The sequence below is a fragment of the Aphelocoma coerulescens genome (genome assembly GCF_041296385.1).
Source record: "Aphelocoma coerulescens isolate FSJ_1873_10779 chromosome Z unlocalized genomic scaffold, UR_Acoe_1.0 ChrZ, whole genome shotgun sequence".
NCBI classification, from domain to species: Eukaryota; Metazoa; Chordata; class Aves; order Passeriformes; family Corvidae; genus Aphelocoma; species Aphelocoma coerulescens.
The window spans coordinates 70506539-70628434 of NW_027184085.1; the positions used below are offsets into that span (position 1 = coordinate 70506539).

Below are 121896 nucleotides of genomic sequence, written 5' to 3' on the forward strand. Positions count from 1 at the left end.
AAAATGTGTCAACCAACATCTTAAGAGGGGGGTGAGCTTGGGGAAACTCCATCATTAACTGAAGCTTTAATTGGAGAATTCACCCTGCTGTGCAAATGAACCCAACCTATGGAAGTGTGCAGAACTCGTGCCCTGCCGTCCACCTCGGGGTCCATCTGGGCAGTGGCCTCTGGCTCCCAGGGGTACCTTTGAAGGCTTTTCAAATAAATCCCTGCCTTGTTCCCTCACTCCTGTCCAGTCTCTGTTTCCAGGTGGCCTCTCAAGGCATCAGCAGCAAGCAGAGTTTCCTCATTGTACATTTTCTCTCTGAATATTTGATCTTGCTGATAGTCGTGTTCAGAGCTCCAACCTTGCCATTCTGAACTTGCTCCTGAACACACAAGGAAGAAAGTCAGAGGCGTCTCATCATTTGTTTTTGACTTTATATCAGTAAACACTGCCTTTGGGCCTAATGTTAATCACACTGCAAAATCAAACACTGTGTGACAACAATGCATATTGGATCAGAGCCTGAAATCTCAGGTGTGCTGAACCATTTTGTGTGGGAAATTTGTTTGCACAAGCCCAGACCTAAATGAAGAACAAGGTGTGTGGAGGTTTAAAATCTCGTACGTCCAAGTTCTTTATGCTTATGCATTTCCTTGTGATCCTTGGATGTATGTATTTATCTGCAAGATAATGCTATAAAAACATACGGCATTTTGGCACTGCTCGTATAGTGATTATTAATTAGTACAGTCATTCCTTAATCTATTGTATTTTTTTCTTCCTGGCCCTGATTCATGTCAGATCAGATTACATAAAACTGGTAATGATATAAAACTGGCATTGTAGCCACCCAGACCAATTCTTTTAATAGCTGAACAGCAGTATTAATTATCAGTGAACAAAAATACATGCTGCAGATTTGCAAGACATCTTAAAATTCAACCTCATCTTGATAAACTCACAGGAATTAAAAGTCCCTGAGTCACTTGGGAATCTATCATCAACAGGAATAATTTTTAAGCTAATGAATTTTCCCTAAAGATATCAAATATTTTCTCTGTTCAGGTACTTTTTTTCCTCTTGAGATTTTGGGGGGAAAAAAATCCTGATTGGTTTCCTTTTTTTTCCTTTTTTTTGTCTCACTTTTCAACTTACTTTGTTTTTTAAATAAATAATACACGGACACAAATAAAAGATTTTTCACATCCATCTCCCTGAGTGAGGGTATCTCAGATTATCTGTTAGGCAGCTGCAGGAAAGGTACAAAACAGAGAGATACAGTCCCTTAAAATGCAAAAATTTCCATTCTGATACTGTCACCCTTCTGGCTGTTTCATCCAGAGATGTTTTGCCCTTGGGCATAGCTATATGAGTTTCATTTTTCTGTGTATGTGAAAACGAAGATGTCATAATTGTGAATAAAATCCATGTATTAAAATCTTCCTGGAGTTTATCTCATTCCTGAGTGTGGAGAGGCAGATCTTGGAAGGACACTTACTAACCTCTACTAAAATTTAACCCCACACAATGAGTTTTTCATAATATTTCTCTAGTCTCCAGCTCTTCCTCCTCACCTACTCGTGAATCAGATATGTAATATATTAGTAGATTTGTACAGTCTATTTGTAATATTTGTGCCCATTTTGATGCTTTTCCTCATTTTTAAGGAAAGGCTGAATTAAGCACCTCCTTGTGATTAAATTCTATGATTTCACAGAATCACTGAGGCTGGAAAATCCCTCCAGGACCATGGAGTGCCAGCTCTGCCCAGTCCCCACCCTGTCCCCATCCCTGAGTGCCACCTCCAGCCCTTCCTGGGACACCTCCAGGGATGGGCACTCCAAACCTCCCTGGGCAGCCCCTGCCAAGGCCTGAGCACCCTTTCCATGGGGAAATTCCTGCTGCTGTCCACCCTGAGCCTCCCCTGGCCCAGCCTGAGGCCGTTCCCTCTCCTCCTGTCCCTGTTCCCTGGGAGCAGAGCCCGACCCCCCCGGCTGCCCCCTCCTGTCAGGGACTTGTGCAGAGCCACAAGGTCCCCCCTGAGCCTCCTTTGCTCCAGCCTGAGCCCCTTTCCCAGCTCCCTCAGCCTCTCCTGGGGCTCCAGCCCCTTCCCAGCTCCGTTCCCTGCCCTGGACACTCCAGCCCCTCGAGGTCTCTCTTGCCATGAGGGGCCCAGAGCTGCCCCAGGATCTGAGGTGGTCCCTCAGCAGTGCCCAGCACAGGGACGGTCCCTGCCCTGCTCCTGCTGCCACGCCATGGCTGGGACAGCCCAGTGGCCATCGGCCTCTTGGCCCCTGGGCACCCCTGGGCTGTGTCCAGCTGCTGTCACCAGCACCCCCAGGGCCTTTCCCAGCTTCCCAGCCCCTCTGCCCCAGCCTGGAGCTGCAGGGGGTTGGTGTCCTGGACAACCCTTTCAGTGAAGAAATTGCTCCTAATATCCCAAATAAACCTCCTCTGAGTGGTGTAGGGGAGCAGAGAGAAATGTGCTTCCCTCACCACGCAAAGTCCGCAGTGTGTCTGAGGGAAAGGGGGTGCAGGGCTTTGCATCAGACCTCAGTGCTGCCGTGCCCCAAGGTTAATGAACACAGGAATAGCTCCCCAGGTGACCCCAAAACACTGACTGACTGCAAGGTCACCCAACAGCCTGTGCAGTTCGGTCAGACTGTTATAAACGAGGCTTGGACTTTTTGGGTGGAGTAAAAGTCTGCTCGTTTATTGAAAAGAAAACCAGGAGCAGAGACTCGAGGTAAGCCCAAGTCCCCCTCGGCAACCCAGAAAAACAAACTGTGTGATGCACAGGGCGTTCCCTTGGACTCAGGTTCCTCAGGAGGACCGGGGGCTGAGCCCCGGGGCAGTTCTTATGGTCTCTTTTGATGCTGTGATTGGTGCGGCTCAGATCCTCCCTCTGAGGGCTCGTTGTCAGGGTCCTCACTGGTGTTCAGTTCTGTCCGTCTCTGGGGCGTCGAGTGATTGGTTTCCCCCTAACCAGTAATCCCCCAAAGTGTTTACATCCTGATTATTGGGTTGTCTTGAGAACATTCTAGAACATTCTCCTCCTTTCTATGGACCCACTACTTTCCCCCATTGGTGTCCCCATCTAGTGGGCACATGGCAACATTACACCCGTACAGTCGCAATAATAATTAACTCGTTAACCGTAAATCCCCAATCTTTTAACGAACAACTTTTGAACTTCTTCTCAACCAAAAAAAAAAAAAACTTCTAACCATTTATTACAAGACCATTTGTAATAGACCACTAAATAAAAGACCACTACTTGCCATAAAACCGCTCAGAGGTGTGAAACTGGGCATTTCACATCCAAATTCAGGTGGGTGTCTGTCCTTTGGTTTGGGACCAATCCAGTTAGCTACTATCCAGTATATTGCCAATCTCAAAAGACTTTTGTAGTCTAAACCCCAAGTTTTTCCTTAACTTTTACATTTGGAATGTCTTCTTCAGGAAGAACCTCCCACTCCACTCCCAAGAGCAGCACTAAGTGGTGCTGGATGTCCAAAGCTCCTATCTTTAGAAGCCATTTCACTCCAGCAGTATGTTAATGTCACTTCAACTTGAAAAATCCCCGTGTCCACACAGCCTGTCATTTTAAACTCTAATGTTTGGATTTACAAGTGCAAACAGCTGTTCCTAACAATTTCCAAGGACCAGAGAGTGACAGGAAGTGTAGCCCAATTGTGCAAACACAGGCTAAAAGGACTTGTCTTAAAAAAAAAATGTCCTGAAGGACTGAAGTAGATTAAAAAAAAAACCTCTATAGAGTGTAAACAAAAAGTACCACCAAAGCACACACACATTTAGGCCAGTTTATCAAAAACTAGAATAGCATATATGTTTTATCATCTATAGCTGCTCTACTGATGTGCATTTTCGGGGGGTGTCACTGTCTGGTTGGTCTAAATGCATTGGTATAAATTCAAATTCCTGCCTAATACAAAGCTAGCCTAGACTGATCTTCCATTTTCAAATCAATACCCATGAACTTTTCCTCCCATCACCCTTCCTGCATTTCCATCTCCCCCATCAGAATTCCCTTTCTCAACAGTTTGATTTCCTGATGATTTTCTCCCTTCTTACTCTGCCTCTGAAAACATCAGCCTGGGAAGCTTTTCCACAGGGAGTCAGCCAGGCTGAGAGCACGGGAAGTACGTGGGGGAGAAGGGATCACTATTCCAAATCATATCTTTTCCCTTAAAGCCTCATCCATTGATCTGTCAGTTATGGCATGGTGCAAGGGGACAGAACTTTTCTCCAGATCGTCTTGCAGGGAGGAGGGAGATGGGTTCTGCCAGCTTTAAGGAAGTGTAATGTCTTTGGGACCATCTGTGCCTCTGTCCTGGGTTTGGGATTCTCTTTATAACCTGGAAGGATGAGAAAACCAGCACCACCTGTTCAGGCTGCTGAGAGGAAAATATCTTTATTTCCCCCAAAAGCAGAGGGGAAGATCTGGCATTTCAGCCTTTTACCATCAGCTGTTTTCAAGCTCCAAATACCAGCCTGGCTGCAGCATGGTTTGACATTCACCAGAATACGCAGGTTTTGTAAACAGAGCACACATTCCCATGAAAATGCACTTTTGGGAGACACAGGGGCTGTTACCCTGCTGTGTACTAAAAAATCCATGCATTTTGGAATTTTTGATCCTTGGTAAGAATTTTTGATCTTTGGTAACCCAAGATCCTTTTGATTCCCGGATTTTGGATCGTTGCTAAGGATTTGAGTGCATCTGGAAGCTGCCCTGGCTTCCGCAGAGGTGGAAGAAGTTGCCTTCAGGGAACCAAAGGAATCCCTCGTTCAGCAAGCAAACAGCACCGTCAGCAGTATCTGGTGCTTCTTCCTCCTTTCCCAAGCTTATTAAGAATATTTATTTTGACAAAGACATGGTACTTTTGTGAGCCCAACATTTGTTCTAACTCTCAAAAGAGCAAACTGGGTTCCTGCTGCCTTTTGCAATTAAATCAGCTGCTTAGAAAAGTAAATTTTTTCTTTTTCCCCTTTTTATTTTTTCAAAGCTGTGAAAGAACAGGGCCTTTAGTGAACACTCAGATCTGCTGCAGATCTTTTTGTGTGACCTGTGCCAAACCTCTGCTTTGCTCTCTTCCTCTACCAAGTAGGAACACTACGTGCAATTATCACCTCAAAGACTGTAAGAAGCACAGGCCCAAATTCCTGCCATTCTTCTGCTACTGGATACAGCCACACCATTTATTCCCCTCCCTAAAATGACTGCCCTCCTGTCTCAGTAAGGACTTTTACTGCCACAGCACTGCTCACCACTGCGTGATGTAACTTCCAGAGCTTAATCCCGGCAGCCTGGTAATTGCTCCTTACACCACTGTATCCATGCAGGACCACCAACAGTGTTTGCCTTCCTTTTACTTTCTCCTCCAGCCACCACAGAATGCAGCTGCTGGGGCATTTTCAGCTTCATTTCATTTCTCCCACCTACTGGCATCTGGAAATTCTGGTACTGTCATGAATCCATTCCTGGCTCAGCAATAAATTCCTCACTAGCAGAACTCAAGGTTCTGCTTCTCTGTTTTATCAGCATTTACACAGTGACTGAGCCTCTGCAGCACTAACAGCTGGCAGCTTCCCCACTTTAAAATATTTATTTGCTATGGAAAACAAAATTTGCCACCAAATTGCACTGTAAAAGCTCTTAAACTTCCCTCCACGACTGCTGCTGAAGGGCTGAAATGAAACACCTTTTTCTGGATGATGTTTCTGACCTTACTTCTTGTCTCTGCCGTGCTAACAGGTTTTTGTGGCCTTCAAGGTTTTGCCCATGTTTCATGCAAGCATTGTTTGCATCTTTTTCACCATTCATCAGGAAAAACAATGTGTTCATAGAGTCTTGTACACGTCACTGCTTAAAATCGATAGCACAATTTCTGTTTTCTCTGGAAAAGGAGGGATTTGCCTTTTTGCACCAGCTGCTGCAACTCCCATGGCTCGGGGATGGTCTCTGCTTGTGCTCAGGGCAGAGATGTCACCTACAGAAATGAAGATTTTTCTCTTAAAATTACTATCACAGACAGTGAACTTAACCATACCCACATGCTGAACCTCAGTGTTCCTTCCGCCACTGCCCTGGCAAAGCAATGTCTGATGCCAAAGCCCTCTTGGCAGCAAATCCTTTCCACTGGCAGCCCCCTGCCTGTATCCTGCTGGCCAACTGCTGCAATTCCAGGGACTTGTGTTTTCTCCTACAGAGTTTTCTCCTACAGAGTTTTCTCCTACAGTTTCTGGTGAGTTGTGATGTCTCAGGCAGGAGATCCCATCAAATCAAAGTTCTCCCATCATGGAGTTGTCTCTATCTAATTTCATGAAGCTGTGCATCTATTAGGGTGTAGCTGGGAAACAGGAATGTGTGCACCAACCAGCACCTTCTCTTGCTGTTTGAGCAGCTCTCCCAAAAGACTTGGCCTGGCTGATCTCTGCCCTGTGTGGTGTCAGCCTCTGGGGTGCACTCCAGGAATTCAAACACCATTTGAAACATGTGAAGGGACAGGAGGATGTTCAGAGCAGAAATAGGTACTCTGCAGAGACTGTCATGGGCAAAAAAATGCAAAATCTGTATTCAGATCATAGAACCAGTGAATAGTTTAGGTTGAAAAGGGCCTTAAAGCTCACCCAGTGCCACCCCCTGCCATGGCAGGGACACCTCCCACTGTCCCAGGCTGCTCCAAGCCCCAATGTCCAGCCTGGCCTTGGGCACTGCCAGGGATCCAGGGGCAGCACCAGCTGCTCTGGGCACCCTGTGCCAGGGCCTGCCCACCCTGCCAGGGAACAATTCCTTCCCAATAACCCATCCATCCCTTCTCTCTCTCAGTTTGAAGCCATTCCCTGTGTCCAGTCACTCCAGGCCCTTGTGACATCTCTGGTTTTGTCTTCTATCCCTGCACTCCAACCCCAGCATTGTTCCACAGAGTTCACAGATGCTCCAGGTGAAGGAATGATGGTGTTTGTCATGGTAGCACCCTGACTTCAGAGCAGAGCCAACTCTGTGACACGAGTGTGTGCAGGGTGTTGGTATAGAAACATTTCAAGGTTTACATCATTATTAGAGAAATTCTCCAGAGCTGAATAATTTGCCATTCCCTGTCTAAATAAACAAGCATGGGTGACAGGTTTTTTTAGGGTTTTTTTGTTGTTTTTTTTTTTTTTTAATAAGGAATGTTGTCAGTCCTATTTTATTATGCGTAATAGAAGGAGGTGAAAAAAAAATCAATATAAGCACTGCATCTAACCTAATTAAAACTACAATCACAATGTTATCTGAATGTCTTACAACATTGTTTAAATCCAACAAGTAGACAAGAAAACAACAAATCTATGCAGGGTTTTTTATACATATGGTGAGAAACTTTGCAAAGTGTTAAAATATATTTTCTGTTCTGTGTGTTTCTGGTACAAGGAAGTGATGTGTAGATTAGTGTATATTTATGAACAGAGCCTTGACTTTTACAAGCAAAAATCGACTTCAAAACATACAATGTATATCTTAAAATATCCCCTAAAGCTGCTCATATAAAGTCAAATCCAGCACCTACTAAAGTTCAGCCAGCTGACTCTTTGACTTCAGCGGGCACTTGACCAAGCCCATGGTAATTGTGAAGTACCTGACAGTCTGGTTGTATTCATATGAAAAAAATCACATTGCATAGATTTAAACAGGAAGACATGCAATAACAAGACAAGTCACAGTATAGCAAAACCTTGTTTCTTTGGTGAAACAGAAGCAGATATAAAAGTTACAAAGATTTTAGACTTTCATTCACAAAAAAAACCCCAGACATTCACATTATACACTATACAAGATAATAATATAAATAGAGAAAAGTATTATGTGCATTGTTTGGGGGCGAGGGGTGGGGAATGGACCGGCCAACGCGGGGAGGCCCCGCCACAAGGGTGGGGAGCAGCCTCTGCCATTCCTCAAGGTCAGGGGATGTTGTCTGGAGCTCTGGTTTCAGCTCCCAACGAGCTGTGGCAAGGTCACTCCATGGGCAGCTCTGCTATGTTGGCTGGGTTTCAATCCTTCTCCTTTCCCTCTCAGTTTTTTTCCATCATAACCCCGCACGAACACAAAGGCGTAAACCTCGCGCCTGCGTGTATTTTTCATGTTACTTTAAAAGGTACATCCTAAGGAACTTACTTTATTTTCTTTTTTTTTTTTAATTATTCTTTTTTTCTTTTTTTTTAATTTTTTTTTTTCCTTTCTTTTTTTTTTTTTTTTTTTGTCCTGTGCCCAAAGGTGTGCAAGGCACTTTGCAGGAATAACAGTCCTTTCCGTGGAGAGGCCGTTTCAAACGTCACCTCCTACACTCACTGTACACACTGAGGTCAGCGGTGGCACTGACCAGGGCAAGAAATCATAACAGAAAACTCCTACGTACACACTGCACCAGCTACAACCTAGAACCAATCTGTGCACACACTTCTTTAGAGAAAGCCAAGATCCTGATTCTTCTGTCGGTCACACACAGTTCTCACCCATCTAGCCGCAAACAAATGATCCTGTTTAGCAGGAATTCTGTTCTCCGGGGAAAAAGAGCAAGCTGAACTGAGAGATGGTTCCAAAAGTGGAGCTCAGGGGCTAATACTGCACTGGTGAGCTCTTTGAATCTTCTTTGTATGGGTAAAATAACATCCAATAAATTAAATCAGTATGGCTTACTTCATTTATTTATGTACGCTTCACAGCTGCAGCATTCATACACAAACATTCATTACTTTATAAAAAGATTAAAAAATGGTTATATATACAAAATTATTTACTTTTTTGATTTTTGCTTGTTTTTTACAAAAAAAAAAATCCCCCAAACACCAGGTCTACCTCCATTTTAGAATGCAGAGACCTGTAATATAGACCTTGTGGTTAATATTGTGAAAGTAATTTTTTTCCTTTTTTCCTTTTTTTTTCTCTTCTCCAAAAAAAAAAAAAAAAAAAAAAAAAAGTGGCCCTGGTTGATAAAGTTAATGTATTAGCACTTGGAATTTTACAGGCTCTCCTTGTCATACACAACTCCTCCACGCAGTCCTTTCTCACGTGTGCTGAAGCTGGAATGGAGAGCAGAAAAAACTTTCCATATTGCAGTCCCTAGTTCATGCTTCGTGCCACTTTTATGTGCTCTGTCTAAACTTTTCATCTCATGGGACACAATCTGTACCTCGGGTGGGAATTGGCACAGTTCCCATTTAAAAAAAAAAAAAAAAAAAAAAAAAAAAGTCATGTCACTTGTGTGTTTATCTTCACCTGATAATTGCAAATTTCAGTCAGTGAAGTCATTATTTCAACCATTTCCAGCCTAGGTAAACAACACAGAAACAACGTCATAAATGACTGAAGACCTCTGAGGCCGTTCTAACCATAAATATGCCTGAAATTAGTGTGACTTTTCATTTTATATACAGGATTTTAAAAACAACACACAGTCAAACAACATTAAAATCATCTTATTTACATTTTCATTGGTGCTAAAATTGAGCTGTTTAAATATTGCAGAAGGCTGGTACATATCATAAAATGGTCCACACCGATGGCATATAGAAAACTAATAATCTTTATATGCTGGAAATGGTTTCCTTTTATCCCCATAAGCACTTCTCCTCTTTTTTATTTATTTCTTAAATTTTCTGATAAACACCGTAATTTTTTTTTTCTTTTTTTTGCAAAACGCGTCGTGAATACTGCAGTCCATAGTTTCAAAACGATTTAATAATACTCCTATAAGTGATAGAAAAAGGCACAGAAAGTTATGACTTTGGCTGAAATGGTGGAAATCCCCATTCACCATTTAGCTCTCAGCGCCTCGAGTCCTGCCACGTCCTGATCCAGCGGTGGTAGTGCTTGGACGAGTTTAACGACGTCCCCTTGCCCGATGAGGAGTGTTTGTAGTAGTATTTCTTAGAGTAAGTCCTTTGGTATGTGGAGGCTGCAGAGAGAAAGGAGGAGAGGAAAAAAAAAAAAAAAAAAAAAGAAAAAGAAAGGGAAAATCGTTTAAAATTAAAGTGCGAATGGGCTGGCTACGCTTCAGATCACAGTTCCAGTTACTCTCGGTTAATTAGAGGGTTAACAAATGATTAACTGGAACTGTGACAGTGTTACAGGCATGCACCCAGTTGCAGAAAGAATCATTAGCATTACTAGCAACCTGTTGATTCCAGGATTTTTCTAACAGTGTTGCTGCTTACTTTAAAATAATCTTAATGCCTTCTGCAGAAAAAAAACCAGGAAAATTTCCATTAGTTTTGGAAGTTTGGTGTATTTTCCTGCAGACAGAATGAGCAGTATGGCTGCCACAATCTGTCCTGCCAGATTTGCTCGTCTCTTACAATACATGTTCATTACTTATTAATGGTTAATTAGCCCGCAGTTTCTGGTTTGTCACTGGTTTGCTTTCAGAGAACTCACGATTCATGCAAGTAATTTTAGGCATATCCCATCGTCCGTTCCCTTGGCACCGGATGGTCGGGATGTGGCGCTGGATGAAACCATCTTTGCAGTGGTATCTGATGAGGGAGTTGATCTCGTAACGAGGTTTCATCTTCCCGAAGGTCTTTGCGTTTTCCACCACAGGAGGCTGACCACAAGCCACTGAAAGGAACAGAGAGCATCACCCAAAACTTCAGCTTGTGAGCCCAGTTTGAACTGGGACTGACCTGTGAGCAATGGCTAAGGGAAGGTGACAAGGGACCTCAGCTGGACTCCCAAGAGGAACATCCAGACAAGGACAGGGGATCGATCTGTCCTGTAGATCTTCAGTCTCATAAACCAAAAGTGATGAAAATTGGAAAATGGCAGACATTGTGGTTACTATCGCGTTTTCGGTTTAAATTCTAACATAAATTCAAGCCACAAAGTTGGCATACTCACACAAAGAAGTGGTTTTTCAAAAACCTGAAAACCAGTGAAGTTACTACAAGCATTTAAGGAAAAAGTCCCATTTTCAAGACTCTTCGTGTCATCCTCAATGACAGACCATTCAAAAGGACTTAAAACTGATCCATCAAGGTCCAGAGAACATGTTAAAAAGTATTAAATGGCAATTTAGGAAATTATGGTTTTGTCACTGGAAAGTTTGTACCTGTTCCTTTCTTGCAGGTATAAGTGAGGTGATAATTGCACGGGACATCATTCCACTGCCCATTCTCGTGCCAGATTATAACAACACAGTCTTCTCCAGCAGAAAAGAAGCTGTCTGGCTGGTTTGGTCTCCAGTTCTCATATTGCTGCAGAAAAGAGAAGCAAAACCATCATTCCCAGTGCTGGAGAATATTTACATCAGCAAAAGAGCACATGGCATCACCTGTGGTGAAGAGAATTCTGAACTGTTTGAATCAGGCTGCTAAGCATGGGCTGAACAAAGGTAAATGTATAATATCTTCCCACCCTATTAAAGGTCATCTCAAGGGGAAAAATAATCTGGTCTAACTTCTCATTTACTGTAAGCTGATGTCAGGTGAACAAAACAAAGAGACACGAAGAAAACTGGATCCTAAGTGTGTCAAGAGCATTCTTTCCTACATAAGAGTCATAAAGTATAATGCAAGAAAATAGAGTAAATAGCCCATAACCCTCATTAGTCCACATCTACTAAGTGGGAAATTACAGACTGACTACCTAGACTCGGATTATTTATGACACTGGATGACTTCATTCACTTAATGAAGTCATTCCATAGGATGATGTGCAGAATTAAGTGCAATGTAAGTGAAAGAGTCAGAATGTGGCCCCTGAAACCACGGGAGATTGGTGTTTCCACTAAAAATCCTAGGTGGCAGACTGAGCCCAGACAGCAGCCTCTCAGCTTTAGAAATGGTGACCCAAATTCTGCCCTCTGTGGAAAAACCAGCTCCAGACATCTACGAAAATATATGAATAAAAGCAGAAAGCACTTCTTCAAAGCATATTACTTTCAGAAGTAGAAATCTGTTTTTTGGTATGTGAAAACCAAACAAACAAAAAAACCTCATAAAAGAACCTTCAAATGGCTATGAAATATCAGCACAATGTCATTTCTGGATGCAAATTTGGGAGGATTCAGTCTGTTTTTTCAATCAGCAGGAAAAGTAGCAACACTTTTGTCAGACTGGTTGAAACCTGTGCAGCAGTTCTTGTCAGGGGACATACAGCCTCCTGTCCTGGCAGCTGGAAGAGGTGGGATAACCCCTCTCCTTGTTCCCAAACAAAGCACAGGAGTCTGAGATTTGCATGATGGTATGTCAAGAAAAGTGAGAGAATATTTGGAAACCACTCCTAGCGATTTTCGCTGGGATTTCTGTTGTGTCGCTCTGGGAAGAATTTAATGAAGGATAAAAATAGATATCTGTAAGAACTGGAATTCACAAAAATGCCAGACATTAACCAGGCAGCTAGCCCCTTGTATGGGCAAAATGACACAGTTTCTACAGTGCTTATATTTTCCTCAGTGCTTACATCTTTCTGACCAGAGCTGGCCCGTGTAAATGTCATAAAAGTTTAGCTTTCTATTTTCTTAACTTTGTGAAATAAACTCCTATTCACTGTTTGGGTGAACACATTTTGGAAATGAAGTTAAAATACCCCACACAAGTAGTATTTACCGTACAATGAATCAAACTGTGAAAGGAAAATGAGTTAAATACTTAACCTTTTCCTACCACGTGTCATCTTACCCATCATAGGTTTTAATTATCCAGGCAATTTAACCAGCACAGTCCAAATAAATTTGTTCTGCACTGAATTTATTACCTCTAATAAAACATCCCCCTTTTCATTTGGAACTAAATTAACTCCATCTCAGCTTTTCAGTGTTTAATAGTCCTAAATTACAATGCACACCAAGTCATTTACTCAAGTCCAGACTCCATTGACTTTCAAGAACGTGTGAATACACACACAAAAATGAAAGAAAAATGCAAGGTTAGTGGCAGAAAATTTCATCAATAATGTCCTGAGAGCAAAGGAAAGATTTCAACAAGCCTTGCAGCTGTTTCGTGTGGAAATGATCCTGGAGAGCTGCTTGCTTCCATAGGGATGAGAGTGTGGGAATGAGGGCTATTTAGTGGTTATCGGGGGCGTGTGAGCTGGAGGTGCTCAGCAGCCTGCCAGCTCCCACCCTCAGCACACAGACTCCGTATGCTCTTACTTGCCTTGCCAAAATGACTCCAAAATTTGTGTTTGCTTAGCTGGCAGGGCTGCAGTGTAGTGGCAAAGGATTACATCTAGGCCCTGTGGCTTGTTCAAGAATGTCTGATATCCCCCAGCATGACTTGCTGTTACCTCACATCTGATATCATCATTGCACAGATTTATTTTGGCTGAGGAGCTCTGATTTTGCCTGAGTCTGGTGCCAGAATTGCTTAGTAGAGGAAGTTCCAGACTGCTGAATTGCTTTCTTAGGTCTCCACCCGGCTCCTCTGTAGTTTTTCAATTCCTTATTTAGACACTGATAATGGGACAATGATACAAGGAGATTCTCACAGTTTGAGTGGAATAGGCTGCTAGAAAAAGAAATGAATATTTTGCTTTTCTCTTATGGGTTAGGTCTTTACATGACCATAAGCATGACTCTGGTTTTCACTTAACACTAGTGTAGATCTGGGGTGATTGCACGATCTCCAGTAAACCCATATCAGCAAAAAAGTAATGGGAAAAAATCTTTGGCAATGCTCTTAGCTGAATCATTCATAAGACAGAACCTAGCTAGGATCAAATACTTAGTGAATACATGGAAGAGAAGTTGCTGTAAGATTTCTAGTCCTTATTAGAAATATTTACAGTGGGTGATTGCACAGAGTGACCTAAAAACCTTCACTATGGTTTTTAAGCAACATTACCATAGCAGATGTGAATTTTTTCTCTGTATTAACGTGCAAAGCACTTCCAGACTGTGTATTTGTGGACATATAGTCTGAGTTATGTACAAGACTCAAAAAACTATGTGCTTCAGAGGAGGTTTGGCTGACCACACTTCTCCTCCAGCGTGTTTCACTGAGGTGGTTGTGGCGAGGAAGGTTCAGAGCAATCACAGAATCTCAGAATGGTTTGGGTTGAAAGGAACCTTTAAAATCATCCAGGGCTACCCCTGCCATGGGCAGGGACACCTTCCACTAGACCAGGTTGCTCCAAGCCCTGGCCAACTGATAGAAAATTCGGCTGAAATTTTTTATTCTCTGTGTTATTTACCACAACCCATCCTTGGTCAAGCCCCGACCTCGGGCTCAGGCAGACACCACTGCACCACCCACTCTGTGAAGCTCTCAACACCCACGATGGCAGGGTAATTGGGACCTTTCCTCAAAAACCTGAGGTTTCTCTGCAATCAGGTGACTGCAGGACCTACCCCCAGGAACAGGAGTTGGGTCTCTCTACCTTCATTTTGTCCTTGGGGAGCCACCACACTGTCTGACCATCGTTGCAGGACAAAAACTGGAGTTTATACTCTTTATGCCTTTAATTTTATTGTAATCATTAGTTAATCTTCCTTGTGCTTTTTTGGCTTTATTGCTGAAATCAAAGACTCCTCTGTCACACTGGATTTATTAGTTCTGGCTTTCTCTGCTAAAACGCCCCGAAAATTCTCCTGCAGAGTGTGGATGGTCCATGGTAGAGCTGGAGCAGAGTTGGGATTCAGCTCTTTAGGCTTCCTACGTGGCACTAGACAATGCACTTGGCTGGCCATTCCTGGCCCATAAAACAGGGAAAATGTATTCTCTTGCCTCACAGGAGGAGTTTGGATATGATGGTTTCAAAAGCCCATGAGGATGTTCTATTAAGTTCCACATTTTTTGGGGAGGATTTCCTTATATGGCACTGCATAAACTCACAGTCATGTTGGGTGGCAGAGTGACTTGTGACATAAAATGAGCTAAAAAAGCCAGGACTGTAGCAAAATCTCTAAAGCAGAAAACTTTATTAGCCAGTCACTACCTATTCTCATTCAGATGGCTGCTAATTAAACAGAGGGAGCATAATCTTCCCTGTCATGGACAAGATCCCACCTCGTGGGAGATTTGTTATTTAAATTGTCAGATAAGCAGCCTTTCTTGATGGTCTCATTTCCTTACTAATGGGTAATCCACTCAGGTGGATCCAGGGGTATCTCAGCTTTGTGACACTCCTTTGGGAATTTCAGCCATTCCTTTATCTCCAAAAGGCTCATCAAGCGCCTGAGATCAATCACTCGGATTTTGCATTCCTAAATAGTCAACAAGCACTGTGTTTAACGAAGCACAATAAAATAAACCACTGATGCCAACAAAACTTTACTGCTTGACCTCTGTATTGTGTAAAGGCCAGGAATCTCCTGCACACGACTGAAGCTAGGAAATAATTTACTCGAAATACATCTACTTAGATTTACAGGTTAAGGCTTTTCCTTCTGGGGAAAGGAAGCATGTTTTCAGCATGTTTAAATAAGCTTAAAGCACAAATCTGTCTCGGCACTTTTTGGCGCTCGTAGTTGTGATTTTTATTTCCCTTCATTCCGGCTAGTTCCCTATCTGATTCCTCCTTAATGCCAGACTAATGAGGCAAATTAAAGAAAAAACAACAATGGAAGATGTAGGGACTGGCTGACTGGACACTTTCCGTGCCATTTCATCTGGAAGTGAAGCAACATTTCCTGGCTGGTATTTATCACTAAGCTGAAACCACCACTGCAAACCTCACTGGCTATCACCCTTTTCTTGTCTTGCCATAACTCTGATAAGAGCAGGAATACACTTTTTTTTTTCCTTTGTTTTTTTTCAACACAATAGCAGACAAAGTCTTAGAAACCTTTATCAGGAAAGTCCCTGAAGGAGTCCCTCACTGTGGGGGTTGTTATAATTGGACAGCTTAAGTAAAACTTACATCTCATTTTCAGTGAGTCTCGGGAATTACTCGGTGGCTGAACTACAAGACCTGCACGAGGTTACAACGAGCACATGGATCAGTCCAGGAAACCCTCATTTGTGACTCATGTTGCTATACAGCACAGATGCTGTTACAGGAGACACTTGGAAAGTTTGAACGGGATTGCATTTCTTTTCCATAGGAAAAAAAAATCAACCAGATTTCTGTGAAGATTTGGCAATGTCTGAAATACTTCCATTAAGCTCACCTAGTATTTAAACGCATTTATACGTGGGAAAGACGATAAACTACCTTATAGTGCCGGCTCTGTTTCACTATAAAGTTCCCTCCAGTGCTGCAAGGGAATTTTCTGTTTAATTTTATGAATGGGAGCAGTCTGACAGAACTCACCAAAAGCATTTTTGAGATTAAAAACTCCATTCAGTGAGTGCTTAGCACATACCTTGATTTAAAGGCATGGTTCATGCCTTAAGGGGGAAGATCACGGGGAAGATCACATGCAGGACTCAGACAGATGCTAAAATAATTGCCTGAAGGAGGAACCAAGTGGGTACGTAAGTCTTTGCTGGGAGAAACTCAAATCAATTTGAAGCTCCCATATTTAAATCTATCTGAAAGCACACACAAAAATCACACGTCGTGATCCTGGTATTTTTATAGGTCATAGTTGAGTGCCTTCCCTTTAGCTCTTAATCTGAGTTTTATTTGCATAGGATTCGGGAAACTGGCAGGATTTGGACCAGGCAGGAACCCAACACTCCCCATGACTGAGTCACACAAGACTGTGAACAAGAGAAACTCCCAGGAGGAGCTTTGCTAAGGACTTCTGCTTCATTTGCAGGGGTTTGTGTTTTTTTGGTAACAGAGAGGTGGAATGTGCTGAAAAACTTTTTGAGCCCTGTGCAGCAGCTTGCAAAAAAAAAAAAAAAAAAAAAAAAAAAAAAAAAAAAAAAAAAAAAAGGACTCTGAAAAGCATAATTAATGTGTGTGTCTACGGGTATGCACGAGAAGTGACTGCAGACTGAATAAGCAGGAAGAGCTCTGCAAAAAAAATAAATCATTTGGGAAAGAAATCTAATGAATTGAAATTAAACCGGTGGAAAAAAGGCTACCTGATGAAATCGAAACACAAAAGCGCTGTCAATCCTATAGCTTTGGGAGGAGACGGTTGTACGGCGGGGCAGATGGGCAGCTCTGGGATTGTTCTTCAAACACCACCACAGAACGGCAATTTTTCCACGAGAAGCAGAACGCGGTGAGCGTGGCAAGGAAACCCCGCTAGGTGACACTGTCTACTCACAGCAAAGCCCAGAGCCGCTCCAGAGTGCTAATTACTGGGAAAAGACACCTCCTTCATTAACCCTCTCAAAGCTGGATGAAGCCGTGGACTTTTACCTGCTCCTTACCATGTTTTGTTTTTAGAATAATAGCTTTCATCCACTTCAGTTTTGAGGGTACGCTCTGTGTGCTGGGCTCTCAGACGTCACTTTAGCAGCTGAGAAATCATGTTAAAAATGAGTGGCAAAGACCTGGAGAAGTTCTCTTGCCACAGGGCAGGTGTTTGACTGTGGAACAAAGCGGGGTTTGGTGTAATTTGAAGTAAGTGTTGGTTTGGTGTAATTCACGTTCTTTTTGGAGTCACGCTGACACGAATATACATTGGCAGCGTGATGCAAATTGTGGGGGGTGTGACTGAACCTTTTTGTGCACAGCTACCGGAAGAGCCACTGGGAAAAAAAAAAATTAAAAAAAATTAAAAAAAAAAAGGAAAATCCTGCACTTTGTCAACAATTACTGCAGGTCTGAAACTGTCCAAGAATTTTAGCCCAGAGTAACAAGTAATTTCAGCCCAGCAGTAAAAAGTCTCTGAAGTAACTGCTGACCCCCCTGGTAAAAATAAGACAAAACCCCACTTTGTCCAAGAGGCCCTTCCTACCACATCCTGAGCCAAAAATATACCTGTCATTAATAATATTATATAGTTCTCCTCCATTTAAACGTGGGTCAAATGAGCATCTTAAAAAGAGGCCGTAATGACTGACTGCAGCACAGAACCAAAACATTTGGTAGGTTTAAAATCTCCTTCTCCAAGGACCCTATGGGACATGGGCACAATGAGCTTTTTGTTTGCAGCTGACTACAGCACTTTTTTAGTTTGTTTGCTTTACTTAACCCTCAGAGGCAGGCTCCTTCCCTACCATACTCCACGCCTTTTGAAGGCTTTTTTTTCTGTGTGTGTGTGTTCAATGAAGTTACTCTTTCTGAGAGGGGTGCAGTTACAGATTTGCTCAAGCTAAAGCCTTCTGATTCACCGACCAATAAAGGAAGGAAAAGAGAGGGCTTTGTTTTTGCCAGAATTAAGTTTCTGGTTTATTTTCCTTCTTTTTTTAATTTTTTTTTTTTTTTTTAATGTAGCTCTTAACACTGACAACCTGAGGAACCAGCTTTGCAGAACACAAAGCATAAACGCCCCTGTGCCAAAGGGGAGGAGAACCAAGGCAGGGTCTCTGGACAGCTTTAAAAGTGGCAAAATGCCCTGTCCCTTTCCTGGCTGGCAGCACTCTCCCAGTGACAGACAATCTGGCCACAGACACTGGCCAGCTCCTTATTACAGCACTAATCTTATGTAATGGCAGTGAGCTCACCGCCCTACAAAGCACTAATTATCAACAGCGTTTTCTAGGGGATGTGAATAACCCCCTCGTGGGGCGGGGGGCCCTGGGCACAGCCCCAAGTAGCTGTATGTGCTTAATCCATAACATGAATAGCTCCAAAGGGCTCCTTCTCTGCTGTGCCTGCTCACAAGGGTCCTTAGCAGGGAAACGCCAGCAATCCAAACACAAAGGGGGAGCTGCCAAAAGCAACACCAGATTTTTTTTTTTTTTTAATTTTTTTTTTTCTGTTTGGATGGGTGTGCTTTACAGCTGTAGAAGTTACCATTCACAGAGCTTAAGTGAATTATTTAAATTCGATTTCCCGGGCGTATTTTCAAGTGTCCTATTGTGTCCTCTTATCCCTCTGATTAATTATTAAATGCCTCTGCCGATAATGTAAGTTTTGCTGTTCTGTAGTTTGCATTGCATCACGTTTAAAGTATAAAAAGATCCAAGTAGGCAAATTCCTCTGCTCCCACAGTTGTGTGAGTGTTTGGGCCTTGCTTTCTTCTCCTGCAACGCTGTGTTATTTCCCAAATGTGTTTGTTTTTACTGCTTAGAGCTTTTTATGATAATTGTGGGATGAAGATTGTCCTTGATACATACTTGAAAGAGTTGTTCACTGGTAGGGAAATGCTGGGAGAAAAGTCTGCAGTAAAGTGCAAGAGCAATTTAGATTCTGTAATTTTCTAAATGTAAATAAAGACCACATACAGCCATTTTCATTCCACTGTAGAATGTAAATCAGAGGGAAAATAATGTTCTCCCACACCAAAGCCAACAGAACTACCTTGAACAGAAGAAAAGCAGAGCTAGCAAAACATACTCTGAAAAACACTATATTATTCTCTCCTGCCTCTTGAATCTATCAATGTAATCATACCTGAAACGTCTTGAGCAGAAATTGGCTTGATTTTCAGGAAGTAATGAATAACAAAGCCCTAAAAGAGCTGGAGTGCTGCGAGTTCTCTGAACACACCTCAGGACTTGCTCTCACCACCTCCACCTTTGAGGCAAATTATCTGAAATCAGGGACTAGGCAGATTTGCCAAAGTTTTCAGCTTCCTGCTCATCCACACGACCTCAGGTGATGCTTCCAGTCCCAGCCCAGGCTTGTGGCCGTGGCCCCTCATCTCCAGCTCTCATTGCCCCACATGTGAGGATCTGGGTTTCCTGAAAGGACATACACTTTTTGTGCTGCATTAACACAGCTGCCACCAACTCCTTTCTCTTCATATAAAAAAGAAAAGGACTGGTGAACCAACCGAAAACCGGTTTGTTGTGTGGCTCATCAGCTCCAGAACATGAATCCACCTCTCCCGAACAACAGAACTGCCAAAGAAGTTCCTTCTTTCAAAAACAGAAAAATAAATAGAGGGGGAAAAACAAAAAACAACAACAACCAAAAAAACCCACCAAATATAAGCAAATTGGTCTGGCCAAAAGAAATGCCAGTAATGATATATCAGTCACCTGAAAACCATTGTCTTTATGGAAAATGCCCCCTGAGCTGACAATTAAACTTTAGGCCATGAGAGGTAGGACACAACTACTTCAGTCAAGTAATTTTGCTCTTCTCAAGCCCAGTCTGTGTTTGGGTTGCAGTGGGTACAAGCAGCTGAAAATGTGTGTTTTACCAGCAGATGGTGAGGTTTTATCTGCACAGCTCAGCCCCTGGCAGATGATTGTGCCACTTTGGCTAAAAGGCAGGAAACTGCTAACTAGTTTTGAATTAAAAACCACTTTACAGCTAAGAAACAAACCTGCCAAAACCCCCTAAAATCTCACAGATAGTGATGCATTAGACATTTCAGAGAGGTAAATCAAAAAGCCCTCTCAAGTTCTCTACTCAGGAGCAGAACTTGCAATATTGTGATTTAGGAATGGGGCTGGTTCTCCTTTATTAGGATAATTTCTCTTGTCCTAGAAGGTTGTTTGGGTTTTTTTTAATGGAAAACAGGCAGACTCAATGCAAATATGGACAAAAGTCGTGTGGGCTGAGAAGATTTTAATACTATTTCTTCCTTTCTCACTGGATTTGATTGTACTTGCTTCACTGTTCCAGACACCAGCATTTTCCTCCAGGAATTCTGAGAGTTGGAGCATGTATTTACAAGATCACTCTTCATCTTTTCCAAGACTTGCTTACTGGCATTATTTTTGCAAGTTCAACATAAATTCCAGTTGAAGCTCAAAAAATGTGCACAGGAATAGAGGGGCTTTTTTTTTTTTTTTTTGGACTGCTGCTACTGCTGGTTTTGATGAGTTGTTAACAGAGGGTGTTTTCTATGGGGGGGAAAAAGAAGGAATTCCAAGGTATCAGAGGTGGCTGATTATACTTAGTCCACTATTAGGCCCCTAAAAAGTCTTTTTCAGAAAGGCTGAGAGCCTGTCAAGACTACTTTAGGTTCAGTGTAGGTTTCCCAGTAAGAACCTTAATTCTAGACTCTCATGTATGTGCTTTGCCCAAATATCACATTTAATGGTGGCTAGCTCTTGGCCTCAGTTTAAAAAAATCCATTAAAACACAACTTGTCAGGGGCTGAAAATGTCAAAAAATTACTGATTTCCTTCCATTGAATGCATTGCTTCAAAAATATTTTAGGTACAAAGAAAGAAAAAAAAAAAAGGTATTTGATCCCTTTTCCCAAAATTGCCAATAAAATATCACATGGCAAAAGCTGTGGTGGAACCTGTGGTTCAGGGATTCCTAATTCTAGGGGCTTGTTTCGGTTCAGAAAGAAAATTCATGTGACAGAGAAATCACTAAAACTTGTCGCCCACAACGTCTTGCTGCTATTGTTGTTGTTGTTAATTTGCTTTTTCTTTTAAGTTTACCAACCATCAGAACTGTTAGGGGTTTATTTGTAATCCATTAGACTTCATAAAGTCATGCAGGCATGATTTTTTGGATTAAACCAAGCTGTTACTGGAGAAAATTCAAAGAAGTATCAAGATAAAGATGAATGTGCACCACTTGTAGCTGCACAATTACTTTTCCAATAGCATCTCCAAGAAAACTGATATCAGGGGGATCCCCACCAGGCTTGACAAATGTTCCCCTATGCCAGAAGTGTTGAAAAGAATTGTGGATAGATAATATTTATTTGGAGAGTGCAAAGAGTTGGGAAACAAGTTTAGAAACAGCTGAATACAGATGCACCCTGATGCATAAAACACGTCAAGGCTATTTAAATTTTGGCTATAGGCAAGAGCCACCTCTAAATACAGTTAGAACCTGAGCGTTGGTGTAATAATGCTAATTTTTATGATCACAAATTATGCTAATGTGTTTAAAGCTATCATGAATTCTGCTCACCTGAAAATGCATAAAAGATGAAAGTTTTCTGCCAGGATAGTATTTAAATTCACTGCAATTTTAGGACATCATCAGGGAAATAGATTTGATGCATATATTTAATTATGTTATCATTCCTATTAATTACTAGAGAAGTAATAAATCTCTGTAACCACAAGAGTGGTTAGAAATTATGAGAAATGAGTTAAAAAACAGGGAAAAGGGAACAAATGAGGCAGCTGCTCAGAACTATGGGATCCAGAAACCATATGGAAGAAGTTATGAGGGAAATCTATAGAAGCAATGAACATAAATGATTTCAAGAGACACCTAAATTGTTTCCGAAGGAAGAGACAGGGGGAAGTTGTTAAAAATGAAAGAAAAATAAGGTGGAAAAAAGATCAATCAGAACAGAAATCTGTTGGACAGATGGTACCACTCTGTTCCTAGAATATCTTAATTTCTTAAAATTGAAAATTACAGTCAAAATATAATGCTCCATTCAGTCAGTAGCCTGAATTTAAAAAACAGCATCTCAGCTCTAATTTTAATTTTCTCAAATCCGTAGAATCACAAAGTGCTTTGGACTGGGAGGGACCATGGGCAGGGACACCTACCTTCCACCAGACCAAAGTGATTCATCATTCACTGGCACAACAAACCTGTCCTTGGAATATTTAAGCATTTATCCTGTTTTGCACTGCAAGGTTTGGCGGGTGCCTTGGTCTCAGCCCAGATGCCCTGAGCCACCAGGCAGACAACAGAAACTTCCACCACCTTTTCCCACCCCTCTGTGCTGTCACCTGCCACACACTGCCATGTCCCCAAGAAAAGTCTCATTTATGAGCCATTTCAGAGAACTTCAGGGCTCTGGTTATTTACATGAAATGGCAATAAATGGAGCCTGCCTTGCCCCAGGTGTCTTTGTACATCAGCTACAGCAACAACACCTGGGTCCAGATGCTCTCTGATTTAAGAGTTCACAACTGGAAGGGAAAATAATAAGCAGTTTGGGCTTTTTCTTAATGTAATGTGCTTCAGTGGGTGCTCAACAGCAAATAAATCACCTGTCCCTCCTGCAGAAGGGATTATTTTGAATGGGGAAGAGCTTGATTTTTTCCTGTGTCCATCAGCCCTTTGATTTAGGTTCCTTGATGGTGGGTGAAGAGGTTTTCCATCTCCTTCTGCTGATTTTCCTTTTTGTTTTAAGGCAGCAAAAAGTATCAACAGCATCTTAAAATTTTACAGGTAAATTATGGGTTACAGGCCTCCTGAACCAGCTGAGGTTGGCTGCTGCAGAGCTGCCACACAGAGCAGGCTCCAGAAATACTTGTGAGGCTCCTCTGTGCACCCCAGAGACCAAGCAAAGAGCTTGGATGCCAGATCATCACCCAAAAATGCATCCTGGTGAGTGAGGAGAATTGCCACACATGTCCTTGCACAAGACAAGAAGAGCACAAAGCATCTCCAGCAGAGACCCTTAAATTACCACAGTCTCAGATTTCTGAGTGTTTCTGTTTGAATCCTTCGAGAGTTCCCACACATACAATAACAGGAACTAAGAACAAGACTTTAGAACTAAACCACAAAATATTAGGTGTCCCGAAATGAATTTACTGGCTGCTTGCTTGGGTCCATATTTAGTGACAGGGTTTTGGGGTTGTTGGTTTTTTTTTTTTTTGGTTTTTTCTTTTTTTATTATTATTGTTATTTGGGTATTTTTTACCACACAGCTTCCCTCCTTGCTGGTGGGAATTTGATAAGCCACCACAGAAAGAAATGAGCGAGTGATTTCAGCTCAAAGGCATCTTACCAGTGGGCTACCATCAGTCCAGCGGAAGTCACGCTCAAACATCTTGTCATTGAGGCCAATCCACTGGTAGTCGTGGCCAATACCTAGGGAACCAGAAGGGTATTTTTACTAACCTTCCCATAAATGGAAGAGATTTCACCAAAGAAAATAATTTGTACAGAGTGAATCAGACATCCTATTCTTAAGGTTCTTCTGCTCTTTGTGCTAACGACTGGTTTAGAGGCTCTTTTTTAGCTTCTTGATTTTAGTTTGGGATGTGTATAAAAATGCAGGTTCTCATCTAACAGGTTTAACCGACCCTCTCTCTCCATTCCTGATCGTGTCCACCAAAGCAAACAGAATGAGTTTACTACCTGAGAAAATATGAAGGGGCGAAAAACAAATTTAAAAAATGTTACAATCACATATTTTAATCTACAGTTTTCAAGCTTTGTCTAGGCTGAGACCAGTGTTGTCCAAATTGTGCAATGTAACACACAAGAACTACTTCTTTATGCCTAACTAACATGATATATGGTGGCATTGGCTTGATGTCATATGTACAAAAAACCTTCAGTCTCCAGAAAATAAGTGTTTCAAAAACTTTCAATGCAAAAACAAAAGTTCCTGTTTTCCTCCTCCCCAAAAAAGTTTTTTCTATTTAACAAATAATAACTTAATAGTGATAGACAACTTGTATTAACTGCAGAAGTAAACATTTATAACACAAAGTGTGCCTTTTAAACATTCTAAAATTGTGGTTTAAGTTGGAGATGTAAAAGCTGAGTGGTGAGGAGGAGATCTCACCAGCTCTGAGCCCTCACTGACCCCTCTTGCTTAGAGTCACAGAATATCCTGAGCTGGAAGGACCCACTGGGATGATCCAGTCCCACCCCTGGCCCTGCACAGACCCCCCAACAACCCCACCCTGGGCATCCCTGGCAGCGCTGTCCCAACGCTCCTGGAGCTCTGGCAGCCTCGGGGCCGTGCCCATTCCCTGGGGAGCCTGGGCAGTGCCCAGCACCCTCTGGGGGAAGAGCCTTCCCCTGCTCTCCAGCCTGAGCCTGCCCTGGCCCAGCTCCAGCCATTCCCTGGGTGCTGTCCCTGTCACAGAGAGCAGATTGGAGCTGCCCTCAGGAGGATGTTGGAGACTGCAATGAGGTCTGACCTCAGTCTCCTCCAACTGAACAGGCCAAGTGCCCTCAGCTCCTCCCTAAACCCTTCCCCATCTCCATGACCCCACTTTGGACACTCTCTGACACCTTCAGATCTCTCTGGTCTTGTGGCACCCGCAATGTGAGGCAGAAGGACCCTGTGGGTACGCACGGTTGACGAAGATCTGCTCCTCGTGGGACAGGATGCTGGTCAGGTGTGCTCCTTGCAGGCGGCACTCCCGCTCCGCCGTGTCCCACGTGCGCCGGTGCGCGAAGTACTTGTAGCACTGCCCCTGGAACTTGTGCCAGCCGTAGTCACACGTCTCCGTGTCTGCAGCAAACAGACAAAGCACATCCCTGTCAGTGCACCAAAACCAGGCGCGTCTCTTCTACGCCAATGGATTTTCCGTGGGGCAAAGCTTTGAGAAAAAAGCCCGTCTGTTAAGGCGTGCAAAAGCAAACGGCCACCCTTGAGACTTCACTGTCAGGCACTTCTGCTTACCCAGTTCCAGCACAAGCTGCGAGAATATTACTTATCTAAGATGCATAATTGCAATTGGAAGCTTTGTGGGTTTCTGCTGATCAAATTAGGCTGAGTCTGGGCAATTTCAGGAGGACATCTTCATCCGTAACCCTGGGTGGATGAAATGCCTGGATGTTGGACTGCAGTGAGTCTACATCTCATCAGTTTTCTGAACCTGTATGTGGGGATGGGAGTTTTTACTTGCAAGGACAAATGGTTCTTTGAGTGACTGTACTAACTTAAGTTTGGAAGAAACTGATAACTGAACATTATAGGCAAGGAAATTATTGTGATTGTTCAGCCCGCAGAAGCAAAGATGCAATATTATGTTTCTGAACTCATGCCTCCCACCCCTACCCCTCCCCCAAAACCCATGTTCCTTGACAAAGTCAACTTTAGGCATCAATTTGTCAGGAAGTTTGCAAAGCTGAAACACAAAGTAATGAAATTGTGGGTTGTCTGTGCTTGCAAGAGGCATGGTGCTGATAAGAACGCATCACAGAAAGAATTCACACCAGCTACTGTATCTTTTCAACCCAAAGAGAAATAAACACAAGACTTGGAAGAGGAACAATCCGTGGATTTGACGTTAGTTATTTTGTCAAGGTTAGGCAGCTGTAAACAGAATGCATGTCAAAAAACAACAGAGTTTCTGTTCCAAGCTTGCTTCTGCAGGGACGAATCACAGAAAAAAATCAGCATTAATAAGATGGGCAGAACAAATGTGATGTCTGAATGCGTCTGAGCTGTGCTTGAGGGTGGGAAGGACTTGCCAGTGATAAGAGGGAGTTTTGGGGAGGAGTGGGAGAAACAGCAGGGGAAACGCAGAGAGTTTCAAGCCATGACAGATGGAATGGCATCATATAGGACATTTCAGCACACGATTACAGCGTCTTCCAGCCACAGCTGCCTCAGCACGGGGTGCCTCACGCTGAGGGGCCTCAGTGGCAGGATCCTGAGGAACAGAAACACAAGGCCTGGCCTCCCCTGCCCCACCCACCCAACGGGAATCCGCCACTTCCCACCAAGTTTTATCAATCCCCCAAGCAAAACTGCGTCTGAAGCCAACTGTTCTGGCCTTTCCCGAGCTGTGGAGATGCTCTGGGATGGGAACTGGATTTCTTATTTTCAGTAAGTCACTGTAGCCAGTGGTCAATAACAATGCTTTGGCCAGAAGGGCTCTTTTTGCATTAGTACAGAAACAGCCAAATATTGCAGAATATGCCAAGGGCTGGTGACTGCAAATACCTTAACTCAGTGATTACTTAGGTTTGAGCTGCTACCACCTAAAAAACAACTGTGAAATAGTTTTTCACAGCACAGAGCTGGTTCTTAATTCACAGCAGGAAGAGGCCATTTTCATCCTGATGCACCAAAGTGTCTATTTTTTAAAAAAAGGGTTTAAATCCCCCATGACACAAACTAGATTTTACTGTACATAAATAGATTTCAAAGTGCAATCATATCACGTCAGAGGCTTGTCAGAATTTCTCTGACTCTAATAATGTAGTCATTGTCTTAGGAGTCTGGTATCAAAATAATTTCGCAAAAGTCATCAGTACTGACACAAATGTACCAAATGCAAAGGCATAATACAGCTTACACTGATTATCTCCTTCTATTTCCAGGAAGTTGAACTGTAGAAAACTGTTTCTGCCTTGAGTCATCCCAGCTATGAACAAAGGAATGTAATCTATCTAACCAAATTGTTAGTTTTCATTTCTTTCCCTCTTGTATTCTGTGTGAGAGGCTGCAGATGCAGCTTTAATCTCTGGCATCTAGGTGATTTTTAAAGTTTAGTCTGCCTTGGGTTTTCTAGAACATTTGTTTAACCACATGAGGCTGACTAACAGACCTATGTCCTTTGCGAAGGCACTTAAGATTTTATTATTTATCTTGTTCAGAAACTCCTTTGTCCCACAGGAAAGAAGTCAGATAATATCAAGGAGCAGAGAAAAACGTGGCCAGAGAGGATTTCCAGGCTATTCTAATCAAGCCTTCCCTGGCCTTTGCTAGGGAAGAAATGTAGGGTTTGAGAGAAGATCTGCTGAAAGGCACACTGGGGAGGCAAAGAGGCTTGAAAACACAAAACTGAGAGGACTGCATTCACAAGATGAGATATAATAGCTTTAGCATGATTCATGAATAATACAATTGCTCTTCTTAGGGTAAAAGGTGCCAAGCAGTGACAAAGGTAAAAGTTAAGTAACTTCTGCGCCAGTGTGTATCCCAAACCTTAAATAAAACAACCAAAAAAAACAACCAAAAAAAGGGACAGAACAGATGGCTATAAAATACATGATGTTTTTAGATGGTGGAGAAGAGAATTTTTTTGTTTTGGGGAGTGGTTGGGAATTCTGGGGTTGTTTTTGGGGAGTTTTGCTTTTGGTGTTTGTGTTGTTGGCGTTTTCGGGAGTTGCTTTTTGGGTTTTTTTAATAGGAGAGGTTGATAAGAAGAAGGAAAAAACGAATAGGGAAAGGAAGATTCAAGAGGATGAAAAATGCAAACCAGGCAAGTAAAAATGTGGGAACAGTTTCACCTCTGCAGTGCTTTGTGCCCAGTATGCATCCCTTACTTGATGAAGAAAGCTGAAAGGGTGACACAAAGGTAAAAGGGTTCTCTATGGGTATAAATTTTTTATGCCTTTACTGAACCACTAGACCCTAATTGCAGATGGCTGTAAGTTTTCTGACCCATCCACAGTGAGCAGAGTAGGTGCAGACACTTACTGAGTGCAATACTTCCCATTCATTGTGTACCCAATCACAGATTTCTGTAACCTTATTCCAGCATGTGATGGAAAGACTGAAACACTGCTCACCATACTTGTGGTGTTTTAAAACACATCCAGGATTTATGACAATTTACAGGGGTTTTCAGTGGTGTGTGCAAGGAGTTGCTCTCACAGCTTCTGTTCTCTGTAACTGCAGTTGGACATGTGTAACAACATCCCTAAAAAAGAGTTCTCTGTAGGTTTGATACATAAATAGGTACTGCTTTTTCAATAGCTGCTGACAATAGGTCCCTTGTCTTTAAAGAAATTCCAGAAGAGGCTTAAAGGAAATAAAGACTGGCACAGGCACCAGAACATATTGAGAGTCTTGCTCAGCTGTGAATTTTATCAGTGACCCTCTGCCTTCAGCTAATGAGGAAATGCTGGAGGCACTTAGCCCACACATCTTGAGGAGAAACTTTTCTCTCGTAAATATTTCTCTAGTAAATATCCAAAATAATCCCTTTTCAGCTGATAGACATCAGTAAGAGACCATCTGTTTTCAGAAAGTATCTTTTCCTTCAGCCCCTCTCAACTACTTCAACCCCAACCAACCAAGCCCTGGGAACAAAGTGAATTAAATGAGATTGGAGTAATCACAGACATTAAAACAATGAGCTTGGGTTATAACAAAACATGGCTCCTGATAGAGTGGCTGAAAACCACAGTTCTTTTGTTTTCAGAACCTGGAAGGGAACAGCTGGTTGAATTACCCCGAGGAGGCGTGTCCTGTTACAAACACACACGTGCCATTTTTGCGCACATGTCCAGCTGCAAGGAAGCCAAACCTTGAGTTTAAAACACTCCTTGAGAGCAGGTAGACACCAGCTAGAGCAGCAAAAGGAGAAAAAGAAAAGGAAACTCTAGCCAGCCAAGGAAGGAAGAGGAAAATCCACAGAGGAGCTCATCCAGTTCTCATAAAGAGAACTCGCCCTTAAAACTGAGGTTCAAATTGCAAGTCTCTACCATTTCCTGAGAGTTGTCATAGGGGCCTTTCACAGAGGGATGACAATGGAAAGACTCATGGCTCTCCCAGAATAAAACTCACACCAAGATTTACTGCAGCCCGCAGTCACTCTTTGAAACAGTGTTTTGGGGATATTTATGAATTTTAAGGAACAATGTTCAAATGTCACAAAGTGACGAGTAGAATATGCATCTTTCCTTTAAAAAGATACAGGCACTGGGCAAAAGAAGATACTGTCCCTTTTAATCTCACATGCACCAGAAGTGGTGCTGTCTTAACTGAGCTAACAATCTAGTTTAAAAGCAACTTTTCAAGGAACTTTCAGCTGCACTATTTCCAGCATCAAATGCAGCCCTCTTCAGGAAGATGTTCCCGAGCTCAGTTTGCTGAACCCTTTCCACCTGGCAAGGGGAAGGGCTGTCAGGGAGCCAGTTCCAGCTCCCTGAGACTCAGGACTGATTTGCCTTAGCCTGGATTAGATCACCCAGAAGGTTCCTTTAACTTCCCCACTGCCAGAGCTCCCTGATGTGCAGCTGTGCTGTCCCCTCCAAATGCTGACACAAGCATGGTACCCCTGCTGAAGATCCCTTAGTCCAGAGCAGTCCCACAGGCGCATTTGGGTGAAATTCTGAGCTCTGCATTTTTTTTCTGCTCAAGTGTAGTGGGTGCAGATGTGGTCATCTCTTACTCTGAGCTTCATTTCCAACGGCAGTGAATGCTCCCTGCTCCCTGCTTCCATTCCCTCCCACGGCATTTTGAATGCTCTGCACTGTGCCTAAGAAATCCCTTCAGCCTGATTTTTTTTTTTTTTTTAAGCTTTGTGAAATGAATAGTATATTTGAAATTTTTAAAAAAAATTAAAAAAAGAAGTAATGAAATATAATCTCGGTGTGCTGAGCTCCACCTTTCCTGTGGCACCGAGGTGCACATTCTGTCGTCCTGGCTGGTCTTTAAATCTAGTGAGGTCAGGACTGGTGCCTTGAAATAAAGCCTGCTTGCCAGACAACCATGTCTGAATCGCCAACACAGTTTTATTTTGTCTGGTGGAGTGGAAATTTGGCACTAAAACCTTTTCCCAAGTCCCAAACCACTGCAGGACTTTAAGTGGAGGAAATTTAAATTCCAAAGCTGAGAGAGCACAGCTCTGGTTCTGATTGACAAACTAGGAAATGTTCCCATTAACCACCTAAAATGCACTCTCAGGTTGGTCATAAAAAGCAGCTTAAAGCTACCATGGCACTCAGAGCCACTGACTGCTATGGATTTGCTGGAATGAAGGGGAGGAGGAAGGGAGTGAGAACATTTATTTCTTTTGGTGTGAAAACACCATCAATTTTTAATTTGGGAGACAACATTCAGAAAGCCTTCTCAACTTACAAGGTTAGCCAGACTGCTGAAAAGGTTAAACAGTGAAAATGCTGGAGCTGATCAGCACTGAGATTTTTTATCTCTAACAAACAAATCTCTACAGGTTGAGCTGGAAGAGTTTGCAAACCGCTCTTCACTGAAGCTGAGAAACAAACATGAAAATACACAATATTAATTAGGCAAATCCAAAAGTTTAGTTCATTCACCTGTGACCAAAATCATTCAGCTGAAGAAAAAGGAAAAAAAAATATTCATAAGCTTTAGCAAGTACACTTTAATACACCATTCCTTTTTCCCGATGGAAATGCCTTCATTAATTTTATTGACAGAACAAATGTTGCTACCCTATTCCTCCTCCCACATCTTGAGTAAGCAACTTGCACTGTGAATGTTTCCTGTGAATGCAGTGGGGTTTCTTGCAGGCGATTTTCTGACAACTACAGGCACTTGGTTTTTCAATCTTATTTCACTTCTCCAGCTTAGAAAGCCTTTTACAATCTCCTTGTAATGATAATTCTGCACCTACTTTTCCTAAAATAATCCCTGAACAAATAATTTCAAAAACTGGGGGGTGAAGTTGTCAAAGCTGTGGTCCCTAGTGGATGAATATATAATCTGCCTTACTCATTAAACTATTCCTACATCTCACTGATGCTTTTTTGGAGGTGATGGGTTCTGATAAGTCTTTTACACTACATGTGATTCTTTAAGAGAAAGACTCAGCCAGAAAGTAACTCTGCTCCCAATCATTAGGCATCACTATAGTAATGAGAGAGCCTCATTATGTGCCTTCCCAGCAGTTTGCAAGCCAACATAAGCAAGCAGGCTTGGAGCCACCTGAAAACTGTTGCTGAAAAGCAACACCTGAGAGCTGTTGCTTTGACACAGAACTTGCCCAGTATATCAGTTTATATTGGGTACCTGGCAGCATGGCTTCCACTCAGGTTAGCATGTGGACAGGGCTTGTGCAAAATGAGAGATGGGGAAAAACCCTGAGCCACAAGTCAGGGAAGTCTAACAAAAATTAGGAGCTCTCCTCACCACTGGTGACTTCCCGCAGATTTTTGTCAGTTCCTTCCACCTTCTCATTTTTAGGAGGCTCTGCCCCGTTAATACAGAGGGCTGTTGGGATGGAAATGGGTGTCCAGGAGCACAGGTTAAGGGACAGCCCTTACCTTGTTCACAGAGAGCCCCAACGTAGCTGGGCAGGCACAGGCAGGTGAAGGTGTTGAGGCCATCTATGCACGTGGCTCCGTTCCGACACGGGTTGGACTGGCACTCATCGATATCTGCAGCACAAAATAGAAGTGGTTTTATTACCCACCCAGCTCCCAGGAGGGAAATGTTCTGCAGCCTTAGTCACGCTGGTGACTGGGACCAGTTCAGAGCAGAAGAATGAGGTATTGCAAAAGATCCCAGTGGTCACTGTGTGGGTGAGAAAGAGGAATGCCATGCAGCGTGCAGCCTTCTCCTGGGGGAAAACTTGACCTGTGCGTGTGACCCTGGCACAACAAAAATTCCCATTAACCACCAGGGACCTTGAATGTCTTCATGAAACTCAATTATTGGAACTCTTATCGTGTAGCATTAAACAGACTGCTAATTTCAATCTTCAGAGCAGCAGGCCCTGGCATTGGTTTGCATTTCTCATTTCTTCCTTGTCTAATCTTATCAAGAGAAGGACAAAACACCATAGCACTCATGGTCTTGAACAGTAAACAAATAACATATCTGTCCCTGCCTCCTCTAGCTGCTAAAATACCTTGTCTTCACGTTTTAAATTGGAGCAAAAGTTCATTTTATATAATTATTTTCAGCACAAGTTGCTTCTGCACCAGTTATAAGCTAGTATGTGTCTTCATAAAGATCATGTGATGTTTCCTAATGAGTGCTGTTCCTCTGAAACAATCGCAGCTTAAACTTCAATGCAGATTTTGCAAACATCTCCATCCAAAAATGAACTGCTGGTAGTCGTTCACTCATTAAAATACAAGAAAGAAGCTGGACTTATCTACAAACCAACAACTAACTAGAAATAATTGCTGCATCATGGGAAGGCTTTTAAAAAAAACATTTCTATTTTAAAATATGCTCTGATCAAATGTTACACCAGGTCCAGTCATGTTATCATACTTTGGCTGGCTTTCTGGAGGGAAAAGCTGGTTATTCTGAACTGTACAGGTGAGTCTCTTGAAATCTACAGTCACAGGAGGTGCAAAGATGTCACAGGAAACTGGAAGAGGTTCCTCAGTAGGAATTTTTATCAAAATACTCATTTATACCAAAGATGCGTACGATTATGATAATATTTAAATTTTCCTGCAAAAGTTTTCAAGTTTGTGTTCAGTGCTCAGCTTCCCAGTCATGTTTGGGATCAGTTTTATTTTACCACCCTTTCAAATAACGATGTGAAGCTCTTAGGGAACTATCCCAAATATTAATGTCTATTTTGTTTTATTTGGTGTGTTTTGGAATTCAACGCTGTGAATTCCAGCTCCTGCAGTTCATTTACAGCTCCTTTAACTCCTCTGTTAAAGTGCACAAATCTGTGCACTTTACGGGGAGAGAGAAAATGGGAGAGAAAATGGGGAACCCTCCATTCAATTGTCCTGAAGTAGGGCCTCAGTGTAGAATTTTTCAAATGTCCATGCAGGCTTCAACTTCAAAGCACACCTGATCTCATGTACAAGAGCTTTAAACCTGAGTTAATCAGCACCCAGATGGCACCAGTTTACCTAGTTCACACTGCTCCCCGTTGAAACCTGGCAGACAGGTACAGATGTAGAAGGAACCACGTGGGTAGCAGGTACCACCATTGAGGCAGGGGTTGCTCTTGCACGGATCTTGGCCTGTTAAACAAGTAGAAAAAGGAATTTGACTCCCTAGTTCCAAGAAAATGGTGTATTTTTGATTTTTGGGAGGAAAAAAATCTTTCTTCACTGCTGCATTGGTGGTGCAGGCTTTACTGTAGCTACAGAAACTCTATTAACATACTCAACTACTGAAAATAAGACTTATAAAACAGTAAAGCTTGTCTTCAGGCATCACTACTTTCAACTTTAACAACAATATGGCATTTACTACAAACCAATGTAAATTACTCTCAGAATTACACTCTTTTCACAGCAATCTGTACTGTATTTGGCAGTCATGATACTCTGCTGCGGATTTAGTTTGCATGACATGACAATTAATTATAGCTGAAAACAGTTAAACATATGCAAAATGAATGGAAAATGCTTTTTTCTTGAACAGGGTTAGTTTATGCAGAATGACAGGGTACACAGAACATACTGACTGGCTGCTGTTGTTTGGCTCCCTCATATTTAATCAGTCAATGCCCACAAAGTCTTATTTCTTTTCTCACATGTGTATTTCCCACTTGCCTTTCTTGAAAATACATTTAAAGACTACAAACAAAGGCACTGAATACATTTGTAACTGGACTAAACATTAAGATGAAAACTTACCTGATGTGAAATCCTCGGTTGTTACGGGAGTTAGCTTTTAAATACCATTTCCTTGAAGAGGTTTATGCCTTCCAGTGATGTTTATTTCCACTGAGTTTAGATACCTGGGTATTTGCATTTGATTTCATGCCTAGGAGCACTCACTCACACAAACAAGTACACACTAAACCATTTCTAAGAGTTAGTTTCTCAGAGAGAGAAGGAAATCCTGGAGACAGTCCTTGTGGGATGCAAAAATAAAGCCCTGCCTTTGAAAACTTACAAAATGGGTAAGAGAGTTCTGTAAGTCAGAGGCTTGAGAAAAATTAAGATTTTTTGATCATGTTTTCCCCAAATAATCTGACAACGATTTATGGAAAAAAAAAAAAAATAAGAACATCTATTTTACTCTTGCAAATTAGACATTCAAAGTCTTCTTAATAACAAGTTCCCTGTCTAGGTGTGGGAATGCAGAAGGTCCAGCTGAAAGCCCCCAGAAGGAAATCCTATGTACATAAGTTTAGGATTGTAATCAGGTAATTAAGGATTTCACCTTGGAGGTTTTGGAAAGGATCTGATCCCATCCATTCGACAGGATGCTTGTTTTAGGACTGCTTCACTGAAAGTCACAAATGTGGGCTCTGTTATGAACCTTAATGGTGTTTTTGTGTGTTTGCTGTCTGTTTGTCCTCCTACAGACTGGCTAATTGCCCAGTAAACATTTTCAAATCGACAGCTACCTGGATTAGTTGAGAAAAAATAATAGAAAACCCTACAAAATCTGGCCAGTTCAGTTCTTTCCTCAGCTGTACCTAGACAAAATATGAATTGAAGTGACACTACTGGCATCACCCATGTATTTGATGAAATGGTGCCCAATAACCATCATGGGAAAAAAAAATACTGTGGCAAATGGCATCTATTAAAAAGTTTTGTAATTTTTAAGAGACAGACACTGTATCAACCAGTTAAAGCTACAGACAGGCTGAAAACAACGTCTTGGTTTCCTCTTTTGCGAAAAGTTATCTTGTAGGTCAAGAGAAGTTCATTTTTACAGAAAATTCTGATCCTAAAATGTGCACTGTTGCTTTTTAAGTCAAGATGTTAGAAACAGCCCTACCTATAAACCAATTGTGTAAGAACTATCACCACAGTCACAAGAAAAGCCATCAGATAAAAACACCTGTTGGAAACTGGCGAATGAAATCATTCCAGCTGAATTCCCTACCACAGACAATGTTACCTTCCTGTCTTTCAGGACTGGCTAGTTACCTCCAGTCTGATCCAGAGCTCCACGATGCAAACACCGATGGAAAGTCACTGGGCTTGGGTTTTTTGGCACCCCCCCCCATCCTCCTCCACCTTGCAGGGTCACAACCAGGCCGATTTCTCAGCTGGAGGGTGACGAGGTCCATTGTCATTTCACACGGAGCTCTGATGGCCACACCTCTCACCAGAGCTCGGGCAACACCTTCACAAGTACCACAACACACATAACACGACAGGGATCATAGTTGGGAAAGTTACCTGGAATTTGCACTGCTGTGCCTTCAACTGAACCCACACTGGTGCCAATCACGAAATCTGATCCGTTTGTGACTTCCGGAAGGGAAAATGTCGAAGTTACGGCTTCCACAGTGCTTGGCTCCTCAGAGCTCACTGTTGATGGCTCGTTTTGGTAGGGACTGTTTCCAGGGGCAAGGCTGTTTGTTGCAATGTTAGAAGAGATGGTTGTGATCTCCCCCTGACCAAACAAAGCTGATTGTGTTTCTGTGCCTCCCTCTAAAAGCTGGGAAGTCGAGGTTAGCATTGTGACTGCCTCCTGGCCAGGCTTAAATCCTTCACTTTCAATGCTGTTGGGTGAGTCTGAAACAGTTGTGGATGCGAGCCAAGGGTTTTGTCTCTCAGTACTCCTGTCTTCCTCTTGGCGGGGGTTATTCACTCTCCCTGAGGAAGCCTCGACTTTTGTTGTGCTGACTTTTGGAACATCTGTGCTCGCTCTTTCTCCAAAATTCAGAAAAGCAGTAGGCAAGACACGTATTGATGGAGAATCTCCAGAAACATCAGCTTCTTCCTCACCAGCTAAATCAGTTACAGGGATTTCTGTCTCCTCTGGCCTGCCTGTTAGAAGCCTACCAAAGTGAGGGGTACTTTCCGTGCTTGTGCTGTCCAAACCAGGCTCGGGAGAAAGCTCCAGCAGAGAAGGCTCTGTTGTGTCAAGAAGGTCAGTAGTGGGTGGTTTATATGTTACTGTAATATCAGAACTAACCTCTTTGAAGATTTCTCCTGATGAATGATTGGACTGATGTGAATCCCTTGATGATGATGATGATGATGACGATGACAATGATGATGATGATGATGATGATGTGCTCGTAATGATTACCTCAGGATACTCAGATACTCCATTTACTAAATGAACGGTTACTGAGGATTTAGGAGTTTGAGGAACAGAATAAAAACTCACTGGATCTGTTTCCTCGTACTCTGCTGATGCTGATTTCGTGTTCATGTACACAGTGGGACGATTCCCTGCACTCGTGGTAGGTGACACAGTTGTCAGCTGGGATGTAGGCTGTGTGGTGACAACACCTAACTCAAGCTTGCTGGTTGTCAAAGCCTTTTCTGGCTCGCCAGTTACAACCGGTGTAAGAGAAGGAACCACGGGTTGATTATCAGCCAGTTCTTCTTGGCCCATCCCAGAAAAGCCAGAGACTGTTTCACTCTGATCTGCTATTACTTGGTTGTTTGCTGAAGTACTTGGCTCATAGGTGTCTTCTGTGGGGCTGGTTACATCAGGTTTAGACTCGTGAGGTACCTGAGGGCTTGCCAGAGATGGCACTGTGGGAAGGAAAATGCCCAGTTCAGAGGGTTCAGTGGTAGTGGGTGTTTCTGTGGAGAAATTCACATCATTCCCTGAACCCAAATCCATGTCATCTGAGGTTGGTCTGTGCCCAGAAGTCACCAACTCTCTGCTTGGTGGACTGGAAGTAGTCAGAGGAAGACTATAACCAGATCCAAGTGTCTTTTCTTTGGCTATGGAAAACTTGGGAGTGGAATGATATTTCTCCCCTTCAGCTGTCGTGCTATCATCATACCCATATGTTGACTGTGTAACATGATTTGGCATTGTCTGCACACTTATTATATCCTCAGGCATTGACTTTGGGTGATCCATGTCTATAATAGTTGTTTCTTCTGGTGGGGTTTGCAGTCGTTCTTCAATCAGGGTAATATCACCATAAACAGAAACGTTCAGTATAACACTTCTTTTGTCATCAATCATGGGAATAATTTTTTCATATAACCCAGTGTCACTTGTTAGTTCTTCTGATGAAGCTGCCTTTGGATGAACAGCAGATGGATTTGCAGCAACCTCTGTTTCTTCTGTAAAAAGGGAGGCTAGTCGTGTGATTGCAGTCTGTGATCCATCTCTCGGTGCCTCTGTGGTCATAACATTGGAATAAACATGTCCAGGAACACTAGATGAAACAATTAGTTCTACTTCGGATACAGTGGGTATTGAGAAATGAGTAAACATCTCAGGGGAAGATGAATCTGAAACACCAGCCCAGCCAGATCCTTCCCCAGAGCTCTCAGGTAATACTCTGCCTGGCACTTTTGTTGTTGATGTTACAGGAGATTCCTCTGTTTCACGACTGGGAGTTCCATTCAGTATAACAGATACAGGAGTTGTGCCACCTTTACTCAGAAAATGTGAATTTTCCTCTTGAGAAATAGCTTTAGAAGTGGCTGTTGTCTTGTCTGTTTCATTTTCTCCTCTCCTATAGTCAATTTCCTTCTCCTGAGGCTCTTCATTCGCAACAAAATAATGCGTGGTGTCCTCAATCTCTTTAGAGATGAAGCTCTTGGAGCTGGCTTCTGCTAAAGCTGGGGAGCTGAGGAACGTGGAGGTGGGGAATTGGTCTCCAGTTTCTGGCAGCAGCTCAGCTACAGCGCTTGTGACTTCTTCATTAACTTCAGCATTTGCTGGAGTGCTTCCTCTTTCAAAGTCTTGTGTCTTGTCAGTGGAAAGCTCAGGTCCCACACTTGTGGGTTGGGAAGTTTGAGGACTTGAGGTAGCCTTGATCTCCTTGACAATAAATGGCACTACAGAAGGAAGAACAGCAAGGTCATCTCCCGAGCCCTGTCCTGAAAACAGTGGATCACCGATGAGCTCGTCATGGGACAGTTTTTCTTCTGTAGGTGTCGGGAATGTTTGGGGAATATCTTTTGTAGGGAAAATGTTTTGCACCAGCTCCTCCTCTTGCTCTATAACTGTGACTGGAGAGCTGATGAATTTCCTTTCAATTGTTACAGGCTCAGTTACTTTGTCATCATTAAATGGCAAAAGTATTTTTTTAACAGGTTCAGTTTCTAATTCTTTTTCTTCCAAATATGGACTGAGAGTCGGAACATATAAATATCCTGGGTGTTCATGGCTAGCCTGTGTACTTCTAAAGAACAGGTCTGTTGTTGTTTCTTCAGAAGATTCCAAAGCTTTTGGAGAAATTTCCCTTGGCCTCTCTTCCCCAGAATGTATCTCTTCCATCAAAGGAATCTTCGTAGAAAACGTTCTCACTGCCAGCTCATCAATGGTTTTCTCTTCAGTTCTCATATCCCATGCAGTTCCCACAGAGGTTACCTCGTGTTCAGAGCTCGTGACCTGCTCATCAGTGTCCGTAGTGAAGGCAAGATCCAGAGGTGATGTGCTGACAGCTTGTCTGTCACCCTTCTCCCATGTTTCTGGTCTCCCAGTGGGGGCAACTGCTGTTTTTGCAAATGATCCAGTGGATGTGTCTGGTTCTCCAGATCCCTGGTCAGTAACTGAGAAATGACCTCCAAATATTTCTTCAGTAGGTCCATTAGACATAAGTTTTGTGGTGCTGCTGTCATCTTTGATTTCTTCTCCAGAGCCGTGCTCAATCAGGAAAATCTTGCCCAATGAGACAGTTGAAGAACCAACTTTTGCATCTTTGCTTTCTGTAGGTTCAGCTACTGCTTTTATACTGCCAGTACTGTGTGTCACCACATCCTCGTGATGGTTGTTACTGACCACTGATCCTGGAGATGATGTGGCCACACCTGTTTCTGAATCTCCAGTGTCAATTCCTGGTGCAATGTGAGATGTTATCTCTCTTATAGAACCAGATTTTATGTCAGAAGGAGCTGTGTAGGTTGGTTCTGTTTCCTTGTTTGGTTCTCCTGGGGTTTTTGTGCTAAACATATCCAGGTACATCTGACTTTCTACTCCAGACCCCTCTGTGAGGTTCTCTGATCCAGTACTCAAAACTGTTATTGCAGATTCATCTGTTCTTGACTGCTTTTCATATTCTGTTGTCGCATCCTTTGGTGAAGCATCATCTGTGCTGTAAACTTTTCCTTCATACCTTTCTGTTTGTGTTTCAGTGACAGGCCTTAACGGAACCGAAGTCAAAGTAGCAGACTCAATGATAAAATCTACGTCTCCAGAACCTGGATCAATAAATGGGGAGCCAATACTTACCACTTTGCTTGTGGGACCCCCTGAAAATATGTCTGCTGGCTCTTCTGCTGATCCTTCATTTACAAAAAGCTTCTTCTCTCTCAAGAGAGGAATGGTGGTGACCTTTTTGATTTCAGAACCTATGGTACCTGGTACTGTTTTTCTGAGTGTCTCTTGACTTACAGTTCCAACTTCACTTGTAGTGCTCCCAAGTTCACTCAAATCCAAATTTTCCTCTGGAGCAGTAGCTGAATTTTGGTGACCTGCATAAACAGTGGTCTGTATTTCTTTTTCATCATCAATACCCTTTTCAGTTACAAGAGAGCTGGCAAATGTTTTTTCCCTAATAAGTTCAGACACAGGGGTGGTGGCAACAGTTACTTCAGGACTTTGATCAAAAGCAGAATAAGGAGTACTTATAGCTCTGGGCAAAGCAGAGGTGATTCCTGAATCAGTTACAGAAAATTGTGTTGGCAGTGCTGTGCTGGAGCCCAAGGAAATGTCTTTCACTGAAAGTGTTTCTGTTACTGCTACTTCCTCTGTCATGGCTGAAGTTAAAGTGATGCTATCTTTTACATCTCCAGAGCCTTCCAGAACCATAAAAGAAGCAGCACTCATCTCAGGCTTTGCTGTATGACTTGTTTCCAGAATATTTTCAACAGGGGAATTTGCATTAAGTTTAATAGTTGTTTTATAATGGTCTCCTGGAGCAGGGGTTGCCTCTTCTGGAATAAGGTCAGTTACACCTTCGTCTACTGTAGCAGGAATAAAAGCTGCTTCCAGAGAAGCAGTTACAGCAGAACTTTCCACAGTAAATCCATCAGGAGAAGATGTTATACCAGAATTTTTTTCATCCTCTTTCCCTTCTGTCACGATTTCTAAGGCTGAAGTGGACAGATCAGATTCGGTGGAGCCATCTCCAGAGGATTCACTAGAAATTAAAAGCAGATTTTTGCTAACTTTAGTAGAGCTCTCCTCAGTTCCCTGCCATGTCATGGTCTCTCTATTGTTTTGCAGAGACTGCTCGTGTGAAGGAGTGGTGGCTATTGATTTATCTGTTGTAACAACTTCAGACTCCCCACTATAGACAGGTTCTAACATTGCAGCCCCTGACGTTGGTTGTGTAACCTCAAACAACCCTATAACTTCTCCAGCTTTGCTTGGTTGCATAGTACCAGAAGCTTCAGATTCATTTATTATAAATGTGTTTGTTTCATTGATTTGAGAAAAGGTCACGTTTTTGGAATGTGCAACGCTTTCAATTTGGTCACTCCTCGCTTCCTCAGCTTTTGTGCTTTTAGGTGCACTCGTAACTTGTTGCTTCCCATTGATGAACTGCAAAGCTGGAGGAGTTGTAACATCAGTAGTATTTTCACAGTCTTCATCTTCTTCAAACTCTGCATAGTTTGAAAAGAAAGGATCCAGTATTATATATTCAGACGAATCCTGCACAGAGTCTGAAGTACAGGGTTCAGTCTGAGCTGACTCTGCATCAATGTGGGTTTCATCTATTGCATGAGGAAGCATGTGGCGATTGAACAGATCCAAAAATTCATTCACCGGGTGATCTGCAAGAAAAAGAGAGCTTTTCATAATCCCTAAGTGACAGTAGACACATGAAGTACAAGAAATCCATCGGAGAAAAAAAAAACCCAAAACCAAAAAAATCCGAAAATCAGTAATTTGTTGTAAATTCAGTGTTCTATTGACACAAAGTTAAACTCTTCCATGGTGTGTGATGTTCTAGTTGCAGCCTCTCTGCATATTGAACACATTGATTATTCAATACTGTTGATTTCCACATGTCCTTGGTCCCAAACCCATGCCTGAATTACCTTCTACACTTTTCAGCAAAGATGAAAACCATTTTTCAGACCAACCTGCTGCAACTCTTTCCACAGATTTAGACAGTAACTAACCTTTACCAATAACTGAACTGAGACAAAGCTAAGCAAGGCAAAGTCTAAAATAAAATAAGACATATAAAAACTCCCTCTGCATCTCCATTTTTCTTTAGCATATAGTAATTCAAATTACTAGCAGCACCAAAACATCTACATCACTCTGCTCACTAGACTTGGACCCTAGGTCAGTGAATAAAGTCGTGCTTTGCAAAGTTGTTGCTACTTTGAATTTTAAAGCATTATGCAGCAAATCAGAGAAAAATATCACAGATTCGAAAGTCAACTCCCACTCAGACAGTAACATCAATGAAGTGCAGTAATTTTCTTCTGTTTACCACTCACTGAACTATTTACACACTCCCACAGGTTGAAAACCTCTCACAGTTTGTTTCTAGGTGGCTGAGGAGATAAAAAGGAAGAAAGAAGATCTAAGAAGGCAAGATTTTAGCTGCAGAAAGCCTCCTGAATTCCTCCAAGATTTATGACCCCAGATTCCATAGACACTTTTTAAACTTGCCCTTTCAGCAAAAAACATTGCTTCAAACCTTCTGTTCCAGACAATGGAAGCTATCCTAATTAAAACAAAATTAAAAAAAAAAAAAAAAAAAGGAAAAAAAGGGGATACAACAGACTCAGAAAAAAAAAGCCGTATTTCCAGCTTGGCCAACTGACTTGAAATTGGAAACCCTGCTGAAATCCTATTCCATCAGTGTTTCTTTCTTCTGGATCTATGTTTATGACCATTTTGCCCAGAGAGGATTGCTTTCTTTGCTGGTACAAACTGGTACAGCCAGTGGAGCTTTGTCCACATCCAATTTACAGCACTGTCAGCAACAATTGCTTCCCAAAAAATATCTCCAGTACGTGACAGAGCTCCATTTTTTAAGCAAATCTTCCTCACTAAAACTATCCACAAGACGTAAAACAATGAGAACCTGAGGTTAAGCACTTCATCAATTTGAAGTAATTCCCCTACCTACGAAGATCATTTAACCTCTGTGACTACTGAGTCCTCAGAGACAGAATCATCAGGTGATCATTCTGGAAAAGAATGTATTCAATCAAATTAAACTGACACAGAGCACTACGAAAGGTTTGTGATTCTTTGTCCTGGGCTGGCTTGTGTGTGCAAATTGACTTCAATTTGGTTTTGAAAAGGTCATTGCAACTCCACTGAGAATTAATGTTCTAGTGTCTCACGCTGTGTTTACAGCTAAACTCATGAAGTATTACTGGATCTGAGCTTTGCTAAAGCTCCAGCTGAAGAATACAGAGAATAAATCACCTTCAGCATTGTTTATTTCAACTACAGTGTCAAGTTTGTGCAGCACTAAGCTCAGTGCTCCCTGTACAACAAAAAAAAAGGTTGTTTTTAACCTGGATTCTGCTTGGCTGTTGTACATTGCCCAGAGAAGCCTGGTGTTTACCCTGGGCTATGACAGCGCTGACTACGGCGCTGAGATTTCTTCTCTCTCCCTCACGTGTGCTTGTTGGGAATTACTTTATGCAATGATTGTAAAGAATGAATATTTTTCTCCAGTAAAGTAGAAATATTTGGAAAGGCTGCCCAGTGCCACAGAAGAATAAAGTTTCTGCAACCATTTATTTGAGCTTTCCCAGATCTCCCTTTCAAATTTTGTGAAAAGCAGGAATTTGGTAATCTCTCCAAGACTGGCAGTATGACTGTGAGGAGCATGTCTAATAACAACCCTTTCAGAATCCACGAATTTCAGCTAAAGGCCACCCTGGACCACATTTTCATAAAAGCAGGAGCTTCAGTTGAGACAGAATTTCACACCTTCCTTTCAAATCTGTGCATGCAAAAACCCATGGGAATTCAGTCAGTGAGAGAGGAATGCCAAGACAGAGCTGGTAGGGAGCTCTGGGAATTTCTGATTCTCAGTAAATTCACTATAAAATAACTGCACCCCCCCACAGAACCAGAGAACCACGCACAGAAAAGTGCATGGCCAGGAAAGGTGCCCTGTGCTGTGTGAACTGCTGAAGGAGGGATGTGTATAAACTGATGCCATGAAGATTTTTTTGCCTTTTCTTTTATACCCCGTTGTACCTTTTTACAACCTCGGTATTCTCAGTGCTTTTTGCCTACATTCTTGGGCTTGTTTGTCAAGCTGAGAGACTCAACATTTTAGAAGCTTCGTAGCCAGGGATCAGTGTGCTCCAGAGCCCAAGGTCCTCTCCAGAACACATTCTGTAAACCAAGATAGAACCATCCAGGGGAAGGTTCCTTGGGGAGGGGGGCTCACTTGAGCCTCTCGTTGGGGAATCTTTGATAGACTTGTTAATTAGTAACAGCTATAATGTGATACCCAATCCTTTGGGGTGGGCATTTGGCGGGGTGCATTTCGGTGCATATGACCTGGGTGTGTGCACCTAAGGATCCTTAAAATAAATACCAAAGTAAAACCCCTTTTCCCCTTCTAACCGTGTATGACTCTTGATTTTAACACCAGGAAAAGGCATCGAAACAACCTGGTGTATTAGACTGGTGTGCAATAAAGATTAATTATTATTTCATACACAGCAATTAAGACCGTGAGACAAAGCGTGCAGCTTTGCACAGAAACTGTCCATTAAAAAAAAATAAATTATCAAGCCTGGATGGAACTGGATGGGCTGCAATTTGTAGGAGGGCACTGTGACTAACAAGTTCTGACCAACAGTGAAGTATTTTTTCAGCAGCGCACACCTGGGAGTCCCTCAAATTAGTAGCTCACGCTAAGTCATTTATGGTAGGCAATAAATTTAGTGAACAACATCTGTTCCAAATTCACCTAGAAGACAAATACAAATTCTTACACATGCAGAGATCTCTATCAGACCCTACTTTTACTTTGTTAGCTTTTTCAAGATCCCACATGCCACAAAAATCCACAGAAAAGAACCTTAGCAAAAGGTAAGATATTCTGATAATAAACTTTCAGGAGGCTCTTTCATTAAATAATAAGTGTCTTTGGGAGGTTTTTTGTATGGTTTGTTTTTTTTTTTTCCCCAAAGATGAGATTTTCAGAAGACAGTGAAGAATGCAATTGAATGATTTTTTTTTTTTTTTTTTTTTTTTTAAATTGTAAATTCTTTTCCTTCCTACAGGTTTGATTATTCAGTGTTCTCATTCAGGTTGCTCAGGGTTAAGAGCTATGAAAAATGCTCTTAAACTCCTAAGATGGCAAATAATCTACATAATGATGTGCCTCATACATCCTTGTCAACTGGGTATAAGACGCTGAGATGAAAACCTACCATAAAATATGAATATAGAGGAAAAAGTCTGTGTCTGTTGAACTGGTCTGTTAGACCCTGAGGGCAGGAACACAAACACTCGAATTAGTTTTAAACAGTCCAGATGCCACTGACTTATGCTGCCCCTACATATTTCACACCCATTCCAGCTGCAGGTAAAACAGACCAAAGACTACTAAAAAGAGATGAAACCAGGCCTTTAAAGGGAAGGAGTTTGGCTATCAAATATGCTTATCAATAGCTCACAGAAAACAAGCCAAAAGGAGCCCTTTTTCAAAGAGCTGCTTTGTTATTCTGGCTCGAGGAGAAGGAAAGGGAAAACAAGTAGCTAAAAAGGAGCAGAGCCAAGGGTTGTCAGCTCAGAGTGCCAACCCAAACACGTCCTGGGAGAGATTTATCAGCAAAGCCTCTTTTGGAGGGAAGTGATGAGGTATGCACTGAAACAGATGGAGAGGACAGGTGGATGGTTGTATGTGCAGCACAGAGTGCTTCTTAATCCATTTAATACATCTAGATGTTCTAAATGACCTGCAAGGAACAGGCATCTATCTCAGCAAGAGTTCTTACATGTAAGAAATGGAAATCCCTCTGGCTACAGGGTGATTTTAGCCTGCTACTGCACAGAACCACAGAGCCACTGACCATGGTGCCATTAATTTTTGTTACAACCCTTCCCATCCATCACAACTGGTTCCAAACCCACGTCAGTTTTTAGTGAATCAAACAGAAAAGTTGCCTCCCTGTTACTGGCACGCGAGATAACGTCTGCACACATCCAAAAATGTGTAACGTGCAGCAATATTTCTTTTCTCAAGAAGACTTTTAATATTCTACAAAGAGCTTCTCCAACACCATCTTTGAGGGGGCAGGCGGTAAAAAGCCTTTTCTCCCTCAAAAACCATCAGATAAGCGTGTGAAGAAGAATTAATAGGGAATTAAACAGAAAACATGTTACGATGTTTCCCAAACGTTCTAAACACAAAATATTTCATTCAGAAGACTTATGGTTTTGTGAAGTCTCTTTCAAAATGGGGCTCTTAACATCTACTCTGGCATCCTGCAGATAACAGAATTTCACGCTCCTGCAATCTGTCCACTTATTGTTTCAGACCCACATGCTGAGTTATTTGTGAGCAGTAGTACAGTCCAGTCTTTTGCAGAAGGACTGGACGTCTGATAAAGCCATGAAATTCACATAAAATGTTCTGTGGACTTTAAATAAGGCCCTATATTTTGACAAGAATACAGCTGAATAGGAAAAAAAAAAGAAAGAGATTTTAAAGAGACGACTAAAACCATTTTGGACACTTTGTTTCAAAAGTACTTCACTGCATAATGTGACACTACCACAAAATCCATAACGTTCATCATCAAGAACCCATATTCACGAGACAGGTTGGCATGAAAAATCAAAAGAGTTTGCATTAGTCAAATTATTTCCTGCACTTGATAATCAAAAAGTTTTGGGTTTGGCTTCAATAGAGTTACATGAAGATTAAAATGTTATTAGTTATTGTTGGAGTGAGCACAGAGGCGGCCAGAGTTGATCAGAGGGATGGAGCAGCTCTGCTGGGAGGAAAGGCTGCCAGAGCTGGGCTTGTTCAGCCTGCAGAGGAGAAGCTCTGGGGTGACCTCACTGGGGCCTTGCAGGGCCTGAAGGAGCTGCAGGAAACCTGGAGAGAGACAATTGCCAAGGGCTGGAGGGCCAGGAGCCAGGGAATGGCTTCCCAGTGCCAGAGGGCAGGGCTGGATGGGAGATCGGGCAGGAATTGTTCCCTGGCAGGGTGGGCAGGCCCTGGCACAGGGTGCCCAGAGCAGCTGGGGCTGCCCCTGGATCCCTGGCAGTGCCCAAGGCCAGGCTGGACATTGGGGCTTGGAGCAGCCTGGGACAGTGGGAGGTGTCCCTGCCATGGCAGGGGTGGTGCTGGATGGGCTTTAAGTCCCTTCCCACCAAAACCATTCCATGATTCTATGGTTCTATGAAAATGTTAATAAAAGACATGCATATGCATGTAAATGGTTTTAATGTGCTGTTTCAAAATCCCTGCACATTTTTGGGATGCTCCTTGTGGGATCGCAAAGGTTGCCCGCAGAGAGAGCCCATGGACCGCTAAAATCCAGACTCCACCTGGAAAACGATGAGGAATCCTCAAAGCAGAAGAGTCAAAACGGGTCAAACCCTCTGAAAGACCAGTCAAGCCTCAGACCCAGGCTTGGGAGAGGATGTAGGATGAGGAAAGGCTTAACCATCTTTATGTCATGCACTGACTCCCCTGAAGCTCAGCTCTGCCAGGAACCAGATCTTCAGTCTGGGTGGATTTGAGCAGCTTTAAGACCATGGCTTGCTGAAACTCTTACAGCAAGAAACAAAAATCCAAAACTTCAACCAATTCCACAGGAATGTGTCAGTTTCATTGAATATATTTTGTTTTAAAAGCATACTGAGGAAATAAAAAAGGGATTTGACAAGCTGTCCCCAACACAAAAAAAAAAAAATTAAAACCTTTCTATTGAGTAGGGGTTCCATTCCCCTTAAGATACTACATTTAAATTGGAACAAAACCATTCAATTTTACAGAAATAAACCAATCTGATATCATCTTTTGGGGTGTTTTGTTTCACAGAAAAGGGATTTTTTTTTCCTTTGTTAATATATTGTTCTTTTCATTTAATGTCAAAAGAAATAGGATTTTGAAATACAGACATTTCCTGCTGAAGCAAAATTCCAAGCGTCAGCCTTCAGTACATGCAATTCCTCTAACTTGTGCCATCTTGTAGTATCATTATCCTACCTATGCACAGTCAAAGTGCAACAGTGCTCCAGGCATACCCGTTCTTCAGGAAAAAGTGGGAATACTGCCAAGGATCTGGTCTAATGCATTAAAGAAACATGGCTACTATTATACACACCTATGTCAAAAAAGTTTTTTTTTTTTTAAAGTCCAGAAATAATTAAATTTTTGATGCTTTTAAACCTTCTACCTCACATTAACATGACTAGTATATATGATGAGGTCTAGTAAAATCCAGTTCTTGATTACTGTTCACTCTAAATAAACAAAAGGTTTTATTTAGTTCACTTTAAAATGTTTCCCAGCTGGATATATATTTCTAAAATTTTAACTTTGGCTCCCTTTACAAATCCTTAAGGATGTAGGGCAGGTTTCAATAGTTTGGGGTTTGGATTGGTTTGGTTTTTTTTTTTTTTTACCTTCTAAATTTTATCAAAATTTATGTTTTGTTTTCCCTCTGAGAGTCAAATGAGATGATTGCATTACACATATATACATATAAATTTACCTTGCATAAAAATCTCAACGACTCAAGTAAACTTCTGGAAGAAAGCAATTGTAAGGAGTGATTTTTTTGCACAGCTGGCTGGGTAAGAGTTGAAAGTAATTCAAGGTGGGTGGTCAGTCTTGCCTACCAAAATTCCCTTATCCAGTCCTTCTGCTTCACCTTATTTGGGTGTTTTCATGCTAAATCCATGAGTATCAATTTCTGGCACGTTGCTGCACTGCAGCCTTGTTACAGCCATGCCAGGCCCCCAGGCTGGAGCTGTTGGCCACTGCCAGAGGCACCTGTGGAAAGTGGATGTCACTTAGGTGGACATCTGCTCTGCACAGGGCTCTGGGCTCACTCACCCCTGCCAAACTGTAAAGCAACAGACAGGGTGATGCAGAGTCCATGTCACAAAGAAAGGAACTGTTTTATTATAAAAGCATATCGTGGAGCCCTCTGGCAGCACCCGGCGTTTCCTTCGTTCGTCTCCCCCACCCGACAATAAACTCGTTAAAAAGAAGCAGACTGAGTGAAATGTCAAGTTGTTAAAAATGGCAGCTTTGCCCTGTCGGGGCTGAGCCCCAGCACAGGCAGGATTCAGCTCCCTGGATAACGCCTGGATATTTGTCATGCAACATTCTGAGCACAGTCATTCCCACTTCCTTTCTGCTCCAATATGTCACTACCAAAACACGACTCCAGCCCGTGGTGCCTCCTCCTGAGCAGTCCTGGACGTGAGCATCCTTCCAATGACAACAGCTCCCTTGCTGCCTACGGAGAAGACAATTCTGAAGCTCTGCAGGGCTAAACAACCCAAACCCAAACAGCTGTCATGCAATAAATCATTTTTCTCCAGATGGAATCCAAAACAAAGCAAGGAGTCAGACTGTATCTGACTTAGCTGGTGTGTCTGGGTGTGTGTAGAGGGGAGTCCAACTCTGCAGGAAGAGCTGGTTGGGAAAGAGCAACTGTTCACCAAAATGACTTCATCCTTTATTTCATGTGTGATATTCCATGACTGGAATATCCGTGACTGGTGGAAACACTGAGATATCAATGGATTTTGTGCTTTCCTGTCCCACTTCACCACCATCCCTTCATTACATTTACATCCTACTGATTGGGAGAACCTCAAATGCTTCTGCCATGACAAAGATGGCACAAGAAAGAACCAGTTCTGGCCCTACCAATATGAGGAGAGAGAGTCCTCTGCAAGAAGAATCAAAAATTGATGTACCATGACATGAACTGGGGCAAAAGTCAGAATACTACACTTGGAATCTCAAAGCATATGCCCACCCTTTGACTTCTCCTGCTCAGGGCTGTAAGGAATATTCCTTCCCCTCTCCCTTTTCCCACTAATACCAAAAACACTTGGCTTTAGGAAAAAAAACTTGCAGTATACTCCTTAATGTGGCAGTTTGGGAAAAAAATAGGTTGACATCACATTATTTTAGGAATAATAAAGGTTGTTCTACATGCTGGGCATGTACTAAATTTTACCTCCTTGATTTGTCTCTTGAGAGGAATTTTATGTGGCAAAAATAAAGCCAGAAAGTATTTTGCGAAGGAAGGAAGGAAGGAAGGAAGGAAGGAAGGAAGGAAGGAAGGAAGGAAGGAAGGAAGGAAGGAAGGAAGGAAGGAAGGAAGGAAGGAAGGAAGGAAGGAAGGAAGGAAGGAAGGAAGGAAGGAAGGAAGGAAGGAAGGAAGGAAGGAAGGAAGGAAGGAAGGAAGGAAGGAAGGAAGGAAGGAAGGAAGGAAGGAAGGAAGGAAGGAAGGAAGGAAGGAAGGAAGGAAGGAAGGAAGGAAGGAAGGAAGGAAGGAAGGAAGGAAGGAAGGAAGGAAGGAAGGAAGGAAGGAAGGAAGGAAGGAAGGAAGGAAGGAAGGAAGGAAGGAAGGAAGGAAGGAAGGAAGGAAGGAAGGAAGGAAGGAAGGAAGGAAGGAAGGAAGGAAGGAAGGAAGGAAGGAAGGAAGGAAGGAAGGAAGGAAGGAAGGAAGGAAGGAAGGAAGGAAGGAAGGAAGGAAGGAAGGAAGGAAGGAAGGAAGGAAGGAAGGAAGGAAGGAAGGAAGGAAGGAAGGAAGGAAGGAAGGAAGGAAGGAAGGAAGGAAGGAAGGAAGGAAGGAAGGAAGGAAGGAAGGAAGGAAGGAAGGAAGGAAGGAAGGAAGGAAGGAAGGAAGGAAGGAAGGAAGGAAGGAAGGAAGGAAGGAAGGAAGGAAGGAAGGAGCATATAAAATGTCTTCTTTTCTAAGAACTGAAGCTATGATGACAATTACCCCACCTGCTCTACCCCAAAATTCTCTTTTTACAGACATCTTGAGAAGTTTATTTCACTTATCATGATGTTTTCCTGGAATTTTATGTCTTACCATTTCTAAAGCATTTTTTCAGGTACCTTGTAAGAATTTAATTCAATGCCTGCACAAGCCCCCTGGTCACATTCTTTGGCTGCAGTCCCTGCTCTTTTGGGACATTATTTTGAGCTATTAGTCATGTGGCAACACAGAATTATTTTCTGGTGGCTTTTTTTTTTTTTTTGCATTTCATTTTTCTTCACTGAAATATGACTACAACTTTGTTTGCGGAAAATAGTCTTGTCCTGGACCCTTCAGAATGTGCAAAAATTAATTGAGTTGCTACAGAAGTGGCAGTGATAACTCAAGTTACTGTGGGATCTTCATAACTTCTTAAATGCAAATGAGTTTTAGAATACATAATTAGAGTAATTACATGCATAAATATTGACATACGTGGCACAAGGATTTTTGCACATAGATCTGAGTCCTGTGCTTTGCAAATATTACTCAGAAGACATAAAGTGGATTCTGGAATTGCAGTTCTAATGGATTATTCTCAGTATCATCCCTTACCGCTGGAAAAAAAAAAAAATGTAAATTCTTTAAATTTATCTATTGGAGTTAATAAATAAAATTGTTTTGGTTATTAAACACCCAAGGCACTCTAGGGAAAAACCAGAGATTCTCAGTTAAACCAGCATAAGTCTGTAAAGGCCCCTCTGCTGCAGCTGGAGTGACACAAATGTGTCTCTCTATCAGACAGAATTTCAAATAGTGCATACAGAACACGAGTGGTTTTTTAACCATGTAATCACATAATTTTTTCTTTCAAGAACCTTTTTCATCTCACCTTTCTTTTCTGTTTTGTTTTGTTTTTCCCTGACAAAACTGGAATATTTGTTCTGGAAAAATATTAATTTGTTTTTAGAAACACTTGGGGTTTTTTTGAAAAAGACATTTCTCTTGGACAGAACAAAGGTTTTAAGCCAACTACAGCTAAAAATAGATGCCTTGCTGTGGTAGCCTTACTGGACCACTGAAAATCAGCAGAGGGAGACATATTTTTGACTATAAACTACTGCCACAAACTCCATCCTGTGCTAACATGGTGATATTTCTGCAGAATTAGTTCACACCTGACAGGCTCTGTATGTGGTCAGAAAAAATTAAAAAAAAAAAAAATATATATATATAGGTCAAGAAGTCAAACAATTCAATTAAGGTGTGAACAAATCCAGGTCTGAAGAACATTTTGGGTTCATCCTTGGTCCTGTCAGCTGGACCAAGTGTCCACAGCATTTCCCAAGGATTCATGAACTTTGCTTCTAATGTTCAATATTTAACTGAACATGTGACTGGAAACTCACTACAAGCCAGAGTAGTGAATATATTAGTAACCCCAGAATCATTTTGCTCACCACTTTCAAGAAGAGAAAAGCAATGGTTTAGGAAAAAATCCCACAATGAAATACAATCAAAAAGCTCAGTGCTACTCTGTGTACATATAGGCACATTCTTTGCTGCTATTTTGGCAAAAACAACAAAAAGAAATACATCAAATATGTGGAAATTCTTTTTCTAATGCCAGAAAACCTCCCACTGAAACTGTGGGACTCCTGCTTGATGAGGTGCTACATGTAAAATCCAAGAGTATGGTCTAAAGTTAAAAATTAATGTTTCTTGTGCACTCTTTGAGCTAATGATGGGTATCAAAGAGGTAATCAAGTGTAGCAGAGGTAGTACCACGGCAGGCAGGGACTACAGGAAGACCTTCCTGACCAGTAATAAAATTCCAACTTCTGTCCTCCTCAGGAAGCAGTTTTCATACTGAATATTACTCACTTAAGAAAAGTAGTGATACAAGACTTGTCAGAAAAGTCCTAATGCACTGAGCAGCTTGGAAAAAAAAAAAAAAATTACCCCATACAGAAACATTGATAACTTCAGCAACATGTTCCCAAAGACAACACAAAATATGCAGGAGCCACTCTGCACACATCCTCATTTGTGGCAGGAAAATATTCTGAAAGACACCAGTGGGTGTTTTGTATATTACTGATCAAATTTATGGCCTAACCACTTCAAAAAAAGAGGAAGATTTTAAAAGACTGGCTGGATTAGCAAGGATTAATCCAAGCGTTCAACTGAAAATGTGCAAAAACAACTGCAAAAAAACGACCACTGAAAACTCCGTACTAAGAAAGTTACAATCTGGACACATTCAGAAAACTTTGGTACAGAAAACCACTTTCCTCAAAAAAATTAAGTCATATTGCATCACCATGTAAAAGACAGCTCATCTTTTCTGCATTAGGATTTCTTAAGGCTTTCTCCACACGTAAACAAAACCACTAAAAGGATTCCTGTTCTTCACAGCAGAAGTATGAAAAACTACATTGTACCTATGAATAAAATTCCTTCATTTCTCTCATGAATAAACAAAGAGCTATAAGAAAGCTGGAAATGTGTAATCCCTATGTCTAGATCTGAGACGTCTCCTTGGATACAATGCAAAAACAGCAGGGAATGTGTAGGCATCCTCTGAACAGTATTTAATGTGAGGGCACTGTTCCTTGTATCTATGGAAGTCTAGAAAGGAATGTGGAAAAAGAAATTATTGTTCTATAATAAGTCTTTCTTCAGGAAGAGCCAGCAATAGTGGCCTAAAGACCACTTGTTAATTCAGTTTTAGCTTCTTGTGAAACTTTCTAAGTATCAAGTTTCAGCTCTGTTGGATATGGGGCTGGTGGGGTTGGTTGGTTTTTTTTTTTCCCTTTGTTTTGAGAAAAGGAGAAGTGCACAAGAAAGCTTGAATTTATTAAAATTACTTGGTTTTTTGCTCTCATACAGGGCATCACTGCTGTTCCATCTTAAATAGAATTTATATGGATGGCGTGTTTTAAAAAGCTCTCCACATCACCAGCAAAAAAAAAAAAAAAAAAAAAAAACCCAAACAGTATTTTAATATAGAAAAACCCCAACAGGTTTAATTAAACAACAGATCTACCAGTTTGGATTGAATTCAAACATGAAGAAAAACAATCACCTAATTATACAATGATCCAGAAGCTCCAAACTGTTATGAAGACATTCTGATGCCTACCATCCCCGCATCCCCACAATAGCTCTGCTCTCAATCACCTCATTGGAATTAATGTGGTGTAATTACACTGGGGAAGATGATATCAGGATCTGGCCACATTACTCAGCGTTTAACACTTCAGTTAGTCGAGGCACGAGAAGAACGTGGCCATCTCTATGCAAGGTTTTATGAATAACACAAAGAGTTTGGTCATTCAGGACATGAAAATTACTTCAGTCAGACCTGCTTCCCTGGGAAATGAACTTCAGAATATTACAGTTAATAAGGAGACAAACCCAGCCCTCCATTAAAAAAAAAAAAAGGGGAGATTCTGCATTTAATTAGGTGGGAAATTGCTGCTGCCCATGTGAGGCCACTTTTGCTGCTGCTTCAAGATCCCACCAGAAATGAACTCAGTTCAGCCTAGCTGCAAGACAGCATCTTTCCTGACAGTAAACCTTGGTTTGAAATAGGTCCTCTGAAGAAACCATAGCTCTCAGTAGCATATACCCTTCATTTGAGGAAAAACAAATGGTGATTTCAGCACACAAAAGACAAAGTCTCTTCCCCTTCAGCAGAAGTCTGTCTTAACACAATAATTAGCACATGTACTTTTTGAAAGGCACACCAAAAACTGCACCTAGCACGTGTGCATGTACAACAAATGACGCTGCCCAGAGAGATTATTTGCCAGAGGGCATAAATAAAACAACTTAAAGGAGAACAGTGTGGGTACAGATGAAGAGAGATGCAAGCCTAGATGCTGCAAGCTTTTAGATATTCTCTCTTGCAAGTGAGGTGCTGCCTGGAAGAGGCAGTGTGAGGCTTGCTGCTGCTGTCCCTCCTCTGCTCTGGTCATCCCAACACCCCCAGCCCCCAGAGCAGAGCCAGCATCTTCCCTCCATTCCCACTCTCCCACACACACAGCCCCCCCCCCCCCCCCCCCTCAGAAGTTACCAAAACCAGGGCTGAAAAAGGGGACATGGTCATTCTCTGTGACTGAGTAGAGAAATAAAAGTATCAAGGGATAAGTGTCAGGAAGAAAAAAGACCTATTCAGGCTAAAGACAATGATGGCAAGAATAAACACGAGTATAAACTGGCCAAGAAGCAATTCAGGCTAGATATTAGAATCAGGCTTAAAGAGAGCCATGACCATCTTTGACAGCCCTCCAGAAGGAGTCGTGAAGACAACAGGATTAAATGAATTTGAAGGCAAGGCCTAAGATGGACCTGAAAAGACTCTATTCTGCCTCCTTTGTTAAGGTTTATGACTATGACTCATTACCATTCTGCATTTCATTCAAATTTCACATGCCCTCTCGCACTGCTGAGACAGAAATATGCATGTCAGAGAATTACATGTTGAAACACAAAGGTTTGTAACCTCTTTCCATAAAATTCCACATCTACAAAGCACAAGTTCCTACAATTTTATTCTCTTCAAAGCTGGAGGGGACAAGAAACCAGACAGAGCTGGTGTGGGTCCCAGAGTCCAACAAGCAGTTTGAAACATATTCACTAAATAAAGACTTTTAAATGTCTCCAAAAAATGCAGGTGTGCAAATTACTCCTGATTCAGACAGGAGTTATGTTTCCAGCATCCCCTCAACCACTGTTAAACAACACCCCCACAAGCATTTTTCAGCTCATAAAAGCTTTATGAGCTGAAAAGTTCCTTCAGGTTTTGTTTTTTTTTTTTTTTTTTTCTTTCCCAGCACCAGCAGCAGCCCTCACCACTATGAAACATCGGAGCTGTGAGGACCCAACAGGGCACAGAGTGGCAACTTCTGCATCCTCACAGTGCAAGACAAGCTCCTGTGTCCCATCTGCTGCTGTGGGAAGACATGCATGTGGTAACACCTCAGAGTGCAGGGGTATTTGGCTTCCTCACTCTCACGATTCTGGGGTAAAAACTCCTGGTTCCACTCCAGTGAATGGAAGTCCCAGGCCCTTTCCATTCTGAAACATGTGCGTGGTCCTTTTTGTAGCATAAAAAGGGATGTTTCCTCGTGTGCAAGGATATTTTCCTCATTAATTGAAACACCTGCCCTAGATCTGCCCATGTGCCACAGGCTGTCAGAAACAACAAGTCTTATTACCCTGATTAATTTGTGCACCTGCCTCATGTTCGCCCACATGGAAGTGTGTGGATTTTTTGTACATTTTCCCAATGAAAACTGCTGTACTCTTACACTCTGTTCAGCTCTGTGTCCTTTCTTATCAGCCCTAGGATGAATCCCCCTGAATTTAAATTGAGCCTGACCTTCTACCAGGCCTCCAAATTGCTTCTGCTTCCATGATTTGGTTTGGTTTAGTTTGGTTTTTTTAAATTTAACAGTAACTGAAACTTCCTTTATGAAAGTTTTCATTGACTGCAAGCATTCATTTTAAAAGTTAGGAGAAAAGCTATTTACCACTTGGATAAGAAGAGGTCCTCTAGGAGAAACTTTTTTTTTTGGTCTAATAAATGGAAAGTCTTAGAAATTATAATATTTAATAGAAACTTTCAGTTATATAAGTTGTACTACGTCATATTAAGGTGGATGCGTGTGTGAGATAGAGTAATATCCTGGATTTTAATTCAATTCAACACCTTTGCAGCTTCAGCCTGCAGTAATAACAAAGAATAATATCCCCCCACATTCCATACATCCACAGCACATTCCATACATCCACAGCACACTCCAGCCCAAAGACTTCAAAGCTCTTCAGAGAAGCTGGTGCCAGTTTGGTGAGGGTTTGAGAAGGAGGAGCACAAGGCACAAGGAATCCCTTCCTGCCTCTCCTCCCACCTGTGCTTGGCCACAGGTGAACTCACCTGAGCCAGGGCTGCTCCCACCATCACAAGCCCCTGTTCTGCAAGGGATGCTCTCTGTCCTGCTTGATGGAAACTGACAAAATGATCTCAAATTTTCAGAAATTCACCCATTTAGCACAGCCTTTCTCTTCCATGTGGAACGTAAAACACTGCTCCTATCTAACAGAGCCTAATGGCACCTCCGTGGAGCACTTAAAAAGTATTGTGTCCACACTGTGGATGGCAAATGGAGCTGCAGAGAGCAATATTCAGCTGTGTAATAGCAAGGTTTTTTATTGTAATTGAGTGATAGGAAACAAAACATGGTGCTGAATTTCTGCTGAGCCTTGCCTCACTGTTAAACTGTTGCTTCTGGCAAAAGCTGAATAACAAGGAGGTGAAGAATGAGGGGGAAAGAATAATCTCGTAAATAGTTCCAGCACTTATGCAAACACAAAAAGGAAAATATATTCATTTATAGACAATGCCATCTGTATATAACCTCTCATTATTCCTATTTCCAACAGCTATTTTTTGAAGGGCTTTGGTAAGCAAGCTGTCCTTTCTTAGGAGGAACTTTTAGACTTTTGACTTGAAAATCCAAGAAGGCCTTTGCTTGTAACCCTCACAGATTAACTTTATCTAAAAATGCTAAGTTGTATTACCTTGACAACATGCCAAAGGAGGAAAGACTTTTGTTTTATCAGAGATGTAATGATGAAAACTGTATTTATAGTTTCTGGTCAGCTGAGAATAAAAAGACAGAGGTACAGTTTATGTTGTTCTTTATGACTGTGGATAAATTCTCAAATAAAGAATGATCGAATCAGAAGTTAAACTACATCCTAGTGAAAGGTATATGTTGGTAATATTTGCCAAACTCATTCCTCTTCATCACCCCCTATACACATTTTCCTCAGCACAAAGAAAAGTTTATGGACTAAGGAACAATGAAGGGAAACTGGGCTTGACAGGATTTTTCAGAGGCTGTCTTTCATTTCCGTAGCAATAAAATAAATCAACCCAAACCCTCAGAGAGAATAAATCTTTGGCAGTTCTAACTGAACTTGGGGTAAGCAGGTATAGGGTGCCATGAGTCTGTGGATAGCTAAGTGGAGGAATTCCCACTGCCAGGGCCTGAAAAAAGAAAAGCAAAGAAAACTCCTTTTTAAACTTGCACTAGACACAGGATGAGGGCCTCTGTGCTTAAACAGAGCACAGACAGTGCCATAGTGAGAATTTAATAATATTTCAAGAAGATAAACTTTTTGTCTCTCCTCACAAACTAAATAATTCTTAAAGGCAGATTTTTAAGGATGTATAATTTTAAGTCTGCTTATAAACACCCTGACACATATGTACATCTGTACTTGGGAAATGCATGCACAGCTTTGAAAGTTTGTGAAGGTGAAGAAAACAAATCCTGAAGGAAGTTTGTCTTAAAGACCTGATCACCCAAGGCAGAGTAAGAGCAGCTATGAAGAGTCCTTCAGATAATCCACTTTGAACCAAATCCTAATTTAAAGATTCACAGTACCCACGCTATCCTGAAAAAAAAAGTGTAAAATAAGACACTCCCTGATGCACGTGCAGAGAAATCTCCTACATCCACACCCTTCCACACCATCCTACTTCTTTCCACCACCTGGAACACACAGCTCACCCAGAACAACCCACTCTCCTGTATGCAATAAAATGTAGCATAACTCAAAAATCTAATAGGAAAAATAAGGTCACTACTACCTAGTCCAGCTACTCATTTTGAAGTCAAATTAAGTGAATTTCTACAGGTATTAAAGGACTCAATATGTGGGCTAAATCTTGTCTTCAGAAGTTATCCTTCTGCTCTGATTTACTGGATTTGCATCATTTAACAGAGACTCTCAAGACACTGGTAACACATAAAGGCAAAATAATGATAATACACCACAGAAACAAAAGTTTCAGAACTACCATTTTCTGAAACAGAAGGCTAAGCTACTGTTGATATAATTTGTGCAGATTTGCATCCTGTAAATATAAAGCAGGATAATAAGCATAACATGGGAAAAGATACCAAGCCAAGGTTTGAAATGTACAGCACATCTCAAGGCAAAAATCCACTACTGGCTTTTGATTTTTGAATGGAACCCTACCAAGCACAAACCTGACAAAACCATCCAAAAGACTCCCATAAATTATGAATTCTGCTCGATGAGTTCTTCAGAGGCACGGAGGTTACGGCCGAGAACCAAAGAGAAAACAGTTTCTGACACAACCATTCAAAAGCCATGCACGTAGTTAAGGTATATAAGACAAAAAAAAAAAAAAAAAATCCATTTCTTACTGTGTTCCTTCAAAAGAATAAAATAATTATTATACAACTATACGATAATTAAACACAATAAAACATTGAACCTAGCAGAAATTCTGTGCTTTGTACTGCTTGTCAGTTCCTTTACTTTTCATTTAAAAACATAAAGTTTTTACCATGAAATCTTAAGTAGTAGTCAGTTGGCAGGCTTCTTTGATGTAAAACTGCACACCCCTCAGCATTTGGAGATATATTTATCATCAACCCAAACAGTTCATAGCTACTTTAGAAGTTTCTGTTCTGGATACCCATGGAATTGAAGCTACATACACATGTACAGAACCATCAGCTAAAAAATGTCGCAGAATTAGAAGTTGCGTCAATTTACACCACACATTCTCTAAGATGGATTTTAAAAATGCTATGATATGCTATAAAAACATGAAAAAAACCCCATTCCTCCAAATCACAGGAGGCAGTAGAGTGCTTTAACCATTTTTTAGCTGACTACACTGTACATGGCATTGTTAATCGCTACAGACCAATGGAATGTTAAAATAATCTAGTGCTTCATTTAGGACTAGTAATGCATGGAATGGAAGCTGTGAAATTAAAATGCTTGTTTCACAGACAGCTGGAGTTAAATCAGTGACTTGACAACATTAAAAAAGAAAACTGGACTGTAGCCATCATGACTTTTAAAAAGAAATAAAACAGTTTCATATTCATTCTCTACATAGAAATTATTCTTACCACACAGCATATATAAAATACATTCCAGAGGGCCTTTTAATGGACAGAAAAATAGACCTACCCATATTCAGCTAGTTGCTGTCTAGACAAAAGTGGTACTTTGCATCCTTCAGTGATCCAAGAAACATCTCCGGCACATTCTAAAGCACACCTGTTTGTCATGACAAACTGTCCACTCTGATGGACTGCGGGTCTAAAAGGCAAAATCTTACCTGTGTCATTGCCTGTGATTTGAATAACATACAATCTTATGTCATTATCGGGGTGTGAAGTAGAAGGAGACACCTCCTGAGGTTGCAAGGCCTCTGTGGCCTCCTTCACTTGGGGTGGAGCAGTAGGTCGTGCCACTGCCGTAGCAGTTGACGCTGTGAAATATTCCTTATCGATTTCTGGCTCTAACATCTTTCCCGGCAGATCATCCTCAGCAGTGGCTTTACTGGGAGAAACAGATTCATCAATTATGATGATGTCATGGCTTGTTACCTCCTCTTCTTCCTCAGGAATGATGCGTGGAGACTTTTGAGTGACAAAAGGTTTGGTTGCAGATGTGGGCTGAATTTTATCTACAGCACCAGTGGAAGGTGTTGTGACACTGCTGAGAACCGTTGCCTTATCTGTTGCAGTAGCTGCAAATACAGCTGGCTTGATTTCCTCAGGTTCTGTAGTCATTCCTGAACCTTCTGTAGCGTGGCTTGGAGAAGCTCCCAGAGTCAGGTGAGTAATGCTTTCCACAGTGGAATGCCCTGCTGTCATCGTATGGGAGGGTGGCACAGAATCCCAGCTGACCACATCACCGTCCTCCTCCCTGGTGGGGGCTCCTGGGCTGTCCTGTGTCTTTGCTTCAGTTCCAGCAGTTATGGGCATCACCTCAGTGACCTCCTCATCCTGGTCAGGAGCAGTTTCAGCTTTTGGAGTCACCGTGAGGTGCAGCCAGGTGCTGGTTTCCTCAGGTCCCAAAACTCCTCCGCGGTCCGTGAACGTCACTGCAGGCACTGGTACCTCTGTTGCTGGGTATGTCTCATCATAAGCTGAGCCTGTCTCATCCTGCGTCTCCTGAACTGCTGTTTGAGGAGATTCAGATCCTGGTGACATCCCTGGTTCATGTGCGTGGGCAGATGTCACGGAAAGCGTGGGCTCTGTGGAAGTTCCTGGCTCCAAACCTCGGTCCTGTGTGGAGAGTTCCTCTGGGAACACCTTGTTATCTTTTGCAGTTGTTTCTGTTGCTTCTGTATGAAAGATATCATCAAAAGGAGTCTGATCAGTAATTGGCATATCTCTAGTGACCTCACTCTCTACAGTAACTGGAACTAGGGAAGCATCATACTCCTTCTGTGGAACTGCAGTATCTACCTTTGTTACATCTGTACATAAAACAGTTCCCTTTGTCCCTGATGTCTCATCTCCTTCACGCTCAGTTACCCCCACAGCTGTGGGCACAGCACTTGGCAATACAGTTACACTGGAGGAGCTAAAAGACCCTATGGTTGCACTACTTTCTTCCACTGGTATTTTGGATACTGTGGTCATTTCCAAATCCAAAGAGCTGCTCATGTGGGAGACACTTGTAGTGTCTCTACTCTGACCAAAATCAGATGATACCACTTCTTCATCCCTTGTGGTCTCCGCTGGCTCCGTGCTCGTCTCAGTTTCATCTGTGGCTGCTGAAACTGGAGCTCCTGGATGCACTGTGGATTCTGCAATGCGCCCTGGAGATGATGTAAGCTCCATTCCAGAGAAGCCATCCTCTGTACCAAACTCAATCACTCCTTCAGTGTGAGATGACTCTTCTGTCATATACCCCTCCTCTTTATCTGTTGGCAGCCACATGCCAGAGCCTGGAGGAGCCTGTGTGATCTTCTCCCTTGCAGAACATCCCTCAGATTCTGCTGTAGCACAAGGAGGAATGACAGCTGTGGAGTGAGGGACCTTCACATCCATTGTTCTCATTTCTGGCTGCTTTGTTTTCTCCTGCTCCTCTAGGACAGCTGATGCTTCTGTCTGCTGAGATGAGGGGATAAGAGACGTGGTGCCTTCTCCAAAGCTTGGTGGGGAATCTGTGCTTCCCGAGATGGCCTCAGATTCTGTTTGATCAGCAGCTGACACAGAAAAGGATACAGGTGTTCCAGATGCCACGGTGGGCTGCACATCCCTCAGGTCCTCTCTGCTCCCTTGAGCTGAGGCCTCGCTGTCAAACACTGTCGCAGAGCTAAATTTAACCCACGGCGTTGACTCTTTCACTGCAGAAAACTGTCCAGTGGTTACTGCGTGCTCCTCCAGGAGTGTCTCTGAGGCAGCAGGCACTTCTGATCCTGGGGCATGACCAGTAGCCACGCCAGAACCCGTGCCAGGCACAGCAGTGTGCATGCTCTCACTGCCCTCCCCCTCCGCAGCAAGGTCAGACTCACCGGTGAGCAAACCTTTAGGGATTACAACTGTTTTAAGTTTGTTGTCAGATTTTGCCTCCATGGATTTTTTTGTGGGTGCATTTGTAAGGTGGGCACCGTGAGACACACTCTCTTTTGTCAATGAATCTGAAGTCCCTGTCCTGGCAGCCTCTCTCCGAGAAGTCTGTAAGAAGCTATCTGCAGCAGTCCTCACAGGACCCACTTCTATTTGTTCAGTCTGATTATCAGCATCATGCTTTTGTGCATCTCCTGTTTCAGTATCTTCCCAAAAACCAGTGGGACTCTTAGCTACAGCTGTGCTATCCTGAAAAATTACAGAGGTCAAGAAAGCGTCCTCAATGCTTTCAGACCTACCTTGTTCCTCGGGCAACTCTGCTTCAGAGTAAGTGTGATCCAGTTCCAAAGCTGGGGACGTGGCCTCTGTCAGCCTGGCTGAGACATCGTATTCAGTCCTTCCCAGTGTGTCATAAGTGAATATTTCGCCATCGGTGACAGTCTGAGGTAGAAGGGTGGTTAACGGAATGTTCTCCATGAGCACCTCCATCTCCCTTTTCTCCTCAGCCACATCAGTAGTCATTTCTGTGTCTTCCTCAGACTCTGGGGTTGTCTCCTCCAAAGTAACTGCTTGGGTGGCAGGCACTTCAGTAATCAGAGTCTCAGAGATGGGAGGTTCGAGAGGAACTCCAGCAGGGGATGATTTCACGCTGTCAGCTCTCAGGGATGTCACAGGCTCAACAGTCGTAGGCTCTGTTGTGACTTTTTTAGCTTAGAAAAGAAAAAAAATAAAGCACAGTCAGTACAGTAATTATTTAAATTCATAGTTTGAATGTTCGCAACAAAACCTAAATGCCACGCTGAAAAATAAGTGTAAAGTTCAAAGGCTTTAGGTGGTTGTTTACAGCTTTGAATGACATGCAATAACACACTGTAAAGCTGCAGAATGTCTAACTTAAAACCAGATTAAGTGAAAAAAGCAGCAATATTCTTCATATTTGTCATTTATATAGTTACCCCTAGAAGTTCTTGTGTTATACGAGTGGCCATCAGCCAGCCAGGTACTGATCTGGGGATGTAAAAGTTTATTTCAAGGTGTCACAAATGAGTAGAGCTGCAAACCTGTGGGTTTTCTTCAAAGCTTGATGCAGCATCCAACTCAGATGTATAAAGGGAGTGAAATGCTGCTTTAATTTATTTTCAGCACATAATTACAAACTGCAAGAAGGAACCCTCACTGCAGTGAGAGTGTGCTTAAGCAGCAGGATCAAGCATGCCACCAAATAATACTGCTGCTGCCCTGCCTTTAAATTATGCTGGGAGAAATTTATTGTGGGGAAAGGTGAGAATGGTGAACCATAAGATCATAAACTTAATCATACTAAAATGATGTTGATCTTTGGAAAACACTTCAAAGATGCACATCTGAAACTCCTCCACACACAGAAATGCCTTCATGGGAGTGTTGAACATGCAAAGGCAAAGTGTTGAACCCTCTGGATGATGGGAAAGGTAAGGGAGCTGCTATCCTAGATGAACAGCAGGCACAAAGAAAGGTCCTTCCAGTGAACCAAACTGTGATGTTCTAAAGAACCTGGTGGCCTTGCTCCTTCTACCCCACATTTCCTTGCCATCTGAGGAGGAAATGTGTGCCAACACTGGAAGGTCTGTCAGCAGATTTTAAATTCCTGAAAAAGGCAACTGCTCAAAAAACAGGTTTTCCTCAGGAAAAGCCCAGGTTGGAAACATCTCCCCTTCTGCCAGTTCTTCCAGGTCAGTAATCTTCAGAAGGGCCATGGGAGCAGATGGGTGGAAGATGTGAATGTCTTAAACCAGTACTGTTAACTGCCAAGTGACTGAGAGTCAAAAGCCTTATAAGGATGCAAATAAAGAGCAAAATATAGTTTTTAAATCACAGTAAGCATATGAAGAATGCATTAAACAGTCACTGCTTACCAGACAGACATGACTACATCTAGAACTTTCAGCAAAATAAAATCTTGCTTAGCTTGTAAGAGAGCAACCAATGGGGTTGCTCACATGCAGAAATCAAAACACATTATTTTACAATTTATACTCAAGCATAAGCAGTATGCTTGCACAAATCAGACCTTTTCACGCACCCATACCTGGTGAGGTGCCCCTTTGATAGCTGCAGATACAAATTCCGCATATGCAAGTCAGGGTCACACAAATATTTGTTCAGATTCACACACTCAGATTTGAAAATGCCACCTTTGCAAGAGGCGCATTTGATTCACCCTGAGGCAGGAAGGCTGGTCAGAGGATGGCAGAAGAACGGGTAGAATTACAGAGTAGGAAAATGAGGTAAAAGGGTTCACATTTCAGCTTTCCTGAATGAGAAGTGAAAGTGAAAAGGAAATTCTGAGGGCAAGAAAATATGACGTCACTGTGTTTAGAAGTGGTGGTGTTCTTTGCCAGCAGAAAAAAAGGAACAGATTCTTTTCTCTACCACATGTTAAGACTTCGTGGTTTTACAAAGAGGACTTAGCTACATATTATATATATATGTATAATTTATTTACTTATTTATTTATTTTAAGTTAAAACATTCAGTTGAGCAAGAAGGGGTAAAGTTCTCGAAACTCCACTAAGCAAAGCGCACAGAGATTTTTGTGTTTGGGGTTCCACAGCCCAGAGTGGGTGATTGTTTCTTGTTTTCAATCTGTGAGACAGTGCCCACACAATCAAGAATCAATGGATTCTTGCCATTTTTTTCCTCCCCTCTCTACTTGCACGGGGCTGGTTTAAACTGCACAAGTTTTGCTTCCCAGCTTGGGAAAGGAAGGGTGCACACAAGCGGTGTGTGCTGCCGAGTGGTGGCTGTTAAATCTCTACCAAAGAATTCACCAGTTTTCCTCAACGGCTATTTTTTTTAATTTTTTTTTTTTTTAATGGCAAAATGGAAAGGAGGCAGCAAAGTATCAAACTCTCCCCTCTAATCACAGGATCAATTTCCTTAATTTCCTTCCTTCCGTCACAGCCAACATGAACACTCACTCAGGCTCCAGATGCCACACTGTGGGTGACCATCATGATCCACCCTCTGAACAAACATGAAAATGTAATACTCTCTAACAGAGCTAGAAAAAAATGAGGGCAATGGGGATAAATTTTTAAAATCTGTGGAAAAAAAAGGTAACTTTATTTCATCGCTGCTGGGAAATTGTGTACACTCACTCATAACCACTTACTCAGCTTCCAAATTTCCAAGAAATTCTTGGAAGTCCCAAGACTTCACATATTTATGCCTGGGATGCAGATACTTATTGTTCATGACTTATTATCTGCTAATGATTTGACAGAACAGGTACACATTTATTATGCCAACCTGAAAAAACACCAAGCATATTTGGTTTGCTTATATTAATAACTGAATCAATAAATATTCCCTTTATAGAGTGTTATAAGTAAAGCCCATATTTTTTAAGAGTTTATCAATAAACAGACAGATTTTCTCCCATGGAAATTGTGTGCAGTTCAGCTCTGGTTAAAACCAACTAGAGGGCCTCTAAAGTCATTTAGTCAAAAAAAATTATAGATAAGTTTTTTCAGTCGGATCATTCAGGACTGCAAACTTATTTGAGTGGATAAAAAAAAGCCCTACAGCACTTCTTCAATGAGAAATCTACCCATGTAATGTCTTTTTTTCTATGTGAAAGGAAAAAAATAAACAAAGGGAAGGTTGCTTTTTTAATAGACAACACCAGTTTGAGCTGTCCTCCACTCCACCCAGATGTTTTGCATTACTGTACTCCTTGCATCATGCGTGCAATGTGCTATCTCCTTTGTCCTCCTTCTGCTTCAAGACATGAGGCAGATTTTCCTAATAAAATTCATGAACATATTAGCAGCAAGAAAGCAAATTATCTCACCAACAGCTGCTCGTATCAAAGACTATCCTTTTTTTTTCCTTAATCAATTCCTCCTACATTGAAAAACATGCATGAAGTTGATTTTGAAAGGACTTTGCAGAGATACTATACTTTTTCACTCTCTATTTATTTCTTTTATGCTTTTACTGTACAGCATTTTCTTCCTCTTCTTTTCCACCATGGTTTAAACAAGGATTCAAAATAATGGAGCAATATTGAAACTTATTAATTTTTCAAAGAAATCAAACTGCACAACTTCAGACATGGTTTAACTTTGCAATTACCAGGTAAGGATTTTAGTATGTGCTACTTAACTAATAATAATTTTGGGGTGTATTAGTGTACTTTATGGAGGAGAAATGTTTATTTTTAAAATTATATGTATTATAATTTATATAGATACTTTTTCAACATTACCAGATCTACCCATGTACCTGACTTGAACCACCTGAGCAGTTTTTCTGCACTCAGAAATATTGTTTATCTGTTTACATTTAGGTATGTACCTAAGATCCTGGAAGAACATACACCCTATAGACAGAGATTGGTTTGAGTCATTGCTAACAGCCAGAACAACAAAAAATTGCTAGAAGTTGGAACAAAAGCTGGAAATAGTGAATTCTTTCTGTGAATTACAGCCAAAACAAATTATTACAAAAAATAAGTAATGTTGAGGCACTCAAAATTAACGTTTGAAATCTTCAAGCCCAATTTGAGCACAATGCTTATGCAGAGAGCTGTTTTGCTTAATTTTTACATATTTTTATACATTAAGTTTCTTCTTGGTGTCTGTTCCTTCCCTGCTACCAACGCTGGCAGAGAGGACACTCTTGAATGTTCCCTTGAGTCCAAAAGTTTTGCCAGCTGGAGTTTAAATACTGGCAGAACCTTCCAAGCTGAACAAGACTAAGATTAAGAACAGATTAGGAAAAAAAAAAGTTTAAAAAAATCAGTGCTCTGAGTTACAGACCTCAGACAGGAAAAACCTGTGATTATGGCACTGATCCAGTACCTGCTCATTCACGCCTTTCCAGAAGCAGTGGTGCCCAGGGGATGTGGGATTTTGTTCATAAATAATGAGACTTTTGGTAGCAGAATTCAAAATCTGACGGTGCAGCTGTTAAGAATTTCCCTGTAACTCCAAGTGTAGACTCCCACTTACCTACACTCTGTTTTGATGACGTCGAAATCAAAAGCCAGATGTAGTGACAAAAATATGAAAATCTAAATGTAGCATCTGCTCCTGCTTACAAAAAGCACGTGCCATATCAGAGAAAACCAATGGAATTCTTCAAAACACCAGAAATTTGAAAGCTATCAGTCTGTCTTATTTGCAAGAAAAACTTAAAAGTTTTGCATCCTCTTCACACCACTGCCCAAGGTCTTTTGTTCCAGCTAACAGCAGAGGCAGCAGCTCTTTCAGCTCAGTGAACACAAAACACTCTTAAGTAAAACCACTCGCTATTTCATAACTTCTGAAGTCAGATGGTTGAAGGGGGAAGGATACATTATGTTATCTCCTGGTTTCCCCACATGCCAGTTTAGTTCGGTGAACAAATTATAACCTGCCAATCTATCCACAAAAGAACAATAGGAAAAAAGCATTTCTCTTTCCACAGTATTTATTATGAAACTGCCAAAGAGGACAAAAAAGTAAAAAAAAAATCAGCAAGCCTCTTTAGTCAGCTCTTCCTAATTAAATGTGTAACCCAACACCAAATTAAAGCAATAATCTTTGCTTTGTGACCGCAAAAAACAATTGAAGGACAAAAAGGGCCAAGATTGTCACTTGGGTAAGAACTGACAGCAGAATTCTTGCTGCTTTGCTCCTCCCACCTGGTGTGAAAGGAGGGAAATCACCCCGGTGTGGCGTGGGAGATACCCAGGCCCCACAGCAGTAATGGAGCAAAGGTGACAAAGAGCAAAATCAATTCATCTTTTCTGCACTTCAACACGTGGAGGAGTGGATCTTCCACTTCTTCACACTGTTGCTCCTGATCCTATCCTTGTTACCTGACCCAGCCAGCGACCTGAGGCAATGAAAGGAAATGCCTCCAGCTGGATCTTCTTCTCTTTCCTCTCTCCCTCTGGCCACAGTGTTTGCACTTAGAGGTTGTTCTTAAAGCACCCAGTTTCAAATCGCTCAGGTAAATGCAAGTTCACTTGCTCTGGCAAAAGAAGCATCTCCTCCCCACGCTTCACCTCCTGGTGCTCCAAACAGCTGCTCCACGTACATCAGTCAGGTGGATAAATCAGGTTCTCTCTGCTCCTACTGGGCGTGACACTTAAAAGTTTGAGCTGCACCCAGCCACCACGTCCTTCCCCTCCTTCTCAGGGTGAGGTACTGCTGAGATGTACAGCACAGGCTGATTTGGACTGAACTGAGATCTTCTGGCAGTTTTCAGCGTGATCTGACTGAGCTCTCAAAGCCCTGAGGCAGAGTGGGGTGAGGATGCTGCAGGGAGGTGTTGGTGTGTGCAGCCTCTGCGGCGTGTGCTTGTCACCATGAGCCCAGCACAGAGAGGCAGGGATTTATTACAGCCACACCTGGTCCAAGAAATTACTGGGGGTCTCTGCAGCTGTGCAGGATTTGATAAACTGCATATCCAAGAGAAGCACAGAAATCTACCTTCCTAGGAAAATAATAAAAGGCTGCACAGCTGTTGTCTGGGGGAAATCTCTTTGCACGGCTTCACCTCCACAGAGAAGCAGCCTGAGCAGGGCCAGCAGCCCTGCACATCCTGTGGTCAGTGCCCTGACCTTGGGATCCTCTCCTGCCCAAAGGCATTTGCCCATTCTGGTACTGGACTGTGAAATGGTGGAGCACACTGTCTTTATTATGCCCCCTGTACTGTGCTTCTTCCGAGATAAATTTATTTTGGGGGTTTTTTTTCCCCTTCAGATTGGTAATCTTGCTCCTCGGGCGTTGCCACACCCGATGTCTTCATTATTCTGTGTCCATTCCCAAACTGATCAGAAATCCACAGATCTCCTGTAGCACAGCCCCTGACATCAGGCTGGAAATAATTCCCTCATCCAGGAAATAGCTGGGACACGCAGCTACTGACGGTTGCTGTGGAGAAGGACAGAGCTGCCCAGCTATTCAAGGTTTTCCAAGCTAAGTCACATGCAGCAGAAGGGGAAGACAACGTTCCTCCTGCCAGCTTTTGAGCTGTGCCTAAAAGTCTTTATCCTTCCTGCTGCTGGACAAGAGGAGCACTGTGGATGTTTCCTGAGGCTGAGCCTGCAATCATGGTGGCTCATGCTGTAAGATGCCTCAAAACTCTGGGAAGGTCATAATTTCCTCTATTTCTTCTGTGAAATCGTGCTCTGATTTTGAGCTTTAGATGGATGAAGCATCAAAGCAAGAGGCCCTCAGTCCCAAACAGTGGCGGACTTTGATCTGCTCTTCATGGGGCTGTATTGAAGCAATCAAAGCAGTGTGGACTCCACTCCTGAAGAGCACACATGGCAACACCATCCCAGGACTGGAATTTTCCAATTTCCAGCTAAAATTAAATCACAATGCCAAACCAAAGTGGTATAACCAAGGAGAAGCAATAAAGGTGCATGAAACAAAGTCAAAATGAGAGAGGAAAATGGGAAAGAGAACGGACAAATCCAGAGCGAAACGGTCAACACGTGTTTTGAGTCAAGTAAAAAATGTTTTGCTGAAAGATTCGCCAAAATCAATACAGGTCTACGAAAGAATTCAGCTTTAATAAATCAGTGTTTCTCAGCAAAAAGGGGATTTATGTTTCAAAAATTGAACCACCTCTGTGTACGAAGCTCATCAAGATCAGCTTTGTCACAGGTATGTAAGTTAAAAACATGCATTCATTTTGATTAGTGCATTTCTGGGGTGCAGTTTGTTCTACAGATGCTGGGGGATGAAAAGGCCCATCCAAAGCCAGCTGAAGTCTGTGACAAGATTTCTACAAAATCCAGTGAATTAGGCCTGGAGAGACTGGGAGGCTGAAGTATGGGATTAAATAAATCCCCTCCACCTCCCTGCAAGAACCAATTATTAAATATGTATCTATTAAAAAGGATATTTTAATGATAAAATGCTTTAATCTCTTATAAATTAGCATAAGTGCCCAGCAACAGCTGTTCAATTTTTTTTTTTTTTTATTTAAACATGTTAATATAAGTCCTATATGTTAACAATTCTAACACTTGAAAAACTTTCCCTCTGATGACAGCCTCCAAGGAGCTGCAAGTACATGTGTCTAATCTGAAGCCTTTTCAGGCCCCAGCAGATACATGATTAGGTATCTCTCAGAGACAAAAAAAAAAAAAAAAAAGAAGAAAAAAAAGAAATAAAAGGTCTGGCAAAAGTCTTGGAGGGATGAAATGAAACACGCAGATAATGTTTCAGAAACTTAGACCCATGTGGTTTGTGAAGAGTGAAAAGCACTTGTGATCAAAGGGGAGAAAGTTTCAGGGGTTTTTTACAAGACTTTTTGATTTTAAATCATGTATTATTAGTCTGGGCCTCTCTTATTTTCATAAAGTCAAGACACTTCATACAATGTAATTTTGTAACCAGAACATTGCTGAAGTTAAAATCCTGAACTTAACTGTACTTTAAAAGTTGTCCAGGTTGGCTGCTGTACTGAAACTAGTGAATATCAATTTTAAATTGAATTTACTCCCTGAGTTTTTCATGTACTTCAATAAATACGATTTCTCTTTAAAAGCAAACAAAATGCTCAAAAATATGGATTGAGGTTTCTTTAAACCACAAATTAAAATTAATATGTTGGGATTTTCCACCAGAGAGACCAATAATCACGAAATAGGAGTGAGGAGCCTGAGCAGGGATGAAGAAGGAGATATCCCCTTTCCTAAAGGTACAATTTGTCTTTGTGATGACTGAAACAGCTGCCTGGTTTGGCACAGACCTGCTGTGGTGTGCACAGACCTGCACAGACCTCCTGTGCATGCCCAGGTGAGGAGGGAGACACACCAGTGCAGTGTGAGACACACAGTGAGGGCTTGGGGTTACACCCAGAGCCCATGTCTTGGGCAGGACACTTTTGTCGTGGGAATTGCTGTGTGAAAGCTTCATGCCAACCCCAAAGCAGTCAGAGCTGGGGGACAGTGGATTTTGTGACAGGCTGCAACTTTGAAACGGAGATAATGGGAAGTTTCAGAAGAAACTTCCAGACAGAAGGTGATTTGAAACAAAGGGCTTAAATTCAAGCCTTCTTCTCTCATGCAGTGTCATTTTTTTTATCCTCTCCCTTTTCCTGCCCCAAAGAAGGGACTGGCTCCAAGGCCCCAGTGGGAGAGAATGACTCACTCTGAAGCCACTGCACCAGGCAGCTGCTTGAGATGTGGAGGACCAAGATGCTGGGCTGGGAGTCTCATTAGTCACCACTGGCATAAATCTTTTAGCAAAAGCAGTGAGGAGTCACAGCTGGTTCCTGTGAGATCCCAAGCACCTTCTGAGAGGCAGAAAGAGCTTTCAGTAACTTCTGAAATGTGCAGCAGACAGGCATCCTGAAGGAGGGTACAGCATGACACCCCTGCATTTCACTACAAAAAAGCAGATGTATCTGTCAAAACCTGAGTCCTCTAGCTAGCAGTGTTTAATTAATTCTGATATTCTGTTGTTTGTAATTGAAAGTCCTAGAGAGCTGCTCAGTCTCTACCATATTGGTTTGGTTCTGTTTAGTCTTATTTTCTCTTGTAAAAGGTTTGATAGTCCTGGACTGTCTATTCCTGGATTGCAAAGTCATGACATATTTATTCTTTATATACCAAGGGCAGGACTTTGCAGGAAAACCCTTTAAATAAAAGGCAGCAATCCAATACCTCTCAAGGTCACCTTTAGAACAAATGGTATCTTACCACAAATTGTGCTAACTAAAACTTCTGGAAAGAACATTGTAAAGGCCCATCTTGCTTGAAAGCAGCAAAATTCACAAAAACAAACAGCAGGTTGGAATTTGTCCTAACTAAAGACTAGCTTACGGGCAAAATGTTCAGTTCTTACCCCAGTCCTTTGGAGGGACTTATGAAATACACCCTCATTAAAGTCTTTTTTATCCACAACACTTTAAACAGGTCATAAACAATTTGGAGTAGGAACAGAAGGAGTGATATGACAAAACGCTGCTCTGCAGATTAGAGCACAGGCTCCTGAACTTAAGTCCTTTTTCCTGTAAGTAGTTCCATTAGGACTATTTCCACATGCAAAGTTTTGGAACATCATTCCCACAAACTATAAAGGAAAATTAAAACAACAAACCAACAGTGTCTGAGAACAGCCAAACCATAATGTTGCAGCAGATGTCGGGATTTGTTCTCAAAGAGTAAGATTTGCTCATAAAAGGGTCTTCAGTGCCTGAGCTTGAAAGATGTGCAGCTGCAGTAGGTTCGCCATCCACAAAAATAGGGACAGTACAAACTGCACATTTCAAGCAGTTCTGAGTTACAGACACTGGACTGAGCCCAAAAAACCTAAATATTCATAGTTAATGACCAAGTTCTGAACTTTTAACTCAGCACAACATTAATGTCAGTTGTGCTATTTGCAACAAAGAACTTCCTTGGACAGAGAGACCTGCAGGGAAATTGTTGAGCTGTCCAACCCTGCCGTGCTGCCAAGAAGGCTGCAAGTCTCAGGGAAGTGGGATATTCATCTGGGAAGCTGGTGAACCTTTTGGGACAACAGGAACCTGTGCAAGGAGAGGTTGCACCATAATAGCAGAGCCAGGCAGCTGGCACAGAAGATAATGAGGTTACAGGGGAATGTTTGACCCCAAAGAAAGCTGACAGGTGTGGAGAACATCTGGTTTAGATTGGTGAAGTCTACCATGTGAACGTGGCAAGTGCTTGAAGTGCCTGCAAAAATACCAGGAGGGAAACAAGCAGCAGTAAGAAAGGCAGTGTAGACTACCCAGTGGCCCATGAAAAACTGAGTAAGAAAGAGAAAGAATATGATGGGACAGTGTGCATGGGATCCAGAGATAGCTCCCAAATTACTGCAATATCAGAGACCTGAAACTGGCCAGCCTTGTACACAGCCTGTAAACATCTTCTGCCGTCACTGGAGACAAAACATCCATCATTCACCTTTAGGACATTTCTTCTGTTCTTATCACAGAACCACAGAATCTATGTGGTTGGAAGGGACCTCTGAAGACCATCTAGTCCAGCCCCCTGCCAAGGCAGAGTCACCTGGAGAAGGTGACATGTCCAGGTGGGCTTTGAATGTCTGCCTTGTGTGCACTGACATGATGCAAAGATACCAAGGTGCACTCAGGCACCAAAGTACAGAGCACCCACAGGCTCACAGTGACTGTGGGTGTGTAAAAACACTGCTCAGGCTGAAATCTTACCTTGAAACTCTGCCTGTCTCCATCTGCCAATGTTATTTTAAGACATTCGGTTTAACTTTTAAAAACCCACGCGCCGCAAGAACCGAAACAAGACGCGCGTCAGAGAAACCGCGTCTCGCGGCAAGCATGCTGGAAATCACAACTGAGAAAAAAAAAATAAATGCTTACGTTCGTAGCAGTAGGCATCAAACTTGCTATCGGGGTAAGGGAAGCCTGTCTGGTTCTCATAGCGATACAGGGTTCTCACCCCAAGCAAACCCCCGCCGCACTGGGGCCGCGCCACGGAGGCCGGGTACCGGACACTGCCGTCCGCCAGCCACCCGTAGTCACACTGGTCAAAGCCGTTCCTCCAGGCCACGTAGAGGTTCCCCACGGAAGCCAGGACACCGCCTCGCTCCTCACACAGCTCCCTAGCTTCCTCGAAGGTGAACTTCTCGGGGGCTGTGACGTGGACCACTTCATCTGGAGGAGGAAACAAAAAAAAATGGCAAAGGCTGAGTAGCACGTTCCAGAATCAATCAATCCAGATCAGTTCTGACCCCCCCCCCCCCCCCCAGAGTCCTGCAAGGTTGGGGCTTTTTCCCAAAACATGAGTATTTTTTTTTCCTTAAAAAGAAAAATAATCAGGTAGTTGTAAACCAAATGTTCCAGGCTTGATTTGAAAGTTAAATTGTCACAAAGCATAAGCATTTATAAGCAAACCTTATGCCATGAAGTACACTGTGGCTGCACACTGAGTCCCTTCCTTGGTCTCTAGCAGAGATAACAGCAGCCCAGAGGCTCCCCTGTGACCCCTGTTAGAGTAGATTTTGCAGCTCAGCTGAGCCAATTAAATCCAGTCCATCAGAATTTACTTTTTCCATAAAGCAAATCTTCTACTTCTTCAAGCCTCCTACCTGGCCCCTTTAGGCATCACTAGAATCTCACTTCGAACACCCAAACAATAGGCAATATCCTTCACTGGCTGCTCTAGAGCAGCTTCTAATGTCAGATTTCCATCAGTCTTCATCTTGCCCCATGTGGAAACAAAGGTGAGGAAATGCATAAGACATGTTGCATGCACAAAGCCCTCTTTGTGTGGAGAAGCTGAATTAGTCTAGAATGTTGATAGTATAGTTCAGCTTCCAAGGAATAACAGTTTGTAAGTAATAGCCATCCAGCTGGAAACTAAAACAAAGCAAATAGCACATCTAATATTTTGCTTCCAAGGTAAATCACCATTCTGCAGTTGTCTTGGTTGCCTTATTCACCCAAACACTCAAGAAAATCAAGCCTCTCGTGTTCATGTCCTGGGAATGAAGCAGTAAACTGACCCTTTTCCAGTTTTTGCCTAGACTTCAGGTGAAACCAACCAGACCTAAAATGAGCGTGCAGCACAAATTCAAAATATTTGTTGCAAGACAGGGACTCCCTCCCTCAGCCACAGCAGGCCAGAACACAACAGCCACTGTTGCAGGAAAGCACTGCTTTTCCACGCTGGCCATGCAATCTGTCTCACCCCTGCACAGGTCTGAAGGGAACACAGACCCCGAGCAGTTTCATTCACATCAATATTACACTTGTTTGGGGACTGAAAGGCACGCAAGTGTGAAAGGGGGCAAGGTGCCAGCTTTCTTTCTCCTCCTAGGTAGAGGCTCTGATTTGTTATTACAGCTGTAGCACCAATCCCATAGTGTGACTTTCTTTACACGCGTTCTGTGGAGCTCCCAGCTTGGAGGCGGAGGGACAGAGGGTGTCTATTGGAGAGGGACAGATAAGGGAACCAAAGAGCTGTCCACCCTCAGAATGCTTCATTCAGCTCTTCAGACCACACAGAAAATGAGCATTTTTTGTTACATCCTTCTGCCTCTGCCTGGCAGCTCTGGTGTCATGTCCAGCACAGAGTGATGGATGAAAGTTATCCCACGGTCCTGTCCCAAAAGCGGCACCATCAAACAGGTGAAGGAGCAAAGAAAGGCCTCTCCAGAGCAGCCCTCTCTGCTCTGAGGGCTGTTCACTGACCCTGTCACAGCAGCCATGATGTATATGAAAATTAGTAGTTAAAATGCAATTTAATTGCAATTATATACCAGATATCAGTCCAGTTAGATGATGAAGTGAGACAAGTGAAGAAGAACAAGGCATTGTCAGGATTTCTGGAAACAAAAATGGATCAAAAACTAATCCCACACCATTCCTTCTGAGAGAAACTTACAGAATACACAAGAAAATGGGTAAACGGTGCAAGATTACTAGAAAAGCAATCTTTCCATCTAGTGATTTGGATCACTGGCTCCAAATGGAGCTTGTACAAAACATCATTAAAGTTAGTGCTGCTTATTCCTCTGAGCAGTCATCTGCACTCAGTTAAGGCAGAGAAACTTAGTGAGGGGTTACGTCTTGGTGTAAGATTTCAAAATGCAGGGCTCTTCTTTAAGAGAGGTCACTTTGCAGAGAACTGACTTATCCAAGCTGTACTTTCTAGGCAGAAGTCTGCTTCAAATTTGCCTTGGAGTATGCCTGTATCTGCAATAGTGATAATCCTGCATACTTAAAAGATGGGTGTCATAGCTTTCTCTGCATTGAATACGTTCTGCTGACCCCACATGGGCTTATTTTGTTTGTCTCTTAAATTCAGCTGCGGTCATACAGACACCATCTTTGTCACGGGTTGTTTTACAAAAAAAAAAAAAAAAAAAAAAAAAAAAAAAAAAAAAAAAAAAAAAAAAAAAAAAAAAAAAAAAAATTAAACTCTCCACATATTTAAGGAAAAACACATCTTAACCAAAACAATCCAATAGGTGAAACCCAAAGAATTTGCCACCTAATTGGTGTATTCAATAACTTGTGACAATAACCTCACAAGGAAGGCAAAAAGGTAGCAGAGAAATCAGCAAAATTCCGTCAAATACCGAGAAAGTGCATATTTATTTCAGGAATGCTAGGGATAAGATAAAGGGCAAAGATGTTAAAACATGTCCTCTTGTAATTGCTCTAGTTAGAGAGCATTTTTCTATGATTCCACAATTCTTATTTTTAAAAAATCGAGTAATGGGCAAAAGTCAGATGGCAAATAGCAGTAATTTACTCTAGGAGCTACGACTCCTCAATTTGTCTCTCCAGCTTGAAAATAGATTAAAATTCTGTATGATTAAATGTGCACTTAATGTGCATAATAATTGTTGGGATGAAATATGAAAAACAAAGAAAGAGTTTAATAAAGGCTTTGCTTGATACATAAATCCAGAAACACTTTAAAAAGTTAAAAAGTTTGTTCTGCAGTCTTTGAATACCACCTTACAAAAAAAAAAAAAAAAGAAAGGCTTTTTCCTGGGTTTTCTTGAGACATTCACTCCCAGCATGTGACTGAAACATCCTGACTCCTTCAAAGTATCAAAAAGAAAAGGACTTGAGCCTTGCACAGAATTTTCCTCTAAAAACCAAGAAAAGTAATTCTGCTGTTAATGAAATGTATTCAATCCATGCAGTCTCTACAATTTACTCCTGTTTTTGAAAGCACAGTGGTTTCCATATTTAACAGGAGGACTGATCCCGCCACACTCTTACAGTGTTTTTATTATGATGACTGGAAGCACCTCAATTTACCAGCCAGAACACTGAAAACAAGGAAGTTAAGAGGGAAAACTCATCTGCTCGACAAACACATGACATAGCCACCACACCAGGCAGGGCAAATTCAATTCTGCGTGTGTTGAACAGCCACGTGCAATGTTTTTATAGCTGGAGCACACCCTGAGCAACTCAGCAATATTGTGCAGGCAAAGCCCAGGGCTTAGGCCAGCAGATGAAGAAAAACTGGTCCTGCAGTACCAGGGGGGTGGGGTGCAGAACGTGACAGTGTTTAGGCTGCAGACAATAATGTAATGTGTGTTGTTGCTGGCTCCTGTTCCAAACCAAGCTTCAGGCTGATGGAGCAGCCTCAGCAGTCACAGCACTCCAAGAATCCCCAGGATATTCCTCTCACACGTGTTTGTTTTGCTTGGTCAAAAGAGACACCTGATGAAAGTCATGCTTTTTTCCATCTCTTTCCAAAATATCAGGGCAGATGAAGAAGTCAGGTTTTTCTCTTGAAGACAAAAGCTGATTCTCCTACAATCCCTGAGGAAAAGGTTTAAGATTCACAAGACTTATCAGCTGATTTTATAGGAAGTTTAATTGCTTTGGTTCTCTTCTGAGGAGATGTCTCAGTGAGCTGGGCATGTTGGTAGATGTGAATGTCATTAATCACACATCTGAAAAGCAAGGTGGGAAGAAGGGCAGGCTAGAACCAAAGCCAGGGGCCAGCACACCACCTGTGCTGTCTGGGGCAGACATAAAGGATCTGGATGCAAGCCCTCCAGCACAAACAGAACCAGCAACTTCTTTTTCCACAGATGAAAACACGGAGGAAAGTTAAGGGGTTGGTGGACTGCTGCTTCCTAGAGGAGATCTTTGAGCCTGACTACGTGGCACTCTCATCCCAGAGCAGAGCATCATCCACACAACTTCACACACCACTGAGCCAGGCAGAGTAAAAGTCCCCTGCACCTGGCAGGTGAAGGGATCACATGCAAGTCTGTGACAGAAGTTTTACAGCGGTCTCAATGATTCTCCCAAACTCCAGAGAAGCTTAGGAGGGTATCTTTTTCTGAGTGCTTTTCGCACATCTCCTTTTAACCAACTGCTGTGGATGATACTGGCCAAGTACCTGTGCCATGTCCTTGTTGTTGCCCAGTTCATGTGAGAGAATGACAAATACTCAGGTTTGTGATATTTTCAGTCTTTTCCCCCATTTTGCTCTCTAAGACAATCCGGAGCCTTCATTAGGATATGGTTTAATGGTGAACATGGGGGTGGTGCTGGGTTGATGGTTGGACTTGATGACCTCAAAAGTCTTGCCCAGCCTTAATGATCTATGATTCTGTGATTATTACTGTCCCATCCGGAATTTGGTGAGTTTTGCCTTGTGGTTGGGTGCTCAGATTCTACAACCTTCACTGTCATCTAAAGCCAGCCATCAGAAAATGCAGAGGGATATTAAATACACAACAAGCTAATCACTCCCCACAGGAGGAAATGCTTAACTCTCACAAGCTTTAAATAAAAACAAGACAAAAGTTCCGGTGCCTTTTTGTTTTAGCTCCTCGGTGGTGTTTTTGTTTAAGGAGAAGAAAAACTATCTCCCACTAAGGATTTGACACTTCCTTTTTTTTTTTTTTTTTTTTTTTGAGCATAATGTGCCTGTGCTGAACTCCAGAGCTGTTTGTTTGTTTGCTTGTTTGTTTCTGAGAGATGGAACCCACCACGTTCATCAAGCAGAGATGTCCTTTGGGAGTGTTAGAGCTCCTGGGTTCTGTGACTACAGCTGCAGATAAGGATTCTCTGGGTCAGATATGAAAATTGGCTGAAAGTGACGAAATGCCATCTTTTCTGATGTTATACAGAGCATTCTAAGGGCATTTTCTCACCTGCACCTGTCACCTGTAGTTACTGCTCCCCATAACAGGTTAGTCACAGCTACCTGGTTGGCAGGTCAAAGGCATGAGAAACTGCCTCCATGACTTTCTTTTCCTCAGAAATGTGGAATCTGTTCAAAACTTCATTCCTAGGAGACAGTCAAGTGTGCAAATAAGAAGGAATGCCATCATCACTTTGAGGACTAAAGCCTTGTGTCTTCAGGACCAAGAACTTCCACGTCCCCCTCCTCTCTTTCTGTGCTGTTCAGGGCTGGTTCTCTGACACACCAGGGTAATAAAGAGGTGTCTTTAACAAAGTCACTAATTACCAAAACCACTCTGCAGGGCTGGGAAACCACAAGCATCTAAGCAGCTTGGTTCAACTTTAAAGCAGGAGGCTGCACAAGATGAAGAAGTCTTTTTCTCTTGCACGTTAGAACAAGTCAGTTGATTCCTTTTGATGCACAGCAGAAATTATTTAACTAAACTCTCCTGGATGTCTTGAGTCTGTTCTGTGCAAACCCATTGGCTGAACAGGAATCCTCTCAAGAGCTTAGCCCTGTGTGATGTCACCAAATCCAAGGCTGGATAAGTGCCCAATATAATGGAAAGGCTCCTAATTCTACCACAGGCCCTGAACTAGAAATAAAAGCTGCTTTTCTCTGTGTCCCGGTTTTGAAACCTATTCTAGTTGTTGCTCCAGAATCAGAACAGACTCCAGAGAAGATCTGTAGCTGCCCAAAACACAGAAGCAACTTCTCACCTGAGGCCACATTTTAGACTCTGACTCCTTTAATTACGACCATCATTCCCACAGAAATTTCCATGACAATAGCAAAACCGCATGAGGGTAGGTGGAAAGTATTCAAAGGACATCTGGTTTTGGTTTTTATCCTTCTTGCCTGTGCTCACTGGGGGGGGGGGGGGGGAGATGGTGCGTGGAAGGCAGGCTGTATAATCTTCCCCACAGACACCCCAAAAATAACTCTGTTAGCGTGAGTGCCCCATCAGCACATGGCAGAGGCTTGTCAGGCATACGTGGGTTCTGAGGGGGTCTGGCCAGGAGACAATCCTGATGGGGTGGTTTGTGCTTTGGCTCAGCACAGGCCCTCACTCCACCAGTGGGCTCTGGTGAGCGTTTTATCTCCACCTCTAGCACCACAGCGCTGTCAAATTAACCACACACTCCTTACCTGAAGAATTCAAACTCTCCCTCCCCCGCCACCCACCTCCATCCAAGGGATTATTCCACAGGAGACACCCCTTCAGCTGGTGGTGTTAAGAGATCCTCACCCGAACCTTTGCAGCTCAATCTCTTTGAATTAAACTCTCTCATAGTAAATCATCTCCTGCAGTTAAAAGTATCCTAAATGTTTCTGTTACTGCTTGGTACACTGAAATATGAGATGAAATATGAGGAATGTAAAACAGTTTGTAATAAGAGACCATGCCCAGTACCTTTCAAATGATACTTTGACTCCAGGCTCTCGTTTTTTTCTCTAGGAGCTCAGAAATTTTCAATCCTTCCCATAGTTATTCTTCTGTCTGTTGCAGCAAAACTCATACTATTTAAATTAGAATTGTGCCGTCTTTAATCTCTCTGGCTTTCCTCAGAACAAGGAAATGGTAAGAGTTAGCCTAGACAACTGGTTTCAATTTAGGCTAATAGTTTGTGATTTAAGGAGAAATCCGTGCCTCTGGCTAACTTCCTGATTCCATAGGGCCAAAAAGGAGTAAAATTGAGATGGAGCTGCTCCTACAAATCCTCAGTGCAAATACCCAAATTAGTACTGCAAATTCAATGCACATTTATTTTAAAATGTATTGCAAAGAATTCCCACCACCATTTATGGCCTTCTGGGGTAATACACCAATAGCAGCCAACAGACCAATAACTGTTCAATGACTTCCATGGTGACATCCTTGCTATAGCCCAAATTTTGATATCATCAGTCAGGCACCAGCTTGTGCCATGAATAGTCATTCCACTGACACAGACCCTCCAAATAAGGCCCTCTTTAGTGCAAGCAAGTCTAATAGATTTGGCACTGAATCAGGGCAGGGTACACAGATATGAGCTTTAAAACTCACATGGAAAAAGTTGTATTTAAGCACACCCTAAGCACCATGGATTCATTTTGCTTGGAATTAAGTTATGAGCTGAAGGTCAAACCTTGCAGGGTCAACCTTTGGTAGACAGGGCCATCAGAAATTTGGCAGAATCTTAATTCTTGAACTCTGAGTTTTCTACCAATACAGCAACCTAGTTTAGTTCAACTTTCCCATAACTCCATTGATGTTCTGTCTAAATTTCCATCTTCTGTGCGTGAGTTGTTCTGAAGTATAAACTCACAGATGCTGTGTATCTACTAACAAGCTCCTCCTCATTTGAAATTAACCTCTGTCCTAACAAAAACTGCTCCTGTTACACAGACAAAGCCACCTTGGCTCCTCAGCCCCACCTGAAAAAGGAAAGTCTGGCTCAGAGGCTCAAGTTTTTGTGAAGGCACTGAGGAATAATTTATCCTGCATTACACCATGATGTGGCACTCTCTTCCTAGCATGTGCCTGTTTCTCCTCATCCAAACTGAGTAAGTTAACTTCTCTGCATGCCAGCAGAACCTAGCTATACTGTTTCTATTTCTTATATCCATAAACTCCTTCACTCCTGATCATTTGAAAACTACTGAGAGAATGAGAAAAAATAAATCACTCTCACACACACAAACCAACAACTAAACCAACCAACCAACCAAAAATACCCAAAAAAAAGCCCCAACCAAACAAAACAAAACCAAAAACAACAATAAAAGGAAAAAAAAAACAGTTGGGGAGTGTCTTTGGCTAACTATTATTATAGTCTGGCAGTAACTTGTTCTCTATAATAAATGCAATATAATGAACCAAATCTCTACAATACTATGCTGTAGCTTACATATTCATTAAAATCTGGGTGTTTCATGTGCAAGCAGATCACCACAGTCCAGCTGATAGGCCACAGTGCATATGTTTAAAGAGATCATCACCCACAACAGTAGGACAGAAGTGCAGATGCATCCAGAGAGGGAAACCAGGTCATAAATCTTGGTAAATTAAATTTTATAACAAAGAAGAACCAATTAATGACCATGACAAATTGAGGACCTGTGCATTTTCACCTGTGAGGACTGCACAGTCACTGCAACCTCTTTGAACCACACAGCAGTCTGGTTCCAGGTTGTTCCAAGCACAGACCATCAACCTCAGTGAAAAGTGCTGCAGTTTTGACTTGTTCTAAGATTTATTTTTGAAAGTTTAGTGAGAACTTTTGACCCTGAGGAATCGCTGTCTCACATGCACCCAGGATAAGCTTCTCTGTATTAGTTACACTTCTCTGTTCTTAAAGAAGGAAAGGAACAAGGGATTGTTCTTCACCCAGGAATGATGCAGATTGGCTTTTTGACCAAAACTTCTTTTTATAAGCCAGGAAAAACACAAACTGAATTTAAAAGCCTTGATTTAGAGGTGATTCAGAATCCAATCCCATCAAGGACTGATGAAGGATCAAATGTCATGAATTGCAGATGTTCACAGGTGCTGCTCACTGACAAATATAAATGGGACATAACAAAATTTAGACAATGAAAAGCACCAAAAAAATTCTGTCAATTTTCAAATTCAAGTTTCAAGTTCTCAAGCTTATATATTTTCTGGAGGCTTTGCAATACCTGTGTTGCTTGTACTGTATGAGTCTCCAAGTTGTCTACGACACATCTTCAGCTACTAAAAATTACACACTTACTGATTTCAGTGACTAAAATCTCTGTAAGTCACCAGCAGGAGAAAAATTTGCATGACCCAATCTATGTTTTATCTAAAACAGATTACAAAAAACACTGAACACCTGCACTTTGCAATTGCTTTTTAAAAATATATGTACAATTACAAAGTCAGGCTTGCTCAGAGCCAAGGCTGATTTATTGTTTTGCTGACTGCAAGAGCACTAAATTAAACGTGTAACAGCCAAGGGTCATCCCTGAAGATGCTTAATTCAGAATTATCAGGGTTTTTTTTTTTTTAGAAAGGAACAGTGGAATGGAATAAAGACATGTCAAACAGGAGCAGTGTGACACACTCAGGGCACCGTAGTAAGTGGAAAATGTACTTTAGTCCTGGTTGCAAAGTATTTCTGTAATAATTTTACTAAACAAGATCCAGAAACAACATATTTTTTTTCTTGTTTGTTTCTTTCTGAATCTGAGATGACCCCTTATTGAAAAGATATTATTAACCATAGATGGCAATTCAATATCTGTCTAATTTTATGTCATGGACATATAAAAAGACTTAATTACACACTTTATGAACTATAATACAGTTAGCAATGCACTATATCTATCTTTGTGTATACTTATATATAGCATATATAGTTTCTCAAACATTAAATGCATTTCTTTGAAAATACTTTTATATAACATTCAAAAAATAAGACTCTTCAACAGCAACTTTTGTGAGATCTCCTGCACTAACTATAGGCAGCTTTAACCCTGACTGCCTCTTTGCAGACTCCACACTGTCCTTTAATTAAGACCTGCAAGACCACAAACTGTAGGTTCCCTCCATCCGGCAGTCCCCTTCAGATTCAGGGCAGCCAAAACTTATTTTAAACGGAATTTCCTATTTCTCTGCTCTTCCACGTTAGGCTCCCCAGTCACTTCTCGGGTCTTGCAGTGCCCTTTCAGGCGCTGCAGGCCCATCTCACCTTCCATGCGCTCCACGTAGCAATAAACATCGTAAGTCTCGTTGGGGAAGCGCCGCCCGTACGTCCTGACTCCTTTCTTTCCCATTTTATCTCCAAAGCAGCCAACCCGTGGATGTCTAATTGGATACCTGGAAAGGCAGGAAATTCATCAATGCGGCAAGACAGCAGTGTAAGCCTGCGCAGCCAAGGCACGCAAATTTTGGGGAAAAGCGTGAAGGGACCTTTGGAAACGCTCACCTGACAGTCTGGTCAGACACCCAGCCAGCATCACACTGCTCAAACCCATCCTCGTAGGCTGCCTTCAGCTGCTCCGGGCTGGCCATGACGGCGCCGTTGTCCCGACAGGTCTGGTGGGCTTGTGTGAAATTCAGGGTGTACCTGCTCGTGGCGGCTCGGTAGTGGAACACGACACCTGGGAAGGCAAAAGCCCCCTGTTAGTGGCACATTTCGCATCGTTTCTGTAGCCTTACCTAGGTGTGGTCACAGTGCTGAAAGCAGGTGGGTAGAATGAAAAATAATATAAAAAGATGAGAGAGATATTACGGTGTCAATGATATTCCCCCTCTAGTGGCTGCTGCCGGTAATGACAAAATACCCCCCAAAAAAGTGCTTTTTGGAGCAGATTTGTTATCAGCGACGGGCCCGTTGTGTGTTCCTATGCAGCAAAGATTGCTACAAAGATAGCATTTATCAATAGATGGCTTTTGGTCAATTTTCCATAGCCATGTTTTTGTGCACGCACTACAAATGGTACAAACAAAACAAAGCATGCTTTTATTTGGGGTTCTTCTGGTTCTGAAAAGGACCTTGACAATTTCAGCAGTTTCTGGAGCATGTCAGACCTTTGGAGAGGGAACCCTGGAGTGAAGGTGGTTTTGCTTAAAACAGGATCTGTCTAGAAGCCACCTTCTATTTTCTACACACAGACAATTCCCACTGAATTTGACAACAGCTAGAACAAACCATAAAGGGCACTGAAGTGGCAGAAAACAGCCATTCCACCTTGCAAAATCATTTCCCCCTATTACCACTGTCTTTTACAGTTTAGCATCAAAGGCATGTCTCTTGCAATACCTCACTTACTGTGCTCTAAAATCCTCAGAAGCATTTCAACACCATAAAACATCCACAGAATGGAAACAAAACAAAAACCCCTAAACCATAAAATGTTCCTTTTCTCTGATGGTTTTACTGGAGTACTTCATGATGAGGAAACAACATACTGTAGCACAGCTTGGGAAAATGGTGATATTGTAGCAATAATTAATTTTACAATGAGTCTTTGCCGTTAGAGAAAGTCTGCTAATTTACAAGCAAATAGAAATACAGGTCACTTAGAAGATTGTTGATGCAAGATGTTCCAACGTATTCAGAAAGTTTTTTTCTCATGAAAACAAATTCAGTAAAATTTTGCCAGTCATCAAAAATCTACATACGGCCAGTAAGTAGAAAATAGACATTTTTCTTCTTGTCATGATTCACTAAGAAATTTATATAGAAAATATTATCTGAAAACTGCTCAGCCATCAGACATCATTTTTTATCAAAGCTACTTGCAGAGACACAGGAAATAAAAGAGGAAAGGCTGGGAATCCCCATCTTTCATAGGCAGTCACCAGCTGCAGCCACTAACTGGAAGCTTGCAGACCACCAGCATCCCCACAGAATACCTTTCAGATCTGACAAAACCCATCAGAAACAGCTTCTTCCAGGAAACAGTGTGGTTTCAGCTTGAAATGGATCCAAGTGTTGTTTGGCAACAGTGGCAAGTGAAGAATACACCCCGGAAAATTATGGCTGTGTTTGTATCACTGCATTAAATTTTCCAGGTGCCTGAAATCCAGCCATTAAGGGTGTTAAATTGTTAGCTTATTTCACTGCATTGTTTGGCCCTGGCCCCACAACACCATTCCAAACAATTTCTGGGTGGATTTCAAGAACAAGCAGAGAACAGGGACAGGTTCCAAAGGGCATCTTCATCCTGTGCTGGGAGCCAAAGGAGCGTTTCAGTGTGGATGGGGGACACCCTGCTCCACACAGCCTCACTGCTAAACCACCCCACAACACAGAGCTAGGCAGCATCGGCATTTAAACCTCAAAATAACAAAAAAAATATTACCTGGAGATTCCTATTTTTTTAACATTCAGTATGCATAGAAGTATTTATTTTAATATATTCAGAATTTAGTAACAGTGGTTGACGCTGTGAGAAGAACACCTGCTGGTATAAATGAGCATTGCTATATCAGTAGTACTGCAGTAAATAAAAACATGAGTTCAGGTGGTTTGCTTGGTGTTCTGGATCTAGAATTTAAAAATGGGCAACAGAGCTCACAACAGGAGCAGATAAAATATTTTTCCATACCTATAAGCCCATAATAATATCCACAAGCTGGGCATCTGGCTTTACTATATGTAATTTTTGAACCTATACAAACATTTTAAAACTTTTCTTTGATAACATTGGTGTTTCTGCAATAAAGCATGTTTGATGCTGAGTCAGAAATGCCCAAGTATATGAAGCAATTTGTGAATTCAGTTAATTGTTTTAATCCGAATTTAAATGTATTTTGTACGAATTTGAATTAATTGTCTCTTTTTTAAACATTTTTTTCCAAGATTGCTACAGTGATGCTATATGGCTTCAAACTGAGCACAAGAGTTTCTGCTTCTCAGAACAGTCACAAAAACGTTTGTTGCCTCAGAGGGGGTGGCAACATATTTCTCTAAAGTTGATTTTTTTTTTTTTAAGCTTCCTGCTGCTTAAACATATGAGTGCATTTTCCACAACCAGCTATTTCACTTCTCATTCCTTCCCTTTTTTTTTCCATGTTGGAAGCACCCCTGCCCTTCCCACCGCGCCAGACCCGTGTGATACCTGAACAAGGCAGGACTAAGGAGTTAATATCCCAGCCAATTTAAAGTGGATTTCGCGGAGGCAAAGAGGAGCCTTCGGTCATTTGTAAATCCTGGAAAGGAACTCGGGGAATGCTTTGTTCTCCTCGCCCAGATCCACAAGGTAAACTTCACCTATTCTCAGAGCTGGAGGCTCCTCCGTTTCCAGTGAGGAGCTAATGGAAAAGAGCCTCCGAGATGAATGGGAAGGAGGACGTCACTATGCATAAGCCTGTGCAACAGCTGCAATAATTAGAAGACCCCCCTGGGGCTAAGGAGATTAAAGTGCAGGACTTTCATTGTTTCACTTAGACGGAGAGAGGGGCAGAACCCATTGTCCCGGTCTTTGCACTTTTAAAACATTTGTAAAGGATTTCCCCCCCTCTCCCACCCCCCCCCCCCCACCTTTGTCTATTTCCTCCCCGAAAGAAAAGGCAAGAAAGGAGTTGTCCTAGGAACAAATAAAGCAACTGGAAAACAGACCAGGGCAGTATAATGCTGTCAGCGAACATCTGGCAAACAAAGTCAGTGTAATTACAGGAAGGAGTAGCAGCGAGAGAGAGCACTCTTAGGAAAGCAATCTGTAGCATCCAAAACTCACTTCTGTCAGAGCAAGGGTGAACGTCTTTTAGTCGTTTATCTCATGCCTCAGGCCGGAAAATAAGAATGTAAAGGGTTTAACTTTTAACTAACAAGAGTTTCCACGGGTAAGGGCCGGGTTCTGTGGTTACACCCCTTTGGGTTGCAACTTTGCCATGTATCATGCATCAAAACCCTGTGGAACTGCAGGGGAAGCTAGTTTATTAGCTCCTGGTATGGCTAGTAAATTATAGTTCACTTTCACCAGTGAGCTCACGCTGCTGCCACATGCCGTGTTGGATGTGGCAACATAAAGCTTGAATCTCAGAAGTTGCCTCACACAGCAAAGTATATCTAAAGAGAAAGAATATTGTGACGGCAGTGCTGGTTATCCTGTTAATTTTTGTCTTCAGACCTTGGACACTGTGGTGCATACCCCCGAAATAACCCCCAGCCCCCTGCCAGAGCTACCACATAGTTCAGATCCTCCCCATCCTTAGTGCAGAAGGCAATTTACACTACAAACACACCCCAAAAACACAGGTTACAGGACTGTGTGAAAGGAAGGAAAACGGCAGCATTTACAGTTCTCTGGGTGAATAATTAATAAATAAATTTCTCTCTGCCATCCTTTGGTGGCCGCTACCAATTGTGCTCTTCCCTTGCCAGGAAGATTCCTCGAGATCCATTATGCAGGAGAGTAAAATAGGAGCTGAAAAATGCAGCAGTCCATGATAATTTAGTCAGCAAGGAAGCACGGGAAGTTCAACATCAAGAGGTGGTAAGGTTTCAAGACAGGTAAGTCCAAAAGATTAGGTAAAAGCACCTCTTCAAATGCCTACTAAAGAGATAAAGAAGGGGATTTCTGCTGCAGAGAGAATAGATCAATTAGGTTGTCAGCACACAGCCTCCCAGGACTAACAACATCAGTGAGTGGCAGCGTTCCCACATCGGAAACAACTTTCATTTATTATCATTATAATGCTTGCAGGATAGACAAGTTTGCATAAAAATGAAAATGTGAATGACCATCTATGTTGCTTCCCTAATTCTTATTTCTTTCCATTAACAAGATCAGGATCTTAAGCCTGGGATTTTTTTTTTATAGGCCTTAAAAAGAAATCACTCAAAAAAAACAATTGGGGGAAAAAATAAGTCTTTCAGATTTGCAGCAGAATCAAAGAGAAACTGAGAAAATTAGGCTCATGAAAAGAGTGAACTCCCAAAATATCAGTTAGAAAAGAATAAAGTGATCTCACTTTTGTCAAAAAAATATTCACTGAGAGGCCTACGACAAAAGAGTAAGAAAAGTGTAAAGATCCCAGTTGCTACTTTGATCTCCTTAAATCCAATTATCTCCAAGGAGGATAACAAAAAATCAGCTCAAATGAGTGGTTTGTTCAGATTTCTAAATTTGGAATACATTGGGTCATACATGTTCTTTTTAATTGCCCAATGTCATAGCACCACACAAAAGAATTTCATTGAATAGTCAAAAATGTTTCATAATAAAAAGTACTGTGTCATTTCACTTCTAGGTCAGATTTCTACAAGGTAGCTCAAAAGTATATTACAAAAAGTGTACTTCATTATAACTAGAGAGAAGGAATAAATGTGGGCACAGAAAGGTACAGCAGTACTTTTTATAAAATCCTTTCTGAGATTCAACTCATCCAACTTAGCTTTGCCTGAACGTTACAAGCTGAGTCTGAAAGAGTTGTCTGTAAATCTCCCTGACTGGTGACCAGGAATATTTAATGCAGAGAGCTCACCTCACCCAGGAACAGCCAAAAGCTGAGAGACCATGGATTCCCAGTGTGAGACAGTTTGAACTGTGGGTTTAATAACACCAAGAAAGGTTAGAAGAAAAACACAAAACACTGTAGAGAGATGAAATTAGAGAATCTGACAAAGGAAGTGTTACTCCTGAGACAAAGGGAAAATTTTGGAGGAACATGCACAGAAGGCAGAGAAGAAAACATGTGGAATTAAAATGAGTATGAATGACTTGTTCTACATATCCAGGATTGGACTTGGATGATCCCAGTGGGTCCCTTCCAGCTCAAAATATTCTAAGATTCTCCATTCCTCTGCTTGTGAGAAGCTGAAGCATCTAACACTGCCATGCTGTTAGATCCATTTTGAACACAAAATACCCCTGAGAGGTCACTGTAATTATAGCAGCAAACCAAGGTGTCAGGAAAGCATTTCCCATGATTAGTAACAGGAAAGGGGGTATCCAATGTGAGGAAAGTGCCCCTCCAGTGCTCCTGCAGATTTGCATGCCCCAAGAGCAGCCCTGCAGGCACAAATAATGTGTAAGGCAAGCACCTGGCTGCCTCAGACTTCCTGTGTGGGCTAAAATTAAGTGTTTCCCTCCTCACTCTTACACTCTCACCAAGGGACAAACGTAAAATAGTAATGCTGATCTCAGGGGTGAAGTGTGGAGAGCACCTGACCCCTGTGGATGGGTGTTCTCTGTGGGGTTTGGGCACATGGCTCAGCACGTAGCGTGGAGACTTGCAGTGCCAAAGGAAAACGGGATCAAGTAACCCAACGTGTCATCCTACTCCTGCACTTTGCTGTGACTTTCCCAGATCCCCAGGGCTGTGCATGCAGAGCCACCCCTGCCAGAACACAGCTACTCTCACCCCCTAGAATAAAACAAGCCAATTCAGGGGTTTTTTTGCTTTAAGATGAGGAGTTTAAACAGTGCTCAGATCAAAATGTTTGATCTCTGTTTGATGCGCACACAGCCAAGCACTTCTCGGCAGATAAAGGATCCCCTGTGAACTCAGGGTGTCTTGATGATGTCTCTGAGATAGAATCATCAAATGGTTTGGGATGGAAGGGACCTTAAAAATCATCTATTTCCAAATATAAGCAGCTGTTGATACCCAAGCAGCTGGCATAGTTAATTCCTATAACCAAGGCAAAGGAAGGCCATGGAATTATGTCAATTTCTAAGGTCCTGTCATTGTTTAGAAAACTTTTACCTGTCGAAAAATGGATGTAGCAGAAACATGCACTGCAGAGACAAAGGCAATGTGTGTGATTAAACGTGCCATCCTTGTGAATGATAATTAAGATAAGCACCTGAGGTTAAGTGGTGGCTTAAGGAGTCCACCTTTGGATAATGAAAATTTACAGACCTTCAAAAGCAAATGGAAAAAAACCAAGCCATATTTATTAAGGATTGACTAACACAAAGCCTCTGCGTGGGTAATTGCATGGGTGACAAGTCTCTGACAGCAGTAGGGTAAATTTTTACGTTTGCCCTTTGATATCAGCTGCTTTCATTGGAACAGGACTCTGGGACAGCCAGATCTTTTGTCTGAACAGTTTGTTGTTAATAACATATGAATCTGACTTCAAAAGATCATTTGGCATCTAAAACAGCAAATTAACTGGATATTTGCACGCAAGTTACCAAATTTGTCTGTTGTGATAGCTAAAGAGAAAAAAAAATAGGTGCACAGTAGTAACTTTTGTACAGCCTTGGGCTTGGGACTCAGGAAAAAAAATAATTAGGCATTAGAAGTTCTACTTTCAATGACTAACACCCACTGTTCAGCTTAACCTGGGAAAATCTGTGCTACAGAGAAAATCGTTCTTCCTCAGAAATCCCATTTTTCATTCACAATACATTCCATCACTGGTAAAATACACTCATTTGATGCACAGTGTGGTCAATAGCAGTTTTGTATTCCCAGCAAACCTAAAGGAGAGAAATAGCAATTACAGTAATTTTATTCAAGTTAGCTCTCCCAGCTATCTATTATGCTACTAGCAGAGGTTAATTTGAAAAACAAGCAGGCCACCTGTCCAATCTTATCTCCCTGGCTTCATTGATGCTGCATTATGCTTTTTCTTTGAAAGTTTAAAATTAGGGAGTGTCCATAAAACAAATGGAGACCCTGAAAATATCTAGACCAAAAGTCCTGAGTTGGTTTAAAAATACCCAAAGAAGCATAAAAAAAAAAAAAAAACCACACGAATTTATCATAATGGCAAAAGAGGAATTACACCTGCTTCAGCAGAACTCTGCTGATAAGTTCTTTCAACTGAGCATAAAATGACCAGAATAATAAAACTGGTAAAAATTTTACCAGGGCTTCAGCAGCCCCAGCTCCACCCAGGAGAGCTGACCAAAGCACAGTGCTGAACCAGGCTATCCCTCAGCTCTGGAATTACCTCAGTTAACATGGAAATACCTCCCTGCACCCCAGTCAGGACAGGCAGTGCAGAATGCACAGAGAGGGAGGACAGTGGATCATGCCTCTTCAACTGGTGTCACTTTGGGGTGCAGGTTCAAAAAGACAATGCCATTGAGATAATTTGTATTCAGGACTAATGGGCTTTGGGTTTATAAATAAAAGCTGAAATCATAAGAAACCATAAAGAATAGAGCAGAAGATTAGAGCAGCAACATTCACATGAAGTTCTTATGAGTCTAATAAATGCCATTTGTTTACATAATGCAGAAAACTGAGAATGGAGGGCACAAATGACAGTCTAACAAAGTGATTTTCCATTTGGGTCAAGACTTAGCTTTTTTCCTCTCCTGAAATTTTGACATTAAAGTAGTCATGGAAAAGAACAGTTGCAGAAAGAAAATGGAGTGTGTGAAATTTTCATTGAGGTAAAATCATAAATCTAATCAGTTCAACACTTCACAGTGTTTTTTCACAAGAGCAGCCACTACAAAAGCTAAAGTATCACATAAATCATCCCATATTTTATTGTCATAAACATCTGCTGCTCCTGGATTTAGATATGTAGTCAAGGGAACACTTGAAAAGGAGTAAGGAATGCCAGGTACACTCATTATGAAAAGCAATGTTCAAACCAGGATTTCTTTTGCTTTTGTCATTAGGACCTAAGAGTTTATGAAGTTATGCAGACATTAATGGCTACACTGATTTATTGTATTTCCAAATTAAGGCCACACCTTCGAATCCTTTCATCAAATCAATGCCAACAGACTGTTCACATTAGGTTAGGCATATTGGAAGAACAATGCAGTATTAAGCTCACCAAAAAGGTCTTAGCCAAAGCCATGATTTCCAGCAGCAGATATTAATGTTTGTTTTGGGATTCATTCGTCTGAGTAAATACTGAACTTCCAAAACACACCGAGCTCCAAAGGGATGTGCAAAGCAGGGCCCAGAGCAAGGCTCTTGAGAGGAGATCCATCCACACAGCTCAGTGTTGTTCTAAGCCCAGGCAGAAACCTGGGTCCAGAACTTGCCTGTGCATGGCACAGGGCCTGGGTTAATGCTCTGCCTTTCAGCACAGCCTGTTAGCTCAGGCTCAGTGCCAGCCCAACGGGGCTCTGGAGCAGCCTCTGAGCCGTACTCACCGTGCTCCACGAGCAGGCTCCGAGGGCAGAAACACCTACACATCACGTGCTCCTTTGGCCACTCACACTTTTGTTTTGTTTAACCCTATGGAACACTCCAGGCTGGGGCAGAGGGGCTGGGAAGCTGGGAAAGGCTCTGGAGGTGCTGGTGACAGCAGCTGGACACAGCCCAGGGGTGCCCAGGGGCCAAGAGGCCGATGGCCACTGGGCTGTCCCAACCACAGGGCAGTGACCATCCCTGTGCTGGCACTTCTGAGAGACCACCTCAGATCCTGGGGGCAGCTTTGGGCCACTCAAGACAAGAAATTCAGGGGCTGGAGCATGTCCAGGGAAGGGAACAGAGCTGGGAAGGCTCTGGAGCCCCAGGAGCGGCTGAGGGAGCTGGGAAAGGGGCTCAGGCTGGAGCAAAGGAGGATCAGGGGGGACCTTGTGGCTCTGCACAAGTCCCTGACAGGAGGGGGCAGCCGGGGGGGTCGGGCTCTGTTCGCAGGGAACAGGGACAGGAGGAGAGGGAACGGCCTCAGGCTGGGCCAGGGGAGGCTCAGGGTGGACAGCAGCAGGAATTTCCCCATGGAAAGGGTGCTCAGGTGTTGGAAGGGGCTTCCCACAGAAGTGAGGTTGTCACTATCACCAGGAGAGTTCAAAAAATGTTTGAATGTGGCATTTGGGGGCCTGGTTTAGTAGGGAACATGGCAGTGCTGGGTTAATGCTTGGACTTGATAATCTTAGATGTCTTCTCCAACTGCAACAATTCTAAAAGTCCTGTCTCTTCTGTCTCTCAACACGTAGACTTCTCCCTCTCAAAATTTTGGAGGCTATTTTATAATAGTGATGGCAAGAAAACTGTTATCACTGCCTGTCCCACATTTAGCAAACGCCTCCCCACTTGTTTTCCTGCACCTTCTCCCAGATGAGTTTCCTTCTGCCCATCCAAAATTTATTACTGGGTGAAAAGAAACACATCGTTTTTGTTTGATGTTCCTGTCCCAGAAAGAATGGCTCCCACTTTTGGTGGCAACACAGTTTGGGACATCAAGACCACTCAATCACAGCTTCAGTGGCTTCTTTTCATCATAAGCTTTCACCCTTATCATAAATTGCTTCTTTTTCCCCCACTCAAAGGGCAAATTGCTAAAGACACTCCTTTAAATCCTCTCTAGTTTTGTGGTAATTACTAAGATTCGCTGTTTTAACTGGAATCACTGTTGGTTACAAATGAAATAGACAAGTCCTTACCCTCAACAGCCAGGGAGACAATGCCCTGTGTGTCCTCCACTCCGTACATGACGTCGCAGCGATAGACCCCGGCATCGCTGGCGCGCAGCTTCGAGAAGGTCAGCGAGGCATCACCAGTCTCCTCTGAATGGCTCGGGACAGACACCCTGTCCTTGTAGCTCTGGCCTATTTTGATGTTGCCATTTTGGGCCACCAGGACCGTGGTTTCCTTGGCGTCCTTCCCGCTTTTGTCCAGTTCCACCTTGGACCATTTGATCCGGAGGTACTCGGCGGCGTAGCTGGAGGATATGGTGGGTGTGGTTGAAAAGAAGCACGGCAGGACTGAAGTTCCAGAGAGAGATCCCTTGACTAGGGTTTTTTTTTCTGCTTTAACTAGGAAAAGGGGAGAGAGGGAGAGAGAAAGGAGAAATCACATTAGTGTAACAGCAAAATTAGAAACAGATATATTTCATTGTTAGCTAATGATTCACTTGTGCAAAGGCTGAAATCCATGGACCTTAGCTGATTTCTAACAGGACTGGGGAGTATAAGATAAAAAAGTCTTTGTATCAATCTTGGTACATCGTAGGCCGATGACGGAGCGCGTTTCTCTTTGGGAAAATTTCATTCTGACTTATTTTCTCCATTTGTTACAGTCACCAAATTATTAACCTTTGGAAAAAGGACTGAAATTTTAGGTGAAAGATGAACTGCAAGGAGGAAGACCACTCTGAGTGAAAGATGATGAGTTACCTCGCTGGCCAAAAGCCTGAATACAGGGGAGCTGCTGGTGTTCACAGCCTGCCTCACCTCACGGCAGCTTCTCCTGTCCTCAGAAGGAAACACAGCCCATGGCTTTGCATTCCTGTCACCCCTGACCCCATTGTTCTCTCAGGGGTTTATTCTTTTTCTTGCACACATGCTGAAACAAAAGCCTTTCCAGTGAGAGTCTCCCAAATAGTCACTCTTTCAAAGTTGTTTCCTTGTAGCCTCAGGGCCTTTAATACATCGCAGAAATGAAATATTTCAGGATGTAAAAGCAAAGAAGGAAGTAAAGCACACAGAAAGTCCCTACTTGGCTCAGACTTGACATGATCAGGACTTTTATCATTTTTTATGTCATCTCCAGCTGCAAACATTTCACAGTGAAATGCTTCCATCTGACAATATCCTGAGGGGGAAGTTGACTACTGTTCATCCAAGCAACTGAAGAGAGGGTTTCTGATAGATTTACCTTTTTTATGTGATGTTATTTCATCACACATAATGTCTTAAAGAAGATTAAAAGCTGATGGACAATAGTGTCTATTTTACCTCTTTCACTGTCCTTCACTATAACATTTTTGAAAAGTAGAACACAGTCATCATTACTTTGAAAAGACTCATACAGTTTAGAAATATAACAATATAGTACCCATCAACAGAGTGATACATGAAATAGGAGACACCAGCATATGAAAATAATCTAGCTATTTATCTATGATAAAAGATACAATCACTCCACAAAGAGTAGAAAATTAAGAGGTGGGATGGAAGGGTGGGCAGAGGGAGAGAATTAAAGAAGACGAGCAAAAAAGGAAGAGAAAAAAGGAAGAGGGGGATAATAAGAAAAAAAAATTTAAAAAAAGAAAGAAGAAAGAGAAAAAAAAGGGGGGGGTGAAGAAAATAGAAGAAAGAATGAAAATTACTCATTAACCTGATTATTTTTAAGAGAGGCAGATGATTTTCTACAGGATAAAATCTTAATGGTATCATCTAAAAAGGGTCAATACAGGAGTCATCAGCTTGATACCCAAGCATTTCAATAATAAAGTACCAGAAAAAAAGAAAAATGGACTGATGGGGAAGACACAGAATTCCAAATGGGAGTTCTCAAGTCCTTTCCATCCATGCCTACCAAACTAGAATTCCTTGGGCACACAATTCAGATAGAGTCAAGATGATGGTATCAAAACTGATGAAACCAGAAACCTTTCATATCACCTTTATTTTCTTGAAACTTCACAGAGTTACAGTAGGTTAGAGATAAAGAAAGAGAATGAATCCTCAGTTCTATCCGATGTGATGGAATTACTGCCAAGTTGCACAGGTGGGAGATTAAAATCAGTCTCAAAATATTTAGAATATATTATGATCTCTTGTCATCTATACACCTTACAGGAACTTTCTTCTTAAATGAAGAATGACTCAATTATAATCATTCTGACTGACAGAATTTTAATAAACTTTCTAAGATCATTGTTTCTGATTATGAGTGATCTGGAATATCAGCACTGAACCCTGAGGAAATTTCCTCCCTTTAAAATTTGTGTCTTCACAGCAGCCAGCTGGAAGCCTTGACAAACAACACCTATCACCTTGATATGCAAACTAGATCGAGCCTAACCTGTGGTACTTCCCAGAGTAGGAGATTTTGTGTAGCTGCAGTTCTGTCCAATTTCAGAAAGCATTATAACACACTTTATAAGAAACTACTTGTGGTGAGAGGAGGGAAGAAGGAGGAGAAGGAGAAAGAAGGAAGAAGTTTTTCCCTACTGAAAAAGAAAATATTTGGCTGACAAAATATCTGAAATACAAGATTAAGTGATGTTCCTGCACAATTCCAAAAAGCTTGATTTCTTGAAGCAGTCCAGATTAGTTAGTCTAGCAGAATGTACTGACCAGTGCAGAAGCTATCAGTGTCTTGTATTAATCCATATAACCCTTTTTTCTCCCTTTTGCATTTTTGCTGAGCTTATATTCCATGTCAGGCCCTATCAATGGGCTGTGACAGACCAATGACACATAGCTAGATATCTTCCTTTTGAGGTGGGAGGAAAGGAATTCTGCAATAAGTGTTAAAAAAACCCTTAAAGTAGGAGTCTAGATAATTTTTAAAAGGGGGAGAATTCTCTCCTTCTGTGTCACATTAACCACGATGACCAAGCCAATACTTTTGCAGTGGACAAGGAATCTGAAGAAAAGAATGCCCTGCATGGTGTAACACTCCTTAGAGGAGTGAATTTGCCACATAATTAAGTTTAACTGAACAGAATGTTGCTACTGACTATGCAGACAAATCCCACATGCTTAAAGAATAAAATATTCTATTTATTTTTAGCTAAATTTATGAGTGAAAAAAAAAAAGTTGCATCTCATTTTTCAGTTCATCAACAACCTGCTGGGACATATGGTATATTGCCCTGTCTAGCAGCAGAAATAGAAAGGATCAGTGAAATTGTGTGTTTTGTCAATCCAGCTACTAGCACTGAGCCTAAGAGAAGCCTTTTCATTAACCACAAGTCTTTTAGTGAAGATAATAATGAATTCAAATGAGTGAAACTTGTATGAAACACTGACAGGTAATGGACTGAGACCCAACAAAAACCCTCCCTGAGTCCTTTACCAGGTGGTTTGTGGTCTGAGCAAGCAGAATAAGAGAAGGAGGCACAGAGTGATGATGAACTACTTTTAAAGTCTGCAAAACGCTCACAGAGAGGCAGGCAAATGTAAATCTCAGCTGCAGAACTCAACATAACACCACAAATAGCCACCCAAAACAGGTAAGAGAAATGCCAGCGTTGATTATAACCACAAGGCCCCAGCTTGTAAACCACAATATCCTCACACCAGCTAGTGGAAAGTGAGCAAATGCCACACTAGCAGTAGGCATCAGCCTTGATTGTGAGCATTAATCATGTCATTAATCCTTCACCTGTACCAAGCAAACAGCCAAGGTGACCCATCTTCTCACACCCCATTTCCTGCTGCCTTCCTCACACACACCTGAGAATTCAGGGTCTTAGAGGGGCCATGCAGGGCCTCTCTCAATCTGCCCTCAAACAAAGAAAGCACTTTTGTGGCTACCTAAAATCTAACAGGCTCACCATGATACATGATATTTATGAGTGTGGCCACTCACAAAGACGAGCATGGAAGAGGAAACAGAGACAGGAATGGTGATAAGTGATGGGAATTTGTTTCACAAAAGATTTCCAGGCTTCAATTTTATATCCAAACTAAGGATTTAAAAATAAAAGGTTGAAACTTAAGATGTTTATCTCTTCAGAAAGCTGAGATATATTTTATTTTTAGAGTATTTTTAAACAAAAGCCATACGTATAAAGGTTGTGTGTAGTCTTCTAACACTCATTCTCAAAAATATTATTGCACCAACTGACTTTTCTACAAAAGGTAATGGCCTGAGTTGATCCCACATATTCTTTGGGATCATGAATTGGATCAATTCATGAAAAAACAAATTTTTTTCATCCTTGTCTTCCTCACCATGGCCATACTTTGAACATGGTTAAGAGATGGTTGAACATGGGCAAAAGAATGGCCCCCAGCTTAAAAAAGCAAACCCCACCAAGTTCACAGTGTGCTCTAGGAACATCAGGGTCTTTCTAAATTTCTTTGAAAAAATTTGGGCAAGTAAGGACAGGTCACAGCCCGGTCTACATTCCAAAGAATGGGATGTTCATAAAGAACTTGCCTAAGTACCAAAAATTCTACCCTGCAGATAAGATGAGCCATTTAAGAGGTAATAAAAGGTGGAGAAAGTGAGGGGACATGTAAAGATGCCATCCCATGTTCTGCAGTTCCAAGGATCCATGCGACTCCTCCCTGTTTACAGTGCTGCTCTCTCAACCCCTGTATCCCTGAATTCTGCATTTGTGCAAGGCAGTGAGTCGGGTCTGTGGTCTGATCCAGACCTTTCTTCCTTATATCCAATCTAAGCCTGTTATCCTTTTTTTTTTGACTGGTTCCACTAATGAACTAATCCTTTTCTTTATCATTCAGGACTACCTAAAGACATTACTAGCAACAGTGTTCAAACTGGGTGGGGGAAAAAAATAGTAAATTTGATTTTCCCAAAGGCTAAAATCAGTTTGAGGAGTTCCTGGAAAGAAGGGGGAAAGAAAATAAAGAAAAATCTTGCTTTGAGACTTGGGAAAGCTGCTTTCCTAATTTTGTGAGTCTGCAGCAGCTGTTGGGATATTTTCCTTACTGAAGGCCTGACCCAAACTTTCAAGTAACCATGGCAACCACACATGGATACATACCTCAGTTTTAGCATGTAATCACCAAGAGAGGTAGTAAGGGCTCCTTCCTTTCCACCCAAACCTGCAGCTGCCCTGACACATCCTTGCTGCAGACCCCAGCAGCCAAGGGACCTGCCCCAGCTTAGCTCACGGCAGCCCAAGCACAACAGACATAAACCAGCAAGGCCCTCGAGGAGGACCCAGAAACAAAATTAGTGATGTGGTACAGCACGGCAGAGGAAAAGAAAGTAAATTTCCTGAGTTTGGGCTGTTTTCCCAGTCCTGTGAAATGCCCTACCAATTAGACCACTAAATTAATTTTAATGAATGGTTCTGTGTACAGCAGACTTACCTTTAGGTAGCATATATGTTATAACTAGTGTAGAGTACATCCATAAGATACTTTTTATACTTAACAACATCTTGACCTAGAAATGAAGAACAAAGGAGTAAGTGGTTAGTATTGCACTGTGTCCTTAGCAAATGTTGTACATCAATATTTGTCACTGGTACCAGAAGCAGTCCTTCCTGTTTTCAGGACACCTTCATTTAACAATTTATGGTGGAGATTTGTTATAATGGCCATGTGCCTCTATGGAATACAGATTTATAATGAGTTTCAGGTTGTTGAGTCCTGAGTGATTCCCAGACATGTCAGTTCCCTTTGGGTTTGCTTCTCATTTCCATTACAGGCTCCACCTTCAAACAGCTGGAAAGCTCTTGACATGTATCATATGTACACAATAATAAATTGCATATTCACAATAGTATTGATCAGTTTTTATTTCACTTCATAGTTACACATCTTGAACCTGTAAATATCCCCAAAGTTAAAAAAGCATTGCAGGACACGCAAACATCAATGACCACAAAGGGTTTATAAATAGTCCCTCATCCATATGTGCTATGAACATCCCAACATAAGAAATTACTTTCAGCAGCAGTTTGTCAAACCACCGACAAATTTTTATCATGACCTTGATTTTCTGCAAGATCTGCTACTTGGCCTCTTCACCTGGGCAAGTAACCAAGCTGACAGTTTTTCAAGAGAGATTGCAGCTGAACTGTTTTAAGGATCAGCGAAGCAGGTATTTAATAGATATGTACCTGTCTGTGTTATAACTATGGAACCTGCGCTGCACACGCGTACAATTTAAAACTTCCACTTTTAAAAACTTCTCAGGCTGCAACTGAATGTGACAGCAAGACACACGGAGAGGCAGCCTCAGAAAACTCCTGGTGACGTGTTCAGCCTCAGGACAGTTCTCCCCACAGCCCACAGCTGCAGCCCAAACTCCACATGAGTCTGTGTGAACTGGCACACATCCTGTAACGTCTGAGCAGCACGGAAAAGACGCAAAACATCTCCAACCAAGCCTTTCCAGTGAGGCAAGTTAAAAATTCCCACCCAAAAGGGCTGAAAACCCCAGAGCCTTTCATTCCCTGTACGTGGATGGCCAGAGTCAGCTGGTTGCACGGGGAAATATGTGCTACAACCTATTCCCTGGGCGTGGAGGGAGAAATGCAGCTGCTTTCCACAGAGCAGGCTGCAGACTGCCAAGGACGCCCCATCTCTGCTGCAGCCATTCAGGTCAGCTGAGTGTAGAGTGTGATATCACTTATTTTGCAACACGAACTTCATGGAATTTGCACTTTTCACAACTGAGTCCCAAATGAGAACCGGAACTTCATTCAGTTTAAGCCTTCCATGCCATAAAACTTCTTCTGAAGACCCTAACACATACCCCCAACACCACTCAGCCAGACTTTTATCTCGTTCTACACTTACACAAGCCAAGCTGCACGTGAAGAAAACAAAAGTGACTATTTATTAGCTAACTTTAAAATTCTATACTGTGCCCTGGTACAAACTCCTTGTAGAAGGTTGCTATGAGTGAGGAGGTTGCACAAGATCAGAGCTGCAGACATCAAAGTCCTTTAAATGCAACAGACCAGCTCTGAAATACAGCCACATGCTTGCTTAGATAAACACTTAAGTGATCCTCACTATTTCACAACAATTAAAAGAAAGTGATGTCAGTCTGAGCCTATAGCAACCCTTGTATCCCAAAAAATGCTGGAAGCCTCAAGCACCGAAACCACTGCAGTGAGGTTCCTACACTAACACAAGAGCTCTGAGGAGAGCACGAAAAGAAGACTGACACAATTCTCCACTTTCCAAGGTGATGAGTGATGGACCTGCCTGCAAGACAAAGTTCTGGCCCCTGTGACAGCTGAGTGGCTGCAGACCTTTTGAGATGTTCTGCTCACATATGGTCCCATGCGTCACATGCTGGCCACATCCACAGCGAAGCCAAGGTCCAGATCAGAATATTTACAAGTTTAGCTCTCCATGTTTACCCGTAAGTTTTACCTCCCTCCTTCCCCTGAAGGCAACCTTGCCTTTTGGGACCAGAATCTAGGGAATCAGAGAAACCGGACAAGGAAAAGAACAAAGTATTTTCTTTTTCCTGACAACGGGGGTGTTGCACCCAAACAGGGCTGGTTGCATTTTGCAGCCACCACCTGGCTCACTTCCCTGGCTCTGACCTGGCGTACCTGGGTGCCTGGCACGTGCCAGTGGAAGCCTGTTGCCCTTGGAAGTTCATTGCAATTGCTGTCATAACACAACTCCTTCCACATTTGGTAAGAACACAAACCCTGCTGCTACGCTGCCAGTCACCAAGCACAACACACACACCCACAGTGACAGATGAAAACAGAAAGGCAACCATGGAAGGACAATTTTCAAGGTATCCATGGGAACAGAAGAGAGCACTCCTGGCTGTGATGGCTCCTAGCCTTTTACTGAGTAGGGCAGGAATTACACCTGCTACACCAAGGGCTTGGAGAGCTCCAAGAAATTGCACTGTTTGAGCACAGAGCTTAATATGAGACACCTGCCAAAAATCCCCACCTGACTCTTGGAAAACCACCTCTTGGCTTTTTATAAATCTTCTTTATCCTGAAATGCTTACTCAAGCAATGAAAAGCCCTGGGACAACAGTCTGATTTTTAGCCCTTAGGGTCAGAAGTGTGAGCCCCACACAACCCTCCCCACCTGAGGGCTGGTTTTCATGCTCCAGGCCTTGGTGGGTTCCCATAAACACTCCTGGGTTGCCCAGTGCTGTTCCACTACAGCTGCCAGAATGAAAAGTAGTGCAATTACCCCTGCCACCCTCTCCAAACACACAGACCATAACAGCAGCACCTTCCCAGCCCCACAGGGCAGCCTGGCTTAGGAAGAGACAGAGCTCTGCAGACCTGGTGCCAAAAATCCTCCTCAGGACCCACAGGTGAGGCAGAGGCTGCTGCTTACACCTCACCCCGATTCCTGCCCACATTTCCAGGCTCTTCCATGTGACTGCTCCTGCCCCCTGCCCTTCTGCTGGCAGAGGCTGCAGAGGACTGCGTTCCCCTGTAGCCTCCAGAGCTAAATCTCCTCTCTCAAACTGGTTTATGTTTCCCATTTCCGCACTCTGCTGTCCACAGAATTCTGCTGTCCACAGAAGTCTGCTGTCTGGCTGCTGTACTGCCCCTACATCCACTGCAATTACCCAAAATCCATCTAACCATACCTTTTTCCACAAGATTTTTTTTCTTTTTTCCCTTGGTGTCACTACACCCATAGTAAAAGAAATCCATAACACTCTGGACACAGTGAGCAAATCTTGCCAACTCAAGCTGCAAGGCTTGAGTAAGTGTTTAATTTCCACCTTCTGCTAAAAAAGTACCTCACTTGACGTGACCAAACTTGGGTTGCCTGCTGGCTGGTTTCCAGATGGGCTGATCCATTTTATTAGGAGCTACTACAGACAGATGGATCTACAGCAGGAATTTGTGCCACATTTTTAAATGGGATGCAACCCTGAGTGCAGCATCTTTTAACCAAAAGATGGCAAAGTCCTGGACAAACTTCACATCTTCAAAAACTAGCAGCAGGGTTTGTCTCTGAGGGGAAAGAGCATAGCTCCTATTTTTGCAGGCACTGATACCTTTCCTTACGACAGCAAAAACTCATAGGAGCAGTAAGTTCTGACCAAATTCCAGCTTGTGTTTAGCTTGCAGTGTAAGCTTGATCTCACACCAATGCTATTTTAATTTAACCAGATGGGAGAACATCATGTCTCTCTTTCTTTTTAAAACTCCAGGTTCAGAAAGTGAATTGTCCTGGTGTGGAACAGACTAAAGCTTACCATCCAAATTTACTCCTGGTTTCTCGGAAGCTGAGGCAACGAGAAATTAGCCATTTTCATAGAGGTAACAATGTTTCTAAAACCTGCAACTTCTCCGGTTCTGCATGTGCTCTACAGCTGCATTGTGAAATCTGGACATGTTCTTTAAACATGTAAAAAGCAGTCTCTGACCACCTGACCCTCATAGTGAAAGTCAGAAGGACGTAAAAAATTAAAAGAGAAAAAATAAGAGGGTGGAAACCAACAGAACCCATCACTAGAGAAGAGAAGGAAGACTGCTCGTACTAATGGGTAAAACAGTAAATTACAGTTTCCAGTGGAACCCCAACAAGCTGGAAATGACCAATCCTAGTCATAACACATCCCTCGCTACTTTCCAAGCTCTGAAACCTTCACAGGTGCCATCCTTCCTCAAATGCATACATCCTGCACTCTCTTTTGCTTCTGCACTCCTTTATCCTGGTACTCCATCTGACTGTTAATTGCTGACATGTATGTGCCTCACCGTCAGCGCTGCCTAATTAACTTTGCCAGCTTCACCACGTCTCTGCCACATGATTAATTAGCCCACTGTGCCGACACATGGCACATCAGCCTGCATACGATTCATCAGTGGCCTCTGCTTGGCCTGTTATCCCTTGGAAAAGTCCCCCCAAGGCCTTGGAGAAGGCCTTTGGGGTGTCTGCATCACCCCTTCCTTATGACCTCCAGCAGCTGTGGGGGGAAACTCCTCCAGGCTGAACCCTTGTGGTGCTGCCTCCAGGCTGGAGCACAGACAGGAGCAGTCACCAGAGCACAGCATGTTCTGGCGCTCCTGGCTGCAGCAGCTGCTGCCTCGGGACATCCCTCACAGCCCTGCGCTTTTATGCCAGGAGCAGCTCCAGGCTCTGGGACAGCCATGCAGAGACACAGTGGAAAACTGCCAGAGGCAGCACATGGAGGAGCAGTGAGCACACCCCGCTCCTCCTGCATCACCCCAGCTCCACCTTCTTGCTCCTGCCTTACTGAAACATTGAATATCCCAAGCTGGACACACAGGGATCGCCAAGTCCAGCTCCTGGCCCTGCACAAGACGCTCTGACAATCCTGTCCTGTGCCTGAGAGCGTTGTCCGAGTGCACCTTGACCTCTGCCAGGCTTGGCACCCCGATGAGCTTGTTCCAGGAGAACTGAGGGCCTCTCTTGCCCACCTCTCCCAAGCACCCTCACTGGTGAAGGGAGCGAGAGGTGGAGCCATGGGGAAACGATGTGAAGGTGTCATGGCACCCACAGGTCTAACCCTGCACTGCTATCACGGGATTCAGCACCAGGACCCCCCTGTGGACTTCAGCAGGGGCTCCTCAGTGCCTCTGGGGCTCACCCAGTGCCACTGCTGGGCACAAGGGCGGCTGCAGCTGCCCTCACCTCACTCTGCCATCCCCACAGCCCCGGTGCCACCTCACACCTCGAGCCCGGGCACTGAGGGGCTGCCAGACCCAGCCCGCTGTCCAACACTGCCGACAGGCACTGCCAGCTCCTGTGCCACAGACTCACAGGTTTTGACTGGGAGGGACCTCAAAGCCCATCCAGTGCCACCCCTGCCATGGGCAGGGACACCTCCCACTGTCCCAGGCTGCTCCCAGCCCCAATGTCCAGCCTGGCCTTGGACACTGCCAGGGATCCAGGGGCAGCCCCAGCTGCTCTGGGCACCCTGTGCCAGGGCCTGCCCACCCTGCCAGGGAACAATTCCTGCCCAATCTCCCATCCAGCCCTGCCCTCTGGCACTGGGAAGCCATTCCCTGGCTCCTGGCCCTCCAGCCCTTGGCAATTGTCTCTCTCCAGCTTTCCTGCAGCTCCTTCAGGCCCTGCAAGGCCCCAGTGAGGTCACCCCAGAGCTTCTCCTCTGCAGGCTGAACAAGCCCAGCTCTGGCAGCCTTTCCTCCCAGCAGAGCTGCTCCATCCCTCTGCTCATCCTGGTGCCTCCTCTGCGCCCACTCTTTGTCCAGAGGACTCCCGGGGCCGCATGGGGAGTGCAAAGATCAGGGGCGACAGAGATGTTTTTGAGGGGGTGTTGGTCTCTTTAAATTACTTTATTACGGCGGTGGTCTGGGGGATTTCGGCGTTTTTTTCCCCTCACGGTGATGGGCCCGGAGCCCTCTGGCGGGAAACCGAGGCCCGCGGGAGCTGCCGTGCCGCCGCTCGCCGCCCGGGGGCGCCGCGGGGCCGCCGCCTCGCCCGCCCCGTTCCTCGACAGCGGCCGCGCCTCCGGGCCGGGGCCGGGCCCGCGGCCCCACAGCGGCACCGAGCCGCGACCCCAAAGCCGGACCGATCCTGCCACCCCCAGAACCGGGACCGAACCCACGAGCTGCCGGCGGACACGCGACACGGAGACCCCCGAACCCCAGCCCTGCCACAGCCTCCCCCCCGCCCCGGCAGCCAGGGACCGCGCCCGCCCCGTCCCGGGCTCGCCCCGCCGAGCCTCGCTCGCTCCCTGTGGGGGAGGAAACTTCCCCTTTCGCTCGGACCGAAAGGCGAAAAAAAATAAGAAAAATAATGAAAAAAAAAAAAAAAGAAAAGAAAAAGGAAAAGGCACGGAAATAAAGGCAATCCCTGAACCCACCCGACATTTACCCTCTCCCATCCTGGGATGTTTTTTTGGGTTTTTTTTTTTTTTGTTGTTTTTTTTTTTTTTTTTTTTTTTTGCCGAGCGCTTCAACGCTCACGCCTCAATTAACAAAAAAAAAAAAAAAAAAAAAAAAAAGAAAGAAAAGGAGGGAAAAAGTGGAGGGAGAAAAGGGAAGGAAAGGGAAAAAGGGGAGGGAAAGGGAAAAAAGGGGAAGGGAGGAAAAAGGGAGGGATAGGGCAAAAAGGGGAAAAGGCAGGGGAAATCGGGTGAGGAAAGGGAAGAAAGGGGAGGGGGGAAGGAAACAAAAAGAAGGAAAAAAAGGAAAAGAGGGGAGGAGGAGGGAAAAGGGGGAAGGGGGAAAAGAGGGAAAAGGAAAGGAGGGAGGAAGGAGGGGTAATGGGGGGAAAGGGAAAGAAGGAGAAAAAGAGGAAGAACAAGGAGGAAGGAAGAGAATGGGGAAAAGGGAGAAAAACCGAGGGAAGTGGGTGATAAAACGAGAGAAGTAGCAAAAAAAAAAAAAAAAAAAAAAAAAAAGAACAAGAAGAAAAGCCATCGGGGCTTAATCCCGAGCGCCGGTGCCGAGAGGGAGGGAGAGGGGGTGGCCGGGAGGACGTGACCAGGGGGACAATGAGGGCCGGCCCCGGCCCCCGCCCGCTCCCCGCCGCCCCTTTGTGTGGGGACGGTGCCGGGGGCCGGCGGGGGCTGCCCGCGGTCCCGCCGATGCCGTCCCCGCACACCCACCCACCCACCCACCCACCCACCCACACCCGCTCCTTCCCGCCGTCGGAACTCCCTGCGTGCCCTCCACGGTGCTCTCACTTTTCCTTTGTAACACAAAGGCGAAATCCCGGGCAGCGGAGGGGGAAGGCAAAGCCCGTGCCCCAGAAACTGGACGTGGGTGTAAGAGGGGGCGTTTTGCTCCACTGACCTTGCGATCCTCCTCCTCCTCCTCACCCACCGCCCCCCTTTCCGCGGAGAAAATGTGGCTCAGGGCACGCTGCTCTCCGGCTCCTTCGGAGAGATGCTGAGCACCTCAGACCCGCTTTCTGCCCTGCGAGCAGCTTTCCAGGAACATCAGGGGAAGGGATTGGAGGGAAAAAAAAAAAAAAAAAAAAAAAAAAGGGATGTGGGGAGCACACAGCAGTGGAGGACACAGAACACACGCTTTTCCCAGCGCTAGAAAACTGGTGGCCGAGGGGAAAAGGTCCGTTCTCGTCGCTCCTGCCACACGGGCGCTTTGTGTACTTAACACCCGTAAGGAACAGCTTCCTCCCGTCTCCCTCCGGAGCCCCATCGCACGCCAAGGTGCGGCTCTACCTTCTCATCCATCCAAACCACCAGCACCGAACACTTCTGTCAGGGTTCCCACCCCAAAGTCTTCTATTCTCTAGTTTTCTTTGTTCTCCTCTTTGCACCGGGGTTTGGGGTGCTCTTTTTGGTTTTTTTTTGGTTGGTTTTTTGTTGTTGTTGCTGTTTTCTTTTTTTTCTTTTTTGTGGGTTCCCGAGCATCCCTCCTTCTCCTCTTCCCCCGCGTGCCGTTGAACTTACCCCAGGTTGTTTAAATTCACCAATCATCTCTATTCCCTCCCGCTTAAGATTTGCAGTTCAAACTCTTTGTTGGTACAAGAAGTAAAACAATTGTTTTAAATCTTAGACTAAGTGATTGCTGGCAGTCATATATATATAAAAAAAAAAGGGGGGGGAGAGAAAAAAAAAAAAAAGCTCTAAAAACCAACCCGAAATAAAAGAGTTATAGTTACCTTAAAAGGTAGCGGATTGCAGAGATCGCAAAAAATCACAACGTGGTGGCTGGGCTAGTCCAGAGATCCCAGTGGCCGCATGAAAGAGTAAATCCCCTCGTTAGTGCTGGAAGGAGCCGGTGGTTCCGGGGTCTCCCCTTCTGCCGGAGCTCGGTCTCCTCTGCTTCGCTCGCTTCCCGCCGGCGAGCACCTGACTCCGAGCCGCGGAGCCGGGACCGAGCTGTGGGCAAAGGCGGCGAGCCTGCAAGTTCAAATGCGAGCCTCAGCCACCCATCATTATTATATCGTTGTACCGTCAGCGCTGCAGAGGAGGGGCGCTGGCTCGGGGAGAGGAGGGTTCACAAGCTCTGCGAGAGCCTCCTTGCAATTTCCAAAGCTCCCGCAGCTGCTGGGCGCAGGAGAGCCCCCAGCGCCTGCCTCCGCGGAGCGGGGCCCCCCCGCCCCCGGCCCGGCCCGGCCGCCCCCTCGGGGCACCCCCCGGCCCCCAGACCCGGAGCGGGGACCCGCAGCCCGGTGCGGCGGGACGGGTCCCTCCGCTCGCCCGGCACCAGCCCTCCGGAGAGGGGCAGGCGGGTGCGAGAGGCGCATTGTTCCCCAATTAGACAATTAACCGGGAAGAGAATGGAGAGACCTCCTCCACCCTGGCTCCCGAAGCCGGTTGAAATGGGGAAAGTGACTGGGACCGAAATGCCTTTTTCCCCTTTGCCTCCCCAGTCTCAGCGGAGGTTGCAATGAAAGAATATATTGGTGCTGGTTCCAAACTTCCCCTGCCGATGCCAATTCACAGGCAGCCTCGCATCGGCAGCCGCCCGAGCCAAGTTTCTCCACCCATGCATCTCCAGCCACTTCTTTTTTCTTTTTTTTTTTTCCTTTTTTTTTTTAAGATTAGACTCTGCATTTGCTGTCCAAACCTCTCAGAGATGAAGTCATAAGCAGAACTCTAAACCACCCTTTTACAAGGGATGTTCACCAGTTAATTAAGGGTCTGCTGTGCTCTCCAGGCAGCCCCCATCCCAAAATGTACCTATCTCAGTATGTGGGAAACATGTAAGGCACCCTCACCAGGCACAAAATACTGGCAAGAGCAGTGCCTCTGGCGTGCTTTCTCTCAGAGAAGCAGATGCCAGAAGCCCCCCTCCCTCAGAAAGGTGTAAAACTGGAGACAGAAAAGAAAAGCCTGGAGAAATAGGTGTGTCTGATTGCACTGCTCTGGGCACGTTTTTTGGCAGCCCCAGGTACGACAACTAGGAAGAGGCAGAAGGAGTTTTCCTCCAGATCCTCTCGCTGTTACTGTTCCAGCTGCTGTGTCCCCAGGGGTACGCAGACAGAGGATTTCAGGCAAGCCCAAAGCCCTTGTTTCCAAAGACAGACCTCGGTGCCAAGTTGGAGGGGCGGGAGGTGGAAGAGATGACAGCCAAGCAGGGAGAAATGGAGACCTGGAGGCTTAAACCAGATCAGCTTTGTGCGAGCTGTGGCCTGGGTGAATGGAGCTGGAGTGCTGGGTGAAATCCTTATCTTGACTTGCAGAGCTTGTTTGTTTTTCCTCCTTACACAGAGTAAATACACAATTGCTAACTTGGGATGTTGAAGAGAGGCTTCTCTGCCACCACTGCCACCTCCCAGCAGCACCAGTCCCCCCAGCTGCTCGTGCATGGGTCAGTCCCTGCATGTGCCTCCTGGGCACTGCCACCCCTGAACACACCGGACCTACGCCACCTTGGGACAAGGTTTCTCAATCCTTGAACCTTGTGCGTCAGAGCTGACAGAAAGACAACACTCTGCTTTCGAACAGGCACTATAAAGAGTTGTGGGCACGTTTTTGAGGGTGTTTGATGCAAATTCACACGGATGATTTGCAGTTCCTGTTTTTGCTGGCCTTGCCTGCCTTGCCATGGGCAGTGTCAGTGCTGAGGCAGGGCACACTTCCCCTGCAGTGTTGTGATGAAAGGAGGATACTGACATTGAATCTCTCCAACGCTGGTTCAAACAAGCCTCTTCTGCCCCCCCCCCCAGACATAAGGGGGTTGTGTGAGACACACGGTGAGCGCACTGTTCCCATCTCCCCCTACAACGTCAGCCTTCCCAGGCTCCAGACAAACCCTTTGAAGGCACCTGCATAAGGTAGGAATCTCTCTGGGTCATTCCCTTTCCTAGGTGAAGGGGTGGAAGACTATCCTGCCACCATCCCAAGCCTCTGGAAAGGAGAGCAGGACATACCCCATGGCACTGGGTATCTCCAGACCACCCTCCAGGGCAAGCAAGGAATTTCTAAGTGACCAGGCATCACAGTCAAGCTGCATCTCTAGCCTTCAGTGTCCCCAATTTTCCAGCTTCACCTGCTCCTACTCTGCTCCCTGCCTTGGCTTCAGGCAGGAGGGGTGACATTTAACAGAGCAGGAGCCACCTCTGCAGCCCTGAGCTTGCTTCTTCATCACCCACTGACTCTTGTCCACTGGAGACTGAACAACTGCTCCTGGCAAAGGATGGGAAGAGGAGAGGATGACTGCTGCCCGTGCCCTGTGGAGATCTTTGCCGTGCTGTGGAGCATCCTCTCGCAGCTGTGGCTGCAACAGCACAACCCCACGAGGGGAAGTTGTGGGTTTCTGCTCCCACTGGGGCACCCGCTGTGCTGGGGGTGCAGCTGAAGGACTGACCACCCCTCCACCACCCAGGGGTTGGGGAGATACTGAGTCTGACCAGAAATCTGAGCAGGGAGTAGGGCCGGGGGGTAGCGCTGCACTCTGCCCTGCAAGCACCAGCAAGAAGCAACCAGTAGTTATAGCCCGGGGCTAACGAGCCTCGGGTCGGCTCGCTGCTGGCACCTCTTTTTTCTTTTTCACGGTGGGAAAGAAAATAGATTATTTTTTCAAAGAGAAAAGACCCTTTCCCCCTCCCCTTTCCTCTCCCACCCCACGATTGCCGGAGCTCTGATGGGAACCGGCCGGCCAAAGCCGCCCAGTCTGGGAGCTGGAAAGAAAGCGGAGGATGCAGAACCCACCCCCTTCCCCCTCCTCCCCAGCCCGCTCCCCGCCTTCCTCCTGCTCCTCCTCCTCCTCCTCTTCCTCCTCTCCGCCCGGCGCGGAGCTCCCGGAGCCCCCGCGGAGCCTCGGGGCCCCGGGGCCGGAGGCGCGGAGCCTCCCCTTCCTCACCCTCCCGGCGGCGGGGCCACGAGGAGAGGAGGCGGGCGGGGGGCTCCGCGCTCCCCCCAGCCCTTCCCACGGTGGGATGGAGGTTCCTGGGCACGGGGGAGGCTTTGGGGCTGGCCAGACAAAGGCACGGGCGGAGGTGGTCGCAGGGCTCCTGTGGGGCTGGGAAGGGAGGGATGAGGAACTCCTCCTGGGCATCCCCAGCCCGCCAGGGAGAGAAAACCCCGGAGGAAGGAGGGTGGGTTACACCGGAGACCCTCGGGGCTTTTCAGGATGACTGGGGAAAGTGAGGAGCGGATCAAGCTGGAAAAACAGACCGCTGCAACCCCTCGGTGTTTTCATCCCACTTTATTTAACCCTCCCCAACCTTCCCCGAGAGCCAAGGTTTCTGCAGTGAACCAAAAAACTCTCCAGAAAGGGGATCTCCTTTCTTCCTCTTGGAGACCACGCAAACTGCCTCCATGGGTTATGTCAGGGGCCTGAAACATTGTCTGATTTACTGTGAATGTCAGATATTTTTCTTTGTAAATATTTTAGGCAAAGTAGAAACAGTAAACCTCCGCTCAGGCTGCCAAAGTCTCCCATGACAAATCATTGTTTTCAGATGTTCAGATTTCTGTGAGAAAACCCAACAAAAGGGAAAATGTTTAGGCTTTGTCTCCATCCTAAAGCAATATCACTCGAGAAAAAAAAAAAAATCCTCCCAGCTACATCGTAGTCCAGAGATGAAGAAAAATACTATTTTCATTACACACTTCTTAAGCACAGGTTTTATGTTACTGACTCAACAATGATTATCATTTTAAATGTGAAACACAGGCCCTAAATGGTTCTTTATGAGAAACCATTGTTTTAAAATATCTGAAATTAATTAGACCATGGCTACAGCCAATGTGCAAATATCAAACTGAACATCTGTGGACAAGTTTCCAGTCACTTGAAAGAATACTGTGGATCTGAAACACAGTCTCTCAAGGAGAAACTAATTTGTCTGGCATAGGTTCTCTTAAGCCATCTTTTGTGGCTTCACAATCACCTTTTCTTTGTCTCTTCCATGTTTTCTTGGTTTTTTTTTCCTCCTGAGCTGCTGTGTGTGAAAAAACCTTACGTAAAAGTAAAGGAAATAATTCATGCAATTTAGATGTCAGCAGTACTAAGATCAGTTCAAGCAAAATCAAAATCAAAGTTATTCCACTTGGTCAGTGGCCCTGAAGGTCCAAGTTCCCACTCCCATCACTTGCAAAGGGTTGTGCCATGCCAGCTGTGCTCAAAAATGAGTCCATTGGCCCAATTTTCCTCTCAAAGGTACAGAAATGTAGGCTGCTTCCTTATTCTGCAGTGATTCAGTTATCTAAACCCCAATGTGTTTTCAGAAACCACAAAATCTCCTGAAACAATAGACTTTTTACAAGTTCTCAGATTCCACATTTAAGAAAAGTTTTTTTCCCCAGTACTTCTCTTTCCTATGCTTCAAGTGAAATATGTTTTCAGAGGCAAATTAAACTCTCCAAAGGAGTCAGGCTTAGCAGCAGTGGTAACCATAGTGTACACAACCACTTTCTCAAACAAAACACTTGATGGCTTATGTCAATGTTTCTTTTGTGGCAAAACCCTTCTCCACCTATTTTTACTCCATATTTCTTCAGCGGAGGGGAGAGCACTCAGCTACGAAAAACTATGAATAGAGTGTTTCATTTGGTAGCAGAACAAGCCACAATTGATGGTTGGGTATTATTTCTGCATTAAATGTAATGATGCAGACACGGCACTATCTGCACTGCGATAGTCGGTTTCCAGGACAGGATTTATCAGGAGGAGGTCCAGGCTTTCAGCAGCACTGGATGATGATGGCAGAGGCAACAAGGTTTTTCTCCTGTGTTCTCATGCTGCCTTCTGTTCTGACTCAGTGTTTCTGCCTTGACTCCAAGGACAAGGGGCCAGACTGGGATGTTTTATGTTTCCACGGCTAATCCCCCCAAAAGCTGTGTCAGGAAGCTGGTGGTGTTTGGTTCTGGCTGGTGTAAGTGTCAGGCTGTGTCTCCAGGTCAGGCTGGAAGAGCAGCCTGCTTCCCACAGCCTGGCTCCTTAAAGAATGGCTGCTTTGTGATTCTGGGGAGGAGTGGTCAGTGTGGGCAGGTCACCACCAAGGTCCTTCTCAGAGCTGGTCCCTGTGAGGACCAAACACAGCACGAGGCAAACAAGGGGGAAAGGAACTAAGAAACTTATCAGCACAGGGTGGCCTGAGCCATAGTCAAGTGTTGTGCTAATCCATGCTGTCCTGGGCTTCCTCTGATAAACTCCATCCTGGGCATGCTTCTTTTTGTTTTGATAACTCCGTGGCTGCATCATAAGCTTGACGGCAGAAGTAATCCTGAATAATCAAATGTGGGTTTGTTCTCTTACTGTTACCAAAAGAAATGAGTCTTTCATACTCTTCTTTCTTTTTTTTTTTTTTTCTTTATGATATGAAGGTACCACCATTGTGCAAAGAATAAACTCCCTGGGTCTGGTTCTACACTGATAGGGAAAACTCTTGAAATGGATTAAGAGAGATTTTCTTAACTAATCTCTTCTTCCTGGGCCTTCTCATCCTTGGCTAAAGCAATAACAAACATTCACAACGTGATTAATCCAAACCCTACTGAAGTCCCTGGAAAGATCCTGCTGACTCCACAAGTGTCAGTCAACAGTTTCTTCTCCTTGGCTGTGTGTGAAGGGGAAGAGAAGAAATTAAATAGATCAGGAACACCCTAAAAAGTGGAGGAAAGAGGGAGTTCAGGCTTTTTCTTTGCCCTCCACCATGCAGGAAAATCTCTGCTTTTCTTCTCTGGGGGACTTATTTTTGCAGATCAAAATAGAAAGGTGGAAATCTTGGTAGCTGTTAGCAGGCAAGGAAAGATGAAAACATCCATATCTACAGGAAGAGTCACAGTCCACCTTGAGTTAAAGAGTTTAAATAGGTTGAAAGAGCTGATCCTGTCCTGGCATCTCACAGCTTTTGATTGCCTCTCAGACATGTCCAAGATAATACCTGTCATAATGCCATTTGAAACAAACAAGCAAAATAAATGGGCTGGAGATGTCTGCAAATATGTTGTGCTCAGTTTATAAGACTCTTGGGTTAGCTGTAAACATTTGTCCCCCAAAAAACTTATCATTTCCTATGAAGGAAATGGTAGTTTTTGTTCAGTGGGAAAAGAATGGGTGTAAAAGCAGAGAGAAAAATTCAGTGCCTCTCTGTTGAAAGCTACCCTGCTTTGTTGAATATTCGCTGATTTTAAATGATTTTTCCTAGTTTTTTGAAGGCCTCAGCTAAGGAAATGTAGCCCTCGTGAAGCTCATTTGAGTTTTACACAGAAAATTAATCACGGTGGGAGCAGAGAAAAGTTTGGAAAGACGAAGGCACTTTGCCCTGAAGACCCAAACACCAAATAAAAATAATCAGTCAGGAAAAGAAAAAACCAACAAAAAAAAAAGTGACTTGCCAAATAATCTTACTCTTTGTGAGGAAGATGTGCTCCGTGTTTTGGGAAGCCCAGGACTGTCAGTGAGTGAGAGCTGATTTGTGATGTACACCATGAGCACGAGCCACCCTCACACCTGCTCCAATGGCTGTGGCAGGCAACTACAGCGAACAAAGACCCCTGGGTGAGCCTTGAAGGCCAAGGAGTGCTGCTAAAGTGCCCTCGCAGACCAAACCTGCAAGATTTGACCAAGAGCTTCAAGCTCCATGTTCTTCCCACACCATCCCCAGGTCTCTGCTGTGACTTGGTCTTGGCTGCCACCAAGGATTTCTCGCCGAGTTTTGGTGAGACACATGCCATTTTTACCCTCCATCTGCTAAAGGAAGGATAAAAAGAAGTGTTTTTGGTGTCTAGACACGCAGTGAAACCTTTTCTCTGTTGTGGCAAGTGGGGTCTCCCAGAATGGGAACAATGCTAGCATTCATAACATTGGCTGTAGGAGCTAAAAGATGCCCTTTTTAGTAAAAAATCAGACAGAAATACCATAAACGTTGTGAGATTTTTCCATACTAAAGCAAGTGGAGCTACTCTCGCCATGAGTGCAACGGAGGGGCTCTCCTGTTCCCTGTCTGAGCACAAACCTTCAGCACAACAGCCCCAGAAGCTTTGGACAATTCCATGCCCAAAGTGCTCAGATAGCAGCTGCTGCTATCTCTTTGGGGTGGTGACTCTGCAAATGGGGTGGGTGACGAGCAGATAAGGAGCTCTCACACTGGGGGCACGAGGTCTCCCCGAGACTCTCTGGAAGCTGCTGCCATATGGAAGTCTTGTGGTGGCTGCTGGTCCTTCCTAATGGTCCTGTGAGCCAAGAAACCATAAATATAGATAAAACCACCTGCCTGGTATTTGATTTTGAAGGGTGAGATGTGGTCCAGGTCTGCTCAGATGGGGAGGTGATGTATTTCTTTTTCTTGTCTTTGACCTCCGCTGCATCCTTCCACAGCATATTAGAGGAAGGAGCTGTTTGATCACCTTCTGACTTTTTTCTTCCCCTGGTTCAGATGCACCAGGGATAGGGGCAGCTGTGGGGTTGAAATGTTTCTACTGAAACCAGCCATAATGGTACCCAGCAGCATGCCCAGTTTCACACTTCACCACCACCAGCACCACAGGATATCTCACTTTTTTGTGTCCAGTGGATCAAGCAGCTTTGCCATTTGAAGATGGTTATGACCAAGCTGCTACAACAAAGCTCCCTGAGGCACAACAACCTCCCTCTGCTCCATTCAGTAAGTTGCTGCACTGCAGACGCAGGTCAGTCCAAGGAGAAGATCTCCCTGCCTTGCTCCAGGGAAGCAGCTCAGGACGGGAGGGTCGTGCTTCTGTGCATGAAAGAAAAACAGGGAATTTGAGGAGCCTTTGGGACAGCAGAGACAGGGAATGGGCATGGCAGAGAGAGCTGCCCATGCAGAGGATAAGGGGGTTGAGGAACAGCAAGATGCCAGGAGAATGAGGGAAACCAGGGGATGCTACAGCTGAGGAAGGACGAGTGTCAAAACAAACTCCACAAAGCAACAAAAGGCAGGGGGAAAATAAGTGTTTGTTTTTCTCCCTGTTTGCTTTTTAATGAAAGCAGGCAGGCGAGTGTTTGAGGGTTGTTAGCATTTCTTGCTGACCTGCAGCTGGTGCATTTTTCACCCACTTCTGTCAGAATTTATTTGAGTTTGGTACTGAACGCTGATCAGACTTTGCCCCTTGCTTTACTTAGGCTCGGAATTGCTTATACAGCAAACACTCTCTGCTAGGGTTCTCATTAATCCACTTCTTTGTTGAGGTTTCCTAGAGGAATTCCTATTTGGTAAACCAAACAGAATTAAAAGGAATGCATCTGCACCGGGGATATCCATCTTGGGTCTCTGGGACCTATTGTCCTGGCTAAATTAGACCAGGAGGCCTCTCGTGTTTGCCTGGAGCCGTGATTCCCACTGACACTTGATAAACCATTAATAGGCTGCGTTTCTCTGGAGTTTTTGGCAGATTTGGGGCACCCCTGGCAGCGCGGGATGCGGGATGCGGGATGCGGGATGTGGGATGCGGGATGCGGGATGTGGGATGCGCTCCCGCGGCGGCGCGCTCCGTGCCACTAGGTGGCACTTCCCATCCTACAAATTACAGTAATTAACCCGCACGTCTAATGCCGCTAATGAACATTGCCTGCTCTGTTTAATCGGCTGCAGGGCACAGAACCTGATGCACAGTTTTATTATTTTTTTAAAGGCACGACTGGGGAATATTCTCTGTCTCAGCTTCTTATCCCCACTTTTGTTGTTGTTGTTGTTGTTATTTTCTAAGATGCTCTAAGCTCACAATGATTTTTTTGCCTCTGTTAGAATTTCTTAGCCTCCTACACGTGTAAAGTTAGGTCCTTTCCTCCAGAGATAGTGCTTATTACTTAGAACAGATCATTTTTGGTTCCAGTTCATTCCCTCTTTGTTGCCTGGGTATCAGACTCCACTGATGTGACATGAAAAAAAAGACAAGACAAGAAAGCCAATTTGGGCCTTCCAGCTACTCCTTTCACAGCAACCACAGAGAAAGCCTAAAAATGAGTGAAAACTTCACAGTTCTGCCTAAGAAAATGTATGCTTTCTTTATTAAAAAAAAAAAAATAGAGCCACAGGTTTTACTGTGGATTATGTGACACTTCACCTTGCACTTTAGGTTTCTATAAAGCCCAGTTTAGGTCAAACTGATTTCTGGCAGAAAACCAGGCATAACTGAGAGCTTCATATAGTTTCCATCTGAAAACATAAATCAAGCAGCAGGCTCAAGGACAGCCCAGCCAAGGTTTGCTGAACCCCACAGCCCCAGACAGTGAGGCTTTCAGTGGATGTAGTCTGATACGCAGTTTTGGCTATGATATGTAGATATGTAGTTTGTTTGTTTTGCAAAGCATCTGGGTGCGAGGAGGGGAGGAAAGATAAGTGAAATGTGGCTTTTTCCAGGCCCAGGAGCCGCCCCTGGCTCCCCAGTTGCTGGTGAACAGTGGGCTCTTTTACACAGCACCGAGTGGCTCAGCGGAAGCATGTGGGATGCAAATGGGAAAAGGGCACGAGGGGATTTTTACTTTTTTTTCCTCTTTTTTTTGAAAGCATGCACCACTGTGTTTATACTTTATCATCTGTGATGTAACCAGATATCCACTCATACCTGCACACTCCCATTGCTCCTTTCACTTTTTATACATCCATCTTTGCTAGCTCCTTTGCAATTTTTTTTTTTTTTTTTTTTTTTTTTTTGTGAAATTGTAGCTTTTGACTTTGAATTTGCCAAGTCTTGCGTGCTTTTTGTGCCCAGCCCCTTTCCTCTGTGCTTAGCTGTGTTGGTTATTCTCGTGCTGTCACATGAGGATTGAGACCTTTGCTTGCAGGGCAGGATCTGTATGTTTTTCTGTCAAGTGCCTTGAGAAGCTCAGCTTCACGGAGATACTTGTGTGTTTTTTAATAAAAAACGGAACGAGAAGACATAATTTCCTACTTGTGGAATCGTTTAATGAACCCTCACAGGCTTAGAGCAACACAAAGAGGGGCTTGAAAAATTCCTCTCAGGTTTTGCTCATTTTGTTACAATTTTGTTTTCCATGCTCTGAAAGTCTGAGTGGTTTCTAGCAAAACCCTCCACGCAGGGTAACCTCTGCTCCCCTGCAATCATTTCACTCCGATTCACAGAGGCCTGGATTGTTCCTGGCCCCGACTATCCCCCAGGATTAATGCCTGTTAAAACTTCCTAACATATTCCAGCCCATTCTGCTGCTTTCAGCATCTCACTCAGGACTTTCACTGCGCCACTTTGTGCTGCAGGTCCGGGGCCTTATTAGCAAACACTAATTATGTCACGGCAGCCACGCGCTGCAATAATGGCCTTATATGCAACCCAGGTGTGCAAGAAATAAAGAAGAATAAATGCTTGGTGCAAAATGCTGTGCAGATAAAAGGTGAGGCTGTTTTTATACCTGCAATGTTTGAAAGCTGGTGAGAAAAAGCGAGTTGCAGATTGTGAATATGGGGCTGAAACCCAGGGCTCCAATGCTGGTGAGGTCTCTGGGAAGGGTTCTGGGGTCTGGAGACTTGAATTTTTTTGTGGCTGTGGTTGTGATGTTTCCCTGGACAGGCGATGGGATGCTAGATGCCTGAGAGGGCTGTATGGATGCAAAACTGCATCAACAGACGTTTAGAGAGGTGTTTTGGGATCAGTGGGGGTCCTAGAGCCCTGTCAGTCCTTGGAAAACCTGCTGTCCTTGTCAGCAGCAACTGGAGAGACCTTTCCATGGAGCTTTGCTTCTCCTTGCAGAGTTTGCCCAGCCCCTTCTGTTCACACACATCTTTCTTGAATGCCTGCTTCCCGCCAGGGCCTCTCCTTCTCTTGGGGAAACACTCCTATTTCGACTCAAAAGCTGGGAAAATCCTGGTTTTTGGGCAGTGTTTGGGGTCCCCCACGCCAACCCACGCAGTATCTCTGGGCGCTGATGGAGAGCAGGATCTGAGGTCTTGTTTCCACAGATGTTTCCAACATCTGTTTCCACAGGGTCGCTCCCCAAATCCCTGATGGTGTCCAAGGGGCACTACTGGCTCTGCCTCTGAAATCATAATCGCTTCCATCAGCACGAGGGGCACTGACTCACGGGTGCTAATGCCCCTGCTGCACGTATCTGCTTGTTCCTCCTAATTGAATTACGCAACTGTGAAGCTAAAGAGAGGGGAGGGTTGAGCAGGGCAAGCAGAGGAAGAAGAGATTTGCGCTTTCGTTGCCTTGTGCTAAAACTTCTTGTTTTGACACACGAAGGGGGTTAATTCCACTTCAGCAAAGAAAGCTCTTCTCTTAAGAAGGAAATTTGAGGAAATCTTCAAGCTGTTGCGCAGATAATAAACATAAATTTAGGAGATAGCTTAAAAATTTCCCCTAAGATATAAAGTAATAACAAGCTACGCACCGTAGTACGACAGACAATTAAAACACCTGTGGGATATATAAGTGTCATCCATGAGAGCTCCTGTCCTGCTGTTGGAATGTATTAATTACCCAACTACAGATGATCCTTGGGTGCTGGAAAGCTACAGAGACACTCATCGACTTTTTAGGACTGAAAGTCAGCCTTCATAACACGGATAAAAATACTTTTCTTGAAAGCCTTGACCTAATTTTTGCATAAGGGTTAATGGTTCGTGCAGAAAACCAACAGAAAAGTTTTAAATCAAGAAAAAATAATTGGTTATTTCTTATAGTCTTCAGTATTCATTGGTTCATAGGAGGCTGCTCCCTCAACTACTGTCAAGGAGCCATCAAAGTCTGAACTCTAATTTTTCTCTTTTCTCAAGAAGCCAAAGGGATTCCTAAGATTTAATCTGCAATTTTTTTGCTTGTGGGATGTGTATATATAACCAAACAGTTGGAACTTGTACTTTTACCACATTTTCATTGTTTTTATTGCTGTCGTATTGGTTATTATTAGATTTTGTTATTGGACTTTAGTATTAGACCAGCCTAATTCTTTAAAAGACGAAAGCATTGGAGGCATTTTTACCTCTTGTTTCTTTTTAGAACATATATCTAGATATTAATCTGAAGTGTTTTGAATTTTCTCAGGAATATTCCGGTGCCTTGAAGAGCTTTATGCTCTGGTGTGTTCAGTAAAAAGGTCAGACCAAAGGAATATGTTGACTCTGCTCACGCTTCTATAAAAGGAAACCTGAAAGCATTTAAAATAGAAAAATGCTATCTTTCTGAACCGTGTGTTTCCAAGGCCAGACATTTAAGCCTCCCCAGAAGCCGGCAATAAGCTCCTCGTTTAATGTCACAGTTAATTTAATGGACCCAGATAGGACAGGGGGTTTGTGTGAGTTCGCGCCCCCGTGCCCACGCAGACGTTCACCACACACCGTGACATTACCCTCGGAAAAAAGCTGTCTTAACATCCAGTCCAGGGGCTTAGTTCACAGCTCTGAGTTTGCCAGCTGAAAGCTGAGCCCGGTCTGACTCGGGCTGGCTTTGAAGGAGGCCGAGATAAGGCAGCATTAATCTAAGTGAGTGGTTCTTTTTTGCCTGAAGGGAGGGAGCTGGAGCCTCCTTTGAGAGGCCAGAGACCACCTGGGCATTCATCCTATCGGGGCCACAAATCAGTGTGTTAATAGCTTGTGTACAATAGCCTGTCAGAACGAGCAGGAGGTACCTTTGCTGCTTCCACAAAATCGTCAGAAACGGTTGGGTTTGGATTTAGTTCCTTTTTGGTCTCTGGGACAATAAATATAAGCATTATTTTAAACACAGAGAATTTCAATCCTATTTAATAACTCCTTGATAATCACAGTAAGTTTGTGGGGTTAGAGTGAGACGTAGGTAACCCTACAAACACACTTTTGAGGTGTTTGTTGAGTGGAGGATTGTGGAAGGAAGCTACCAGGAGTGCAGTTTTGTGGGCATTTTGTTGACTGACTCAGGAAAACAGTCACAGTTTCAGACTGAAATTCTGGGAGATGAGGTTGTGCATTGTCACCTGGAGAGCCAGGAGAGGTTTCCACAGACTCCAGCAAAGGCCTGACACAGGTAGGATCAAAACTGAGAGGCTGTGACCACAACTCCTGCTGGTGTTCAGCATAAAGGAGCTTTAGTTCCACCACGGATCACGTGTCCTTCACGAGGATTTGATATTAGAGACCTTCTGCTTACATATTACCCATACATTAACATTAACACCGCCGTGCAGCAAGGCAGACAAGAATGTTTTTCATACTCCTGACTTGCAGAAGTGCTCCCACACACAGAGCAGTTCCATTAGAACTTGGGTCCCAGATAGCAAATGAAAGCTCTTCCAGAGAAGGACTCATACAATGACCTATTCAGATTAAAACTTGTACATCCAGCCCCTTTTTTAGAGCAACAGGCATTCTATCGGCAGCCAGACAAATGAAAAAAGAGCAGATACTTTAATATTGAAGCCATCTCTTGGTTTGAGGCAGTGTCCAATCAATCTTGTCACTCCTTCCTAAAAGCCTTTCCCACCCTTAGCCTATACCCACACTGGCACTGAACAGGTGACCTGCCTCCAGGGACAAAACAGAAGCGGTCAACATTCAGTATCTTGTAAGAACACAGAAGTGGATGTGGTATAAACACACACCTCACCACTCCAACACAAAGAAATCAAGGCCACAACAACTCTCCTTTCATTTCTCTAAACTCCTCGCACTGAGGAGTGAGATGGAAATGCAGAGCCAGTGGGAGCAGGGACGTGCGGCTTGGGAAGAGAACAGGGATATGGCTCAGGTGTGTAGGGGTGGGCTCAGGAGAGCCAAGGCTCAGGTGGAACAAGACTTTGCAAGGGATGTGAAGAGTAACAAGACGAGATTCTGTAAGTGCAGAGGTCAGAAAGAAAGGCCAAGGAGTGAACAAAGTCCCTACCACTGCTAGCAATGAGAATTTGGGCATCGCTCGATGAAACTGAACAGTGACAACATCTCTGTGGCCTGATGAGATGCATCCCACATCCTGAGGGAGCTGGCTGGTGCTGCCAAGCCACCCTCCATCATATTTGAGAAATCACAGCACTCAGGCAGTGTCCCCAGTGACTGGAAAATGGGAAATCCCACTTCTGTGTTTGAAAAAGGGGGAAAGGAAGACCCAGGGAGATACAGAGCGGTGAGCCTCACTCTGTGCCTGGGAAGGACACGGAAACATCCCCATGGAAGCAACGCTAAGGTACGTGCAAGAGAAGGAGGTGATTTGAGACAGCCAGCGTGGCTTCACCAAGGGAGAAGGGGACTCTGTGTCCAGGGGAATCCTCAGGGCTCTGTCTCGGCACTGGTGCTCCTCAACACCTTCACCAAAGGAGGTGAATGGAGCACACCCCCAGCAGTTTGCAGGTGACACCAGGCTGAGGCTGCAGTGATAACCCTGAGGGACAGAATGGCATCCAGAGGGACATGGACACCCCAGGAGTGGCCCATGGGGATCTCATGAGGGTTAACCTGTGAGAAGAATTCATTGAGACCAGCCCTGCAGAGAAGGACTGGGGGGGTTTGTGAAGGAAAAGCTGAATGTGAGGCAACAGAGTGTGTTCACAGCCCAGAAGGCCCAACACATCCCGGTGTCCACCAAACCAGTGGGAGGGTTTCTCCTCCTCTTCTCTGCCTTCCTGGGACCCCACCTGCAGAGCTGCCCCAGCCCTGGGCCCAGCTCAGGAAGGAGCTGGAGCTGCTGCAGCCAGGCCAGGGGAGGCACCAGGATGAGCAGAGGGATGGAGCAGCTCTGCTGGGAGGAAAGGCTGCCAGAGCTGGGCTTGTTCAGCCTGCAGAGGAGAAGCTCTGGGGTGACCTCACTGGGGCCTTGCAGGGCCTGAAGGAGCTGCAGGAAACCTGGAGAGAGACAATTGCCAAGGGCTGGAGGGCCAGGAGCCAGGGAATGGCTTCCCAGGGCCAGAGGGCAGGGCTGGATGGGAGATTGGGCAGGAATTGTTCCCTGGCAGGGTGGGCAGGCCCTGGCACAGGGTGCCCAGAGCAGCTGGGGCTGCCCCTGGATCCCTGGCAGTGCCCAAGGCCAGGCTGGACATTGGGGCTGGGAGCAGCCTGGGACAGTGGGAGGTGTCCCTGCCCATGGCAGAGGTGGATGGGATGGGCTTTAAGTCCCTTCCCACCCAAACCATTGCAGAATTCCATTACTATCACTTTTCAAATAGAAGCATTTGGAGATTGATGGAGCTCCGTGTCTGGTGAGAACTACATTAAATAATAAAATTTAAGGAGATGCCATTCCCATGGCATGTCCTGACAAAGAAGTCAAAAAGGCTGCC

At 43.5% G+C, this 121896-nt stretch overlaps 1 protein-coding gene across 2 annotated transcripts; it reads right to left on the bottom strand.

The window, feature by feature from the left end:
• Positions 1 to 8255: 8255 nt before the first annotated feature.
• On the bottom strand, positions 8256 to 106812 carry VCAN (versican). Of its 2 annotated transcripts, XM_069001015.1 has the most exons (16): positions 106445 to 106812; positions 98237 to 98312; positions 92882 to 93253; positions 83047 to 83221; positions 82810 to 82937; positions 72802 to 73095; positions 61746 to 62156; positions 59199 to 60212; positions 35360 to 40885; positions 33119 to 33232; positions 31559 to 31672; positions 24924 to 25082; positions 23619 to 23701; positions 11100 to 11244; positions 10427 to 10609; positions 8256 to 9947 (listed from the first exon to the last, which is right to left on the bottom strand). In XM_069001015.1, the coding sequence occupies exons 2-16, from the start codon at positions 98304 to 98306 to the stop codon at positions 9817 to 9819; spliced, it is 8919 nt and encodes a 2972-aa protein (XP_068857116.1). In that variant the 5' UTR covers positions 98307 to 98312; positions 106445 to 106812; the 3' UTR covers positions 8256 to 9816. The 2 variants fall into 2 exon arrangements, with proteins under 2 accessions (XP_068857116.1, XP_068857117.1); XM_069001016.1 differs by lacking the exon at positions 35360 to 40885 and having other exon boundaries at positions 106445 to 106802.
• Positions 106813 to 121896: the final 15084 nt, after the last annotated feature.

Bases quoted from the DNA above. Each gene is read 5' to 3' on its own strand.
- VCAN (XM_069001015.1), bottom strand. From the start codon at position 98,306: ATGTTGTTAAGTATAAAAAGTATCTTATGGATGTACTCTACACTAGTT. The intron at 60,213-61,745 runs GTAGGTCTGAAA...TCTTTCATACAG, and splicing joins AGAGTTGCCCGAGGAACAAG to AAGCAACAGAAACAACTGCA. The intron at 23,702-24,923 runs GTGCGTACCCAC...CTGGTTCCCTAG, and splicing joins GGAGCAGATCTTCGTCAACC to GTATTGGCCACGACTACCAG.